General features: G+C 38.6%; 2 protein-coding genes across 10 annotated transcripts; one reads left to right on the plus strand and one right to left on the minus strand.

Moving 5' to 3' along the window:
* Positions 1-24,805: 24,805 nt before the first annotated feature.
* LOC118022884 (zinc finger protein 585A-like) lies at positions 24,806-84,014 on the minus strand. The gene is given in 6 exon segments (XM_035023855.1): positions 24,806-27,102; positions 59,797-60,957; positions 69,550-69,645; positions 70,061-70,187; positions 83,384-83,469; positions 83,850-84,014. Coding segments are annotated over 4 exon segments (3,393 nt in total). The 5' UTR covers positions 70,179-70,187; positions 83,384-83,469; positions 83,850-84,014; the 3' UTR covers positions 24,806-25,084.
* Positions 84,015-84,135: 121 nt separating this feature from the next.
* LOC118022830 (zinc finger protein 383) lies at positions 84,136-109,401 on the plus strand. Of its 9 annotated transcripts, none has more exons than XM_035023744.1 (6): positions 84,136-84,453; positions 85,260-85,327; positions 97,660-97,716; positions 102,915-103,041; positions 103,349-103,444; positions 107,813-109,401. In XM_035023744.1, the coding sequence occupies exons 3-6, from the start codon at positions 97,708-97,710 to the stop codon at positions 109,006-109,008; spliced, it is 1,428 nt and encodes a 475-aa protein (XP_034879635.1). In that variant the 5' UTR covers positions 84,136-84,453; positions 85,260-85,327; positions 97,660-97,707; the 3' UTR covers positions 109,009-109,401. The 9 variants fall into 9 exon arrangements, with proteins under 9 accessions (XP_034879635.1, XP_034879636.1, XP_034879643.1 ...); XM_035023746.1 differs by having other exon boundaries at positions 84,420-84,436; XM_035023747.1 differs by lacking the exon at positions 84,136-84,453 and adding an exon at positions 84,527-85,170.
* The last annotated feature ends 9,160 nt before the right edge of the window (positions 109,402-118,561 follow it).

The raw sequence follows: 118,561 nt of genomic DNA on the forward strand, positions 1-118,561 counted from the left end.
TTTTGGATGGTATCTGTTTCTGAAAAAGGAACAGTTCAGCAGGCTGATGAATAAGATCTAAGTTGTCCAGCTACAAAAACAGCAAGATGTCAGATGATTTTTCAGATGTATTTGTGATATTTTAAAGATACAATAAAAGCTGTATTTATTTGGGGGAGAAAAAAAAAAAAAAACAGCGAACTTACTTGGAGAGGGGGAGGTTGTTGTGAAACATCTCAGTGCCCAGCCTGACCTAAATGGGGGTCACCCAGCTTGTGCCAGAGACTTTGGAGAGCACTTGCTCATCCTAGGAGTGCACAGATGCATGATTTATGCTTTTGTGTGGGGGTGAGTCTGGTTTCAAACAGTTTGGAGTGCAGAAGGAGAGGCCTGGGTGTATTAGAAGCAGGCCTGGCCTGGTATATGTAGGAGATGAACTGGCATTCTAGGTCATAGCTGGGGATGTGCATAGGTTTGTCCAGAGGGGATTCTGGCTATGTATGACCTTAAGTGTGATTGCAAGTGTGACATATTTTGAGTGAAAAGCTCCATGGAGGGTGTGATTGTATGAGAGTGCAAGTGTGACATATTTTGAGTGAAAAGCTCCATGGAGGGTGTGATTGTATGAGAGTGCAGAGAGAACATGCGTGATCATTTTCTGAATGTGGGTGAGAGGGATTTGTGACCCCTGATCCTCATTTCTTCGACTGTAAAATGGTGAAAATAAGGATGTCTTTTTTTTTTTAAGATTTTTTTTACTTATTTGAGAGAGAGAGAGCACAAGCATGTGGGAGTGTGCGGAGGGGCAGAGGGAGAGTGAGAAGCAGAGAATCTCAAGCAGACTCCACGTGCTGAGTAGGGAGCCCCACATTGGGGCTTGATCTCAGGATCCTGAGATCATGACCTGAGTGGAAACCAAGAGTCTGAGGCTTAACTGACTGAGACACCCAGGCGCCCCAATAAGGGCATTTCTTCTTGGATGCCATTTTACTTGAAAATTTGGAAGACATAAAGCTAAATAATTGATCTAATTAATATAATAAATAATATTAAATAGGATTTTAATATAATTTTATGTAATTATAGAAGTAATTTTATATAATTATATATTAAATACTGTAAAACAGTATAAAAAATAAATTTATTATTGCATAGAATACCAAATTCATGTGGATTTTAAGTGTAGATAGGAAGAAATATTTTAAAGGAACTTGTTTTTATGGGACTCCTATTTTTGTATCAGACTCTCAAAGTAGGCATTTACTCTGTTGTTTAGGGAATGTTCTTGTAGCTGATTTGAGAAGCCCTGGATTAAGGAATAATTAAGAGGCAACACTGACTACCATAGATTAGAATTTGGGGTTCAAGATGCTAGGTGAGGCACTGTAACTGCAGTTCCTGAAGAGAAAACATTGGCTCAGAGAAATCCTGTTTTTTTTTTTTTTTTAGATTTTATTTATTTATTTAACAGAGAGAGAGAGAGGGAACACAAGCAGGGGGAGTGGGAGAGGGAGAGGGAGAAGCAGGCTTCCTGCTGAGCAGGGAGCCCGATGTGGGGCTTGATCCCAGAACCCTGAGATCAGGACCTGAGCTCAGGACCTGAGCTGAAGGCAGACGCTTAACTGAGCCACCCAGGTGCCCCAGAGAAATCCTGTTTAAGGAGGATTAAGCCATTCCTCAGTGAGTCTAGACCAGATTCAGTCTGCTAATTTGTTCCAGTTTTCCCTAGGCCACAGTGTCTTTGGGATGTAATAAAGCATACTGCATCTCTCAAAGATCCTTCCTGTGACTATTTCACCACAGTTTCTTTGCATTTAAATTTAAATGATAAAGCTATTAAGAAATTGGGTGAAGGGTGCCTCGCTGGCTCAGTTGGTAGAGCATGCAACTCTTGATCTCAGGATTGTAAGTTCGAGCCCCACATTGGGTAGAAATTATTTAAAAATAAAATCTTAAAAAGGAACAAATTGCGTGCAAAATTAAGAAACAAATATGTACATTTAAATTAAAACATTTAATGAAAGGAAATATCATTTAAGTAAGCAACCAATAAGATAAAATATCTTAAAACAATGTAAGAAATATGCAAAACAGTCATGGGATATTACCACCGAAGGTCATAAAAGAAGATTTCAGCAAATGGAAAGACATGCCATAATCTTGGAAAGGAAAATATCTTTCATAAAGGTACCGATTCTCCCTAAGTCATTTTATCAATTATGTGAAATTCACATAAAAATACCAGCAACATTTTTAGGGCACCTGGGTGGCTCAGTCATTAAGCGTCTGCCTTCGGCTCAGGTCATCATCCTGGGGTCCTGGGATCGAGCCCCACATTGGGCTCCCTGCTCAGCGGGAAGTGTGCTTCTCCTTCTCCCACTCCCCCTGCTTGTATTCCCTCTCTCTCTGTGTCTCTGTCAAATAAATAAGTAAAATCTTTAAAAAAAAATACCAGCGGGCGCCTGGGTGGCTCAGCTGGTTAAGCAACTACCTTCAGCTCAGGTCATGATCCTGGAGTCCCGGGATCGAGTCCCGCATCGGGCTCCCTGCTCAGCAGGGAGTCTGCTTCTCCCTCTCCCGCTCCCCCCTCTTGTGCTCTGTCTCTTACAAATAAATAAATAAAATCTTTAAAAAAAAATACCAGCAACTTTTAAAAATTAGTTTAGATTATCTTAAAATTTGTACAGTAAAATAAACATATAAGAATAGAAAGTGAGGCACACGTGGGTGGCTCAGTCGGTTAAGCATCTGCCTTCAGCTCAGGTCATGATCCCAGGGTCCTGGGATTGTGCCCCACATCGGGCTCCCTGCTCAGCGAGGAGTCTGCTTCTCCCTCTCCCTCTGCCACTCCCCCTGCTTGTGCTCTCTCTCCCTCTCAAATAAATAAAATCTTTTTTAAAAATTTAAAAAATAATAGAAGTGAAATCTGGGGGAAAAGAAGGATCAATGAGTGAGTACTAGCCCTAATTAAAAGAATAGCATACTGATACGTAATCAGACCAATGGAACAGAATGAACCAGATATATAATCTAGAAATAGATCCAAAAAATAAGAAAATTTGGTATACTTTGAATGTGGCATCTTAAGGATATTAGCAGTTTCATTGATAATTATGGGATAACTGGTATCCATTCTTGAAATAAAGGAAGGAGGGGGAGAGGAAGAAGAGAAGGATGGGGGAAGGAAGTTGGATCCATATTCATTCTAGGATAAACTTCAAATGACTCAATGGTATGGATTCAAAGTAATGTTTTTAATTATTGATATCCAGTTGTTCCAATACTATTTGTTGACCCAACTACCCTTTCTCAAATGAATTACCTTTGCAGAAATTGACTTGACCATACATGTGTGGGCCTATTTCTGGACTCTGTATTTTGTTCCATTAATTTGTCTCAAAGGCAATAACACAGTCTAGATTGCTGTGACTTAGACTTTGAAGTCAGGAAATATAAGCCTTCCAACTTTGTTCATTTTCAAAGTTGTTTTCAGTGTTCTAAGTCTTTTTGTTTCCATGAATTTTGGAGTGAGTTTACCAATTTCTACAAGAAGGCTGCTGGAATTTTGATTGGGATTGTGTTGGCTATAGATCAGTTTGGGCAGAATTGACATCTTAACATTTATGTCATCTAACCATGAATATGATGTATATATCTCCATTAGGTGTTATTTAATTTCTTTCAACCAGTGTTCTGTAGTTTTCTTGTACAAATTTTATACATTTTTGGTCGGATTTTTACACCTAGTAATTTATATATTTGATGCTACTGTAAATTTTTTTTTTTTTAGTTTTAATTTCCAGTTGTTTGTTGTTATGTTTTAGGAATACAATTGATTTGGAAGGAAATAAAATTGACTTTGCTGAACTCACTTACTAGTAAGTTTTTTGTATATTCAATAGGATTTTCTCTGTAGAAGATTTTGCCATTTTGAAGAGAGACTGATTCTTCCTTTTTGTTCTGGTTGCTTTTTTTTTTTTTTCTTTTAATTTTGCCCTGTTGGATGGGTTAGTATTTACAGTATTGATTAGAAGTGGTGAGAATGGACATCTTTGTCTAGTTCCTGATTTTAGGGAGAAAGCATTCAGTTACTCACCATTATGAACAATGTTAGCTGCAGGTTTTTTGTAGATTGAGGATATCCCATTGTATTCCTCATCTCATTATTATTTTTTTTAAAGATTTTATTTATTTATTTGAGAGAGAGAGAATGAGAGACAGAGAGCACGAGAGGGAAGAGGGCAGAGGGAGAAGCAGACCCCCTGCTGAGCAGGGAGCCCGATGCGGGACTCGATCCCGGGACTCCAGGATCATGACCTGAGCCGAAGGCAGTCGCTTAACCAACTGAGCCACCCAGGCGCCCTCATCTCATTATTTAGAGTTATATGAGGGAAGTATGTTAGATTTTTTCAAGTGCTTTTTCTACATCTTTTGAAATCAGCACTTCGTTTTTAATTAATATATTGAATTTGATTTTTCTGTTACCAGGAACAATTTTATTAATTTTTGAATTATAAACTAACATTACATTTCTGGAATAAAAACCCACTTGATCATGATTTCTTATACTTTTTATATATTGTTGGATTTGATTTGCTAAAATTTTGTTTAGAATTTTTGAAACTATGTTCATAAGAGATACTAGTCTTTTCCTATAATGTCCTTATCTGATTTTAGTATCGTGATAATGCTGACTCATAGAATGACCTGTGATGTATTCCCATTCTGGAAGAGTTAGTTTTAGAATTAGTATTATTTCTTCTATAAATGTTTAGTAAAATTTCCCAGCCATTTGTCCTTGGATTTTCAATAAAGGAAAGATTTTTTAATTGCAAATTCAATTTGATAGATATGAAGCTACTCAGATGATCATTTTCTTCCTTTTTAATACTCATTTTATTAAAGTATGAGTGACATACAAAAAGCTGTGCATATTTGAGGCACGTGGGTGGCTCAGTTGGTTGAGCATCCAACTCTTGATCTCAGCTCAGGTCCTGATCTCAGGTCTTGAGTTCAAGCCCCACGTAGGGCTCAAAGCTGTGCATATTTAATGTATGCAACTTGATAAGTTTGTATATAAGTTTATACCTGTGAAACCATCACACCAGTCTATGCCATGAACATGTCCATCACTTCCAAAAGTTTTCTCTTGCCCTCTTTATTTTTTTACTGCTCCAGTCAATGAAAGAGAAATTTTATTGAGGCCCAAAGGCCTTGGGGCTCAGACAGGAGGCCACCCTGCAGGCAAAGGAGGAGCTAGCAGAGGGGCCTCATTTGAGCTTTCTTCTTGGGGGCGTAGGTGGTTGGTGTGGCTGCACTTCTTGCAGCAGATGACAGTGCCGGGGTGCATGCAAGCGTAACACATCTGCGGCAGATCATTTTGTTGCAGTTGTATTTCTGGGCAAGCTGGTGGAGGGAAGGCTCAATGATGCCAGCCTGCAGGTATAGCACCAAGTGCAGAGTGGACTCTTTCTGGATATTGTAATCTGAGAGTGTAGCTATCCTCAGCTGTTTGCTGGCAAAAATCAGATACTGCCAGTTAGGTGGGATGCCCTCCTTCTCTTGCTTTTGGCTTTGACATTCTTACTGGTGTCACTGGGCTTGACCTCAAGGGTGATGGTCTTTTTTTTTTTTTTTTTTTTAAGATTTTATTTATTTATTTGAGAGAGAGAATGAGAGAGAGCAGGGTCAGCGGGAGAAGCAGACTCCCTGCAGAGCAGGGAGCCCGATGCGGGACTCAATCCAGGGACTCCAGGATCATGACCTGAGCTGAAGGCAGTTGCTTAACCAACTGAGCCACCCAGGCGCCCAAGGGTGATGGTCTTGCCCGTCAGGATCTTCACAAAAATCTGCATCTCTGCAAGGCCACTGCCACCGATCCGCTTGGCCACCTTGATCTGCCCTCTTGATGATGACGATGATGATGATGATGATGTGTGTGTGTGAGAGATAAAAGCACTTAACCTAAGATCTACCCTCTTGGCAACTTTTTAAATATACAATATAGTATTTTTAACTACAGGCATGATGCTGTACAGTAGATCTCTAGGACTTATCTTGTATAATTGAAATTTTGTACTCTTTGACTAATTACTTCCCATTTCCCTATCCCCTAAGCCCCTGGCGACCACCATTCTACTCTATGCTATAAGTCTATTTTAGATTCCTCACATAAGTGGTATCATGAAATATTTGTCCTGTGTCTACCTTATTCACTGAGCATAATGTCCTTCAGGCTCATCCATGGGCCATCTGTTGAGGGCTGCCTGCTGGTTGTTGAGAGCCCCTGGCCCTGTGTTCCTAGTTACCCGCTAGGTGATCTAGCCATGCCAGTTTCTTCTGTTTTGTGTGAGGTGTGACAGACAGAAACAGACCTCTCAAGTAGCACCCTGAAAGGCTGGGACAATTTGGGCATTCATTTAATTTTTTGTTTACTCCATGCAGAACTTGTAGACCAAGAGTATTTCTCTTGGTTCTGTGCTGTGCCAATTTCGGGAAGAAGTGATGTAGATAAAATTAAATTGTACTCCTTACCCTTTTCAGTATGTCTTGTCTTATTTCTTTGTTCCACTGGTGTGCTATGACCTCTCACCTGGACTCAGGAGCTCTTATGAAGGTATTTTCATGAATGGATAGTTGTTAAATTAGTGTTTCTGTTGAGGGTCAAGAGCTAGAACCTCCTATTCCAATATCTTACTGACATCACCTCATTTTCTTTGTATGTGAGCCTTAGTAATTTGTGTTTTTCAAGGAATCTGTCCATTTTATCTAAGTTTTTAATTTATTAACATAGGTATGTTCTAAATACTTTTTTTCTCCTTTCAATACCTGTAGAATTAGCAGTAATGCCATCTTTCTTCTTTCTGATGGTTATTGTGTCTTCTCTTTTTCCCCAGTGGGTTAGAGCTTTATCAATTTTTCAAAAGATGAACTTTGGGTTTTTTTCTCTAATTTTTTCTCTGTCATTGATTTCTGCTTTGATCATTATTATTTCTTTTCTTCTTCTTACTGTGCCTTTTTTTAAGACTTTATTTTTAAGTAGTCTCTATACCCAATGTGGGGCTCGAACCCGCAACCCTGAGGTAAAGAGTTGCATGCTTGCAACTGAGCCAGTCAGGTACCCCTACTATGCCCCTTTTTAAAATTATTTTTTTATTTGTCCTTTTTAAAAATCTAGTATCTTGCTGTAAAAGCTGAGTTCACTTATCTGAGCCTTACTCATTTTCTTTTTTTTTTTTTTTTTTTTTTTTTAAATTTTTTTTAGTATATTTATTTTATTTTATTTTATTTATTCATTTGAGAGAGTGAGAGAGAGAGAGAGAGAGCACATGAGAGGGGAGAGGGTCAGAGGGAGAAGCAGGCTCCCCGCTGAGCAGGGAGCCCGATGCGGGACTCGATCCCGGGACTCCAGGATCATGACCTGAGCCGAAGGCAGTCGCTTAACCAACTGAGCCACCCAGGCGCCCTGAAACAATCTTTTGATTAGTTTTAGCAACATATGTTCTTTTCCATACTTGTACTTTTATCCTATTTGTGTCTTTATGTTTAGATTTGTTTCTGTAGGCAGAACATCGTTGGATCTTGCCTTTTTAAAATCCAGTCTGACAATCTCTGCCTTTTTCTTGGTCTGTTAGTTTCCTATGACTGCTGTAACAAATTACCACAAAATGGCTTAAAACAGTGGGATTTTATTCTCACAATTCTAGGCCAGAATCTCAAAAGCAAGATATTTGCAGGGCTGCACTCCCTCTGCAGACTGTAAGGAAGAATCCATTCCATGCCTCTTCCAACTTCTGATGGCTGCAAATTCCTTGGCCTGTGGCTGCATCATTCCCATCTTCAAGGCTAGCATCTTAAAACTCTCTCTGCTCAGTCTTCAAATGGCCTTCTCTTCTGTAGATCTAGCTCATATCTCTCTCTGCACTACCCCTTTTCTCCCATCACAGACCCAAGGATACTTGTGATTGTATTTATAGCCTACCAGATGATCCAATATATTCTCACCATCTCACCATCTTTAATCATATTGCAAAGTCTCTGTTACCATATAAGGTAATAGTTAAAGATTCCAGGGATTAGGACTTGACATCTTTGGGGTAATTATTCAGCCACCTGCACTTGGAATGTTTAAGTCATTGTTCAATGGAATTATTGATATGGTTGGCTTTAAGCCTACCATCTTGATAGATCTACCATCTATTTATTTTTTTTAGTCCCATTTGGTTGATGTTTGTATACTTATTAATGCTATCTTTTTTAAAGATTTACTTATTTATTTGAGACAGAGAGAGCACAGGGGGAGGAGCAGAGGGAGAGGGAGAGTCTCAAGCACACCCTATACTCAGTGTGGAGCCTGGCATGGGCTCGATCTCATGACCCTGAGATCACAACCTGTGCCGAAACCAAGAGTCACTTACTCAACTGACTGTGCCACCCAGGCGTCCCTTATTACCAGTAATGCTAATTTGATCTGTTGGTTATAGTAGTGTTCTCCAGGCTTCTGCACTATAAAGCCACTAGTTTACCACTGCAGTCATTAAGCTTGTTGTGAAGACTCTCTGTCTGTCCTCTTTCTCATGATACCTTCCCCTATATTTTAGCTTCCATCAACGATTGCTGCATGCAGCAATTATTACTCTGGTATTTGCCAAATGGTGAATTGCTGTTTCCATCATTCTTCTGATGAACAATTAGATCTGAATTTGCTTAGGTTAAACCAACTCTAAATAAAAATTCATTCGTTCATTCATTCATTCATTCATTCATTGTAGTTTAAGTATAGTTGACACTATATTCATTTTTTTTTTAAAGATTTTATTTTTTTATTTGACAGAGAGAGACACAGCGAGAGAGGGAACACAAGCAGGGGGAGAAGGAGAAGCAGGCTTCCCGCAGAGCAGAGCCAGATGCGGGGCTCGATCCCAGGACCCTGGGATCATGACCTGAGCCGAAGGCAGACGCTTAATGACTGAGCCACCCAGATGCCCCTACTATATTCATTTTTAATATCCCATATCTTTGAGCAGGACTTGCTATTTCAAAGCCAGCAGTGATTTCCCTTTTGGAACAAGGGAGAGAACCTCGGATGGGTGAAAAGCAGGATGGTGTCCAGGTGAGCATGTTGGGAGCAATAGGAATGCATTGCAAGGAACCCAAAACTAGTCAGAGTAGTGGTGTCTTTCCTTTGAGATACTATATGAAAAGTTTCCCTGAAAGGCCCAAGATACATTTTGACAAATTCTGTGGGGGTGGGGCAGAGGGAGAGGGAGAGAGAGAATCTTAAGCAGGTTCCATGCCCAATACAGAGCCAGAGGGGTCAATCTCAGGACCCTGAGATCATGACCTAAGCAGAAATCCAGTCAGATGCCCAACCAACTGAGCCAACAAGGAGCCCCTTGACAGATCTTGATGTATGTGTATATTTGTGAAACCATTACCATAATGAAGATTATAAATGTATCAATCACTACCATTGTTTCTGATTTAAATGAGAAAGCCTTCAATATTTCACTATTGAATACATTATTTATGTATTTTGAGTGCCCTTTATTGGAGAGAAAGTTCCTCTCTACTCTTAACTTGGTAAGAATTTTTATGAGGACTCTGTTTTGATTTCATCTAAGTATGTTACACCTTTATTCAAGTGATCTTATCATTTTGCTTTCTTAATCTGTTAATGTGTTGAATTACATTAATTGATATTCAAATGTTAATCCAATTTGTATTCATGGGATAAACTCTGGATTATGCTGCACTATGTATTTTATAAATATTACTGGACTCTATTTGTTAGTACTTGAAAAGGATTTTTACACTAGTGTTCATGCGGGAAATCTATAGTTTTCTAATAATGCCTTTTTCCTGGTTTTAGTAGCAGGGTTAATGCTGGGTTCCTGCAGTGAGTTGGGAGCTAATTCTAAAAGATTTTGTGTAGTATTGGTGTTATTTCTTGATAGAACTTATCCATAAAATCATTAGGGCCATGTTTGTTAGGGCAGTACTTATAACTGTTAGGGCAATACTTTTACTATAAATTCAATTTCTATGGTAGATATACAGCCATTCATATTACATATTTTTTTGAGTAATCTTTGCTAGTTGCTGTCTTTCAAGGAATGTATCCATTTCATCTAGCTTGTATGAAAGGGTTCATAATATTTTCTTTAATTATTATTTACTCATGTATTCTTTATTACTTAATTTGTATAGGATCTGTAATTAGAAACCCTCTGTAATTTCTTTTTTTTTTTTTAAGATTTTATTTATTTTGAGCACCTGGGTGGCTCAGTCGCTAAGCATCTGCCTTCGGCTCAGGTCATGGGCCCAGGGTCCTGGGATCGAGCCCCACATTGGGCTCCCTGCTCCGAGGGAAGCCTGCTTCTCCCTTTTTTATTTAAAGATTTTATTTATTTATTCGAGAGAGAGAGAATGAGAGAGAGAGCACAAGATGGGGGAGGGCCAGAGGGAGAAGCATACTCCCTGCTCAGCAGGGAGCCCAACGTGGGTCTCGATCTCAGGACTCCAGGATCATGACCTGAGCCGAAAGCAGTTGCTTAACCAACTGAGCCACCCAGGTGCCCCCCTCTGTTATTTCTGATATTTGTGTTTTTCTTCTTTATTTTTTCTTAGTCATTTTTGCTAAGAGTTTATCAAGCTTGCTGATATTTTCAACTTTGCTTTGGCTCCGTTGATTTTCTCTATTATTTGTCAGTTTTCTAATTCATTAACTTGTTTTTATCCTTCTTATTTTCTTTCCTTCCAGTAACTGTGGGTTTATTTTGCTTTTCTTTGTCTAGAATCTTGCAGTACAACCTTAGTTTGTTGACTTTATACTTTTCTTCTTTTGTAATATAAACATTTAAACTATAGATTTCCCTCAAAATACTATCTTAGCTACATAACATACATTTTTATATGCTACATTTTCATTATTGTTCATTTCTATATATTTTCTAATTTCCTGTGTGTAGTATTTATTTTCCAATACTGGGAGTTTCCTTAGATATTTTAATGATTTCAAATTTAATTCCATTGTGGCCAAAGAACATATTCTGTATGGTTTCAATCCTTCTTAGTGTCTTAAGACATTTTAAGACCTTAAGACCAGCATATGATCTATTTTGAGTGTATATATGCACTTGAGCAGAATGTACATTAAATTAAAAATATATCTTGAGACAAAGAAAATGGACATACAGTATACCAAATGAAGCCCTAAGGTAGTAGAATGAAGGAAATAACAAAAATCAGAGTGAAAATAAATGAAATAGAGACCAAAAACAACAGAAAAGATCAATGAAACTAAGAGCTGGGTTTTTTCAAAAGATAAAGCCTTTAGCTATACACACACACACAAGAAAAAAAAAAGAGAGGACTCAAATAAAATCAGAATAAAAAAGGAGGCATTACAGCTGATACCATAAGAATACAAAGAATTATAAGAGACTAGTGTGAACAATTATACAGCAAAAAAAAGAACAACCTAGAAGAAATGATGAATACCTAGAAACATATAACCTACCAATATTGAATCATAAGGAAATAGAAGAATCTAAACAGACTGATTACTTGTAAGGTAATTGAATCAGTAATCAAAAACCTCCCAACAAACAAAAGTCCAGGACTAGATGGCTTCACTAGTGAATTCCACCAAACATTTCAGGAAAAATTAATACTAATCCTTCTCAAATTCTTCCGAACTCATTTTATGAGGCCAGCATTACCATGACTAAAACCAGATACATAGGTGTAATAATCTTTAACAAAGTATTAGCAAACTGAATTCAACAATATATTAAAAGGGTTATACACCATGACCAAGTGGGATTTATTCCAGGCATGCAAGGATCATTAAACATCTACAAATCAATGTAATACACCACATTAACAAAATTAAGGACAAAAATCATATGATCATCTCAATGATGCGGGAACAGCACTTTGACAAAGTCAACATCCATTAATGATAAAACTGTCAACAAAGCAGGTAGGGAAGAAATGTACCTCAACATAATAAAGCCCACAGCTAACATCATACTAAATGGTGAAAAGCTGGAAACTTTTCCTTTAAGATCAGGGACAAGGATGCCCACACTCACCACTTTTATTCAATATAATATTGGAAGTCCCAGCCAAAGCAATTAGGAAAGAAAAAGAAATAAAAGACATTTGATTGGAAAAGAAGAAATAAAACTATCACTATTTGCAGATGACATGAGAGTATATATAGAAAACCCTAAAGAGTTCAAAAAAAAAAAACTTTTAGAACTAATAAATTCAGTAGAGTTGCAGGTCATAAAATATACAAAAGTATACAAAACTCACTTGCATTTCTATACATTAATAACAAATTATCAGAAAAATTAAGAAAACAATCCCAATTACAGTGTTATCAAAAAGGATAAAATACCTAGGAATAAATTTAACCAAGGAAGTGATAGACCTATATACTGAAAACTGTAAGACATTAATGAAAGAAAATGAAAAAGATGCAAATAAATGGAATGATATTCCATGTTCTTGGACTAGAAGAATTAATATTGTTAAAATTTCTATACTACCCAAAGCAATCTACAGATCCAATGCAATTCCTAACAAAATTCCAATGGTATTTTTCACAGAAATAGAACAAATGATCCTAAAATTTGTATGGAAACAAAAGACCCCAAATAGTCAAACAATCTTAAGAAAAAAAGGCATCACACTTCCTGACTTCAAACTATATCACAAATCTGTGTAATCAAACTGTACAAGGTATTGGCATAAAAAGAGACATATAGATTAAAGGAACAGAATAGAAAGCCCAGAAATAAACCTACATGTAGATGGTCAATTAATTTACAACAAAGGAGCCAAGAATATACAGTGGGTAAAGGACAATCTCTTCAATGAATGGTGTTGGGAAAACTGGACTGCCACATACTAAAGAATGAAACTGGACTACTTTTTTACAATATAATTCTAAAACTCACATGGAAACAGTCTCCAAATAACCAAAACAATCTTGGGAAAGAACAAAACCGGAGGCACTACACTTCCTGATTTCAAAATATATTTCAAAGCCTTAGTAATTAAAACAGTATGGTCTGGTAAAAAGACAGACATATAGACAGACTGTATAGACCAATGGATCAGAACAGTGAGCCCAGAACTAAATCCACACATATAAGATCAGTTCACCTTCAACAAGGATGGCAAGAATACACAATGGAGAAGGGACAGTCCTAACAAATTGTGTTAGGAAAACTGGATATTCACATACATAGGAATGAAATTGGACCTATGTATTACACCATACACAATAATCAACCCCCATGGATTTAAAACTTAAATGTAAGTTCTGAAACTCTAAAACTCCTAGAAATCAGAAGAAAAGCTTTACAGCATAGATACACCACTATGTGTATAAAGCACAGGCAACAAAAGCAAATACAGACCAGTGAGACTGCATCAAATTAAAAGCAAATAATGCTTTTGACAGCAAAGCAAAAACAGAGTGAAAAGCAACCCATGGACTGGAAGAAAATATTTGCAAGCGATGTCATATAAGGAGTTAATTTCTAAAAGAAATATAAGGAACTCCTACAACCTAATAGCAAAACAAAGAAATGAAACCCATTGCATACCTCTATTTAAAAATGGGCTAAAGATTTGAATAGACATTTCTGCAAAGAAGACATAAAAACGGCCAACAGGTATGTGAAATCTGTGCCAGCAATCTGTGAGGGTTCCAGTTTTTCCACAACCTCATCAACACTTACTATTTTCTTTTTTTTTTAAATGACTGTGTTAATGGGTACAAAGGTGGTATTTCATTGTGGTTTTGATTTGCATTTCTCTAATGATGCTGGACATTTTCCCATGGGCTATTGACCATTTGTATGTCTTCTTTGGAGAAATGTCTTCAAATTCTTCGTTTTAGATTGGGTTATTTGTCTTTTTATTGTTGAGTTCTAAGTGTTCTTTATATATTCTGGAAATTAGATTCCTATCAGAGAGAGGATTTGAAAATACTGTTCCCATTCTGTGGGTTCTTTGCATCTTGATAATGTCCTCAGACTCAAAAAAGTATTTAATTTTGATGAAGTCTAGTTTACCTATTTTTTGTTTGCTTGTGCTTTAGACATCACCTAAGAAACTGTTGCTTAAGCCAAGGTTACAAAGATTTACATCTGTTCTAAGCATAGTCATGGTTTTTTATCATATACAACTAAGTTTCCTTCTAGTGCCCTCCTAGTCCCTCAAAACTGATTGTTTCACACATGTTCTTCAACTTCACTGAGTTGTCTGGGGGACCAGGAAAGATTCCTTGGATCAATCATAACCAGGCCTCTGGCAGGAGGATATTTGTTGAAATTCTACCATCCATCCTCTCTCAGGTATCCCTTAGGTTCTAGACTCACACTTGCTGGCTTCAGTTCCCATCTCTACCTTTTACTAAGCTCCATGACTTTGAGTGAACCACTGACCTCTCTAGGTCTGTGTTGCTTACAGTGTCATCTGAGTACCAACAGTATTACCACCACCTGGGAACCTGTGAGAAATTCAGATTCGTAGTCCGCAGTCCACATTTCCTGAATCAGAAACTGGTGGTGGGGCCCAGAAATCTATGTAATAAAAAATCATCCAGATAATTTGGATATGAGTAGCGAGGCCCAATATCAGTTTACTTAGTTATAATAATTTTTAAAAATATCCTGGAGAACCAAAAATGCTATGGTTCTTCCTGTGTGCATCCTCTTTATGCCTCTTCACAGTTTAAACATCTTCGGGAGCTCCCTTTGGCCTCAGGATTCACTATGCAATTTCTGTGTTTCAAGTTTAATAATTCTAGGCCCTCCTACTGCTGGTGAGGGAATTCTCAACAGGATAAGAAACAGAAAATGTCCTTTCTTCTCTATAGCTTCCAAAACAACATATGATTACCTATGTCATGAAACAATCCATTTCCATATTGTGCGAACAAAACAGTGTCAGGAGGCATTGAGCTATGGGAGATTGATGCTATTTCCTGGTGTGTGTTACCCTTAATTTCTGAACTGCTTCTGACCCTGGCTTTCTGCCTTTCCTGCCTCAGGAATGATGGGTCAATTCATAACTTCATTCTCTCCAGGATGTGAATACTTGTGACTCCCCTTTGTAAAGCAGGTAGGATGATATTAGCACCTCCCTCTTTTGCACCCACATGAGGTAAAGTAAGTTAAAATGATTCTGCTTAGTTTGTGTATAAGGCAGGTAGAGGAGTCCTTGATCATTAAGATTAGCTGATGATGTTGGGAATCAGCAGTGCTAGAAGAAGGCAGTCACTATGGAATGTAGTCATTCTATGGACGTGGACTGTCAGGAAGAGGAGATAAGCCTCCCAGGCCTCAGCCAGCTACTCTTATTTAAAGCTGTCTCTCTTGTTTTTTTTTTGTTGTTTTTTTTTTAAAGATTTTATTTGAGGGGGAGAGAGAGAGAGAGAGCATGAGTGCGGGGAGGGGCAGAGGGAGAAGCAGACTCCCCGCTGAGTGGGGAGCCCAATGTGGGGCTTGATCCCGGGACCCCAGAATCATGACCTGAGCCAAAGGCAGATGCTTAACCAACTGAGCCACCCAGGTGCCTCTGTCTCTCTTGGTTTTGAATGATACTTCAAAAGAATAAAAGTGATTCTGTGGAGTCTCCAGCTTGGCCAAGAAGATAATTTATTCTGCAGTTGGAATGAGGATTTCTCCCAATGGGAATTGAGAGATACAAAGTGAGAAATACAGGGGTTTCCTGAACCAAGGGCAACACCAACTTTTCTGATGCTAAAACTGTACAATCAGAAATACTGTCTACCACCTGATGGTTAGAGTTAGCACCACAGATTTCAAAGAAAGGAATGTCCTTTGGAAGGTGCTACGGACTGAACTGTGTCCCTCTAAAATTCTTATGTTGAAGCCTTAACCTGCAATGTGACTGTATTTGGCCATAGGGATTTTAGGAGGGCATTATGGCTAAATGAAGTTATAAGAATGGAGTTCTAATCCAATAGGATTGGTAGTTAGCCTTATACGAAGAGGAAAAAGAAAGCTCACTCTTTCTCCATGCACATGCACCAAAGAAACACCATGTGAGGACACAAGGAGAAGGCAGCCAGGCAGGAAGTGAGCCCTCATCAGAAGCCATAAAAGCTGTCACCTTGATTTTGGACCTTCCAAAATTCTGTCTCCCGTGGCCCATAGTCTCTCATGGTCTGTCTCCCTGATTTCTCTCCCTTCAGATTTCCCTCCCTTCCCCTGTGGTCCTCCATGCTATTGCTTATGTTCCACATATGAGTGAAACCATATGATAATTGTCTTTCTCTGCTTGACTTACTTCACTTAGCATAATCTCCTCCAGTTCCATCCATGTCAATGCAAATGGTGGGTATTCATCCTTTTTGATGGCTGAATAATATTCCATTGTGTATCTGTACCACATCTTCTTTATCCATTCATCTGTTGAAGGGCATCTTGGCTCCTTCCACATTTTGGCCTGACTTTGAATCCCCCCTCTGCTGTTTACTTTTTACCTTGGGCAAGTTCCTTTACTTCTCTATGACACACATTCTTCATCTGTGAAATAGGAATAATAATGAGCCCATCTTAAGCATTGTTGTGTGGATTGATTTATTATAGATTTAAAGTGCCTAGACAGGGACTGGTGCACTCAGACACTTAATAAAATTTGCTGCCATCATTATCATCATCATCATCATCATCAGTCACTATTAGCACTGTGTACTGGGTTCTGTCATTTAAACCGTGTAATATGTGGATTATTTCCCTCTGGTTTGCAAGACTGTTATGATTCCTAATAGTGTTATCAGTTGCAATGATAATATTAACATAAATGCAAATAATCACAATGTTTCTGTGGTAGCTAGTCTCCAAGATTTTCTTTAATGAATCTTGCTTCCTGGTATTCAAACCCCTTCCACAATGAATGGGTTGACCAATATAACAAATTCAGCCACCATGTTTGTGAGTACACTCAAGAAAGAGCCCTAAGTGGGGCCCAAATGGTGAGGAACTAAGGCCTGCCAATAGTCATGTGAACTGGCTTGGAATCAGATCCTGCAAGCCTCAATCAGCTTTCAGATGACTGCAACTCTGGCCAACATCTTGACTGTAACCTCATGACAGTTCCTAAGCTGGAACCACCTCGCTAAGCTAGTCCCAGCTTTCTGGCCCTCAGAAACTGAGAGAATAAATATTTATTGTTTTGTTCGTTTTGTTTTTAAAGGTTTTGTTTATTTGACAGAGAGAGAACACAAGTGGGGGGATTGGCAGGCAGAGGGAGAGGGAGAAGTAGGCTCCCCGCTGAGCAGGGAACCTGATGCCAGGACCCTGGGATCATGACCTGAGCCAAAGGCAGACGTTTAACCAACTGAGCCACCCAGGCGCCCCATGTTTATTATTGTTTTAAGCTATTAAGTTTCTTTTTTTAAAGATTTAAGAGAGAGAGCACAAGAGAGTGAACACGAGGGGGAAGGGCTGAGGGAGACGGAGAGAGAGAAGCAGACTCCCCACTGAGCAGGAAGCCCAGCATGGGGCTCGATCCCAGCACCCTGAGATCATGACCTGAGCCAAAGGTAGATGCTTAACCGACTGAGCCACCCAGGTGCCCTTAAGCCATTACGTTTTGGGTAGCTTGTTACATAGCAATAAATACTGTAGTCAGCAATGCATTATAAACGTGCCATTTTCCAGAATGCAATGGAACACACCATGGATTCTCAGAATTGACATTAATTATAGTCCTATCTTTTTTTTTAAAGAAAGATTTTATTTATTTGACAGAGAGAGAGAGAACACAAGCAGGGGGAGCAGCAGAGGGAGAGGGAGAAGCAGACTCCCCACCGAGCAAGGAGCCCGATGCAGGGCTCGATCCCAGGACCCTGGGATTATGACCTGAGCTGAAGGCAGACACCTAACCGACTGAGCCACCCAGGCGCTCCTATAGTCCTATCTTTTTAAGTAATCTCTCCACCCAACATGAACCTGAAACTCATGACCCTGAGATCAAGAGTTGCATGCTCTACCAACTGAGCCAGCCAGGCACCCAATTATAGTCATAACCTTAATGTAATTCAAATGATTGTATTAAAGTAGTATTCACATTGTCCTGTTTAACAGATGGAAACAGAACACCAGTTTTTGTTTGAATAGCAATGCCCATTATAATAAATATTAAAATAGTACAATCATAATATCACTAAGGGAGTAATCTAATTGAGCTCATTTCACAGAAGGGGGAAAAAAAACTTTACCTCTATAAGTGGCACTATCATTGTGGTACACAGTGCAAACACCACTGACCTGAAGGTGGCAGAAAGCAGAAGGGATACAGGATTTCTTAGCATCAGAGTTTGTCTTATTCATATCTTAATAATTACAGGCATAGTATAAATAATGGCAGAAATTTTGATACATTTAATTATACTTCAGTAATAGAATCAATATAATTATGGAATTAAGTAAAATGGTTAATAACTGGTATGGTATTGTGTATGGTATGGTATGATGTATGGCATGGAAAGTGGGGTGGGGTGTGGTTAGGGGATAATATAATATAGATAATAGTCACACCAGCACCAGTACCCCAATTGACGGCTGAGGGTGAAGGGCTCAGCCTATCCTGCTATTAGGGCAAGTGCCCATGACAATTATGGCTTTAACCCAACCTTGCCACAGGGTCACCTGCCACATTGTGTCATATTTATTGTCCGGCAAGGTGCCTGGAGCTGGAAAGCCTCAGCGCTGCCACCTTCCTCTTGTCCCCAGAGTTTCATATCCACTGGTGGTTCTTCTGGTGGAGGAGGCAGGGCAGACCACATGGGATCATGGGATACAGAAGTGCTGGGGTGGATGCTGACAGGAGGGCCCCTATTGGTTCCCTGCTATTGTCCCTCCCCACTCTACATGGCCTGCCCACTGCAACCAGGAGGCTGAGTAAGGAGACACAGCACTGACCTTGTGGACGCTGGGAAAGGATGCAGGTCAGATATACTGGGGAGGGGAAGGATGGGGTGGTTGAGGTTGGGTGAGGAAGGGTTAGGGCTTAGATATGCTGAGGTGTGGGAAGGGGCATTAAATCTTGAATTAGGGGGCATGTAACCAACCTACCTTCCCTCCCTCACCTCCCCCCACCATGAGTTTAGCTCACTTGGTGTGGGGCACTTGGTCAGCCTTGCTGCTATTACTATCATTCATTCTTCCATTTAACAAACTTATACAGAGGGGCGCCTAGGTGGCTCAGTCGGTTGAACATCTGACTTGGTTTCAGCTCAGGGTGTGGTGGGTCATAGGATTGAGCCCCAGCTCAGGCTCTGTGCTCAGCAGGGAGTCTGCTTAAAGAGTATCTCCCTTTGTCCCTCCCCCCACTCGAGCAGGCTCTCTCTCTCTCTCTCTCTCATGAATAAATCTTAAAAAAAAAAACTTATACAGAGTGTCTGCTTTGTGCTAGTGCTATGCTGGGTGCCTTGAACACAGTAAGAACAAGATAAAGTCTGGGCATCATGAAGTTGACAGTCCAGTGGGGAGGGGTGAATGATAAACCAAAAACAGAAATATTTAATATCAGGTCAGATGGTGGTACTTGCAACACAAATACAGTACAAAATACAAAGTGATCACAAGAAGTGTTACTTCACATACAATGGTTGAAGGATGGTGGCAGGGGGTTCTCCAAAGAATGGAAAAGACAGGAAGCTGCATGGGCATTGGGGAGACCGAGTACTCTCAGAGAACACAGCTGGGCAAAGTGGAGCAAACTTCCTTGTTAAGAACAGCCAGAGTTGAGCTGTTGACAAATATTAAAAATGTTGACCAGCTACAACTGCAGGCTCTCCAGACAATAAGCTCCCTTTTATTCTAGTTACAACTTTACACTATAAACGTTAAATTTACGTAAACATGTAAAAATACAAATAACTGAAGTGTTATGTGAAAGTTTGATATATTATAAAAATTATATAATTCAATAATCATACAATACATATATCATAAAATAAGCATTTTATTATAAGGAATATACAATAAATATTATGTGCTATATATTGTAAATATACAATATTACTATAATATGTAATAATATGCACATAAAATTATACAAACCTATTTATATTTATAATCTAATATCTAATAATTTTTTATCAAATATAATTTAAATTATCACGTGGTAAAACATAATACTTTTGAGATTCATCCACGTTGTAGCTTGTGTCAATAAATCATTCCCTTTTATGGGTAAGTAGTATCCCATCGTATAGCTGTCCTTCAATTTGCTGAATTATTCACCCACTGATGATATTTGGTCTGTTTCCAATCTTTTGGCAATAGTTTCTGTGAACATTTGAGTCCATATGTAATTTTTCATTTCTATAGGTTAAGTACCAAGGAGTGGGATTGCTGGGTCATAGGGTTAGTATATGGTTAATTTTATAAGAACTTGCCAAATTTTGGTTCAGAGTGGATAAACCACTTTACCTTTCCAACAGCAACACATGAAAGTTTCCACTGCTATGCATCCTCAACAACTTTTGGTACTATTTAAAAAAAAATTTTTTAAAGCCATTCTAATAAGTGTGTAGTGGTATCTCATCATGGTCTTAATTCGCATTTTTCTGACTAATTATGTTGAGCATCTTTTCATTAGCTTATTTTCCATCTGTATCTCATACAACCATATGGATGAATTTCAAATAAATCATAAAATGAGATGTCAGACTCAAAAGGAGATACATGCATATGTACATGCACACATATTTCTATAACATTGTGGAAAAAAGCAAAACTATAGAGACAAGAAACAGATCAAATTAGTGACTGCAAGAGGCTGGAAATAGGGAGAGAAAGTGCCTAAAAAGGGATAAGAAGGAATTTTGGGGAGCGAAGGAAATGTTCTCTGTCTTTGATTATGGTGTTGATTACATAATTGTATGCATCTGTCAAAACTCAGAATTGTACACTAAAAGTAAATATTATCTTATATAAATACCTCAATATATCTGACTTTAAAAATATCTCAGTACTCCAGTATCATAATACATATAAAAGAGAAATAATTGAAAGTAACTTACAATAAAATAACATGTTTCCCTCTGTGAGGTTTGGGCACAGCCATACAGATGTTGGTCAGATGCTTGTGTCAATTTATAACTAGTAATATTATTAACAATAACAGGATACCCTCAGTGGGCTCCACTAGCCCTGCTCCCTTAATAAGCCCTGACTTATATTAAGTCACTTCATTCTCCATAATTACATTTTATAGGTGAGGCAATTGAGGCCCGGAGGGAAAGTTTGCAGATCAGTGTTGGCACCAGGATTTGGATCCACATCCATAGCCTTCTCTGTTCTCTATTCTCTGACTGTATCATGGGAAGCTCAGCTTGTGGTCTTCTGATGCCCTCAGATCCTCTCTAGCCCACTCTGGGCCACTAATTCCCCAGAGGGATCTATGAAGCTAGGATCTCATCCTCAACCCTTCTCCCTCTTCCAGGTCTCCTGTCCATGCAAATAGTGGGGATGTGGAGAAGCAATGCTGGAGAACTTGCAGTAGCCACTCAGGGGCCTCGTGAAGCAATGTGGGCAATGGGGAATCAGCATTATGTTAGTGGGGACCAACTGGGGAAAAGCAAATACTACCAGGATTTAATGGAGTGGTCACAGATAATGTGTTACTGGGTAATGGGCATCAACACTTTTTGCTGGTTATTAAGAGGTCCTACAGAGACGGGGGATAGTGGAGGCTCCAAAATGCAGATGAAAATGTGGAGTTTATGGTGCATTATAAGTCATTGCCCTTATTTGTGGGGAGCAAAGCAGGTTAATGGCACTTACCAGTGTTCAGAGGTTATTAAGGGCATCACCACATGCTGGGTTGGGGATCATTACAGACACTGCTAGGTGGGGAAATGGGAGATAATTAGTTACCATTGTTGTGATGGACAAGTATTGGAGGGAGATCAAAAACCATTCTACTATAAGTATAGAGAGAGTTTTAGAAGATATTATTAGGGGCACCTGGGTGGCTCAGTCGTTAAGCGTCTGCCTTCGGCTTGGATCATGATCCCGGGGTCCTGGGATCGAGCCCCACATCGGGCTCTTTGCTCAGCGGGAAGCCTGCTTCTCCCTCTCCCACTCCCCATGTTCCCTCCCTCGCTGTCTCTCTCTGTCAAATAAATAAATAAAAATCTTTTAAAAAAAGATATTATTAATAGTTGGGTGTGGGGGGGGCAGTATATCATAGCTCCCTATTCTGAGGACTGCAGTAAGTAGTCATGCATCACTACTTACATGAAAGTAGGAATAAATGAGGAGTATGGAGGTTACTAGACTTTGTCACAAGTGAAGTAACAGACATTATGCTGGAAGTAATTGTGGAGGAGGTAATGAGAAAATCTCCAGACACTATTTCCTGGAATTAAGGAGGAGTGATAAACACACAGTAGTGGAGTAAAAGAGGGATAATGGGTATCCAGATACTGTGCTGGTGTAGGATAAGGGGGTCTCAAGACACTCTCTTAAGGGGTCAGCAAACATTGTCCTAAGTTGGGGCAGAATTCTGGGTTGCAAGACATCTAGAAAAACCCCAGATACAGTACTGGATGAAGTAAAGGGGTTAACAGTGGGTTGCCCACCATACATTGTTCAAAGATAGAAGGCATATGGTAGATCATCAGATACTGTGAAAGGGTGAGGTGAAAGGGAGCTAAAGATGAATCAGACACTGATCTAAGGTGGAGTAATGGGATGTGTCACTAAGCACTACGAAATTTGAGGAGGATAAAGGGGCAATTCCTAGGCTTGCCCCCTTGACCAGGTTCTGTCCCGATCCTCAACCACTATGCTGTTGTTCACAAAGGCGAGAGCATCTCTGCACAACCCCACTACTTCCCATTCCCAGTTGTTACCAGTGGACTGACCTGGAGGAACCATTCTGCTGGTTCCAATTTGGCTGCCCAGCAGCTAAGTGTTCAATCAGAAGCCACTGCTGCCAGTCTTGGGTCAGACACCTAACTTCCAAGGAAGGTCTGCCCTGTTTGCTCTTAGCCCCTTCATACTATTAGCTTTGGGCCTGTCAGAGCATAAGGAGTGGGTCTATAGGTAAGGGTCTGGGGTGAGGTAAGGTTGTGCATGCTAGGGCAAAGTGAGCAGGCTATTCTGCAATGATTTTGGAGCTCACTGTGGTATTTCTGAATCATGGTAAGAAATCCTGGAACACCAAGCATCTATGTGGGATTTCCACTGTATCAGTTTTGCCTTCTTTCAAGTGGCTGGCATCAGACCAAAAGGTTTATGGTGATATTTCAGCTTTAGGGCCAGAAAGGAGGCACAGCCCAGGTAAAAACTAGAGATGAAAAAGCTTGGTGTTTTAGGCAAGTTTGTTCTCCCCGTTGGAGCATCTTATGCTGCAATATAGAAAAGATCAAAGGGAAGTTGTGATGAACAGGGTCAACACTCCACAATGTGCATTTATGGAATGCTTGTTGTCAGGCACAGGTCAAGGTTCACAGTGGTGAACAAAACAGGGAAAAACATTCTAGTGTGGGAGCCATAGACAAGTAAGTAAAATATACAGGGTACCATAGCAGTAAGTGCTATGGAGAAGGATAAAGGATAGAGGGGAGGGGGCCAAAATTTTAAACCAGGCAGGAAAGCACAGGGGCCTCTGTGAAAAGGTGCCACTGGAAGACATGAAGGAGCTAACCACACAGATATGAGGAACTTTGTTCTTCAAAGAGAGTGCAAAGGCCTTGAGACAGGACCTGAACTGATGTGTTTGAGGCACATGGGGAGAGGTGCTTGTGGAGCCCATGGCATGAAGATGGACACAGAGAAGACATGAACAAATGTCAAGATTTTTAAAATATGAGTTACTGATTTGTTATTATTATAAATGTCAGGTCATTAAGGAAGGCAAATGAGCTAGAACTATGACAGCAAAAGGGAGACTGGATGAAAAGCTGACCAAAATGACCTGAAAATTCTTACCTCAGAAAGTTTCCTGAGGGTAGTAGAGGTTCAGAAAACACTATGCTGGGAGCTAAATGAGGTAATGGCAGTCAGCAGACACAGTGTTTAGCACTAATGCACTTATGGGTGTCAGAAGACAATGTACTAGGGACTCATGAGGGTCAAAGACACTTTACTGGTAGATGATAAAGGGGGATTACAAGTCATGATGCTAGAGGATAATGGGTCAACATACACTCTGAGGTTTGTGTCCGTATACATAAAGAACTTTTTTACTGAGTTATCTCTTTCTTGATGGAAATACTCAATGGGGGATGGATACACACAACCATGTTAGATTCAAGAGAAGTATGAAAAAAACACCTGAAATTGTCAGACAATGTGTTCTGCAGCAAACATCTCACAGAACTTAGGGTTTGTCACTATTGTATATATTATGTTGTTCTACCATTCAACTTGTTGGCACTTTACCTATTCCACAGTAAACAGGATTATCATTAACACGACATAACATAAACTTTCCTATGCAGAATTTGGTAACAGTGTTCCATCATATATATGTTGTCTTTGTTTTTTGTTTTTTTTTTTTAAAGATTTTATTTATTTGAGAGAGAGAGACTGAGAGAGAGAGAGCATGAAAGGGGGGAGGGTCGGAGGGAGAAGCAGACTCCCTGCTGAGCAGGGAGCCCGACGCGGGACTCGATCCAGGGACTCCAGGATCATGACCTGAGCCGAAGGCAGTCGCTTAACCAACTGAGCCACCCAGGCGCCCATTTGTTTGTTTTTTAAAGTAGGCTCCATGCCCAGTTTGGAGCCCAATACAGGGCTCAAACTCACAACCATGAGATCAAGACCTGAGCCGAGGTCAAGAACTGGATGCTCAACCGACAGAACCACCCAGGCGTCCCTGTTCCATCATATTTTTTGTGAGAAGCCTTCTTCTAATCTGTCAAATTGACAAAATTACTTTTTCTTCCAGTATGAATGCCTCAAGGCTTAATGAAGGTAGTGACAATGTGGGAAGGGCCCCCTTCATTCAAGGCTCTTTTCTGTACAGTGATGTGTGACATTTTGATGGGGTATTTCTACTTATGATAATATGCATATTTTTCTGAACAAATTCAATGATGTAAAATCAGACCTGATCTCACTGAGGTTTTCTCATACCATTCCTCTCAAGTGTGAATACTCTGATGGACATTGAGCACAGATTTCTGGACGAAGCCTTTCCCACAGACTACACACTTATAAGGTTTGTCTCCAGTGTGTGTTGTCTGGTGTTTATTCAAATTTGACCTATCTGTGAAAGCCTTCCCACACTCAGCACATACATAAGGCTTTTCTCCTGTGTGAATTCGCTGATGCACTTGGAGTTGTGATTTCTTAGTGAAAGATTTGCCACAGTCATTGCATTCATAAGGTTTCTCTCCAGTGTGAATTCTATGATGTATAATCAACTCTGACTTCTGTCTGAAGGTCTTCCCACATTCAGAACAGATGTAGGGCTTTTCTCCAGTATGAGTTTTCTGGTGTTTACTGAGATTTGACCTGCCACTAAAGGCTTTCCCACACACAGCGCACACATATGGTTTTTCTCCTGTGTGAATTGGCTGATGCACGAGGAGCTGAGATTTGGAGGTGAAGGATTTCCCACAATCACTGCATTCATAAGGTTTCTCTCCAGTATGAATTCTCTGATGAGTAATGAAGTTTGATTTCCGGATGAAAGCTCTCCCACACTCACTGCATACATAAGGTTTCTCTCCTGTATGAATTTTCTGATGCACAATGAGTATTGACTTCTGGTTAAAGGCTTTCCCACATTCATGGCATTCATACTGTCTTTCTCCCGTATGAATTTTCTGGTGTATATTGAGGTGTGACTTTTGGGTAAAGGCTTTTCCACAGGTACCACATTCATAAGGTTTCTCTCCAGTATGAATTCTCTGATGCGTAATCAAATCTGACCTTTGTGTGAAGGCCTTTCCACATTTGGGACATATATAAGATTTCTCTCCTGTATGAGTTTTCTGATGTGTAATAAGATTTGACCTGTTGGTGAATGCCTTCCCACATTTAGTGCACATATAAGGTTTCTCTCCTGTGTGAATTCGTTTATGTACATGGAGTTGTGACTTGGAAGTAAAGGATTTCCCACAGTGGCCACATTTATAAGGTTTCTCTCCTGTGTGAATTATTTGATGTGCAATCAAGTGAGCCTTCTGGATGAAGGCTAGTCCACATTTCATGCATACATATGATTTTTCTCCTGTATGAATTCTCTGGTGCACTGTGAGTGCTGACTTCTGAGTAAAGGCTTTTCCACAATCACTGCATTCATAAGGTTTTTCCCCAGTGTGAATTCTCTGATGTATAATCAGTTCTGACCTGTACGTAAAGGCCTTACCACATTCAGTACATATGGAAGATTTCTCTCTAATTTGAACTTTCTTATGTGTAATAAGGTTGGAACTATTATTAAACATCTTTCCATATTCAGTATATATAAAGGGTTTCATTCTTGTGTGAATTCGTTGATGTACCTGGAGTTGTGACTTAGAAATGAAGGACTTCCCACAGTTATTGCATTCATATGGTTTTTCTCCAGTATGAATTCTTCGGTGTGCAATCAAGTGTGTCTTCTGGATGAAGGCCTGTCCACATTCGATACATATATAGGATCGCTCACCTGTATGAATCTTCTGATGCATCTTGAGTGTGGACTTTTGTGTAAATGCTTTGCCACAATCACTGCATTCATGGTGTCTCTCTCCAGTATGAATTTTTTGATGTATACTGAGATCGGAGTTATAAGAGAATCCTTTTCCACATTCACTGCATTCATAAAGTTTTTCTCCAGTATGAATTCTCTGGTGCCTTAAGAGAGAAGATACTTGGAAAAAAGCTTTTCCACATTCACTGCATTTATAGGGCTTCTCTCTAGTATGGGTTCTCTGATGTGTAATGAATTCTGGCTTCTTTACAAAAGCCTTCCCACAGTCGATGCACACATAAAGTTTTTCTCCTGTATGAACTTTCAGATGTACCCTGAGCTGTGACTTCTGGGTGAAGATCTTTCCAAATTCAGCACATTTATAAGATTTTTCCCCAGTATGAATTTTCTGATGTTGAGAGGGTGCTTGTTTATAGCTGAGGATTTTTCCACATTGATTATGGTCCCATAACTTCTCTCCTGTTGGAGAACACTCAGGGTCAGTACAGGAAGAAATTTTACTATCTTCAGTAATCTTATTAATGTTCTTTGATGCACTGTTTCTATAATAACTGGGTAAATCTAAATTATGCTTCAAAGCATTTCCAAATGAGTCACATTGTTGGGGTCTTTTTGGTGAAAGAATGTTTTGGCTCACATGAATTATTTTTCTAATGTCCTTATATTCATAATCCTTTGTAGTCAAAATTTTCTTGATGAAAGCAACATCTCTTAAAGATTTGTTTTCTCTTTGCTGATAGCTCTCTATCTGGTCACCCATCTGCCACAATTCTTCTAGAATGAAATACAACAAAATATCACTTGTAGCATCACCTTCCTTCTTAATGTAGAGAGAAGCTTTTTCAGAAATTTTTTGCTGTGATGTTTGAAACCTAAACTCTCCTCAAAGGAGAATGATGTTTTAGCTCAAAGACCAGTTAGCAGAGGCTAGAGGGGAGGGTCATATGGCTCATCCATGTTGAACAGAGAAAAGGGTGAGGGTGAATCATTTGATGAAGAGGCTAGTGACAGTGGTAATAGGAAACATTCTACAATATAATTCACTGGTTAGATTAAATAAACATTATGAACATAAACCACCATGGACAGAAGTGGAAAAAGTAAGGCAAAGAACAAGATATACAGCACAGCAACATTTATATAAATGAATAATACCCCGTCACTTTAAATTTTAAAATATCCATGCATTAAAAAATATGTTTCCATCATATAAAACAATTGCCTATGGTCAGAAGTGAGATGGGTGTGGGGAAAAAGAAATGGTAATAAATCAAAAAATAAAATACAGGAGTTCCCCCCTTATCTGAAGGAGACATGTTCCAAAACCCTCAGTGGATGCCTGAGTCCTCAGACAGTACCGAACCTAATTTTTTTTTTCTTATTCAGTCAAGAACTTTCAGCTTTTCACTTAAAGGATGCACTTTATGGCTTCTCTTTGGCATATCGAAATTGCCAACATCACTACTCTTGTGCTTTGGGGTCACTGTTAAGTAAAATAAGGGTTAAACAGAAGCACTGCAATATCATGAGAGTCAATCTGATAACCAAGATAGCTACTAACTGACTAGTGGTCAGGTACCATTCATAGCATGGATATGCTGGACAAAGGGATGATTCAACTCCCAGGCAGGATGGAGTGGGATGGCAAGAGATTTCATAATGCTACTCAGAAAGGCACACAATTTAAAACTTATGAATTGTTTATTTCTGGAATTTTCCATTTAATATTTTCAGACCATGGGTGACTATGGGTAATTGTAACTGCAGAAAGTGAAATTGTGGATAAGGTCCAACTACTGTAATAGAGAATCTTTACCCAGACTGATGATGGCAGTGTGCCCAGAATGAGGACCATGATTAAATTCAAACTTCATCATGTGAAGTATAGAAATAAAACAATTACAAAAATCAGCCAATGAGGCAGAGAGACCCCAGTTAGTGTGAAGTCAACCAACATTGGAAGGAAATATCAAAAAAGTCCCCCTAAAGATTAAGAGACAATTACCCCTAAGTCATCAGTTGGGTGAAAGGCATGGGGAATGAGGAAATGAGAAATCTTATGTTAGTGCATATGGAGAAAACAGGAAGACAGGCTGCTGGGAGTTAATGTTCTGAAGCATCCCATAGTAGAAAGAAAGAAATGACAGAGGACTACCAGGACTGGGAGTGTGTGACTTACAGTAACTTTGAAAGAAAGCAGATCCACAAATGCCTGAATGCATAAAGAATCTTGGACAATGGGGAAGGCAGAAAGAAAAAGAATGTTTGAGAAAAGGAGCATAACCAAGAAAAAAAGAAAACCTTTAATGAGGCAGACTGGTATGTGATCCAGATTCTAAAAAGCCAAAGAAGATAATTAGGCATGATGAAGGCATTTAGTCATTTGAGAGGCCAATGTCAAGGGTCTTCAAGCAATACAAAAAAAGTTAAAGCCTTCCAAAAGAGTCCTCTTAATAGCATTTCAAAGATGCCAGTCTTTCTCAAAACAGCTGAGATTTGCTCCCCTTTCTCCCATCTGTCTGAGTCACACTCACTCACCTGGACAGCTCTGATGTGGGCTCTCACCCTGCAATGCCCATGGCTCCTTTCCTTGCTCCAACATGAAAACTTCTGGTTGGGGAACGTCATACCCTGTTTGTAAGAAATGATAAAGGACTGGATCAGCTAATTATGTTTCAAAGCACAATCAATAAAGTCTTGTTCAATGAAGTTTTGTTCTTCAGGAATGTAACCATGTATTTCCGGGAACAGAGTACTATTCAGAATGCCCAAGGGGATAAAGAATCCTAGACAAGGGGCACCTGGGTGGCTCAGTCAGTTAAGCGGCTGCCTTCAGCTCAGGTCATGGTCCCAGGGTCCTGGGATCGAGCCCCGCATTGGGCTCCCTGCTCGGCAGGAACCCTGCTTCTCCCTCTCCCACTCCCCCTGCTTGTGTTCCCTCTCTTGCTGTGTCTCTCTCTGTCAGATAAATAAAATATTAAAAAAAAAAAATCCTAGACAAATCAAGGACAAAACCATCATACTTCAGATGTCTCACAGCATTCAGCAACTGAGAATGGAAACACTCTGTGGACCCAAGTGACTGTGCTTACCTACAGAGAGCAGGTGACTGTAGGTCTCCAGCATCACATCCCGGTACAGGTTTCTCTGAGCAAGGTCTAGATGCTGCCACTCATCTCTGCTGAAATCTACAGCCACATCCCTGAAGGACACCGATCCCTGTAAGGGCACATTCCTGTTCAATATGAATAATCAGCTTTGGGGGATGGAGAGACTATATTTAGGAATATGGAAAGTGGGTTTTGTTGTTAATTTATTTCCTCTTTTTTTTTTTCATTTTAAAAGATACATTTATTTTACTTTTTTATTTTTTTTAAAGATTTTATTTGACAGAGAGAGCACAAACAGAGGGAGAAGCAGGTTCCCTGCTGAGCAAGGAGCCCAATGTAGGACTCAATCCCAGGACCGTGGGATCATGACCCGGGCCGAAGGCAGCCACTTAACCAACTGAGCCACCCAGGTGTCCCAAGATATATTTATTTTAGAGAGAGAGAGAGCACAAGAGTGGGAGGGTCAGAGGGAGACAGAATCTCAAGCAGACTCCATGCTGAGTGCAGAGCCCGACGTGGGGGTCGAGTTCATGACCCTGGGATCATGACCTGAGCCAACACCAAGAGTTGGACGCCCAACCGACTGCACCATCCAAGCGCCCCTACTTCCTCTTTTTAAAAACTCACCTCCCATTTCCCTAACATTTTATTATGGAAGATTTTGAACATACAGAAAATTTTAAAGAATCTGCACAGTGAAAATCTGTATACCCACCATTCAGGATCTATCATTAACATTTTGTTTTCACACATTTATCCATCCTTTTTATCCATCCATCAATCCATCTTACTTTTATACAGTTCAGAGTAAACTGTAAATGCCAGTATACTTTGTCCTAAATACTTGAGAATGCAAATCATTAACCTGAGTGTAATATTTGTTCACCTTTCTTAAGGTAAAATTTACTCACAATGAAATGTACAAATCCACAATATACCATTTGAAGTTTTGATAAATACATATACCTGTTTAATACAGGAACTTTTAAAAAATGGTATTTTTTACAGAGTGCATATTGAATATCTAGTTTTACACAATATTTTGTAGAAGAAAGAAATCCAATAAAGAATTTCTGCCATTTTTTCTATACTATAGTTAATTACTTTTCAAAACTGAAAAATGAAATAGGCTCTTTTAGTCTTCTGGCAAGTGGATGAATAATTTGTGATACAGTTTCTGAACAATTTAGGACCAGTCAATATGCTAATCCTGGGAAAAAAGAAATGAATTGTTTCTAATCTTCTAGCAACTTAAAAGTCCTAAGATTTAAAAGAAGGAAAAAAGAAGACACAAGTTCACTAAAGTGTCAAAAAGTAAATCTCTTTAGAACACACTGAGGACCCAAAAAAGGAAAAGGTGTATTTGACATGGGGCAGTAAGTTTTTATTAGTTGAATTTAAGTTGAAAGATGGTAAGTGTAGGATGCCTGGGTGGCTCAGTCAGTTAAGCATCTGCCTTTGGTTCAGATCATGATCCCAGGGTCCTAGGATCGAGTCCTGCATTGGGCTCCCTGCTCAGTGGGGAGTCTGCTTCTCCCTCTGCACCCCCCACAACTTGTGTGCATACTCTTGCTCTCTCTTGCAAAAATAAATAAAATCTTAAAAAAAAAAAAAAGAAAGATGATAAGTGTAATACAAAATGGAGGGTAGGGAAGGTCATTTCCCAAAGAAGACAAACGTGTGAGGAGATAGGAAAATACATGATGACTTTGGGGAATACTAAATAGCTCTATATAATGGAGAGAAGTCTGCATGTCATGTCAGGAAGATGGTTATGGAAAACAGTTTGATCACAGAACAAGTAAGGATTTTTTACTTTCAGTAAAGGTAATTAATTAGATTTATATTAATTTTTTTCATATAAGATCCCTATTGCAGGATAACCAAATAAATGATGAGGAAAAGTTTCTTACAGAATGATTCTAGCTAATAAATGAAGACGTTAGAACAGAATTAGAATATCATAATTTTGTAATTCCTATGAAATAATGAATTTATTCAGTAATCATTAGTGATTGCTTAACTGTTTCAAGTGAAAGGCTGAGGAGAAGGACGCCTGGGTGGCTCAGTCAGTTAAGCATCTGCCTTTGGCTCAGGTCATGATCCCAGGGTCCTGGGATCGAGTCCATCAGGCTCCCTGCTCCATGGGGAGCCTGCTTCTCCCTCTGCCTCTGCCTCTCTCTCTCTCTCTCATTAATAAATAAATAAAATCTTAAAAAAAAAAAAAAAAGAAAGGCTGAGGAGTTTACAGTGGATGGACCAGCTAATAACATCTACATCCAACGATCAATTTTAACATTACAAAAGAGAGAACCAAAAATTATGTGCCTCCTGAAATGATATAGTAACTGATTTCATTACCATCAAGTATTCTTATCAAAGAAAAAAAAAATCCAACCTGAATCTTCTAACCCTCCAGATCAAACAAATCATCCATAGATAAAATGAAAGAAAGAAGAACATATGGAACAATGTAAGACGGAAATGTCAGCTAAATCCGGAAGGCAGCAAATGGCCCATTTCTTCAAAAAAATAAATTACAATAGAAAAGATAGTGGAAGGGAATCTTTTCTTTATTAAAAGAGACTTTAAGGGGTGCCTGGCTGGCTCAGTTGGTACAGCAGGTGACTCTTGATCTCAGGGTAGTGAGTCTGAGTCCCACACTGGGTGTAGAGATTACTTAAAAATAAAATCCTAAAAAAAAAAAAGAATTAAGAGTCATACTAACTAAATGCAACTTGTAGACTTTGGCCCTTCACTAAAACAAACTACATTAAAAAGACATTTATGACATATTTAAAAAAACTCAAACAATAACCAGGTACAGGATGATATCTAGGAATTACCGTTGTTTTAGGTGTGATAATGACATACTAGTTATGTTAAACAAAAAGAAAGAAAAAAAGAATTCTCATCTCTTAGAGATACATGTCAAAGTATCTGCAGATAAGATAGGTGTTTGGGATTTGCTTTAAAATAATCCAGCAGCTAAGGGGGCAGGAGGGTTGTTTTAGGTGGAATTAGAATGGCAGAATATTGATGACTACTAACATTAGGTGGTAAGCAAAACAGATACAAGGGCTCCTTAAACTACTCTCTTTACTTTTGTATACATTTACTTCTTTTCATAATAAAATATTTTTTAAAAACATGATCCTCCATATTAAAAAAATTTAATCTGTAAATGCATAATTGAAGGAATTCTTACCTAGAGTCATAAACATTTATTTTTAAATATTTTATTTATTTATTTGACAGAGACACAGCGAGAGAGGGAACACAAGTAGGGGGAATGGGAGAGGCAGAAGCAGGCTTCCCACAGAGTGGGGAGCCCGACGTGGGGCTCAGTCCCAGGACCCTGGGATCATGACCTGAGCCAAAGGCGGACACTTAACGACTGAGCCACCCAAGTGCCCCGAGTCACACATATAAAGGATTATAGAAGGGGCGCCTAGATGGCTCAATCAGTTGAGTGTCCGAGTCTTGGTTTCAGCTCAGGTCATGATCTTGTGGGTTATGAGATGACGTCCCATGTTGGCTCTGTACTCAGTGGGGAATCTGCTTGGGGGTTCTCTCCCTCTGCCCCTCGCACTCACTCACACACTCCCTCTCTCTCAAATAAATAAATAAATCTTTTTAAAAAAAGGATTATAGGGAGCTGAATACCCACACTCAGCAATTTATAGGAACAGTAGATAGGAAATAATGATATAAAAGAACAAACAATAGGATCTAATCAATATTTATAGACTACTCCAACTAACAACAGTGAAGTACACATTCTTTTCAAGCACCCATTGAACAATGACCAAGACAGACCATAACCTAGCCTGTGAAACAAATCACAAAAATTTAAAAGAATTCAAATAATACATAGCATCTCTGACCATAATGGAATCAAATTAAAAAGACAACAGAAAAATCTGCAAAGGAATTATATTACAAAATAGTAATAAAAACTATCTGGAAAGCCACAAAACATTTGGAAATTAAACACACATTTCTAAATAACCTGTAAGTCAAAGAGGAATTCTCAAAAGAAAATTCAGAAAATACACAGAACTGAAAGTGAAAATACATTGTATCAAAACCTTTGGGATGCACATAAAGCAATGCTGAAAGAGAAATCATAGCACTAAATGCTTTCATTAGAAAAGCTGAAACAATCCAATTAAAAAATGGGCAGAGGTGAATAGACATTTTTCCAAAAACATATAGGAAGCCAACAGGTACATGAAAAGGTGCTCAATATCACTAAACATTAGGGAAATGCATATCAAAACCATAATGAGATACCTTATACCTGTCAGAAAGACTATTATCAAAACAAAACAAAAAACAAGTAACAATTACTGATGAGGAAGTAAAGAAAAGGGAAGCCTTGTGCACTGTAGGTAAAAATGTAACTTGCCGGGGGGGTGGGGGTGGTGCTCAGTTGGTTAAGCGACCAACTCGACCTCAACTCAGGTCTTCATTGCAGGGTCATGAGTTCAAACCCCATATTGGGCTCCATGCTGGGTGTGGAGCCTACTTAAAAAAAAAAAAAAAAAGTAAATTGGTGCAACCACTGTAGAAAACAGTATAGAGGTTCCTCTAAAAACTAAAACTAGAACTACTATATGATCCAGCAATTCCATGTCTGGGTATTTATCCAAAGGAAATGAAAACAAACACAAAAAGATAGATGCCTGGGTGGCCCAGTCGGTTAAGCATCTGACTCTTGGTTTTGGCTCAGGTTATGATCTCATAGGTTTTTTGGGGTTATGAGATCAAGCCCTGCATTGGGCTCTGCGCTCGGCATGGAATCTGCTTGGGATTCTCTCTCCCTCCCTTATTTATTAAGTAAATAAATCAAAAAAGATATATGCACCCCCATGTTTACTGCAGCACTGTTCATAATAGCCAAGACGTGGAAGCAACATGTGTCCATCAATTGATGAATGGATAAAGAAAATGTGATACACACACACACACAGGAATATTATTCAGCCATAAAAAAAGGAAAGAAGTCTTGCCATTTGCATGGATGGACCTAGAGGATATTATGCTAAAGAGAAATAAGTCAAAGAGAGAAGTACAATTAGCATATGATCTCATTTATATGTGAATCTCAAAACTAAAGAGAACAAAATAAAAAAACAAAAGTCACAGACACAGAGAACAGGTTCGTGGTTATCAGAGGTGGGGGATGGGTAGTTGGCAAAATGGGTGAAGGCAGTCAAAAAGTAAACTTCCAGTTATAAAATAAATATGTCATGGGGCTATAATGTTGCAGCATGGTGACTATAGTTAGTAATATACTGTAATGTATAAAGTTGCTAAGAGTAGCTTAATCTTAAAAATTTTCATCACTCACACAAAAAATTATAAGCATATGTGATGATGAATGTTAATTAGACTTATTGTGGTGATCATTTCACAATATATACAAATATCATATTATGTTATATACCTGAAACTAATATAATGTTATATGTCAAGCATAAAGCAATAAAATAAAGGGGAAAATTGTTAAATCACTAAACTAAATTCCTACCTCAAGAAACTAGAAAAAGAGCAAAACAGACTCAAAGCAAGCAGAAGAAAGAAAATAATAAAGAGCAGGTATCAATGAAATTGAAAACAAAATTAAAAAAAACAAGAAAATTCAATAAAACACAATCCAGTTATTTGACAAAAATCAATAAAATTGATAAGCTTTCTTGATTGACCTAATAGTCAACAGACTGGCAAAAATAAAAAGATGATACAAATCACCAATGTCAGGCACCTGGGTGGCTCAGATGGTTAAGTGACTGCCTTCAGCTCAGGTCACAATCCCAGGGTCCTGGGATTGAGTCCCACATCAGGCTCTGCCTGCTCTGCGGGGAGCCTGCTTCTCCCTCTGCCTCTGTCTGCCACTCCCCTGCTTATGCTCTCTCTCTGTCAAATAAATAAATAAAATCTTAAAAAAAAAAATCACCAATGTCAGTAATGAAATAAATATCAATACAGATCCAGGGGTGCCTAGGTGGCTCAGTCGGTTAAGCATCCAACTCTTGGCTTTGGCTCAGGTCATGATCTCAGGGTCCTGGGATCAAACCCTGCATCAGACTCCGCACTCAACTCAGAGTCTGCTTGTCCCTCTCCCCCCCATTTCTCTGCCCTTTCCCCCACTCATGTTCTCTCTCCAAAATAAATAAATAAAACCTTAAAAAAAAACAACAGATCCAGCAGCCATTTAAAGGAAAATAAGAGACTATAAAAACTCTATGCTAATAGACCCAAAAATGTAGAAGAAATGTACCACTTCTTCAAAAACCACAAACTACCAGAAGTCAGCTATTAAGGAATAGAAAAGATGATGATCCTAAAACCATTAAATTAAATTCTTAATTTAAAAGTTCCTGAAAAAAAGAAATCTCCAGGCCCAGATAGTTTTACTAGAGGATTCTACTAAATATTTAAAGAAGCATTAGTCTCATTTTTACACAGTCTCATCTAGAAAATAAAAGAGAATACTTCCCAACTAATTTTGTGAGGCCAGCATTACTCTGATATCAAAATTAGACAATGACAGCACAAAATAGAATACTACAGGACAATATATCTCATGAACTTAGATGCAAACATCCTCAACAAAACATTAACAAGTTACAACCAGTAATGAACAAAAAGAATCATGCACCACCACTATATCTTGCAATGCCCTTTGAGGATCTAGAATTGTTTCAAAATAAATAAAAAGATTTAAAAAAATATACTGAAGAAGGTGTATTCTCAAAACAGAACATTTCAGAATAGGCATGAGTGGAAAGTCGGTCATGAGGCCCCTGCACAATTCATGTGAGACAATATGAATTTCTTACTTACCTAAAGTTAAGGCTGGAGTAGTAAAGCTATAGAAGGGATTGATATTAAGGAGATAAAATTGACATCAGGTGTGAAGGTGAGAAAAAGGGACTCAATTATCAGTTATTCAGTACAACTGTTGATTTGTACATATTGAAATTTAGGTGATAAGACATATACGAGGATGTACGCCAAGTAGTTGAATAGAGAGCTAGCATGGAGATGAAGATTCAAGAGTTGTATGTACAGAGCAGGCCACTGTATTCAGGAGAGGGAAAGAGCATACAGGGAGGACAAGGATAGACAAAGTATATCTGTATCTGTGGAAAGTATATCTTAGATATCTGTGGTTTTTAATGTCTAAAATTACGATTTTTTTTTATTTCTTCATTTAATTGTGGTCACAGATGATAGTTTGCTTCTTTGTGATTTGTTGATTCTGTTTATGGGGCTTAAAATATTGTCATTTCTTTGAAAATGTTCCGTATATACTTGCAAAGAATACATGAGCTCCGATTTTTCTTTCACATACTTGGATACTGATACCCTACATATACCAAAACCCCAGCCCTCAAACCCAATGTCATCAGAATTTAATGGGGAATAAAGAAGATGTCATATTAGTAGCTTTGACTCCTTACCAAATGAGCTTCTTATAAACAGTTTGTCCAGGAAAAAATCTCCTCATTCAAAGATAATAATAAACATCTCCTGATGTACAAAGATACTATAGCAAAAAGAATGAGAGAAAAAAAAGAAGAAATTAAAAGGAACATGCTAGAAATAAATTACCACAATATAGAAGAAAACACATTCACCATGATTTCAAGGAATTCACTAAAACAATTAACTGCCTAAAATAAATAGAAATCTAAGAGTCCAAGGAAGAAATAATGGGCAAATAGGCTAAAGAAAATGGTTATGTAAATTTTAAAAAAATAAATTGGCAGAAGTGAAGTGAAAGTGAAGTGAAAATGAACAAGCAATACAGAAATGGGAGGTCTCTCTGAAAGCAATAAAACACCATGTGAAAACACAAAAAGTGGCAAGGAGCAGATTAAGACAAGTGAGCAACATGAAATGGAAATAAGGACTTTTAAAGGAAAATAGAAAAAAAATAGAGTTCAATAAAAACATCTAACAAACAGGGCGCCTGGGTGGCTCAGATGGTTAAGCGTCTGCCTTCGGCTCAGGTCATGATCCCAGGGTCCTGGGATCGAGTCCCACATCGGGCTCCCGGCTCAGTGGGGAGCCTACTTCTCCCTCTGACCCTCTCCCCTCTCATGCTGTTTCTCTCTCACTCGCTCTCTAAAAAATAAATAAAAATCTTTAAAAAAAAACAAAACATCTAACAAACAAAGAATCCCTGACGTGGAAGCATAGAACTTCTATCATTAGTCACAGTATAAATTTAATAGATATTGTCTAAAACAAGAGATTAAAAGATTTAATTAAAAAAAAAGAGAGAGAGGCAAACGATGAGACTCTTAACTATAGAGAACAAACTGAGGGTTGCTGGAGGGGAGGTTGGCAGGGGATGGGCTAGATGGGGGATTAAGGAGGCACTTGTGATGAACACTGGGTGTTATATGTAAGTGATAAATCACTAAATTCTGCTCCTGAAACTAATACTACACTATATGTCAACTAGCTAGAATTTAGATAAAAACTTGAAATATTAAAAAAAAAAAGATTGAGTTCAAGATGTTAATGTGACAAAGATCATATTAAAAGAACCAACCATACAGAAAAGAATCCAAACCTTCCAAATTACCAGAACGGACACAGAACCAAAGTAAGAATACAGAGTATAAGGTGAAAGCTATATAAAAGAAGTATCTTTATCAGAAATGTATGTAAAATACATCTTTCCAAACTGCTGTACAGAAAAAGTGCACAAGGACTCCGAAGGATGACAGTAAAAGGATGAGCAAAAGACATATCTGGAAATGCCAATAGAAAAGAAACAAGAAACTCCATCTTAATATTAGATAGAGCTGAATTCTAGGGAAAAATTATTAAATATAACAAGGACACAATCCAAAATTAATTTCAGATGTCATTACTATCACCACACCAAATTTCATAGCATCGAAGTTTATGAACAGAAACTACAGATATAGACAAATATATTTGTGGTGGGAAACAGTATCTCTCAGCTCCAACAGATAAAGTAAAAACAAAAAACACACTGTACAAACGTCATAACTATATAAGATAGCTTATTGATAAGACAGCAAATTCTGTGTCCTAAAAAATTCATATGCCTCTATAACATTCAGAAATATTAAACATAAAATTTGCACACACACACACTTTACACAAAACTTAACATTTCACGAAGCAGAATAAAATCAGTGCAAATAAATCTCTCCAAAGCTGCATCCTAATTTTATTAAAAGTAGAATTAGCTTAAATAAAAATCTTAATACCTAAAAGTGAAAATGTGGTAAATAGTAATTTAAGATTTGGTGAGAAATTTATTTATTTATTTTTTAAAGATTTTATTTATTTATTTATTTGAGAGAGAGAATGAGAGAGAGAGCATGAGATGGGGAAGGGTCAGAGGGAGAAGCAGACTCCCCGCTGAGCAGGGAGCCCGATGTGGGACTCGATCCCGGGACTCCAGGATCATGACCTGAGCTGAAGGCAGTGGCTTAACCAACTGAGCCACCCAGGTGCCCCGATTTGGTGAGAAATTTAATATGTTCCTAGAAATTCATCCACTCCATCTAGATTTTATATTTATTTGCATAAGACAAATTATTTTTCTAAATTATTTCTGAACACTGTTTTGCTGTATATCTTATCTTTTGATATACAGCATTTTTATTTTTTTTGAGATATTTTATTATTTTAACTTTGGAGTGGACTGCTAAATGAGGAAATAATGTCTCTTTCACATGTGTCCGTATGATAAACCCTATTTGGCTATTGTTTTCATGTACTCTTGAATTCAGTTAGTTAATACATTTATGACTTCTGCATCTATGTTCATAATTTCGAGTTCTTTACTGTTCTTGATAGGTTTGGGCATCAAGATTCATATAGTAAACAAAATAAAACAAACACCACAAACAAGGTTGGGAATAACTTTAGATCATCATCTTTACCCGAAACTTTGGCATAAAGATCAACTATTAATCCACATGATGTTTTCCATCATATTTGACTGTATAGGAAATGTTTGATAAACATTTTAATTTCCTCAAGGGCTTCTGAACCATCTGTATTTACCAATTTTGACATTTATTTTTTGTAAAACTGTATCCCTTTTGTTTAGGTTTTCAGATTTTTCTGATTTTGTATAATATTCATTCAAGATTGTTTTAATCTTTGATAAAGCAGTAACCATCTCTCCTGTTTTGTTACATACTTCCAGTGTATCTTTACTCCCTGTTCTTGATCACCACCACATTCAGAAGCCACTTATGCTTCTGTCAGACATCTTCATCAATTATGATTGACTCTACGTGACTAATTTCTTCCCTTATTTTATTGTTATTTTCTAGGCCTTATTGTTATTTTATATTTATTGAATTCTTTTTTTTTTTAAAGATTTATTTGAGAGAGAGAGTGAGAGAGAGAGCACAAGAGGGGGGAGCGGGAGAGGGAGAAGCAGACTCCCTGCCGAGCAGGTAGCCCGATGTGGGACTCGATCCCGGGACTCCAGGATCATGACCTGAGCCGAAGGCAGTCGCTTAACCAACTGAGCCACCCAGGCGCCCTATTTATTGAATTCTTTTTCTAACTTCTTCAGTTCTAAGTGTTACTCATACCTTAGGTCTTTTCTCCCCCAAACTTCCAGGATTCCTTAAAAAGGCATTTAAATTTGTATTTTTTCCCTCTATCTATAGTTTAGCTTTGCACACAAACTTTAAAATGTAGTTCTTTATTTAACGGAAATTAAACTCAAGGAATTTTCTAAGATCCTTTATGGTTTTCCCTTTAAAAATATTTATGTAGGAAAAAATTTAAAGTTTTCAGATACGAGGGTTTCTTTTGCTAGCCTTTTACTTTTTTTAAACTGTTTTTTAAAAATTGTAGTAAAATGTACATAAAATTTACCATTTTAAAATGTATAGTTCAGATATTAAGTCTATTCCCAAAGTTGTGCAAAAGTCTTTTACTTCGTATTTCTAATTTAATGCTCTTGGTTAGAGAGTAAAATCAACATTATAGCAAAGTTTCATATTTTTTGTCTGCCTGAATTAATGTTTTTGGAAGTAGTTCATAAAATAGATCAATGGAGAACCAACATCTAAAAAACAAATTTTAAAAAAAGAAGAGAAATATTTATGTGGGGAGAAACAGTTTAAGAAGAAATAGAGAAATACTTTGAGAATTACGCACAAAAATGATTTCTAATCAGGAATCTTATCCTCGGCCAAAGATCAGCATAGCATGAGGACAAAATAAAAGGCAGTTTTGGACATTCTACTTCTCCACTGTCATACAGTTGGCCTCTAGATGTGGAGACACCCATGTGTTGCTCATTCTTGGCAGAAAAGATCAAGATTTGCTTCAGGGAAGTAAAGGAGTCTGGTTGCTTCCTGTGACCCACCTGCCGCTGCCCAGAGGCTCTGGTGACATATCAGAGGTATCTACTCGCAGGATAAATTCCCTACCCCCTGGGATTCTTCCTTCTCACCTCGTATGAATTATCACATTCCTCTGGAACCTGGACCAGGGATTTCTGGGGAGAGGTCCGATTAGCTGACATGATCAGGGTAGGTCTCAAACTTTATTCTCTCAGGAGCCTAAAGCTTTGTAGACATCTGTAAACTCAAGCAGAGCTGCTGGAGAAAGGCAGGCTGAAGTCTGGAAGATCTAACCCAGGAGCTCCCCAGAGACACCAAAAAACCTAGAACGACAATGTCCACACAGTCAGATACTAGATATTCATCACACAAACCTTTCCTGTGAACACCAAGGTGAAGTTCCCTGAGCTAGACACACAGAGCAGAGGCTCTCGAACTTGAGTGTGGATTCAAAACACTTGGGACTTCTTAGAATACAGTTAAAATTCCTCAACCTCACTGCAAGTTTCTGATTTAATAGGCCTTGGGTAGCAACTGTCTTAGTCTAGTCAGGCTGCTATAATAAAGTACCACAGACTGGGTAGCTTATAAACAACAGAAATTTATTGCTCACAGTTCTGGAGGCTGGAAAGTCCAAGATCAAGGAGACAGTATGGTTGCATTTTAGTCAGGGGCCTCTTCCTGGTTCATAGCCAGCAGCTTCTCATTGTGTCTTCACATGATAAAATGGGCTCAGGAGCTATGTGGGATGTTTTATAATAGCACTAATCATTTATGAGTGCCCCACCTCCATGACCTAATCAGTTCCCAAAGGCCTCACCAATTGATATGGTATTTCTGGAGATTAGGATTTCAACATAAAAATTCTGGGGGAACACAAACATTCAGACCATAGCAGGGTCCAAGAATTTGCATTTCTAAGTAGTGCCCAGGTGCTGTTGATGCTGCTAGTCCAGGGACCACACTTTGAGAACCAGTGCTGTGGAGAATATAATTAATGAAAGCTGTGATGGATTATTAGTCATGAGATATGGAGTAATATTACTTAAAATTTGAACTGTAGCTCTTATATCTTTCAACTATGAGAATATGAAGAAGTTCCTTCCATTTTAGTTTCAAAAATAAGGATGAAAGTATCTATTTCATAAAGTTATAAAAAATTAAATGAGATGATGCTCATAAAGTATTCAACATCTCCCTGGCACACAAGAAGCACATAATAAATATCAGCAATTACCATTCTCTATTAGATATTAAAACTTAATATAAAAACAATGTAATCAAACAGAGAAAACAACAGCTCAGACAATACTGACTTATACATGTAACAAAAATGGCATTCAATGAGTATGCACAGGACATTTATTGTGTAAGTGGCACTGACATAATTGACCATCCACCTGGAAAAAAAACAAACTAGATCCCCATCACACATTATACATTAGACTGAATTCCAGCAGGACTAAACATTTAAGTATATGTATTTTATAAACTCCAAAAGATATTTAAATAAATTTTAGTAGTATATGTTTGCAGGAACATTGTAGTGGGGTGGGAGAGATCCTTATTATGTATATGAGAAAACCCAGATGATATAAAAGAAAAAAACGGATATTTCTGGTTAGAGGATATTTCTTAATTATATATTAAAATACACTTTAAAAATAAAAATGAAGATATATATAAAATTTCAATATGTAACAAGTTATCTCTAAATTAAAAAAAAAAAAATCTAGCAATCAATATGGAAAAAAAAGCACAGAAAAAAACCCTGAACAGAGGATATGAAAATTCACAGAAAAGGAAATTTAAATAGTAATTAACCAAAAAGATGCCAATTTTACTACCAGGAAAGCACATTACAGCAATTACATATAATTTCTCCTAAGAATAGTAAAAACTTATTAATTTAATTTTATTTTTTAAGTAGGCTCCAAGGCCAGCGTGGAGCCCAACGCGGGGTTTGAGCTCACCACCCTGAGATCAAGAGTCGGTCGCCCAACTGACTGAGTCACCAAGGTACCCAGTAAAAACTTACTTTAAAAAATCCAGTGCTGGAAAGCATTTGGGAAAATGACCCGTTTTATAAATTACTGGTGGGAGCCTGAATTGTTATGGTATCTTTTGAGTTATTTAGTCGTATCTATTATTAAAAATAAGCAACTGTTCCTAATAATAGTTTCAAATATACAGAGCGGATACTGACAGAAGGAAGGACAAGTGGACAAATCACTCCAGTGAGTTTACCTTTCTCTGTAATTAATTAAGCAGACAAGATAAACAGAAATATATATGAAACAATACAATGAGAACACACTGTTTTGATGTAATAGATGTGACATTTATGAAAACCGACCAAGAACTAACGGTAAAAGCAAATTTTTAAACTCGAGCATTACCCAGAGGCATTACATGAAATAGACAACGCACTTCTAAATAACGCCCGGATGAAAGAAAAAAAACTAAAAATTTTAAAAAGCCAGTACTTAGATTTGAACAATAAAATGCTACACATCAAAACTTATTAATGTTTAGAAAGCAAACTCATCATAGACCCCACCGGCCCCCATAACTGACTCCACAGCTCAGTGACCACGGACTCCCATCACTGAGCCCACAAATCCCATACTCATCTCAAAGATCCCCATCACTGACCCAAGAGACTCCCATCACTCCTCTCACAGCAACGGACGCCACAGACTCTTCACCACTGAGCCCAGAAACCACCATCACTCACTCTGCGGACAACACCCCCATCATCGACCCCAAAGAATCCCTAATCACGACCAACCAAAATCACCTCAGAGACCCCTCGGAATTAAAATGCGGAGAAACTCCTGACATTAGCGGCGAAAAAAACCTTTCGAGGACCACTTCCGCTTCCGGTCTGGCCTCTAGCACCTCCTCTAATGAACTGTTGCTAGTGCGCATGCTCTGAGTTACCTTGGAAGCCGCATATGCCAACAGTTAACATGGTGCGGTTCTCGTAAGAGACGCGGTCGGACCGAGAACATGGCCTCGCCCAATGGTGCTTCTGCGCGCGAGCCGCCATCTTTGGGGCGTGTCCATTCCGCACAGCGGAGGGAGAGGCTTCCCGCCGGTTTTCACAGAGCGAGGCCGGGATTGCCACATAGAATGCGGGGGTGAGGCCCTGGTCGAGGTAGGCTTCTGTGAGGGAGAAGGTATTGGCGATGGGGCCTGGTACTCTGTGTCATATTTAGAAAAGCTAGTTTGCCTCTAGGGATACGGCGCTTGGCTGAGAGCCATTATCTGCTGGGAGAAACCACCAGGAATGAGGGGAGCTAGGGAGGAAAAATCACCAAGGGAGAAGGACAGACGTTTTATATGTTACGGCTGAATCCTGGGAGGAGTCATCAAGGGATGAGGGGAGAAGTTAGGACAGTACAGTCTACTTTTTGGAGAAACCGCTTAGGGAGAATGTGGAGAGGTCAGAATGGGAGCCCCATCCTGGATGAACCCACCCGGCAAGATAGATGTCAGAATGGGCTGCAGGCAGGGTCGTTTAGCCTTTTATGGGAGGAACCACCTGGGGAAATAGGGTACAGGTCGTGGTGGTCCAGACCTCTCCTGAAGGATACTACCATGGCAAGATGGCACCTTCTGAAGGGCTGGTGGAGGGAAATGGGAGCCTTGAATGCCCATCAATCTCCATTAGTAGGCAACAGTGGTTTTTAATGTGGCCAACGTGTGACAAAAAGCACTTCAGGAAAACTGCTATTTCTGTTTTAATTTACAAATTTATTTTGCAAATTAAAATCTAAGTAATAACAACGTCCTTGGGATGTAAATGAAGCCTGAAGTCTGGGGGTGGGGCGTGTGAAGACACAATTCCTTTCCTCTGGTGAACTCCTAAACATTCTTCAAAACCCCGCTAAATATTGCCTCTGCCAGGAAGTTCTTCTACCTGACGGTGGTAGGAGGTTCTATGACTTACTGAAAGTCTGTGTCAATCCCAGAAGTGGGGAAAGTGTTTTGAGGGAACTAGACCTAGGCTCTGGTGTGGGCCTGCTAGGTACCTTCAGGCTAGTTATGTCTCTCTCTGGGATTCAGTTTAAAAATAGGGCCAGTTAGAGGGTTGGACTATGCTTACACCAGGTTCTCCTTCTCCCAAAGCCTGGTTGAAGGAAAAAAATCTGTGGAAATCTGTTAGTGAATACACATTTTTATCAGAGGTCTAAGAATAACTGTTAATTTTGTTGGTAGTGTGATTATGTTAGAAAGAAGACTTATCTTTTAGAGATTTTATAGAAATACTAATGAGCAAAATGTTAGCTTAAAAAACATCACTGAGGAGGGGTAGATGGATAAAACAAAAATAACAGAATGTTGGTAAATGTTGAAAGCAGGTGATAGATACATAAAGTTCATTAAAATGTTTTCTTCAGTATTTGTGTGAAAATTTCACAGTAAAAATTTAAAAAGAAAAGGAGTATAAAAATCATTTACAATGGAATAATATCAAGAAGAAAGCAGGTGTGTTGATAGTATTACATTATACAGATTTCAAAGCAAACAATATTAACAGAGATGTTCCAAATTTTAATAAGATGCAGCTACCAAGAGCATACAACACTAATAACATTTATCTAACAGTATAGCTCTGAAATATATATAGCAAAAACTGGTAAAATAGGGAAATTTTGAGGAACTCACAGTCACAGTAACAAACTAACATCTTTCAGAAACAGATCAAATAGAAGAAAGGTAGGTATAAAGATATATTGGGATAACATAAGTAATTTGCTTGATATATATCTACATTTTGTTTTATTTTTAACCAGAAAAAGAACATTTTTTCAAATATACATGGAACACTCATAAAAATTCTCTAAAAAGTAGGACATAAAAGACAGTATAAAGCCCCCAAACTGGTATCACATATGCCATACTCTCAGACTACATAATAATGAAAATAGAAACCAACAGACAATAAAATATATAAAATGTTCGAAATGCGTGTACATTAAAATACATACATCTGAATAATCCTGGGGTTAAGGACAACATAACACTGGCTATTGCAAACTATTTAGAATGAAGAGGAAAATGATAGATAGTACTTGCATATGAAAAATCTAAGGGATGGGCCAAAGTGATACCCAGAAGAAAATCTCACCTAAAATTAGGGAACTAGAAAGTGAAAACAAATTAATGAAGCTTTAATTCAATCACATTCTACTAAAGTCCTACTAAATACTCCCAAAGAAATTGGAAAGGAGGAATTAATGTGCTAAACAGATGTTAATAAAATAAGTAGGGAAAAAAATCCTAGTAGATATGATTAATAAAACCGTGAGCCGGTTATCTGTAAAAGGGTGCTGTCAATTTTTAAGAAAGATCAAAAAAATAGAGAAGATATATGCAAGCAACGTTAGAAAGAAAATGGGACATTCCTATAGAAAGAAAACTTGAAACTCAAGAGAATTCTATGGTTATTTTGAGTAATATGTTTGAAAGCCTTTCTAAGAAAACCTAGAGAAAGAAATAGCCACATGAAGGAAAACTGAATAGGCCAAAAGCCATAAAGGAAATGGAATTGGCACCATATGCAAAAACCAACCCAAAAGGATTAATGATTCAAATGCCAAAACATCTTTAATAAAACTGTTAGTAAAAAAAAAAAATCAAATATTTTTTAGACTTCATGGTTAAAGATTTCTTTTTTTTTTTTTTTTAAGATTTTATTTATTTGAGAGAGAGAGAGAGCACATGAGAGGGGGGAGGGTCAGAGGGAGAAGCAGGCTCCCCGCTGAGCAGGGAGCCCGATGCGGGACTCGATTCAGGGACTCCAGGATCATGACCTGAGCTGAAGGCAGTCGCTTAACCAACTGAGCCACCCAGGCGCCCCATGGTTAAAGATTTCTTAAACAGACACCAAAGAAATATAAAAGAGTGATAAGTTTGACTATATTAAAATTAGCACTTTTGTTCATCAAATGACAGTAAAAAAAAAAATGAAAAGTTATAAACTGGAACAGATAAACAGAGCAAGAGCCTACAGGAGACTGGTAGCAGGAACAACTCCAAATCATTAAGTAAAGCATAACAATACATATATGGCAAGAGATACGAAGAGGCATTTCATAGAAGAAGAAACTCATGTAGCCAATAACATGAATATTATATGAATAATGTGAATATTTAGGGAGAGAGTGTCCAGAAAGAAGGAACTGCAGATGCAAAGATTTCTAGGAATATCAAGGAACCCAGTGTAGTGGGAGTAAAGTGAGCCAGGAAAAAAATGATGAGGAGATGAGGTCAAAGAGGTGACGAGGGGGCCAGGTTGCAGACGTTGGAGACAATTCTAAAGACATCAGCTTTTACTGTGAGTAAGACCCATGGAGGGTTTTGAGAAGAGGAGTGACATCATCTGACTCATTTTTTTTTTTTTTTAAGATTTTATTTATTTATTTGAGAGAGAGAGAAAGCATGAGGTGGGGAGGGTCAGAGGGAGAAGCAGACTCCTCGCTGAGCAAGGAGCCCGATGCGGGACTCGATCCCGGGACTCCAGGATCATGACCTGAGCTGAAGGCAGTCGCTTAACCAACTGAGCCACCCAGGCGCCCTCATCTGACTCATTTTTTAACAGGATCCCTTTTGCTGCTTTTTGAGAATTGGTGGGAGGAAGGCAAGGGAAAAAGCGAGAAGATCATTTGGGAAGATTCTGCAATACCCACATAGCCTACAGCCACCTCTACGTCCACTGTGCACAGGTACCACAGCTTGTATCGCTAACAGTTATGGGATGTAGCAATTAGGACCATGGCCTCTAGTGCATCTCTTTTGACACTCATCAGAATCAATTCCATGTATGTCTTTATTCTCCACATCACTCTTCTCTGAGTTAAGGGTACCTTACTTTGAGGGGAGTTTCTAGGTAGGAACTTTGGGAGGTAGGTCTCATGATGTAGCAAACCCCCAGAATATAGGGTGGGAAAAATATGCCAGGAAGCCAGAAAGCATGGCAAATGCCCACTACAGTCCATCCCTTGTTGCCCAGCATCAGCGTGTACTCTCCTTCTCAACAAAACAAACAAACAAGCAAACAAACAAAAATGCTGCCTCAAATAATGCAACTGTAACTTGTACAAGTCAAACTATGCTGTCTCCAAAAGAGTGAGTCCAAGGTAACATTAGTGAATGCATCTAACTTCATAGTTAGAATTTCTAGGTGATGTTCATTCATTTTCTGGTTCTGTCACAATCCCTTCTTGATGTCCTATATCTTGTGAAATTGGTAAAGACATCTATGAACAGTATGCCCCTTATAAAATAACAGAGGCATGGGTGACAGGGAATAAAAAAATTTCTAATATATTATGAATCTATAGAAGACAAAGTAAGAAAGAAAATATAGGTAGCCAACAACCTTTTAAAAGCTCCACCTGGGGCACCTGGGTGGCTCAGTCTGTTGGACTACTGATTCTTGGTTTCGGCTCAGGTTGTGTTCTTGGGGTCCTGGGATCGAGCCCTCAGCTCGGGCTCTGCGGGAGTCTACTTGAGATTCTTTCTCCCTCTCTGCCTCTGCCCACCCCTCTCAAATAAATAAGTAAAATCTTTAAAAAAATAAAAATAAATAAAGCTTCACCTGGAAAAGCTGTTACCTGCCTTTTGAGTAGCAGGAATCTTATTTCCTTGTGCAAATCAGAATTAATCATTAAATACAGAATGCTTTTTATATCACTTTTCATATCATTCAGTGATTTGAGGAATACAAAAATGGCTATGTGACACTCTCAATTTCTAATTCAGTGGAATAAATTTGGTGGCATAGTTTCTCCCTGAACATTAAGACCTCCAAACCAGCAAAGCCCAGAAATTGTAATTTTTTAAATAGGAGGGAAAAAATATTTTGATAGGAGATCATTATGTGCAGTACTAATAGGTGCTATCCCAGTCTCCATTTTGGTACCCAGACCCTAAAAAACTACCATATATTGGTTCTGATGAGACCATGTACTAGATGTGAGGACAATACCCAGTTTTACAAGGTATGGTCTTCCAGATGGTACTCTCGTTTAGTTTTTAACAATTTTAGAACACTATAGAGTTCTAAAATGTCTGAGCTTTGTGGGTGATAAGGTATAGAATAAGACCAGCAAATCTCAAGAGCATCAGCCCACTGCTTTACAAAATATTTTGTTAAGTTTAACTACGGACTAAAAAATAATGTCTGTTTAATGCATGTCTTTTTTAAAAGGTAGAACTAACATTCTTCATCTGTGCTGTCCAATATAGTGACCACTAGCAATATGTGGCTATTGTAATTGTGCACTTAAGACATGGCTAGTCCAAACTGCGATGTCCTGTAAGTATAAAAAGCATATCTGATTTTGAGAACTTAAGAGAATATCTTATTAACAATCATATTAATTACATGTTGAAATGATAATATTTTGGACAGGTTATATTCAAGTATATTATTAAAATTTATTTCACCTGTTTCTTTTAACTTTTTAAATATTTCCACAAAAAACTTTAAAAATCACCCGTGGCTCACATTATATTTTCACTGGAGCACTTTTAGACACTGACAGTTTGGAGAGGGTGTTCAGAAGGTAGTTAAAGCACACTCAAGCACTTGACTTCTTTATTTGGGAGGAGGATAAATATACTGGATATCATTACGTGTTGTTAGAAATTTTCATGATTGGGGCGCCTGGGTGGGTCAATTGGTTGGGCGACTGCCTTCGGTTCAGGTCATGATCCTGGAGTCCCGGGATCGAGTCCCACGTCGGGCTCCCTGCTCAGCAGGGAGTCTGCCTCTCTCTCTGACCCTCCCCCCTCTCATGCTCTCTATCTCATTCTCTCTCTCAAATAAATGAATAAAATCTTTAAAAAAAAAATTTTTTTTCATGATTAATTTTGCAGCTCAGAAATATAACAGCAATCATTAAAATTCAGTGGGGGCAATACTGCTTCCTATGGGGGTTTTGGAAATTTATGGGATGTTTCTAGCTATATATATATATTTTAAAGATTTTATTTATTTATTTATTTATTTATTTATTTATTTATTTATGAGAGAGAGTGAATGTGAGTGAGTGGGGGGAGGGGCAAAGGGGGAGGGAGAGGAGAGAATCTCAAGCAGACTCTGCCCTGAGTGCAGAGCTCAGTTGGTTAAGTGACTGCCTTCTGCTCAGGTCGTGATCCTGGAGTCCTGGGATCAAGCCCTGCATCGGACTCCCTGCTCAGCGGGAAGCCTGCTTCTCCCTCTCCCACTCCCCCTGCTTGTGTTCCCTCTCTCACTGTGTCTTTCTCTGTCAAATAAATAAATAAAATCTTTAAAAATTAAAAAAATAATAAATAAATAAATAAAAGACAGATTATAGAATGGGTGACAAAACAAAATCTAGGTATATGGTGCTTATAAGAGATAAACCTTAAGAAAGGATAGAAAAAAAAAAGGACTGAAAATAAAGGAAAAATTGTCCCATGCAAACTCTAAGCAAAATAAAGTAAATATGGCAATGTTAATACCACTCAAAATAGTACATTAGACCAAGCACATTTATAGGGATGAAGAATGAATACTATATAATAATAAAAAAATACGCCATGAAGATTTAACAGTGAAGAACCTGTATGGTTCTAATAATGTATCTCAAAATATGTAAGTTACAACTTGAGGGAATTGTAAGGAAAAGTTAACAAATCTACAATCATAGACTTTTTTTTTAACATAACAGGTACCCAAATTGATACATTAGTAAGAAACAGTAAGAAAATAATAAAATTTGGGCGCCTGGGTGGCTCAGTTGGTTAAGCGACTGCCTTCGGCTCAGGTCACGATCCTGGAGTCCCAGGATCGAGTCCCGCATCGGGCTGCCTGCTCGGCAGGGAGCCTGCTTCTCCCTCTGATCCTCCCCCCTCTCATGTGCTCTCTGTCTCTCTCATTCTCTCTGTCTCAAATAAATAAATAAAATCTTTAAAAAAAAAAAAAAAAGAATAAAATTTAACAATACAACTATCTTGATTTATAAGCTATATTTTGAAAGCTTCTCTGCAAAAATACTTTTTTTATACTTTACAAGCACAAACAGAATATTTCCCTGAAATTGCCCATACTTCAAAGATCAAATATTCTACAGTCCACCTGCTGGACTACAAGGTAATTAAATTACAAGCCATAAATAAATAAATAAACAAACAAACAAACAAACAAACAAAATCAAAGCATATATTTGTAGACCCAAAACAATTATAGGGCGCCTGGGTGGCTCAGTTGGTTGGGCAGCTGCCTTCGGCTCAGGTCATGATCCTGGAGTCTGGGGATCGAGTCCCACATCGGGCTCCCTGCTCGGCGTGGAGTCTGCTTCTCCCTCTGACCCTCCCCCCCTCATGCTTTATCTCATTCTCTCTCTCTCAAATAAATGAATAAAATCTTTAAAAAAAAACAAAAAAAATACCCAATTATAATGGAAATCAGGAAACATTTAAAACTAAAAAATAAGGAACTTTATATCAAAATGGGGATCTAAAAATAATAGCTTTAAATGCATTAACTACAAGAAAATTTGAAAATAAAGCAGTTTTCTATTCAGTTTCAAAAAATGAACTCAAAGAAAGAAGAAATGAAATAAACATCAGACTTTAATGAAATAAGTAGCAAGCAAAAATACCAAAGATACATTTATAACAGTGAAAACTGGTTTTAGGGAGAAACAAAGTAAAAAAATTTTTTGAAGATTTTATTTATTTATCTGAGAAAGAGAGAGAGTGAGCATGAGTTGGGGAGGGGGAAAGGGAGAGGGAAAAGCAGGCTCCTGATGCAGGGCTCTATCCCAGGACCCTGAAATCATAACCTGAGCCGAAGGCAGACGCTTAACCCAGGTGCCCCTGAACAAAACTTTAATATAATTCATCAAGAAAAAGGAAAGGTATAAAAATTAGGACTATCAGAGATTTAACTTTAGATACAGTAGGCATTAAAAATCAGTAAATAGATTTAATGCTAACTACCTAGATTATCAACTTTCTTGAATTACCAAAATTTTCTTGAGAAGAAACAGAAAATCTCAATAGACCACTAGCCATTAAAGAAAAGTAGTAAAAGGGGTGCCTGGGTGGCTCAGTCAGTTAAGCATCTACCTTCCCATATTGGGCTCCCTGCTCAGCAGAGAGTCTGCTTCTCCCTCTCCCTCTGCCCCTCCCCCTGCTCCTTCTCTCTCTCAAATAAATAAATAAAATCTTAAAAAAATTATTAATAGTCTATGGGCGCCTGGGTGGCTCAGTTGGTTAAGCGACTGCCTTCGGCTCAGGTCATGATCCTGGAGTCCCGGGATCGAGTCCCGCATCGGGCTCCCTGCTCAGCAGGGAGTCTGCTTCTCCCTCTGACCTTCCTCCTTCTCATGCTCTCTGTCTCTCATTCTCTCTCTCTCAAATAAATAAATAAAATCTTAAAAAAAAAATTATTAATAGTCTAAGAACTCTCCAGCCAAAAGATACTTTGAACAAATGACTATAAGGATTTTTTTTAAGATTTTATTTTTTTAAGATTTTATTTATTTATTTGACAGAGAGAGCAAGAGAGCACAAGCAGGGGGAACAGCAGAGGGAGAGGGAGAAGCAGGCTTCCCACTGAGCAGGGAGCCCCACACGGGGCTCAATCCCAGGACCCTGGGATCATGACCCAAGCCAAAGGCAGACGCTTAACCATCTGAGCCACCCAGGCACCCCTAATATTTTATTTTTAAGTAATCTCTATACCCAACGTGGGGCTCAGACCCACAACCCAGAGAACAAGAGTAGCATGCTGCATGGACTGAGCCAGCCAGGGACCCCAATTATAGGTAAGTTTTTAACCTTCAAGGAAAAGATAATTTATATCTTACAAAAACTGTTTCAGTGACTAGAAAAAGAAGGCTACTAAATGTACTTTGAGATTACTATAGCCATAACAGCTAAACAAAGAAAATCCAAGGAACAAAGAATTATACACTGATCTCATTTTTTATCATATAAGCAAAAATCCTACACAAAATATTAAGAAATAAATTATAGCTGTGAGTTAAAAGAAGACAATATTATGACAAAGTGGTGTTTATTCCAGAAATGCAAAGATAAATTTAAAATTAGGAAAGATATCAGCTGAATAAGCTATACTATTAGATTAATGAAGACAAATCATATATCTCAGCAAAAGGAGAAAAAATGGTTGATAAAATTCAAGATTACTTCAAGATTAAAGTGGAGAAAGCCCCTCTTGGATAATTAGGAATAGGTGACAACTTTTTAATTTCATAAAAGCTACTTAATAAAACCCATTAGAAACATCTTTCTTAATAAGGAAACACTAGAAGGCACACCAGTAGACATAGGAAAAGCATTTGAAACTAATATTATACTGTATGTTAACTAACTGAAATTTAAGTAAAAACTTTTAAAAAAGCATTTGATAATATTAAACATAACTTCCTAATTTGAAAACAAAACAAAAAATTTAGCCAATCACGGGGTGCCTGGGTGGCTCAGTTGGTTAAGCATCTGACTCTTGATCTCAGCTCAGGTCTTGATCTCAGGGTTGTGCGTTTAGGCCCTCCATTGGGCTCCACACTGGGCATTGAGCCTACTTAAAAAAAAAGAAAAAATTTAGCCAACCTGATATAGAAGAGAACATTTTTAACCTGCTAAAACATTTCTTTCTTTTTTTTTTTTTGTACTATATACTTTAGGATGAAACACCAGAGGTATTCACATTAAGTCTGGACAAGACAAGGACGGCCCCCAAAACATTCAACTGAAGTCTCTAGTTAAGTGCTAGACTAGGCTAACCTTTAAGACCACCAAATTATTCCAGGTTAGGCAGAAACATAGAACACTCCCAGTTCATTTTATGAAAATAACTTAATTTTAGTCCTAAAGTATGATAAAAATAAGTTTTAAAATAGGAAAAAATCCACATTTATACAGCAATTTCACTTACATATAAAGATGCAAAAATTCTAAATATTATCACATGATGTATAGGTTATTAAAATATTCATATATGTAGAGGCAGAGAGTTATAATTTCACATTTTCTTTTCTTTTTTTTTTTTTTTTAGATTTTATTTATTTTTTAGAGAGAAACAGCATGAGAGGGGAGAGGGTCAGAGGGAGAAGCAGGCTCCCCGCTGAGCCGGGAGCCCGATGTGGGACTCGATCCCAGGACCCTGGGATCATGACCTGAGCCGAAGGCAGACGCTTAACCATCTGAGCCACCCAGGTGCCCTCACATTTTCTTAATATAGAACTCTACTCTAGTCCTTTCTTAGTTCTTTGTTATACTAGACATATATATACATTATATAGATGTGTGTTATATATATATATTATTATACACATACACGTTATTTTTGTTTCAGTCTCAGCTGAAGCTGGAGTTGAAGAATGTGAGCTTCTAAATAACAGTCAGTGTTGTGAGCAATGAGATTCTGAGCAATTCATAAACATTTTTTTGCAAAAGCTGGAGCCTAAGAATATTAAAATGTCGAATTGGAGATAAAACAAAACAAAACAAAGAACCCCAATTATCAGATTCTACTTGTGATTGTATTCTGCAAACCTTCTGGTACACTTTTCTAATTATATATTGTGATATCATGGGTAAACACTCTCTCGTACATGCCTGGTTTCCAACAGTTCAATGTTATCTCCTGAGCAAGAGAGCTGTCAGTCTCCACAGCTGTCTTCTGCAATGGAACTGACCGTAACCCAAGCTATAAATAGCTGGATTTTCCTAGATACGCAGAAAGGTTTCAGATTTATTACATCCTCAACTTTGCCCTTCAATCAAAATGCTGAAAGTTAACTCTACAAGAGTCTTTTTTTTTTTTTTTTAAGTTTTTATCCATTTGACAGAGACACAGCGAGAGAGGGAACACAAGCAGGGGGAGCAGGAGAGGGAGAAGCAGGCTTCCCGCTGAGCAGGGAGCCCGAAGCAGGGCTCGATCCCAGGATCCTTGGGATCATGACCTGAGCCGAAGGCAGATGCTCCACAACTGAGCCACCCAGGCGCCCCACTCTACAAGAGTCTTTGTCTTAAAACTTAACACATGGGATAGTTTTCTTTCATATTATAGCAAAATAGAATTTATGTTGTAATAAAGTATACTGTAATACCAGGAAATACTTCATTACTCAGTAAGTTAAAGGATAAAAATTATATGATTACATCCAAAAGGCATATGATAAAACTTAGTTGTCATTTCTAATAAAATTAATATAAAGATAGAAAGGCCAGCCTCTACTATGACCAAAGCTGTCTGCCAAACCCCACGGGTAATATGCTCCTCATTGAAATACTGAAGCCTCCGTTTATATCAGGAAAGAGATGAGGACATGTACACTTACTGAAATTATTTAACATGGTTTTAGAAATGTATGGGGCGCCTGGGTGGCTCAGTCGTTAAGCATCTGCCTTCGGCGAGGGTCAAGATCCCAGGGTCCTGGGATTAAGCCCCGCCATCAGGCTCCCAGCTCCGCGGGAGGCCTGCTTCTCCCTCTCCCACTCCCCCTGCCTATGTTCCTTCTCTCACTGTCTCTCTGTCAAAACATAAATAAAATCTTTAAAAAGAAAAAAAAAAGAAATGTAAACCAGTCAACAGGGCTAGAAAATAATTGATGTGAACACTGGAAAGGAAGAGTCAGAATTATTTCTATTTAAATCATATATTTGCACATCTGGATAAACCAATATACTCTAGGAAAACATTTGGTATGATGAATAAATATAAGACACAGATATAAAAATTAACACTATTTTCTATATTAGCTGTAACTAGTTAAAAATGAATAAAAAATATATATTTAGTCCCAAAGTCATGACACACAAGAATAAATCTGAACAAAGGGCACCTGGCTGGCTCAGTCAGTAGAGCACATGGATCTTTTTTTTTCAATCTTTTATTTTTTAATTTTTTTAAATTAATTTTTTTAAATTTTATTTTATTATGTTAGTCACCATGCAATACATCATTAGTTTTTGATGTAGTGTTCCACAATTCATTGTTTTCGTATAACACCCAGTGCTCCATGCAGTACGTGCCCTCCTTAGTACCCATCACTGGGCTAACCTATCCTGCTATCCCCTCCCCTCTAAAACCCTCTGTTTCTCAGAGTCCATAGTCTCATGGTTCATCTCTCCCTCCAATTTCCCCCCCTTCATTTTTCCCTTCCTTCTCCTAATGTCCTCCATGCTATTCCTTATGTTCCACAAATAAGTGAAACCATATGATAATTGACTTTCTCTGCTTGACTTATTTCACTTAGCATAATCTCCTCCAGTCCCATCCATGTTGATGTAAAAGTTGGGTATTCATCCTTTCTGATGGCTGAGTAATATTCCACTGTATATATGGACCACATCTTCTTTATCCATTCATCTGTTGAGCAGATACTCAATGACTAAGCCACCCAGGCGCCCCCAAAACAAAATCTTTAAAAAAAAGAATAAATCAGAACAAGAAAGCAATGAGATTCATATGTAATACTACAAAATTTTATTAAAGAGAATATAATAAGAAAAATCAGTGTGAAAGACAATGTTCCTTGATGGAAAGTTTTAATAGAATAAAAATTCAATTAATAGAAATAGTTGATATAATTCTAAGCAATAGAAGAACAAATACGTGAGAATAGGCAGAAAAAGAAAAAACTGTGGTTGGGGACTTGGCTTACCAGATTTAAAAATATTGTATATTCTAGGGGTGCCTGGGTGGCTCATTCGTTGAGCGCCTGCCTTCGGCTCGGGTCATGATCCCAGGGTCCTGGGATCCAGCCCCTCATCGGGCTCCCTGCTTGGCGGGAAGCCTGCTTCTCCCTCTCCCGCTCCCCCTGCTTGTTTTCCCTCTCTCGCTGTGTATCTCTCTGTCAAATAAATAAAGTCTTAAAAAAAATAAAAATATTGTATATTCTAGTTATTGTAATACTTCAAAATTTGGGCTTAGATTGTGCAAGTAAACATACACTGCAACTCTTTAGACCATATAAATATACAGTAGATGAATCCAGAAGTTGGGGCTGGATCATGCCTTTTGAAAATTATTGTGTTTTCTTGAATTTGGGAATATACAGATCCTGGATATATCATTAATTGAAAGCAGGTTAGGGGCGCCTGGGTGGCTCAGATGGTTGGGTGTCTGCCTTCGGCTCAGGTCATGATTCCAGGGTCCTGGGATCGAGTCCCGCATCGGGCTCCCTGCTCCGTGGGAAGCCTGCTTCTCCCTCTGCCTCTCTCTCTCTCTCTCTCTCTATCTCTCATGAATAAATAAATAAAATCTTTAAAAAAAAAAAAAAGAAAGCAGGTTAGGTCTTGCACAATTTGAGTAAATTATCTTATATGGTAGTAATACTCTAATACAGTGTTAGGATTGATTTCTTAATTATTAGGATTTTTATATCTCTGTTTATAAATAAAGATGTAAAACTCCTTTACATTGGCTTTTAATGTTAATTATGTACTCTGTATTAGCTTGCTAGGGCTGCCATAACAAATACCACACACTGGGTAACTTAAACAACAGAAATTTATTTGATCATAGTTATGGGAGGCTAGAAGTCCAAGATCAAGGTTTGGTTTCTTCCGAGACTAGGTCTTCACGTGGTCTTTTCGTTTGTGCATGTGTAGTCCTGGTGTCTCTTTGTGTGTCCAAATTTCCTCTTATAAGGACACTGGTCAGATTGGATTAGGTTCCATGCTAAGGGACTCATTGTAACTTAATCATCTCTTTAATAGCCCTCTCTCCAAACACATTTTGAGGTATTGGGGGTTAGGGCCTCAACATGAATTTTGGGGGGACATAATTCAAACCATAACATACTCTTTGTCCCATTTAAGTATCAAAGTTTTAGTGACCTCTTATGTAAGTTGGTAAGTATTCTATTTTTACCCCCCAGGCTCTTTATATAATATATAAATTATCTATTACTTGAAGGATTGGCACACTGTATTCTTTTTTTTTTTTTTTTAAAGATTTATTCATTCATTTGAGAGAGAGAGAGTACATGTAAATGGGGGGCAGGGCAGAGGGGGATGGAGAGGGACAAGAAGACTCCACGCTGAGTACAGACTCCACGCTGAATAGGAACCTGACTCAGGGCTAGAGGTGGGCCCAACCCCAGGACCCCGAGATCACAACCTGAGCTGAAACCCAGAGTTGGTCTCCTGACCTACTGCACCACGCAGCACCCCAGCATGCCGTGTTCTTAAAAACACCTGGTCCTTCGAGAACTTTTAAGGGGCTATATCTTTAAATATTTTAACATTTTTTTCCTGTTGGTTATGTTTTATTCAGCTTTTCTACTTCTTCCTGAATAAAATTAGGTTATTTCTTAGATAATGATTAATTTCATGTAGATCAGTAATTGCCAACTGGGGGCAATCTTACACTGTCCTCCACCCCAGACGTTTAAATGTCTGGAAACATTCTTGTTCATCACAATTAGAGGGAAGGGGATTAATACTGACATCTAGTGAGCAGAGGACAGGGATGCTACTATGAACACCCTACACTACACAGGATAACCTCTCACAACAAAGAGTTATCTGATCCAATGTAGGAAAGTTATCTGATCCAAAATGTCAACAGTGTGAAAATCCTGCTCTAGATGTTCAAACTTACTGGTATAAAGTAGTAGAATGTTTAAAAAGAATCTCAGTTTATATAGTTATATAAAATTCCTCATTCATAATGTCTTTAGTTTTTAATTTTTTTCTGGACCACACCCATATTCTGACCTCTAGAAAGAATACTTCTGGATTATGGACTAAATCTAGACTAGTGTTGACTCGATTTAATCTCTACATTTATTAATTCTTCTCTTGTTTTGGAAGTTATTTTATTTGCTTTCTACCTTCCTGTGTTTTACATGTAGTTTATTTTTCTGTTTATTAAATTATATGCATGTATCAAAGGATATACATTTTTCTATCAATACAGCTTTGGGTCACATTACACAGCATTTGATATGTAGTACTCTCAATATCACTCATTACTAAAGATTCTGTATTTTGAACTTTTAGTTTCTTCCTTAAATTACCGAGTTAATAGTGTATTTTGTTTTAGCTCAACTTTTTTACTTGATTTATCATTCTATTGCCTTTCTATCAAAGTGGGGTGGTTTTTTTTTTTTGATGTTCAGTAAAAGATAAGTGGTTACCAATGACTTCCCCATATTTTTCATATTAAAGAATGTTTTTTATAATGCCCTAAAGTAAAATCTTCGTAATGGTTTCCTACATTTGTTACATTCATTATAAAGACTGTGTTTATCAAAAATCCACTAATTACAATAAAGTATAAACTGAGTTTTTCCACATTATGTACATGAGTATAATTTCATGCTAATATAAATCATTGACATAAGTAAGAATTAAGATAAATAAAAATTTATTATATATTACATTCATGTGGCCTTTCTCCTGCATGAATTCTCTGATGCGAATTATAAAATAAAGCAAAAGACCTTCCTATACTTGCTACATTCACAGAGTTCTCATCTAGTAATTATCTGATGTCCCATAAGAGATTACTTAGAAGCAAAGGATTGTCTATATTCATTACAGTACTAGAGATTTTCTTTCTCTAATATGAATTTTCTCATGTCGAGTAAGACACGAACCACGGATAAAGGTCTTCCCACACTCCTTACATTCATAGGGTTTCTCACCAGTGTGAATTATCTGATTATGAATTAGTTGTGCTCCTTGACCAAAAGATTTGCCACATTCCTTACATTCATAAAGTTTTTCACCAGTATGAATTCATTAATGGTGTGAAAGTTCTCTGTTATGACTAAAGGACTGTCTACATTCCTTACACTCAAAGAGTTTTGCTCTGGAATGAATTTTTTGATGTCCGATAAGATTTGAATGATAACGGAAGGCTTTATTACAATTGTTACATTCATAGGGTCTTTCTCCAGTGTGAATTCTCTGATGTTGAATAAGGATTGAGTGGTGATGGAAGGCTTTCCCACATTCCCCACATTCATAGGGTCTTTTTCCACTGTGAACTCTCTGATGTCCCTTAAGAATTGAGCTGTTGCTAAAAGCCTTCCCACATTCTTTACATTCATAGTGTTTTTCTTTAGTATGTGTTTTTTCATGTCGAATGAGGGATGAGTGGTAACTGAAAGCTTTTCTACATTCTTTGCATTCATAGGGTTTCTCTCCAGTATGAATTATCTGGTGTAGAGTAAGGTGTGAGCCACGACTAAAAGCCTTTCCACATTCCTTACATTCATAGGGTCTTTCTCCAGTATGAATTCTCTGATGTCGAATGAGATTTGAGGGGTGGTGGAAAGCTTTCCCACACTCATTACATTCATAGAGTTTTTCTCCATTATGAATTCTCTGATGTCCAGTAAGTTTTGAGCAACTGCTAAAAGCCTTTCCACAATCCTTACATTCATAGCATTTTTCTTTGGTGTGATTTCTCCCATGGTGAATTAGCAGTGAGTGGTAATTGAAGACTTTCCCACATTCTCTGCATTCATAGGGTTTTTGCCCAGTATGATATATCTGATGTAGACTATAGGATATTTGTTGACTGAGACTTTGCATATTTTCATGGGTGATTGTCACAACTTTAAGATATTCTTCTTGATTTCTCTGTTCTGTCTGAAAATGATGATTATACTTCCAATCATCTTGAAAAATGGAACATCCAAAGTCATGGCTTGTAAGTCTTTCCATTTTCTTCCTTTGAGATAACTTCATTTCATAATTGTCATCCTTTGATGATAACTCCTTTGTTGCACATTGGGATTTCACATCTGAGAAGTGAGAAAGAAAACATGCATTTTTTCCAGTTCCTGGAAGAACAAAATTTCTGAAATAGGGATATTAGCACAATACCTATAAGAAATTGATGGCTTGGGGGCACCTGGGTGGCTAAGTTGGTTAAGCGACTGCCTTCGGCTCAGGTCATGATCCTGGAGTCCCGGGATGGAGTCCCGCATTGGGCTCCCTGCTCAGCTAGGAGCCTGCTTCTCCCTCTGACCCTCCCCCTCTCATGTACTCTCTCTCATTCTCGCTCTCTCAAATAAATAAATAAAATCTTTAAAAAAAAAAAAAAGAAATTGATGGCTTGGAAAGATCTCAAATATAACCATGGAAGGTGAATGTGGACAAAGAAGGTGATTAAAGAAGCAGGTTAACTGTTTCTAAAATGTTGCTTCAGATCAGAATTACTGGGAAGATTGTTAAAAATACAAATGGTAGAAGTATCACTTCAAAGCAGTTGAATCAAAATCTACAGGAACAGGCCTTGACTTTAAGAAAAATCTCTAATGATTCTGATGTAATCTGAAAGTGGAAAATCACTAAGGTTTTCCTTTGTACTTAGTATAACATTTGAATGACTTAACATTAACTCTAAGGTGATGTCATGAGCTGGCCCTAGCTAACATATTACTGAACCATGCTCTTCCCCAGTTCACTATGCTCTGTTCCAAAAGCAGATAAAAAACTTTTCTACATTAGCGTGATTTGCATTGCTGTTCTGGCAGGTACTGTCTTTGTATGGCTGGCCCCTTCTCATCCTTCTGCTCTCAGTGTAAATATAATTACAAATAACACTAAAAATCCCTCCTCTCAAACAGCATCAGACAACACCAAATCTTATTCTAGTCCAGGATGACTAACCATAATCTTCACAATTTTTCCCTCATTTATTTTTCTCATTTTCTACACTAGGCTATAAGATTCCTATTGGAAGGCACCATGTTTGTTTCACTATTATTTAATCAGCTTCTTAGCACAATATCTACCATATATATATATATATATATATAAAACAGGTATTCAATAAGTAACTATTGAATGGTGAGGGTTAAGGAAAAGGAATTAGAATGGGGATATAGGAAAATATCAGGAAGTTAACAGGGAAAACAATTAAGTTCCATAATCATTATTTTAAAAGAATCTTTATGATGTTCTATGCATTGTAGCAAAATTATATAACTTAAGTTTGATGTGATTATGAACATATAGATTTGCTGATGTGGGGAAACTAGAGGATACCCTCCAATGGGACAAAGGGTGTCTTGGTGGCTAGTGAGCCATAAATTCTGTAATAAAAAGAATGTTGGGTGTTAGTTGATGAAGCAAGACGATGGCAATTCAAAGTGGAAAATATCCTGGGGAAAGTTCAAAGGGCTCAATGAGTCTGCTATGAGCAGATGACAAGGAGGTAGTTTTTATATCTAGAGTTGAGACTGTGTAAAATACCGTTTATTTGCTTGGCATGTGAAGATGCTCACCAAGGATAAGAAACAAGTAGACTCACCGATGGCAATAGCCACTGACAGTCTGAAGTGAAAGCAACCTTCGGATAGCATGACAGAATAAAATGCAAAGTGGTGTAGAGGGAAGATCCAAGGAACTGTATCACAGAGACTGGATTTCAAGTCTCGGCTCTGCTAATTACAAGGATTGTGTCATTGGAAGAATTATTTACAATGTCTAAGTCCCACTTCCATATCTGTAAAATGATGGTAACACCTAACATAAGTTAATTGCTAAAATTAAGAGTAATTTAGGGTGAGATTGGGAAAACAATGGAAACTGTCTGAAGCTCGGTGATAGGTACATTATTATATTATTCTCTTTACTTTTGCAAATATTTGAAAATTTCTATAATAAAAAGAAGAGAATAATTTGGGTAAAGTCCCTAAAATGCTATTTTAATAAGTGTTAATTATAATAAAGAAAAAATATTTTCACAAAAATGATGAAATTGGATAAGGCAAACTATTTTGAAGACATCAAAGTAGTGCCAGGCTGAGAAGCATAGGCCAAAAGGTAAACATTATTCTAGCATCAGATCTTCTTCAACATTCAGAAAATCTTGCCTAGCTCTTTTTTTTTTTTTTAAGATTTTATTTATTTATTTGAGAGAGAGAATGAGAGAGAGAGAGAGCACATGAGAGGGGGGAGAGTCAGAGGGAGAAGCAGACTCCCTGCCGAGCAGGGAGCCCGATGTGGGACTCGATCCCGGGACTCCAGGATCATGACCTGAGCTGAAGGCAGTCGCTCAACCAACTGAGCCACCCAGGCGCCCCTTGCCTAGCTCTTAAATAGGTCTTTGATTTTTTTCTCTTCTCTTGATGTCCACCGCCGATAATCCCAAGCATAAATGATTTCTCATATAGGGAGAAAATATTTGCAAACCATGTATCTGATAAGGGTTTAATATCCGAAACATATAAGGAACTCATACAACTCAACAGCAAAAAAACAGTGTGACTAAGAAATGGGAAAAGGACCTGAATAGACATTTTTTCCAAAGAAGACATACAAATGGCTGAGTCCATGAAAATGTACTCAACATCACTAATCATTAGGGACATGCAAACCAAAACCACAATGAGATATCACCTCATGCCTGACAGAATGGCTATTATCAAAATGACAGGAGATAACAAGTGCTGGCCAGGATGTGGAGAAAAGGGAACCCTTGTACAATGTTGGTGGGAATGTAAATTATTACAGCCACTGCGGAAAACAGTATTGAGGTTCCTCAAATAATTAAAAATTGAACTGCTATATGATCCAATCGTCCTACTTCTGAGTATGTATCCAAAGGAAATGAAATCACTATCTCGAAGAGATATTTGTACCCCCATGTTCATTGTAGCATTAGTCACAATAGCCAAGACATGGAACAACTTATGTGTCCCGTGACACATGAATGGATAAAGAAAAGGTCGTGTTTATATTCAGCCATAAAAAAGAAGGAAATCCTGCCATTTGTGACAACATGGATGAACCTTAAGGGCATTATGCATAGTGAAATAAGTCATAAAGAGAAAGTGATCTCATTTATATGTGAAATCTAAAAAGCTGAACTCATACGAATAGAAAGTAGATTGGTGGATAGGGAATCTGGGTGGTTCAGTCAGTTAAGCGTCCACCTTCGGCTCAGGTCATGATCCCAGAGTCATGGGATGGAGTCCAGCATTGGGCTCCCTGCTCAGTGGGGAGACTGCTTCTCCCTCTTCCTCCACCCCTTCCCCCCACTCGTGTTCTCTCTCGCTCACTCTGCTCTCTCTCTCAAAAAAAAAAAAATCTTTAAAGAACATACAATTCAACACCAAAAATCCCCACAAACAATTCGATTAAAAAATGGACAGAGGACCTAAATAGACATTTTTCCAAAGAAGACATATAGATAGCCAATCAATCAATCAATGCAATATCTGTTTTTACAAAGAAGAATGCATGTATATATACCTTTTGTAATTAAAAATAATTTTTAAAAATCAGAGAAGGGTATAATTAAGAAGAGAGTAACGGAGATCATGTTCTTTTCTAACAGTTTTATTGAGATACAAATCACACTCCATACAATTCACTCATTTAGAGAACATAATTCAGTGATTTTTAGTAGATTTACACAGTTGTGCAACCATCACCACAGTCAAGTTTAGAACATTTTCATCATCTCAAAATCGAAAAGAAAGCTGTATCCTTCAGCAGTAACTTCCCATTGCCCCCAGTCTCACCAGCCCTAGGCAACAACTAATCTACGTTGTATCTCTACAGAGTTGCCTGTTCTGGACATTTTATATAAATGGAATCATACAATATATAGTCTTCTTTGTCTGGCTTCTTTCACTTAACATATATTTTCAAGGGTCATCTATATTGTGGTGTATAATAGTACTTCACTCCTTTCTAGTCACAAATAATATTACATTGTATGGCTATACCATATTTTATTTTTCTATTCATCAGCTAATGAACATTTGAGTTGTTTCTACTTTTTGGCTATTGTGAATAATGCTGCAATGAACAGTCATGTACAAGTTTTTCTGGGGACATTTGATTTTCTTGTGTAAATACCTAGGAGTATAATTGCTGGGTAAAATGGTAACTCTATGTTTAACCTTTTGAGAAACTGTCAAACAGAATAGCTGCCCCACCTTACATTCCCACCAGCAATGTATGAGGGTTCTAGCTTCTCCACATCCTTGCTAACAATTGCTATTATTTTTTTATTATAGCCATCTTAGCAGCTGTGAAGTGGTAAAGCTGTATTTTTAATAGCAAATTTTTAAAGATAATCTCCATATTTATCATTGGGATTTTGGTGAAGTACATGAAAAAATCCATATGACAGAATACTAAGTAACTAAAAATTGTGATCCAGATTACAAATAAGGAAAGTTATCCATGATACAGTGAAGTTTGCACGGTGCAATCCTGTGATTTTCTCTAGCTGATACAATTACAAGTTTGCATTTTCTTATATTTTACTAAATATTTATAAACCTTTTTTAAAGATTTATTTATTTATTTTGGGGGGGACAGGGAGGGAGAGAATCTCAAGCAGACTCTGTGCTGAGTGCAGAGCCCAACGTGGGGCTTGATCCCACGACCCTGAGATCATGACCTGAGCTGAAATCAAGAGTCCAACATTCAACTGACTGAGCCACCCAGGCAACCCAATATTCATAAACTTTTAAAGTAAAAAAGAATAATGCTATACAGTATTTCCAAAAACAACAGGATTTACTTCTACCAAATTGCAAATTTTCTTTAAGCAAGAAAAATGTCACTTCTATTCCCTCTTTTCCTACATGCATAAAGTTTATAAAATGACTGCTCAATATCATATTTATTTTTTATTTTTTAAAGTTTTATTTATTTATTTGAGAGAATGAGAGATCATAAGCAGGGGGAAGGGGTAGAGGGAGAAGCAGACTCCCCACTGAGCAGGGAGTCCAATGTGGAACTCAATTCCAGGACCCAGAGATCATGACCTGAACCAAAGGTAGACGCTTAACCAACTGAGCCACCCAGATGTCCTTCAATATCATATTTAAACAAATATATGCCTCATTTAACTTCACAATATATTATGACTAAAATATCTGAAACATGCCCCTAAGATCTCAGAAATGTATTTTTTTTAATAAAGAAAAACAATTTCTTCTCTATCCCTCACATTTCAAATGAAGAATAATTATTTGGTGCCTTTCGTTTGTAATCTCACTTCTGCCCAATGAACTTTTAAGGTCCTTGAAGATGACATGTCAAATGTCACAGCCTTTGGTGGCTTTTTATCCTCCTGTTTTCACAGATATGTGCCACTGCTGACCTTTTTGATAATTAGGACTTGGTTTTCTGGCCCTGCACTCTCCTAATCCTCAGCCTTCATATCTAAGTTCTTCTTTACCTCCTCTTCCTCAGCACATACAATGAGGCTTTATTTGCAATCTCTCTGACAGTCTCCTCACTCCCACATTCCACCTACTGGCTCCACTTTGATAAATCCCATGGCTACATCTTTAAGCCTCACTTTCTTTTGATTTCTCTGTCTGTACCTTTTGGAAGTTATTTGTGGTTCCCCTATTATACAGTAAATTACTTAGGAACTTTTTTTTAATCATCTGGTAAAGTATTACGTACAAATTAGCAAACCAAATACTAATGAAAAGGAGGCTTGTGCAGGGGATATGTTTAAGGGGTAGATGAGAGGGACACCCTCCAACTTCTTAATCTAATTCTTTAAATGGCTTTCTCTGCATCTGACAAATTTTTGGCACTTTTTTTTTTTAAAGATTTTATTTATTCATTTGAGACACAGAGATACAGAGAGAGAGAGCATGAGCAGGGGGAGAGGCAGAGGGAGAGGGAGAAGCAGGCTCCCCACTGAGCCAGGAGCCTGATGTGGGGCTCGATCCCATGACCTGAGCCGAAGGCAGACGCTTAACCATCTGAGCCACCCAGGCACCCCCAAATTTTTGGCACTTTAACTTCAAAAATAAGTAGGCTAGATTTCATCCTTTTTATGGCTGAGTAATACTCCACTGTTTATATATACCACATCTTTAACCATTCGTCAGTTGATGGACATTTGGGCTCTTTCCATAATTTGGCTGTTGTAGATAATACTGCTATAAATATCAGGGTGCATGTATCCCTTAGAATTAGTATTTTTGTAAATACCCAGGAGTACAATTGCTGGATCATATGGTAGTTCTATTTTTAACTTTTTGAGGAGCCTCCATACTGTTTTCCAGAGTGGCTGTACCAGTTTGCATTGCCACTGACAGTGCAAGAAGCTTCCCCTTTTTCCATATCCTCACCAACACCTGTTGTTTCTTGTGTTGTTAGTTTTAGCCACTCCAACTCCTAATTATAGAGAACAAACTGATGGTTACCAGAGGGGAGGCGGGTGGAGGAGTGGGTTAAATAGGTGATGGGGACTAAAAGGTACATTTGTTGTGATGAACACTGGGTATTGTATGGAAGTGTTGAGTCACTAAATTGTACATCTCAAACTAACATTACACTGTATGTTAACTAACTGGAATTTATATCTCAGGCTGAATTCATGGGTGTTCAGAATGCTTTGATAGTTATCTAGCTAAATTCAAGGGACCAGATGAAATGAGGTCCCCTACTCTACCACCATCTTGCCTCCCTCCCAACTAACTGGAATTTAAATAAAAACTTAAAAAGATAAGTAGGCTAGCAAAAATAAATAAATGAGTTATATATCATCAAATGATTTTCAACAAGGATGTCACAGCTACCCAACAGGGAAAGGACAGTCTCTTCAACAAATGGTGCTGGGAAAACTGGATATCCACATGCAAAAGAATGAAGTTGGATCCTTACCTTATACCATACACAAAAATGAACTAAGAATGGACTAAAGTCCTAAAGATAAAACCTGAAACTTAAAACTCCTAGAAGAAAGCATAGGGGGAAGGCTTCATGACATTCCATTTGGCAATGATTTCCTGGATATGACACCAAAAGTAAAAACACAAAGATTGGACTACCTCAAACTTAAAAATATCACAACAAAGGAAACAGTCCAGAGAGTGAAAAGGCAATCTATGGGATGGGAAAAATATTTACTAACCATATACCTGGTAAGGAGTCAATATCCAGAATACACAAAGAATCCCTACAACTCAACAACAATTAAAAAAAAAAACCCAACCTGATTTAAAAGTGGGCAAAGGACTTGAATAGACATTTCTCCAAAAAAGAAATACAAATGGCTAACAAGCACATGAAAAGGTATCACTAATCATCAGGGAAATGCAAAACAAAACCATAACAAGATATCAACCTCATACTCATTAGGATGACCACTATCAAAAAAAGAACAGAAAATAAAGAGTGTTGACAAGGATGTAGAGAAATTGAAACCCTCATGCACTGTGGGTGGGAATGTTAAATGGTGCAGCCACTATGGAAAACAATATAGAGGTTCCTCAAAATATTAAAATAGAGGTGCCATATGATCCAGCAATTCCACTTCTGGGTATATATCCAAAAGAACTGAAAACAGGATTTTGAAGAGATATTTGCACACCCATGTTCATTGCAGCATTATTCACAATAGCCAAGAAGTAGAAGCAACCTAATGTCCTGACAATAGAATGGATAAAGAAAATATGGTATATACATACAATTGAATATTATTTGGCCTTAAAAAGGAAACCTGTCATATGCTACAACCTTCACATGGATGAACCTTGAGGACATTATGTGAAGTGAAATAACCCAGTCACAAAAAGACAAATAGTGCATGATTCCACTTATATGAGATATCTAAAGCAGTCAAACTCTTAGAAACAGAAAGTAAAATGGTTGCCAGGTGATGAGGAGGGGAAAGGGAGTGATTGTTAATGAATATAGAGTTTCAATTTTGCAAGATGAAAAAATTCTATAGCTCTTATATGCATAATTAATTCTATACTGAACACTTAAAAATGGTTAAGATGGCAAATTGTTATGTATGTTGTTTTTTTCTACCACAATAAAAATGAACATATTCTATAATCTGAGAAATTAAAAAATGAATAAATAAAACACTGAATCAAAGAGAAACTAGTAGGGGCACCTGGGTAGCTTAGTCAGTTAAGCATCTGACTTCAGCTCAGGTCATGACCTCAGGGTCCTGGGATTGAACCCCACATTGGGCTCCTGGCTCAGTGAAGAGTCTGCTTTGTCCCTCTCCCTCTCTCTCTGCTCCTCCCCCTGCTCATGCTCTTTCTGTTTCTTTCTTGAATAAGTAAAATCTTTTCAAAGAAGAGAGAGAAACTAGTAAAGAAATGGGGGCAGATTACTGGAAAGGAGCTAAAATAATATGAGTAATATTTAGAGAAAAGAATACATACATCAGAAGATGGAGAAACTATACAAGACCAAAAGAGAAAGAGGAACAGGGAAATAACTGGATCTTAATTATAGCCAGAACACTTGTCACTGGGGAAAAAAAGAGGACACCTCCCTCTTTGAAGAACATTCTGGACAGTCTTGCCTAAGGGCTATCATCTCACTGAGCAGGTGGTCTATTCCTGCAGCAGCTTCCCCCTCTCTAAGTTTCCCTCACCTACCTGGGTATAGGCTTTTTGGTGACTCTTTCTCAACAATCCAAGGCTCATTATCTTGTTCCAAAAAGGAAATCAAAGTTGGTTTAGGAAGAGAGAGTCCTGTTGACAACAACAAAAATGGAAATAGGACTTAGTTATGCCAAGGATATCCAAACTTCAGACCCAATTCCTTGGTAAAGAAGTGGAAAACTCAGAGAAATATGTCAAGATTGTCTAAAGAGTGGGGAAGATGAAGCTTTAGCCACAGTACAAAAGGACTGCCCATTTCCAATTCTACAAAGTTCAAATTGCTCTGTTCAGAAGCAGAAAGTCAGAATGGCATCCAGAAAATTTATAGCAGAGGATGGAGGCATTCTAGGTAGAAGAGTTTTTTTCAGTATCAACTACTTTTATGTACTGTTGTGTAAATTCAAAAAAACTATCCTATATGCATATACAAAAGTTGTCTATACACAGGTCTGTATATAAAGTGGAATCTTAATTACTGGGGGGGGGGGGGGGAGAGCATCCTTACCCAATGAAACCAAGTGGCTGTAGTTCTCCAACATCACATCTCTGTACAAGTTCCTCTGCTTCAAGTCCAGAAATTCCCACTCCTCCTGTGAGAAGTCTACAGCCACATCCCTGAACATCACTGCTTGCTGAAAAAACAAAGTTATATATTACTTATGAAATTCATATATCTCTACTTCACTAAACCCCAAATCTGATGAGGGATGACTTCCTGGTTCCTTGAGGGAAGTGCTCCTATTAAAAGATTGAGCACAAGGTTTGCCGATTGATTCATTGAATGAGTATGTAAAGATGTGAAAAGAAGAGAATGGTATGGAGCAAGGCTCTGGACTATGCGTCCCATCACTGTTGGAAGGGAGAAGCTTGGAACCAGGCTCCTGGATGGGGCTCAGTGTGAAAGAAAGTTTCAGGATAAGGAAATCTAATATAATGGCCTGGAAAGAAATTATTGTAATCCTGGAAAAAGAGAGAAAACCCCAATAACCTCAGTCATACTCAGGATTATAAGCACTATTCATTTCTACTCTTTTCTTTCTTCTCTCTTCAGCTTTATTCCCTCTTCCCTTGGAGACAGGCTTAGTTCAGAGAAGACAAAACTAAGGAAGGAAAAGAAAAGGCAGTGAGAAATAAGACTTGCTAACGGGTCTCTGAATCATCAGGTTAAATATGACTCCCACTACTACAAGAGTATTGGCCTTACAATAATTCATTAAGCTATATGTTTACATTGTGCAGTTTCCTGCATCTGTTACATTTTACAATAAAAATTAAAAAAAAATAAAAACTATCACTTTCACTCTCCTTCCTATTCCTACTCTCCTTGCCCATGCCATCTACTCACATACATAAACACAAAGGACATATGAGGGAATGTAGAACATAATGGCTGTCTCCTACACTAAGGACCAGTGTTATGCCCCTTGAATGAATGGCCTTCCAAACACACAGCAAAAAAAAATTCATCAAAGAACTAGAAAAACTTCAACTTGTAAGGACAAAGACAACCAATAGATGCAAATGCTAAAATGACACAGATGGTTGAAATTATCAATGCCTTTAAAGAAGCTTTTATAACCGTGCTGTTGAACACTCTTGAAATGAAGAAATATAGAAGATCTCAGATTCTGGGAGATGGCAGAGTAGAAGAACGAGCAATCTGTCTCCTCATCTAGACAACAATTGTGCTGGCAGAATCTGATGTAACTTTTAGAACTCTGGAGTCAGGGGCACCTGGGTGGCTCAGCAGATTAAGCATCCTACTCTTGATTTTGGCTCAGGTCATGATCTCAGGGTCATGAGATTGAGCCCTGTTGACATCAGTCTCCGTGCTGGGTGTGGAGCCTGATTAAGATTCTCTTCCTCTCCCTCTGCACCGCCCCACCCCTACAATTGGGTGTGCGCTCTTTCTCTTAAAAACAAACAAACAAACAAACAAAAACTCTGGAGTCTATTGAAGGCTTGCAGAGAAAGGCTTGTATAATAAATTCTAGTCACTTTTGGTCAATTTCAGCTCTTAGCCAAGTAGTAATATCCAATGGCCATCCCCAGCCAAGTGGCAGGCACCTGTGCATGTGTTCCTGCAGCTGCTGGCACATAGCTTCCAGGAGCCAGGGTGAGAGAAAAGGACCCTGTCCTCCCGATTTGGGGGATCTCTGCTCTGATTGCAGATTGTTGCTTCTGATCGGAGAGATGCAGACAAAGAAGCAGGTTACTGTTGCTACAATTCCTTCTTTGTTGCAAGCCCTTCCCTCTCCAGCTAAAGTGACTTCCAGATTTAAAAGACCAGCTCTCCCTATATGTTTCATTTTTCCCCTTTTGTGAGGACACATCAGAGTCTATGACATTCAAGAACAACGGTATATCATGGGTTGGGAGAACAAATATTGTTAAAATGTCTATACCACCCAAAGCAATCTATAGATTTAATGCAATCCCTATCAAAATACCAACAGTATTCTTCCCAGAACTAGAACAAACACTCCTAAAATTTGTTAAATTAATCTTTGACAAAAGAGGAGAGAATATACAATGGGGAAAAGACAGTCTCTACAACAAATGGTGTTGGGAAAACTCAACAGCTACATGCAAAAGAATGAAACTGGACCACTTTCTTACTACATAAAAACAAACTCAAAATGAATTAAAGACCTAAATTTGAGATCTAAAACCATAAAAATCCTAGGAGAGACCACAGGCAGTAATTTCTCTGACATCAGCTATAATAACATCTTTCCAGACAGGTCTCTCTTTTTTTTTTTTAAGATTTTATTTATTTATTCATGAGAGACAGAGAGAGAGAGAGGCAGAGGGAGAAGCAGGCTCCCAAGGAGCAGGGAGCCCGATGTGGGACCCGATCCCAGGACCCTGGGATCATGACCTGAGCCGAAGGCAGACGCTTAACCATCTGAGCCACCCAGGCACCCTCCAGACAGGTCTCTTGAGGCAGGAGAAATAAAAGCAAAAATAAACTATTGGGACTACATCAAAATAAAAAGCTTCTGCACAGCGAGGGAAACAATCAACAAAACTAAAAGGCAACCCAGGGAATGGGAGAAGATATTTGCAAATGACATATCTGATAAAGGGTTAGTATCCCATAAAATACATTATGATCACAATTCACAATTATTAGTTATGATAGTGCTTATCCACAAAAAGGAAAATGTCTCTTTTTTTTTTTGCATTATTGAGAGGGGCAGGCAAGTAACAGAAGGTAAGTATATTGTAATCTCACCATATTAAACTATAAAACCATGCAAGTAAAAATGTGGAAATACATTCTTGAAAATAATGAGTACTTCTGGATGATGAAATTATAGGTAATTTAAATCTGATTCTTTATAATCTCAAGTTCCTGATTGTTTTTCATTAAGTCTGTAATACTGTCATCAGAAAAACAGGCTATAAAGTCATTTTTATTTCGTGAAAAAAAAAATTAACCAGAGATAGGGTAGGAGCATCCTATATGGTAAGAAAATTATGAATAGGCTGTAAACACATGCCTGTGACAGGAATATGGGCCATTAAGAAAATCAATGTGACTGAAGCAAATACCACCAACATGTTTCAGAACATTAAAAAAATTACACAAACTCTGAAAACAATATGTATTAGTTGTAAAAAATTCTATTACATGGATATGGCCTGGATTAACTTGACCATATCCCCACTGTTGTTTTTGGATATTATCACCTTAAAGGTCATCCCAAGACTTTGATTTTAGGCCTGGTCTTTCACTGTAAAAAATGTTTTTATTACGGGGCGATTGGGTGGCTCAGTCGTTAAGTGTCTGCCTTCGGCTCAGGTCATGATCCCAGCGTCCTGGGATCGAGCCTCGGGCTCCCTGCTGCGCAGGAAGCCTGCTTCTCCCTCCCCCACTCCCTCTGCTTGTGTTCCCTCTGTCGCTGTGTCTCTGTCTGTCAAATAAATAAATAAAATCTTTAAAAAAAATGTTTTTATTATTATTATTTTAGCATGAGGGTCATGTCCCCCCCCCCTTGTGATTCTCAGGAAAGTATTGGGGTTGGGGGATGAAGCACAAAATCAAGTAGCTGCAGGGACGCCTGGGTGGCTCAATCGGTTAAGCGGCTGCCTTCGGCCCAGGTCATGATCTCAGGGTCCTGGGATCGAGTCCCATATCGGGCTCCTTGCTCAGTAGGGAACCTGCTTCTCCCTCTCTCTCCCTCTGCTTGTGCTCTGTCAAATAAATAAAATCTTTTAAAAAAATAAATAAAAAATCAAGTAGCTGCAGAAGTTGTACTTTACAGTTTGAAGGGGATTTTCATACCCTTGAAACTGCTCTAAGCTTAATAATTACTGCTCTAGATCACTTGAATACTGATCATCATCATCTTACTTGCAAGCACCATCATAACCTACTTCATATTTTCACTTCTCCTGATCTTTTTTTTTTTTTTTAAGATTTTATTTATTTATTTGTCAGAGAGAGAAAGAGAGACAGCACAAGCAGGGGGAGTGGCAGACAGAGGGAGAAGCAGGCTTCCCGCAGAGCAGGGAGCCCGATGTGGGGCTCTATCCTAGGAGTCTAGGATCGTGACCTGAGCCGAAGGCAGACGCTTAATGGGCTGAGCCACCCAGGCATCCCCACTTCTCCTGATCTAAAGCAAGAATCAAGTTGATATGGTCCAAGACAATACAGACTAGGCTGCCCAACCTCAGGCCAGAACTGGCTGCCGCTAAGAGTACTTGTTAAAATTTTCCGGCAAAAACGGTGCCCAAGCCCTGTCTCAGTCCCACTCCTCCCATCAAGAGAGGAGGGAGGTCAGAAGAGGCTGTCTCAGGGAAGGACTGGCCAGATGGGTCCTGAGTTATAGGGGTCTCCTGGGACAGAGTATTGGAGTCACAATGGCAGTCGGAGGCACTCCATGACCATACACGCAATGCCACGGTCACGGTAACAATCGCACACTCACCTCGCATACACACACGACATCTGTACTGTCATAGGCACCACCCACTAGCACACACGGTTTCTCGGAGATGAAGCACACCAGGGATACACACAGTCATACAGCAGAGACACGGGCTCCCCGCACCTACACACACACACAGTCACACAACGTCACAATCATACACCCGCCACGGGGACATGATTGTCAAACGCAAGATCACAGGCGCCGCACACCGTCACACACTCACACCCACCCGCGTCCACAACCTCTACCCCTCAGCCCGCTTGAGGCTCACGTTGCCTCACCTCGAGCCACTCCACGGTTAGCTCCAAACAAGCCGAGCTGAGCCACGCCTACCACAGTCTCCCCCGACTCTCGGCGGTCAGGTCGAAGTCCAGCTCGCGTGGGACCAAACTCAAAACTGTCGCAGTAAGTTGACTAGGGCCGCGGGACCTCTGGGAAATGTAGTCTGGAGCCAGACTGCGCGGAAAAAATGGCGCCGCCCGGGCGGGATCTGAATTCCTGTCCCCGCGCTTCAGGAATTTCGGTCTAGAATCCGATCGAGGGCTCCCAGGTGTGGCCCACCGGCCTGAGTGTGTGATTGATGCAGGAAAGAACTCCAAGTCCCTGAAGAACTTGATGTGGGAAGTTGCAGAGCTATCTGAAAACTGTGGTCTGGAGATGAAAACACCAGGAATCTGGTGGAAGGGACTTTGTACTCCACCAAGTCTGGGCATGGGACTTGGCCTTACTAGGGGTACTCAGAGGTTGATTTCCTGGGTAGGCATTTTTATGGTGGCTGAGATCTCAACCAAGTGGGTGATAAACACTGGGCATTTCAGACCCTGTTTAAAAAAAAAAGCAACACAAAATTCAACTGAGTCAATTTGAAGATTTGATTGACTTTACTGAATATTTTATCAGCAAAAGATAGGTTTATTTAGGAATAAAAGACAATCAAAGCCAAGGCAAAACCCTTAGGCAAGTCCAGGAAACAAAGGAGAGGTGGTGAGCTTTTTTTTTTAAGGACAAAAGAGTTAAGTTGGGAAGGCTGTTAAAAAAGTCCACTGGAGTAAACTGGGAGTTCAAAGTATGGTGGCTTCTCATTGGCTGAGCTGTTGCCCTGGGGATAAGGAAAGTCTGTTCTTTGACTGGAATAGTAGTTTCCACATGCAAGGTCAAGTCAATCTCTTCCTGCTGGGTCTGCAATTGACTACCAATGCTAGGACAAGAGTGTCCCTGCCCAAACCTCCTGAATCCATTTTAGTTAGGTTTCCCATTACTAATTTTCAAAGAACAATTCATGAATTGGGCAGCATCCCACCTGACAAGTAAATAGGAGCTCAAAGGAGCTGTGCAAAATGGAAGGCATTTATAGAATGATAGAGGAAAGGATAATGAAAGAAAGGATTACCTCATCTTCCTTTGCCTTATGTAGCAGATTACCTCATTGGTGCTGACCAGAAAACTCCAGACTGACCAGTTAAGACTATAGTGCCTTGTCGGGTTCTGCACTCAGTGCAGAGTCTGCTTGAGAGTCTCTCCTTCTCCCTTGGCACCCACCCCCCCTTGTGCTCTCTCTCAAAAAAAAAAGAACAATACAGAAATCTTGTGTATACTTAATGCAGTTTCTCTCAATGGTAACATCTTGCAAAATTATAGTATAATATCACAAGGTCTAAGTATATGACCTTGATATAGTCAAGATACAAAACATGCCCATTACCATAAGGATCCTTCATGTTTTCCTAGTCATACTCATTTCCCTCTCAACTTCATCCCCTCCTTAATCTCTGGTAACCACTATTCTGGTCTCCATTTCTACATTTTGTCATTTAAAGAATGTTATATATAGGGGCACCTGGGTGGCTCAGTCGTTGGCATCTGCCTTTGGCTCAGGTCATGATCCCAGGGTCCTAGGATCGAGCCCCACATCAGGCTCCCTGCTCAGCGGGAAGCCTGCTTCTCCCTCTCCCACTCCCCCTGCTTGTGTTCCCTCTCTCGCTGTGTCTCTCTCTGTCAAATAAATAAAATCTTAAAAATAAATAAATAAATAAAGAATGTTATATGTAAAATGGAATCATGCAGTAGATAATCTTTTATGATTTTTTTTTCACTCAGCATAATTCTCTATATATTCATACAGGTTGTTGTGTGAATCAATAGATCATTTCATATTATTGATGAGTAATATTCCATGGTATGGCTATACCACACTGTAATCATTTATCATTGGAGGATATCTGGATTGTTTCCAGATTTGAGTTATTATGAACAAAACTGCTACATTCAGGTACAGAGTTTTTAAAATTGTTATAAAATATACATAATATTTGTCATCTTAACTATCTTTAAGTGTACAGTTCAGTAGTGTTAAATACATTCACATTGTTGTACAACCAATCTCCATAACTCTTTTCATCTTACAAAACTAAAACTCTATGTTCATTAAATAAAAATTCTATTCCTCCTGCTCCCCATCTTCCAGCATCCACCATCTACTTTCTGTCTCTATGAATTGGACTACTCTAGGTACCTCATATAAGTGGAATCATACAGCATTTGTCTTTTTGTGACTGGATCATGTCACTTAGCATAATGTCCTTGAGGTCCATCCATATTGTAGCATACTGAAGAACTTTCTTCCTTATTAAGGCTGAATAATATTCTATGTAAATTTTGTGACACCGTTCATCCATCAATGGACACGTGGGTTGCCTCCACCTTTTGGCTATTGTGGATAATGCTGTTATGAACATGGGAGTACAAATATCTCTTTGAGAGCTTGTTCTCAATTCTTTTGTATATATACAAAATATACAAATTGCTGCATCATATGGTAATTTTTGGTGTTGGAAAACTGGACAGTAACATGCAAAAAATTAAACTGGACCACTCTCTTATGTCATGCCTAAAAATTAACTCAAAATGGATTAAAGACTTGAATGTAAAACCTGAAACTATAAAACTCCTAGAAATAAGCAGAGCTGTTACCTCTTTGATATTAGTCTTGGTGATGAGTTTTTGGATTTGACACCAAAAGCAAAAACAACAAGTAGACTAAATCAAATGAAAAAGCACAGCAAAGGAAACCATCAACAAAATAAAGAGGTAACCTACTGAATGGAAGAAAATATTTGCAAACTTTATATCTGATAAGGGATTAATATCCAAAATATATAAAGAAGCCATGCAACTCAACAGAAAAACAAACAAAAAATTTCAATTAAAAAACGGGCAGAGGACCCGAATAGACATTTTTCCAAAGACATACAAATGATCAATAACGGCATGAAAATGTGCTCAGCATATCAAGGAAATGCAAATCAAAACCACAATGAGATATCCCCTCATACCTGATAGGATGACTATTATCAAAAAGACAAGAAATAAGCATTGGCAAGGAAGTGGAGAAAAGGGATATTTTATGCACTATTGGTGGAAATGTAAATTGGTTAACCATTATGGAAAACAGTATAGACTTTCTTCAAATAATTAAAAGTAGAACTACCAAATGATACAGCAATTCCACTTCTGGGTATTTATCCAAAGGAAATGAAAACACTAACTCAAAAAGGTGTATGCACGCCATGTTCATTGCAGCACTATTTACAATAGCCAAGACGTGGAAGCAACCTAAGTGTTCATTAATGGATGAATGGAAAAAGAAAATATGATATATTTAGAAAGTGGAATATTATTTTGCCACAAAAAGAAGGAAATCTTGCCATTTGTGACAGCATGTTTGGATCTTGAGGGCATTATGCTAAGTGAAATCAACCAGACAAAGAAAGATAAATACTGTATGATCTCACAGAATCTAGAACAAAACAAAACCCAAATTCATAGGTACAGAGAACAGATTGGTGGTTGCCAGAGGTGAGGGGTGTGGGTGGGTGAAATGGGTGAAGGTGGTCAAAGGTCTAGTTATAAGTAAGTTCTAAAGATGTGATATACAGTATGGTGACAATAATTAGTACTATTGTTTTGTATATTTGAAAGTTGCTGAGAGGATAGATCTTAAAAATTCTTATCACGGGCGCCTGGGTGGCTCAGTTGGTTAGGCGACTGCCTTCGGCTCGAGTCATGATCCCGGAGTCCTGGGATCGAGTCCCACATCGGGCTCCCGGCTCGGCGGAGAGCCTGCTTCTCCCTCTGACCCTATCCCCTTTCATGCTGTTTCTCTCTCTCTCTCTCTCAAGTAAATAAATAAATAAAATCTTTAAAAAAAAAAATTCTTATCACAAGAAAAAAATTTGTAACTGTGTAGTGATAGATGTTAACTAGACTTATTGTGATCATTTCACAATATATACAAATATTGAGTCGCTCTATTGTAGAAAAAATCAGTTGTATTTATATACACTTGCAATGTACAACTGAAAGTGAAATTAAAAACAATTTCATTTACAACAGCATCAAAATAATAAAATATTTAGGAATAAATTTATTTATTTATTTAAAGATTTTATTTACTTGAGGGAGAGAGCACAAAGGCATGGGGAGGGGCACAGGGAGAGGGAGAAGCAGACCTCCTGCTGAGCAGGGATCCCGGGGCTCGATCCCAGGACCCTCTGGGATCATGACCTGAGCCAAAGGCAGACCCTTAACCAACTGACCCACCCGCCCCTACTTAGGAATAAATTTAACAAAAAAGTATAAAACTTAGAAAACTACAAAACATCTGGTTAAATAAATTTTAAAAGACTTAAGCAAATGGAAAAACATCCCAAGTTTATAGATAGGAAGACTTAATATTGTTAAGATGGTAGTACTCCCCAAGTTTGATCTATAGATTCAAAATAATTCCATCAGAATCCCAGATGACTTATTTGTAAAAACTGACAAGCTGATTCTAAAATTCATACGCAATTGCAAGGGATCCAGAAGAATCAAAACAACCTTGAAAAAGGAAAACAAAGTAGGAGGACTCCTACTTCTCTATTTTAAAGTTACTATAAGGACAATCACACACTATTATATTGGTACATGGATGGGAACATAGATCAATGGAATAGAATTGAGAGTGCAGAAATAAACCCAAACATCTATAGGATCAATCAATACTGATGATTCAGTTGAGAAAAATTGAGCAGGTTTTTAAATAAATGTGCTAGCCACCTGCAAAGAATGATGTTGGGCCCTTATCTCTTATCATTTATAAAAATTAACTCAAAATGGATCAGACTGCTAAGTTCAAGAGTTATAACTTTTTTAGCTTAAATTTTGTTAGTTAACATACAATGTAATATTGATTTCTGGAGTAGAATTCAGTGATTCATCACTTACATATAGCACCCAGTGGTCATCACAACAAGTGCTCTCTTTAATACCCATCCCCCATCTAGTCCATCCCCCACTCACCTCCCTCCATCAACAGTGTTTGTTGTCTACCATTGAGTTACTTATGGCTTGTTTCCCTTTCTCCTTTTTTTCTTTTCTCCCTTCCCATATGTTCATCTGTTTTCTTTCTTAAATTCCACATATGGGTGAGATCATATGGTATTTGTCTTTCTCTGACTTATTTCACTTAGCATAATACAAGGTAGGAAGACTTCTGTAAAACTCTCTGAAGAAAACACAGGAGCAAATCATCATAGTCTCAGACTACCAAAGGATACTTAGATATAACATCAAGAGCATGACCAACATGAAGCGGGGGAAATCGGAGGGGTAGACGAACCATGAGAGACGATGGACTCTGAAAAACAAACTGAGGCTTCTAGAGGGGAGGGGGGTGGGAGGATGGGTTAGCCTGGTGGTGGGTATTGAGGAGGCACATTCTGCACGGAGCACTGGGTGTTATGCACAAACAATGAATCATGGAACACTTCATCTAGAACTAATGATGTAATGTATGGGGATTAACATAAGAATAAAAAAAATAATAAATAAAAAATAAACATAGGGGTGCATTAAAAAAACAAAAGAGCATGACCAACAAAAGAATTAGATAATTTTCATTTCAAGATCATTAAATATTCTGTGCTTCAAAGGACACCTTCTAAGAAGTGAAAAGACATCCCACCAAATGAAAGAAAATATTTGCAAATCATGTATCTTTTAAGGAACGTCTATCCAAAATATACTGACAACTCAATAATAGGCAACTAACTCAATTTTTAAATGGGCAAAGGATCTGAATAGACATTTCTCCAAAGAAGGTATACAAATGACCAATAATTGTATGAAAAGACACTAAACATCTTTAATGATCGGGGAAAAGCAAATCAAAACCACAATGATATATCACTTCACACCCACTAGAATGGCTATAATTTTAACAAATGGAAAAATAGCTGTTTTCAAGGATGTGGAAAAATTGTAACCCCCAAACTGTATGACTGTCCTCATTATCTAAGAACATTTTTATCACCCCAAGAAGAAACCCTATACCTACCAGCAATCACTCCCAATTTGTCCTAACCCTGCCAACCCTAAGTAACTCTGATTTACTCTCTGTATCTATAGACTTGCCTATTTTGGATATTTCTTATAAATGAAATGTGGTCTTCTGTGACTGGCTTCTTCACTCAGCATAATGTTTTCAAGGACTATCTGTGTTGTGGCATGTATTTTTTATTGCCAAATTATATTGTATGGATATACCACATTTTTTTTGTCCATTCATCTATTTATAGGCATTTGGGTTGTTTTCACTTTTGGCTATTGTAAATAATGCTGCAATGAACAATCGTGTGCAAATTTTTGCACAAATATACATTTCCAGTGTTCTTGGGTGTATGTATAGGAGTGGAATTATGGGATCATACAGTAACTCTATGTTTAATATTGGCCTCAAAGAATGAGTTGGGAAGTGTTTAATGTAATAGCTTTCGGGGACTTATTTTGTGTAAGCTTTATACATGTTTCCCTTGATCCATATGGCACTCCTGAAAAAAAAAAACCTGTTATCAAGATTTTTGATGATATAGAATATGTTGTGCATAGAGCACACATCATTAGTTCAAGGTCAGAGATGGTAATTTTCAGGACTGGGATTGAATCTCAGGATTGTCATAATCAGAAGCATACAGTCTTCATAACCAGCCATTTTATTTCACATTTTACTCTCTTCCTCATAGTTCTTTTCTACTCTCATCTCTGTAATAGCTGCATCCATATTCTTCTTTCTTGTCCTAAATAATTCTCATGCAAACTCTTCTTCCATCAAATGCTACTTATTCTACTTTATTTCCTCCATCCTCTTCCACTCATACCAGAATCAGCCAACACTTTAGTATCTTTTAGGGGTTTGGTTTGTTTTTAGCTATTTTTACATTTTAATAGCCACCCTCTGTTTTTCTATTAGCACAAACCCACCTTTATATTACTACTGTTGGCTCTCAAGTCACCTTCGTTCACATTCTTATTTTAGGGTGACTATAAATTATACCTATACTTCAATTGCACGTTGACTCTGGGCAAAATCTTTGGCTTTCACTCCCTTGATTATCCTTTTAGTTTTGTTCCACTGATTTGTGGTGCTAAATATTTTTGAGTATAATAAACTTGACACTAGTTGACGTTTCTCTCCTTTAAGCAACTTGAGGTTTTCTCTGGACACTCGTCTTATTTTATCTTTTTTTTTTTTTTAAGATTTTATTTATTTTTTGACAGAGAGAGAGACAGCGAGAGAGGGAACACAAGCAGGGGGAGTGGGAGAGGGAGAAGCAGGCTTCCCGCTGAGCAAGGAGCCCGACGTGGGGCTCGATCCCAGGACCCTGGGATCATGACCTGAGCCGAAGGCAGACGCTTAACGACTGAGCCACCCAGGCGCCCCTCGTCTTATTTTATCTTAAAGACACATTTTAGTTTTCTAAATCAATTTTCCCTTAAACATGACTGTCCTGATCTTGGCACATGGGTTCCACCTGATATCACTCTGCTTGACCTCTACTATCTTCATGGCGTTTCCGTTTCCAAAGTTTATCCTTCAAGGTAAGCTCCTAGTCTTCTTGAAGTTATTCTGCTCTGCCTCCTGCCCCCACCATTTCTGGAATCTTTTCTAATAGGCTTCATCAGCTTCTAAGCACCACTTCTCACCTCTGCTTACCAGCTCTCATTCTCTGACATTCTTCTACCTAATGTCAACTGTATTAGGAAGTACTCACATTTATTTTGGAGTTACAGGCTTGTGTGTGTGTGTGTGTGTGTTTTAGAGAGAGCATCAGCCGGGTCAGGGGGAGGGGTAGGACAGAGAGAGAGAGGGACAGTGAGAATCCCAAGCGGAGGGGGCTGAGCATGGGGCCCGATCTTACAACCCTGAGATCATGACCTCAGCTGAAATCAAGAGTTGGACACACCCAACTTACTGAGCCACCCAAGCATCCCTATTGGCTGAAACTGGGTTTTTCTGTTTTGGTCCCCATTTGTGACTTTTAATTGTTTCCAAGAGGTTAAAGGGGTAGGATTAATATCTAAGCTGTTGTACTGACCATACTAGTAAGTCTTTTTTTTTCCCAACTGGGGGAGTCAGGAATCAAACCATAGAAGACTGGAGAGGAATAAAATACAACTCCAAATGCTGTAGAAGGAGACTGAAATTGTACACATGAAAACAAGATCCCTAAGGCATTGGAGGGTGTGGGATCCATAGCCATATGCAAGGAACAGAGACATGATCTTATAAAAAAAACATATTTGAAACTATGTGTCAGACCATTTGGTTTGCTTTTTTGATTCTCCAAAAGTCAAGTAAAACTGATGGTACAAGAACATGCACTCCAAGTATCATTAGTTTCCTGATGAAGAAAATGAGGTAACTCATCCAAATTCACATATCGCCTTACACACATTGGGGCCATCTTCTGAGTCACCACTATTACATACACACATACACACACACACACACAGCCTGACACTCCAGACAACCTGCCATCAGCCCCCTTCCAAGCTTCTGGATTACTCACCTTCAGTTTTTCTTGTGGGATTCAGGCTGAGACACCCAGGTTTCTGTTCCCTGAGCTGTGTCCAGGTCCTGCTACACACTCATCCACTGAGGAAGGCAAAAATGGCAATTTAGTCAATCAATCCCAGGTCCCAGGTCCCAGGTCCCAGGTCTCAGTAGGTTATGTGAAAATTAGTAAGGGGAAAACTCACTAAAGTAGAGTCAGGGGGCTAGAAGAGGGTCTGTCAGTTATAGGAAGAATTGTCAATTAAGGACCCTCAAAAGGAAAGAATGTAAATTACAGGCCCCAAAGGGGAAAGATGTACATTGCATCACCTACAAGAAACTGACTACTGACAGTTTGGCAATGATAAATCGTTATCACCCTGGTTTTCTCCAACGGATTTTCCTTCAAAACAACTTCCCAACTTCCTCCTTCTTTTCCATGAAAGAGTTGTTCCTCTCCTTTGTTTGCTGGACTTGCTTACCATTTTGGCAGAACATTCTCCTCCTGAATTGCAATTCTGTTATTCCCAACAAACCCATTTTGGTGGTAAAGTAATTGACAGTTTTATTTTTAAGGTTAACACATACAAGTTCTAAAAGAGTCTTGGGTAAGGCTCCACTCTTCACTGTGGGCAAGCTTAGCGCAGTCAACTAAGACGAGCTACATGAGAGGTAGCGTCACCCTTTCCACCTCTAGACTACATTTCCCAGAAGTTCTTGCGGCTCTAATCAAGTTCCGTGGGAACGCGGCAACCTTTTTCTATTTCTTCGGAAACATGTGGCTCCCAGGCACTGGCAGGGCCCATGGAGGAAGCGTATCTCCAGGATGTGTGGGCTGTCTCCTGTGGGAACCCGACTCGGAGACTGCGTTTGGATCTGGAAGACCCCTTGCAGCGATCTGGAGAGGGGAGCAGGGCTATCGGCTCGGCTCAGGTTTATGCGCCGGCAGGAAATCGAAGCGCCAGGCGCCATCTTGTCTGAGCCGACCTGCTTCCGGACTACATTTCCCAGAGGCCTCCGCAGTGTTCGGGCCGCTCCTTCACTCGCTTGCCCGATTCTCGGCCTCCCGGTAAGGGGAATTACAAGGTGAGCGGCCTGAGTCTTGGGGGCTCGACTAGGCTGCGCAGGTGCGTCCGTGGGTTGGGGAGGAGCAGCCTGAAGGGGTGGTCTGGGCGGGTCTGGAATCTCCGGCGCGTGTGAGTTCGTCGGACTGGGGGAAGGGACAAGACGAACAGGATTCCATGTGTGCGGCTGTGACCTTATGTGACTGTACGGCGCTCCGTGTAGGGGTGTGATTGTCTGTCCCTGTGGTGGGTGTGTCATTGCGACTGACCATGCGCGGACCTCTGTTTACAGGTGTGGCTGGATATCCCTGTTGGAGGTGTGTGGTTCAGACTGTGCGGCTCTGTGTGTGTAAGGTGTGACTGTCCCCATGGCGGGTCTGTGAGTGTGTGCGTTCATTTTGTGTGATACTGTGTGTAGGAGGCGGGGAGTGTACAGAATCTGATTATGCGGCCATGACTGTTATCTGAGGATTGTATGTGTGTTTGTGGTTGTGGTTGTGTTAGCAACCTAAGCCTTTGTGAGGACGTGTGAGTGGGAACATGTAACTTTTTGTGGCACCGTGTGTGCAGTTGGAGGGTGCCAGTAATTGTTGCCAGAGTGGCAGTGTGTGTTGTCCCAGTAGTTGTGTGAGATCAAGACAAGATTTTGGTTTTGGACAGCAGAGATTTCTTCCCTTCTGACATGCTCAGACAGGAATGCTGTGAACAGCCTAGACTCCATCCCTCCTCTCCATGGGTGGTAGGTATGAGTCCAGAGCTACTACTGCTCTGGTCAGTCTAGGCCACAAGAAAGGCCTGGCATCTCACGATTCCTTTCTCCTTCCTCAGCTCTGCTCTTCTCAGATAGGTCCCCAGAGGAAGGAGGAGGAATGGCTGTTGAGGAAGCCAAATAGAAGGTGCGAGGGGGTATCCTTTTTAAGCTTTTCTTCTTCTGGATGGCCTTGTTTAACAGAGAGTCATCTATGTGACCTGGACAAATTTCCATTAAAGAAAATGATGGGAAGCTTTAGGGGTGGGCACACAAATCCCAACATTTCCCCTCATTTCCTTCTACATAGTGTTCACGTACTAATTTAGAAAATAGCTCAATTTCTCCAGTGTTATTAAGCTTTTGCTTCTTTTTCAACATACAGACACACACATAGACACGTACACATGATTATTTTAAATAATTTGGAAAATGGGAAGTTATAGAGAGCAAAAGTAAACTACCACGCAGATATAACCATTGTCAATGTATTGATTGATTTCCTTCTAACACATTTCCTGTGTTCATACAGTATACATTATTTTCAAGATCAGAATCTCATAGCATTTATCATTTCAAATTTTTATCTTTTCACTAAAATTTATAGCTATTATATAATTAGTTTTTCCTTGGTTAAAAATTCCTGAATATTACATACATACACAAAAGTGTTTAAAATATAGACATACAGTTTAAGAATTATAAAGGGAACCTCTGTATGACAAAAACTTGTGTCAGCCCTCCAGAAGCCTCTGTTCTTCCTGCCCCAAGAATAAACCTATACTCTTCACCTCTTTAGGTAACCCTAATTCTGACTTTGGTGATAATGTATTTTCTTGTTGGTGTTTAAAAAAAAAAAACAACAAACAGTTTATTGTATATCTACACATCCCTAAGTAATATAGTTTAGTTTTGTCTTTTTAACTTTATAGAAATGAAATTGTGCTGGGTAATGTTTTGAGTCTTGTTGGTTTTTTTTTTTCCCACACAATATTGTATTTCTTAGGCTTATCCTTATTGTTATAAACCACAGCTATATATTTGGACGTTGGTTGTTTCTTGTTTTGGGCTCACTTGAAAGGGCTGCTCTAAACATGTTTTTATAAGTTCTCTGGTGCACATGTGCATGCTTTCCTAGGGTATAAACATGCAAATCAATTGCCAGGCCATAGGATATGTGTGTATCTTCAAATTTCCTAGATAATACTGAACTGGTTTTCAGTATGGTTGTACCAGTTAAATTCTTACCAGCAGTTTATCAACATAGTCATCTGTATTCTAATACTTGGTCACTTGGTATTTTAATTTTTTTTTATTTGCTGATACAAAGTATCAGTACAAAGTATAACATACATTCCAAAAGTACAGAAATCAAAATATGTGACTTGATGAATTTTTTAAAATGAGCAAATTCATTTAACCAGATCTCAAATCAGATTAGGAAAGAACATTACCAGCATTCTAGAAGCCTAATTCTTGTCCCATCCATTCACTACTCACATCTCCCAAAGATAACCATCACTCTATCTTCTACAGCCATAGATTAATTTTGTCTGTTCTGGGATTTCATATAAATAGTATCACACAATTTGTGCTTGGCTTTTTTTAACATTGTATTTCACAGGTAATAATGAGTATAATATGTAATAATATTATGTATTATGAATATGCAGGATTCATCCATGTTGCATCATGTTGTGGATCATTCATTATTATTGCTGTTTAAAATTCCATTGTATGACTATAACACAGTTTATTTATTCATTCCATCATTGATTGGCATTTGAGTTGTTTTCAAGATTTCAGATTGGGGCTATTATGGAAAAGGCTACTCTAAGCATTCTTCATGTCTTTTGGTGCACACCAAAAGTGTTGGGTCTGTTGGGTATACCCCTAGGAGTGAAATACTTATGTTGTAGGTTATGCATATATTCAGCATTAATATACACTGGTAGTTTTCCTAAATGATTGTATCAATTTACATTCCTACTTAATTGTATGAGAACAGACTTTAGAACAGAAGCTTTGCCAGGAAGAGCAATAATTTATAATAAAAAGGTTAGTCCACCAATAAGATATTATAGTCCTAAATGTACATACCTTTGTAAAATGTTTCAAATCTATTTGACAGAATTAAAAGATGTAGTGGACAAAACACAATCATAGTAGGGGATTTTTAGCATTTTTTCACTTTTCACAGCACTTTTCACTGATAGAACAATCAATATATGCCCAGTAAAGCTATATAATATTAGAACGGTATAATTGACAAACGACATAACTGTCATATGTGGAACAGTGTATCTTACAACTACAGTATATATTATTTTCAGATGCTTATGAGACTTTATTCATATTAATCACATGCTGGACCATAAAGGAATCTCAATAAATTTTAAAGGACTGAAATAATATTTTCTGACCACACTGGAATTCAGCCAGACATCAATAACAAAAAGATGCCTAGAAATGTCCTTAATATTTGGGATTTAAGCAATGAATTTATAAATAACTGGTGACTCAAAGAAGAAATTACAATGGAAATTAGAAAAAATTTTAACTAGGGGCGCCTGGGTGGCTCAGTCGTTAAGCGGCTGCCTTCGGCTCAGGTCGTGATCCCACGGTCCTGGGATCGAGCCCCGCATCGGGCTCTCTGTTCAGCAGGGAGCCTGCTTCTCCCTCTCCCTCTGCCTGCTGCTCCCCCTGCTTGTGCTCTCTCTATCTCTCTGTCAAATAAATAAAATCTTAAAAAAAAAAATTTTAACTATATGATAATAAAAATATATCAAAATGTGTGGCATTGCTAAAGCTGAACCTGAGGAAAATACATAGCTGTAAATGCATAAGCTAATAAAGAAGAATGTTGAAAAATTAATTATCTATGTATTCATCTCAAGCTGTTTTTTTAAAAGATTTTTTATTTATTTGAGAGCACAAGAGAACGGGGGGAGGAGCAGAGGGAGAGGGACAAGCAGACTCCAACTGAGTACGGAGCCTGACATGGGGCCTGATCTCATGACCCTGAGACCATGACCTGAGCTGAAACCAATAGTCGTATACGTAACCGACTGAGCCACCCAGGTGCCCCCATTTCAAGATGTTAAGACAAAGTATACTAAATTAAATCCAAAGAAAGCAAAAAAAATGGGAAATAATAATAGAGCTCAAATAAAAATTTATATATATTGGAATATAAAATGAATGTACAACAGAGAAAATTAACAAAGCCAAAAATTTAGTTTTGGGAATTAATAAAACTGATAAACCTCTAGGAAAATATAAAGAAAAAAAAGGAGATAAGACACAGATTACCAAGTCAGATATGAGAAAGGCTGAGTTCTCACTTAACTCTTGGTTGGTCCCTGGGACTTGTTTGCATATTATACGATCATCAGAACCTGAGCTCGTGGTCATTATGCTGAGTCCCTTTTTATATGTCATTGGACATGTAAATTTATGTTTTTAATGTAGATTTTTATTTTTGTAACTCAGTTTCTTTACTGGATGTGATATGTGCTTAAAGTTGCATGATACGCAGGGCGCCTGGGTGGCTCAGTCATTGAGCGTCTGCCTTCCGCTCAGGTCATGATCTCAGAGTCCTGGGATGGAGCCCCACATGGGGCTCCCTGCTCAGCGGGAAGCCTCCTTCTCCCTCTCTCACTCCCCCTGCTTGTGTTTCCTCTCTTGCTGTTTCTATCAAATAAATAAAATCTTAAAAAAAAAAAAGTTGCATGATACGCAATGTCATCACAACTCATCATCCTGTCATAATATACTGAGCTAGGCTAGGCGTTTCTTAAAAAACCTAAATCTTCCTAATATCACTATTTAATTATTAGGGGTTTAATTTTGCTAATAAAATGTTCATTTCATAGGTGATAATGGATTGAGTATGCAGTGAGCTCTCACTTGGGACATTCAGCTTATTTATTTATTTTTTTTTTTTAAAGATTTTATTTATTTTTTAGAGAGCGAGTGAGAGAGAAACAGCATGAGAGGGGAGAGGGTCAGAGGGAGAAGCCCAGGCTCCCCACTGAGCCAGGAGCCCGATGTGGGACTCGATCCCAGGACTCTGGGATCATGACCTGAGCCGAAGGCAGATGCTTAACCATCTGAGCCACCCAGGCGCCCTCAGCTTATTTATTATTTTATCGTACCCTGTTTCTACTTGGATTTGTGTGTGCTCACTTGTGCCAACTAACTGTGATGCCCTTTCTGTCTGGGGTTATTGTGTGAGGCCACAGGTGTATTGGGTCCTTCCTGGTTTTGGTACAGTTTTTCCTATTTCTGAGGCTGACTGGCTTTTTCAAAGTTCCTTGAGTTTATACTTTTCAGATTGTACAAGTAGAAACAAGCACTTATACTAGAAATATAAATAATAAGACAAGGAAAAAAAACCACACATATAATCACTCACTAATTATAGCCAGTAAAATATTATATATTTTTATTCACCTTTTTTGTGAACTTTATATTTTTCTCTCACGTGTTATTATGGACTTAAAGCATTTTTCAGTGTTTTAATGACCTGATGGTTGCAATGGACTCCATCATAGTACAAGGAGGAGCCGCAGAAGAAGTATTCATAATATGTTGTTGCATGTTTCACTACACGGCCAGTAAGGGCCCCTATTCGGAGACTTTTTTTTTTTTAACTTATTAAGTAATCTTGGGACGCCTGGGTGGCTCAGTCCGTTAAACATCTGCCTTCGGCTCAGGTCATAATCCCAGGGTCCTGGGATTGAGTCCCCCATTGAGCTCCTTGCTCAGCGGGGAGCCTGCCTCTCCCTCTGCCTGCCGCTCTCTCTGCTTGTGCTCTCTCAAGAGCTCAAATTCCCCACCCCGAGATGAAGAATCAAGTGCTCTGCCGACTGAGCCAGCCAGGCGCCCCTTAGGAGACTCTTAAAAGGGATCCTTTCAACACAACACCTGACACTCTTGAAAGTATCATCTTTTGGCAACTGCAGCAGCAGAACGTTACAGATTTTTTTTAAGAGTGGAGTCAGCTATTATTCAGGAACCCTCTTTCCTTTTCTTTGATCTTTTCCTCACTTCTCTTTCCTTCTTGGAATTGAATAAAAGACCAAATACTGAAGACTCTTGTACCTGAGAGTTTATGTTGAGCAAATGTGCTGCTATTGTTGGACTACTTTAAGTGGTGCCAGAGCTCAAAAGTTTTCTTTTTAAGATTTAGTTAGTGTTCACATTGATCTTTCTTTTTTTTTTCTTCTTATGGTAAGAATCTTGAAAGAAATCTTCGTTTTTCCAATTTTCTCATACTTTGATAGATTATTGGGGGCAAGGGGCTAGCAATGAATTGAGGAAGTAATTAAATCTGAGATAGTTCCACAGTAAACATTTATTATGGAATAGTGAGCAAAATTTGCTTTTTTAAAATGATCAAACAAGACTTAAATTTTAAATTCGGGTGGGCACCTTCTTCCTCAGGTAAGGGGCTGTGGGCATGACAGGTACATGCAGCTGTTAAATGTTAGCTTCATTATACAGTGACTCAACACTCCAGTGGTGACTCTGACTTCATAAGGCTATTAACTTTCCTTATGACTCTATTTACCTAAAAATTAGCGGGCACAAGAGTAGGAGAGTTAGAATATAGATAGTATTTTTTCAAGATTAGCACACAGTGTTTTGAGCAGGCTTACTCTGGGTTAATCTGGGTGGCGCGGATGAAAAAGTGAACTGAAAGCCTGGGGTTTCCTCAAGACAATCAGGATGAGCATGAGTGTCCCCAGTTTTATTGGGCCTAAGCCCTTTCTGTCTTAATTACCTACATCATCCCTTCTCCTGGCCAAAACCAAAGATGTGCTGGTTCTCCTCTCCCATTAGCCATTCACAATGTTTATTCCACTCTCAATTTCCTTGTCCTTAATAGGAAATAAGAGTTACTGCCTCTTCCCACATGAATGGGAATGCCTTTGGGAAAGTAATGGACAATAGTGGAAATTACATTAGAAAAGAATTCTAAAGAATTGAGTTCTTAAAAACTAATTTCACTCAGCATCATTAGTCATAAGGAAAATGTAAATCAAAACCACAATGACATACTACTTCCTATCTAGTAGGATGCTTATGATAAAAAAGAGATAATAACAAGATGAAGATTTTGAGAAATTGCTGGTGGGATGCAACATGGCTCAACCCTTTTAGAAAACAGTTTGGCAGTTCCTCAAAATGTTAAACAGAGTTGCCATATGGCTTAGCAGTCCCATTTCTGGGTATATACTGAAGGGAACTGAAAAAGTGTATCACACAAAAACTTGTCCATGAATGTTCATAGGAGCATTATTCACAATGGTAAGCCAAAAAGTGGAAATAATCTAAATGTCTTTCAACTGATGAATGGGTAAACAAAATGTGATCTATCCATACAATGGAATATTATTATTCAGCTATAAAAGGAAATGAAGTACTGATAACATGCCACAACATGGATATACCTTGAAAACGTGATAAATGAAAAAATCTAGTCACAAAAGGCCACATATCCTGATTCCATTTATATGAAATATTAGACAAGTCCATAGAGGCAGAAAGTAGATTCATGTCTGCTTAGGGCTGAGGGAGGAGGGGGAAAAGGAGATTGACTGTTAATGGCCTTTCTTTTGGGGAAAAGAAAATGTTCTAAAATTAGATCATGGTGATATAGTAGAAAACATAGAATTTATATATTTTATTTTATTTTTTTTAAGATTTTATTTATTTATTTGAGAGAGAGAGAATGAGAGACAGAGCACGAGAGGGAAGAGGGCAGAGGGAGAAGCAGACTCCCTGCTGAGCAGGGAGCCCGATGCGCGGCTCGATCCCGGGACTCCAGGATCACGACCCGAGCCGAAGGCCATCGCTTAACCAACTGAGCCACCCAGGCGCCCCAGAATTTATATATTTTAAATGATTGACTTATATAATATGTGAAGTATATTTCAATAAAGCTATTCAAACAAAAATCAAAGCTAACCTAAAATTAGTGGAGGAGAGTCCAGATAAAACCATATTGGCCGGGGCGCCTGGGTGAGTCATATGGTTAAGTGTCTGCCTTTGGCTCAGGTCATGATCCAGGATCCTGGGATCGAGCCCCACATGGGGCTCCCTGCTCAGTGGGAAGCCTGCTTCTCCCTCTCCCTCTGCCTCTCCCCCTGCTCATGCTCTCTCTCTCACTCTCTGTGTCTCAAATGAATAAATAATTTTAAAAATCTTAAAAAAAAAAAAAAAAAAACATTGGCCATGACCTGATAATTACTTTTTTTAAAGATTTTATTTATTTGAGAGAGAGAGAGTGAGCGAGAGACAGCGAGAACAGAAGTGGGTAGGGGCAGAGGGAGAGGGAGAAGCAGACTCCCCTGCAGAGCAGGGAGTCTGATGCAGGGCTCTATCCCAGGACCCTGCCTGAAGGCAGACCCTTAACAGACTGAGCCACCTAACCTGATAATTATTGAAGTTAGTTAGTAGGTACATGGAGGATTTTCACTATTTAAACTCTACTCTTGTGTGTGTTTGGAGATTTCTGTATTAAAAGTTTAAAAAAATAAAAACAACAACAAAAAAACTCACCTAATGCCTAATGGTGAAATACCAGAAGCATTCACCGTAAAATCAGGGAGAAGGCACTATCAGCAGTATTATTTAATCTTTTTTACCCCCTAAATCTTTTAGAAAACCAGTACTCCATAGGAAACAACTGCTTTATTTTTTCCCCATAACTTCTACCAAGCTTCTCTGGGCCAGTTAATTTCCTGCCTATGGATAAGTGTTTCAGTCACAGTTGGAAAATAAACAGTCCTCTGGTTTCTTTCAGTCACAAAATCAGTCTCATTTTAGTAATTAGAATGTCTGTTTCACTGTACTAATCGATGCTATAAACTTTTGTTTTAAAAGTTTAACCTCCTGGCTTCTCGAGCTAGAAGCTTCCAGTGAGAAAGCTTGATGATTGCTTCTCTTTTTCCTTCTCCTAACCTGCTCTGTTTCACTAGACAACTTGGAAGTGGGGAGCAGCAAAATGAGAGGGGAAGAAAAATCTTAATTGTAGGGACGCTGGATCTCTATTGCCTTGGGGCACGTTCACAACTACTAAGGAGAGGGCTGCTTACAGTTCCTGTGTTCAGGCTTTGGGCATCAGTCCTCCACGGAGCTGTTGTCTAGAGCTGGAAATCCTTTTGGTAGGCTTAGAATAAAACCAGACCCAGGCCAGCTCCTACTGTGGGGCCCATGATAGCTACTTCGAAGAGGGACTGTGGCCCCAGTCTCTGTGCTTTCTAAACTCTGGAACACAAGGCAAATTTTCCCAAGACCTCCCATCACATTCTGCTTGGAACCCTTGCGGCACTGGGGTCCCTCTTTTCTGTCCCTGTGAAGCAGGAGGACTACAGAGCATACCAGTGCTTTCCAAAAATAGATCTTTCTCTCAAAAACAGCCTCCTCTCGTACACTCTCCAATCTCTGAAACACCTTTAGAATAGATGTTGAATGGATCCAAGGGCACAAAATCAGTTTGCAGCCAGCTCCTTTTGCACGATACATAAGATGGCCAGGGTTCTCGGGGTACCTGGTGGCTCGGTTGGTTAAGTGTCAGGGTCCTGGGATCGAGCCCCGTTTCGGGTTCCCTGCTCAGTGGGGAGTCTGCTTCTCCTGCTCTGTCTGCCCTTCCCCTCCACTTGTGCTCTCTCTCTCTCTCTCAAATAAATAAAATCTTAAAAAAAAAAAAAAAGATGGCCAGGGTTCTCGCTCATTCTCATTCAGGGAGAATGCAGAGTTTTGTGGCCCCTGTTGTCTTGCTCTTCTTCAGGGCTTCTCCTAAACTAAGAATGAGAGAGACATAGTTTAACATCCTGTTATAGACTGAAAACTATTACAAATAGAAGAGAATTCAAAAAGGTACACAGTCAATATCCAGAAGTCAACAGAATTTTGTTTATTTAAAACAAAAATAGATGAAAGATGCATTGGGAAAAGTGTAATAACAATTTTAAGTAAACAATAATATAAAACACATTTACATATAATAAGTATATACTTAAAATATAATTGTTTATATTTTAATTTTCTGTGTAACAGAATTATATCATATACATATTATAATTTATAAATATAATTAATAGCCACAAAAATAGTATGAGATACCTAGGAATAATCTAAAAAAGAAATGAGCATGATACACATGAGGAAAACTTTTCAGTATCCTGAAGGACAGAAACATTGATTTGAATAAATAGAAAGGTATTCTGTGTTATAGGAAAGCAAGACTCAACATCAAAAAGGTGTCAGAACTCCTTAAGTTAACTTACGCATTTTATGCAGCCTCAAGAAAAATACCAATATATATATATTTTTAAAGCTTTTTATTTATTTATTTATTTATTTATTTGAGAGAGAGAGAGAGAGAGAGACAGCATGAGAGGGGATAGGGTCAGAGGGAGAAGCAGGCTCCCCGCTGAGCTGGGAGCCCGATGTGGGACTTGATCCCAGGACTCCGGGACCATGACCTGAGCCGAAGGCAGTCGCTTAACCAACTGAGCCACCCAGGCGCCCTACCAATATATATTTTAAACAATTTATGCTCATATGGGAAAGTAAGAATATCAGGAAACTTGAAAAAGATGAGTAATGAGGGGTTATTTATTTATTTATTTTTAGTCTAGACAGTCTGGCTTCAGAGCCAGAAACTTTTTTTTAAAGACTATGTCTTTAGAGGAGTTTTAGGTTTACAGCAAAATCAAGAGGAAGGTACAGAGATTTCCCACATACACCCACAGCCTCCCTGTTCATTATCAACATACCCCACCAGGTACATTTGGTACACTTTTTGTTGTAAAAGTTTTATTTTTTTTAAGATTTTATATATTTGAGAGAGAGAGAGCACAAGTGGGGTTGGGGCGGGGCAGACGGAGAGGGGGAAGCAGACTCCGTGCTGAGCAAGAAACCTGACTTGGGGCTGGATCCCAGGACCCTGGGGATCATGACCTGAGCTGAGGGCAGACACTTAACTGACTGAGCCACCCAGGCACCCCCATTTGGTACTTGAAGAACCTATACTGACACCTCATGATCATCCAGAGTTCACAGTTTAGATGATAGTTTATTCTTGTTCAACTTCTGTAGGTTAGGACAAATGTATAATGGCGTGAATCCGTCATTATAGTATCATACAAAGTAGTTGCAGTGCTTCCAGAATCCTCTGTGTTCTATTTATTCATCCTTCTCCAAACCCCTGGCAACCACTAATCTTTTTATTGTCTTCAGAGTTTTGCTTTTTCCAGCTTATTATATAGTTTGAGTCATACAGTATGTAGCCTTTTCATATTGACTTCTTTTACTTAGTAATACGCATCTAAGCTTCCTTTATATCTTTTTATGGCTCCATAGCTCACTTCTGTTTATCACTGAATGACATTCTATTTTCTGGATGTACCACAGTTTATTTAACCATTAACCTACTAAAGGTTCCAAGTTTTGGGAATTAGGAATAAAGCCGCTGTGCAAGTCTTTGTGTGGACATAATTTTTCCGCTCCTTTGATTAAATACTAAAAAGTATGATTGCTGGATCATATAAAAGTATGTTTAGTTTTTTGGGTTTTTTTTAAAGATTTTATTTATTTATTTGAGAGAGAGACAGTACAGAGAGGGAGGGAGAAGTAGGGAGCTGACGCTTAACAGACTGAGCCACCCAGGTCCCCAAGTATGTTTAGTTTTGTTAGAAACTGTCAAGCTGTCTTCCAAAGTGGCTGTACCATTTTGCATTCCCACCAGCAATGAACAAGAGATCCTGTTGCTCCTCACCAGCATTTCGTGTTGTCAGTGTTCTGGCTTTGGCCATTCTAATAGGTATGTAATGGAAATGGCCTTTTATTAAGACATATTTTTAGGGCGCCTGGGTGGCTCAGTTGGTTAAGCGACTGCTTTCGGCTCAGGTCATGATCCTGGAGTCCCGGGATCGAGTCCCGCATCGGGCTCCCTGCTCGGCGGGGGGTCTGCTTCTCCCTCTGACCCTCCCCCTCTCATGTGCTCTCTCTCTCAAATAAATAAATAAAATCTTTAAAAAAAGACATATTTTTAAATTATAAGATATATTTTTGACATATTTTTAAATTATATATAAAAAATAAATTACAATAAATAGAGTGTGATGCTGGCCAAAGAATAAAGATGGATCACTGAACCAAAATAGAACCACAGTAAATCCAAACATGTATCATCTGTGATAATGGTTTGGCATTTAAACCAATGCTGTAGTCACCTGCGGTAAGGCTCCGCCCCCCCCCCCTTTTCAACATATCTGAAGTCAGGTAATATCTTACACAGTTTTGATCTTTCTTAGTGGCATATAAAATAATAGTGCATTTTAAGTGAGATACATTATTCACATGTGACTTTGGTACACTTGGGTAGTCAGCCTCCTATGAGAGAAATTAAGTAGGATTCCTAACTCATAAATTATACTGAAATAAAATTATAACTTATAATTTTATACTATAGTGTTTTGTTAATTAATATTCTACCAAAATAAAATAATAATTGATTAAAGACCTACGTGTGACAAAGCATTAAACAGAGAAATTTTTTTTTAAAGATTTTATTTATTTATTTGACAGAGAGAGATATAGCAAGAGAGGGAACACAAGCAGGGGGCGTGGGAGAGGGAGAAGCAGGCTTCCCGCTGAGCAGAGAGCCCGATGTGGGGCTCAATCCCAGGACCCTGGGATCATGACCTGAGCTGAAGGCAGACGCTTAACGACTGAGCCACCCAGGTGCCCCTAAACAGAGAAATTTATATAAATATGCATAGGTAAGAAAAATCTTCTTACCCCAAAGCTATAAAAGTTGACACTTTGTTTTGCATGGCAAAAACATATAAGCAAAGTTATTATTATTGTTATTTTTTTTTTTTTTTTAAGAAAAACAGAGCTATAGGGTAAGAATGAGGAGTGCCTCTGTGTAAGGCTGAGGTGGGGAGTTCTGGGCGGATGGGAGTTGACAGACTGTCTTGGGCCATGAATGAAGTGAGAAGACTTCATTAGGGAAATCTTAGTCCTTCTGATCAGAGCATACTGGGGTCCTGGACAAAGGGTACCATTTGGGTGAATTTGCTTGAGGACCTGAGTGAGGGCTGCAGAGGAGGGATCTCCTCAGGCAGGTCAAAGAAGCTCTGTCTTGGGTTTACTGAAGTGGGACAAGGTCTGGCCGGAATCACTTGGCTGAGTGATTAACCCAGAACCTGGGTTAATCAGATGAAGGAGAGGGAATCTGCATCTGTATTCCTTTGAATCGAGTAGCCAGGATCCATTTTACTATAGCTAAAGCCTGGGGCTTCTGGGGTTGAAGAAGTAGGATTTATCCCATACTCCCATTGACCACAGTTACATCATAAGACCCAGGGTGGTCACCTGAAAGCTGTAAAACCAGTGTGGTTTCTAGAGCATTTCTTTGCTTCCCCAGTCCTGCTTTCTCAGAATACTATCCTTTCTCAGGAAAACAGCCCCAAGGAGGACTGATCCTCTCCTGCAATACCGAAAGCCATGGCCCAGGTGAGTTGATGCTTTTTCTTACCTTCCTGACATTTAGTTTCAAATTAAAAAAAAATTTTTTAAATGGTCGTTTGAGTGTTTGTTTTCCTACTCCTGACATCTTTGGCTATCAGGTTTCCCCTTCAGGATCCTTGGTCTCCTTTTCCTCTCAGTCTAACCAGATAATCCTTTACCATTCTTTTTTTTTTTTTTTAAGATTTTATTTATTTATTTGAGACCAAGAGAATGAGAGAGACAGAGAGCACATGAGAGGGGGGAAGGTCAGAGGGAGAAGCAGGCTCCCCGCCGAGCAGGGAGCCCGATGCGGGACTCGATCCAGGGACTCCAGGATCATGACCTGAGCCGAAGGCAGTTGCCTAACCAACTGAGCCACCCAAGCGCCCCCTTTACCATTCTTAAGTGCCCTCTTTTTTTGACCCAGCATTAATATTTTCACCTGGCATCTCTTTTCTTAGCCCTCTCCCAGGAGCTATGATGGAAAGGAAATGAGAGTAGATTTGTAGAATGAACTTATGCTTTCCAGATGGTGATTTGATGAGGTGGAGATGTGTAAGTTGCTTAGTTGGGAGCAAACATGGGTTTGTTCTACAGATCGGTATTTACCAGTGAGATAGTATAGGAAGTGATATTGGTAGTTCCAAATGTTAGACTGTTGCAAGACCTCCTGGTTTATGAGCTTGGAAGATTGTGGGCTCGGTAGCTGATCCCGACAGATCTCTGTGACTTTTAGGGCATCCATGAACAAAGTTCAGTTTGAAGTTGGACAGGAAGTGTGGGTCATGAGGAATTTCCATACGAATCACCAGTTTTCTTTATCTCAGAAATAAGGATAATCCCTGAAGGGAGATACCTGCATCTCTTTTAGCTGATTACAATAGAATATATCCATTATTATAATTATTATTCCTATATTGCTGTTTCTTGATTAACCAAATTTTTAGACATTTTGTAGTTATTTTTTTGCAAGGTATATGTGGATTTAGATTTGCTATATCACACTCTACTTCCTTTTCCCACAACAGAGTTATATCACAATTTTGTTTAAATCAGTGCTATTCATATGAGTAGAGCCTTGCAGATATTCTATTCTATACGAACCCCCTTTAAAAAAACTTTATAATAATAAATTTCAGACATAGGAAAGTAGAGGAGTTATGAACTACCATATACTCACCATTCAGCTTCAAATCCGAGTCAGTCTTGTTTCATTTATACTGATACCTGTTTTTTCTTTGCACACTACCCTGCCCTCACTTCTACACACAGGATTATTTTGAAGCAAATACAAATTGGTATGTATTTCTAAAAGACAAGGATTATTTTTGGAAACAACCATTATGCCATTATTGCCTCTAGAAAAGTTAGAAATAATTTGTTAATATCATCAATATCTAGCCAGTGTTCAAGTTTTGAATAATTGTTTATTTGAATTAGAATCCAAATAAGGACTGTGCACTGCAGTTCACTGAGGTCTTTTGAGTCTCTTATTTTGCAGGTACCCCTTCCATCTATTTTCTTTCTGTGTATGTTTTTGTTAGAAAAGAAAAAAAATGGTTCATTTGTCCACTGTTTGGATTTTGCTGATTGCATCTCTGTGGCATCATTTAACTGTTTCCTGAAAATTGGTAGTTAAGTCTAGATGCTTGGTCAGATTCAGTTGAGATTTTTTTTTTTTTTGTCATGAATATGTCACACGTGGTGATATGTGATTCCATCAGAAGACACATTACATCTGGTACTCTTTCTTTTTGTAATGTTATCCACCATCGATGATTACTGTCTAGATTAGAGGTTGCAGAATGATATTTTAATTGTCATTCCTCCTTCATAGATTAGGTGAAATACTCTTTATTTTTTATTTTTATTTTTTTAAGATTTTATTTATTTGAGAGAGAGGAAGTGCTGGGGAGAGAGGCAGAGGGAGAGGGAGAAGCAGATTCCCGGCTGAGCAGGGAACCCGATATGAGACTCCATCCCAGGACCCTGGGATCATGACCTGAGTCAAAGGCAGATGCCTAACCGACAGCCACCCAGGCGCCCCTGAAATACTCTTTATAAAGTAAAACTTCTCATCAACTGTTTGGTTACCCTGAAAGATAGTCTGTCTAGGAAAGAATATTTGAATAATGAGTTGGTTTCTTAGAATCCTAAAAAGGTGACCAGGAGTTTTTTATTCATTGTTGTTAGGAGCTCATGATTTAAACATTTTTTTACCTGTAGGTCCATTATACTGAATCCTCAGATTATACCATTTTTAGCCATTGAGAGGCTCTTCAAGTTGGTGCCTGAGTTCATGTAACATGATTCTAGTAGTTTTTGATAGCTCTCTTGCTTTCTGATATAACAGAATGTTCAGTCTCATCCTGGCATTTCTGACTCAATCCTGAAATCATCTGTTTCCCCAAAGGATCTTGGTTCCTTTTATTTGAATATAATACTTAGGGACTACAGTCTAGACACTAGGGGTACTTATTCCTACTGGATGAATTATTATTTGTAGGCCTTTTCAATAGATAAAGTCAGGAAATTGTTTGTTTTCAATATAAAATAAACTGATTAACCTTTTTGTTCTAGTTAACATACAATGTTATATTCATTTCAGGTGTACAATATAGTGATTCAACAATTCCATATATTACTCAGTATTCATCAAGATAAGTGTACTCTTAATCCCCTTCATTTATTTCACCCATCCCCCGACCACCTCTGCTCTGCTAACCATCTGTTTTTTCTCTATAGTTAAGAGTCTTTTGGGCGCCTGGGTGGCTCAGTTGGTTAAGCGACTGCCTCCGGCTCAGGTCATGATCCTGGAGTCCCGGGATCGAGTCCCACATCGGGCTCCCTGCTCGGCAGGGAGTCTGCTTCTCCCTCTGACCCTCCTCCCTCTCATGCTCTCTGTCTCTCATTCTCTCTGTCTCAAATAAATAAATAAATAAATAAATCTTTAAAAAAAAAAGAGTCTTTTTTGTTTGTTTGTTTGTCTCTCTCTTTTTCCTTTGTTGGTTTGTTTTATGTTTTAAATTTGACTTATGAGTGAAATTATATGGTATTTGTCTTTCTCTGACTTGCTTATTTTGCTTAGCATTATACTCTCTAGATCCATCCATGTTGTTGCAATGGCAAGATTTCATTCTTTTTATGGCTGAATAATATTCCATTGTCTGTATAAATACCACATCTTTATCCATTCACCTATCAGTGGACAGTTAGGTTGCTTCCATAATTTGGGTATTATAAATAATGCTGCTATATAAGCATAGGGGTGCATGTATCCCTTTGAATTAGTATTCAGTAATGCAATTACTGGATCATAGGGTAGTTGTATTTTTAATTTTCTGAGGAACTTCCAAACTGTCTTCCACAGTGGCTGCACCGGTTTGCATTCCTACCAAGTGCAAGAACATTCCTTGTTCTCCACATCCTCACCAACACCTGTTGTTTCTTGGTTGTTCATTTTAGCCATTCTGACAGGTGTGAGGTGATAGCTCATTGTGGTTTTGATTTGCATTTCCCTGATGATGAGTGATGTTGAGCATCTTTTCGTGTGTCTGTTGGCCATCTGTATGTCTTCCTCGGAGGAATGTCTATTCATGTTTTTTGCCCATTTTATAATTGGATTATTTGGTTTTGGGTGTTGAGTTGTATCAGTCCTTTATATATTTTGGAGACTAACCCTTTATCAGATATGTCATTTGCAAATATCTTCTCCCATTCAGTAGGTTGCCTTTTAGTTTTGTTTTTTTTTAAGATTTTATTTATTTATTTGCGAGAGAGAGAATGAGAGACAGAGAACATGAGAGGGAGGAGGGTCAGAGGGAGAAGCAGACTCCCTGCTGAGCAGGGAGCCCGACGTGGGACTCGATCCCGGGACTCCAGGATCACGACCCGAGCTGAAGGCAGTCGCTCAATCAACTGAGCCACCCAGGCGCCCCGCCTTTTAGTTTTGTTGTTTCCTTTGCTGTGCAGAAACTTTTTATTTTTATGTAGTCCCAATAGTTTATTTTTTCTTTTATTTCCCTCGTCTCAGGAGACATATCTAGAAAGATGATGTTATAGCCGATGTCAGAGAAGTTACTGCCTGTGATCTCTTCTAGGATTTTGATGGTTTTAGGTCTCACGTTTAGGTCTTTAATTCATTTTGAGTTTGTTTTTGTGTATCTTGTGTATCTTGAGTCTTCCCAACACCATTTATTAAAGAGACTGTCTTTTCCCCATTGTATATTCTTTCCTCTTTTGTCAAAGGTTGGCCACATAATTTTGGGTTTATTTCTGGGCTTTCTATTCTGTTCCGTTGATCTATGTGTCTATTTTTGTGCCCGTTCCATATTGTTTTGATTATTACAGCTTTATAATTTAACTTGAAGTCTGGAATTGTGATACCTCCAGGTTTTTTTCCTTTTCAAGATTGCTTTGGCTATTCTGAGCCTTTTGTGGTTCCATACAAACTTTAGGAATGTTTATTTTAATTCTGTGAAAAATACTGTTGGTATTTTGATAGGGATTACATTAAATCTGTAGATTGCTTTGGATACTGTAGACATTTTTTTAAAAGCTTTTATTTATTTATTTAACAGAGAGAGAGAGATAGAGAGAGACAGCGAGAGAGGGAACACAAGCAGGGGGGTTGGGAGAGGGAGAAGCAGGCCTCCCACTGAGCAGAGAGCCCGATGCGGGGCTCAATCCCAGGACCCTGGGAACATGACCTGAGCTGGAGGCAGCCACTTAACAACTGAGCCACCCAGGCACCCCTGGATACTATAGACATTTTAACAGTATTTGTTCTTCCAGTCCATGAGCATGGAATGTCTCCATTTATTTATGTTGTCTGTCTGCAATTTCGTTCATCAGTGTTTTATAGTTTCCAGAGCATGGGTCTTTCACATCTTTGGTTAAGTTTATTCATAGATTTTCTTTAAGATTTTATTTTTGGGTGTAACCTCTACACCCAACATAGGGCTCAAACTTAAAACCCCAGGATCAAGAGTCACATACTCTACCAACTGAGCCAGCCAGGCACCCTCTAGATATGTTATTATAAAATAAACTAATTACTCTTGCATCTATTTTTAAGATCCAAAGGTACTGATTCTGAGTGATACCAATACAGTCCCTCATTTGCTTTACCCCACAATACAAGTGCAATAGTCTCTGAATTACTTCTTTTATTACACAAGTAATACATATGTTTATTGTTTCAGGGATCAGTGGTGTTCAGTGATGTGTCTATAGACTTCTCACAGGAGGAGTGGGAGTGCCTGGACCCTGGTCAGAGGGACTTGTACAGAGATGTGATGTTGGAGAACTATAGCAATCTGCTGTCAATGGGTAATGACTTCTATACCAGTAATTTAGAGTTCTTCTCTGGAATGTTTCTTCCACAGTGAATTTCCCAGCTGATTTTCAAGTTACCGGCTGAATTTCTGCTCCCTATTCCCAAATAAGTGGTTTGAGCTGCAATGAAAAGGAAGAGTTGGAAATGGGCAACTCCAGTGACTGTGGCAGAAGCTTCATCCTCTTTCTTTGGCTGTTCCTGTAGTGGCATCTCCTCTTTTGTCATCAAGGGACTGGATCTGATTTCTGGATCTGGTTTACCCACAGTGTAACCATGTCCCATATCTTTTCTTGTGAGCAGGACTTTACATTCCTAAGCCTCAAGTTATCTCCTTATTGGAACAAGGAAAAGAGCCTTGGATGGTTGGCAGAGAGCTGACAAGAGGCCTGTGTTCAGGTGAGTGAGAAATGATTGGGCAGGAGCAAGGCATTACAGGTAAACTCAGCACCTTTGAGATGTTATCTAAGCTTGTTGGAAAAACCAAGTCCTCTTAGCGTGAGTTTACAAACGACCTGTTTCATTCCTTCTCTCACTACTCTTTCTGCTACTCTTCTCCAACAACCCTCATAATTTCAAGTAGGGTGAGCCCTTCGCTTCCCCTCCAATAAAACTCTTTTGCCCATATTTTAGATTTAGTTCCTTGTTGGCTTTTCTTCCTCTTAAATGTTTCCTGTGTGTGCATGCATACATATGTGTATGCACAGCCCCTCCTCCAAGTACTGATCATGAATATTACTTGCCAGTGACTTGTTTTATCAGTTTGTTGTGCATTATTTCTTTACCCAGTGTTTTTCATTTACTGATTTGTGCAAGAGAGCCTGCCAGGTGCTGTCATTTGCTAATCATGTCACCTATTAAGAACTTGGGAGTCAGGGGTGCCTGGGTGGCTCAGTCATTAAGCGTCTGCCTTCAGCTTGGGTCATGATCCCAGAGTCCTGGGATCGAGCCCCGCATCGGGCTCCCTGCTCGCCGGGAAGCCTGCTTCTCCCTCTCCCACTCCCCCTGCGTGTGTTCCTTCTCTCACTTTGTCTCTCTCTGTCAAATGAATAAATAAAATCTTAAAAAAAAAAAAAGAACTTGGAAGTCAAAAAGTAGTGCTAAAATATATCCATGAATAATTTCCACAAAGTAGAATCTAGTAAGGAGAATCAGGGGGCTTAGCAGAAAGTCAGTGGCTAAATATGCAGAAGTGGAAAATCCATACTGAATAGTTGGGAGTTTTGCAAGTGATTGCAGTCACCTTCTATGATGACAGTGTTGGGGAAGATGAAAAGGCCTATAATGGAAAGGAAGAGGTGTCAGAGGAGTCGAGATTTAGGATAAAGTGTTTACCTTATCCTAAATGCTCCAGAAGAGCATTACTATATAGTAAGTATTGGTCCCAGTGGGACCAATGCTGGGAGTACAGCATTGAATAAAACATTCAGAGTTTTGCTCCTCTGGAGCCTATGTTCTAGAAGGTGAGAGAGAAAAAATAGATATGTTTACAATGTCAGATGGTGGTAAGTGATATGAAGGGAGGTTAGAGAAGGCCTCTTTGATGAGGTGATAATTTAACCAAAACCTGAAGGAAGCGAGGGAACAAGTGTTGTAAATATCTGGTAGAAGAGATTCAGGCAGAAGGAAAGGAAGAACAAAGTCCCTGAATTAGGAGCTTTTTGGCATCTACCATTGTGGTTGGAACAGAAGAAGCAAAGAGGGACTTGTGGGAAAGGAGATCGGCAAAGTAGCAGGATGTAAGTGTGTTTGTGTGCTAGGTGCACGTGAGAGGTGGGGTGTGCCTGCAGATGATTTGGGGCCTTGTGGGCCTTGGTATGGGCTTTGAATTCTATTCTGAATGAGATGATTTGAGTGGAGGAGTGACATCATGTTTTTAAGGAGGTTGCTAATTTTGGATTCTTTGGAATAAAATTTAGGGAGTCCATGAGCTTGAAAGAGAAGGAAAAAATACTTTATATTTAACTAACCTCAAATTGAAAATTGCATATCTTCCTACTGTGGTGTATGGAACAAACCATAGCAGTATTGTATAGTTCCTGTGACTTTGACATGAATGGAAATCACAGATATTTTCATATCATCTTACTGTTAAGGTAGACATATTGAAAAATTATTTGTTCTCATCAGTATTTCAGAATTACTATAGTACTAGGCTCAGTATTAGGTCTTACTATTTAATGTATTAAGAAAACTCTAGGGTGCCTGGGTGGCTCAGTCGGTTGTGTCTGCCTTCGGCTCAGGTCATGAATCCAGGGTCCTGGGATTGAGGCCCACATCGGCCTCCCCAGTCAGTGGGGAGGCTGCTTCTCCCTCTCCCTTTGCCCCCGCCCCCACTCGTGCTCTCTCTCTCAAATAAATGAATAAAATCTTAAAAAAAAAAAAAGAAAAGAAAACTCCAAGTGGAGGGAAGAACCCCTGCGAAGGCCCTTCTAGGAGGGGAAAGCTTGGTGTGTTTGAAGAACTGAAAGAAAGGGAGGGTTACTGGGCTGGTGAGCAAGCAAGCATCGAGTGTGAGTCAGGATTGGAGATCAGTTGGTCTTTGCCAGTGAGTGTGAGGAGTTTGGTTTCGAGCAGTGGAAGGCTAGGCCACATTAATTTTGGTTGCTGAATAGATTAAAGAGTGGGAGAACTTGGTGGGGAGATGGGTTGGGAGGCTACCTCAGTGGCCTGAGTAAGAGATGATTCTGGTTTGGAAGAGAGGCCATTGGCAGTGGACATAGAAGTGGATAGTTTTAAAAGTTACTTAGGAGCTTAACTCTATGGAAGTTGCTGAAATATTCTATGGGGAGAGGAGAAAAAAGATTATGCTAGAAAGAATTCCTTGTTTCTGGCTTGAGTTGTTCCAGTAGGCTCCATTTTGATGTCTTCAAACCATTTAATTTGCCTAAAATCCCCATTTTTGGTAAGAAATTCTTTCGTAATAATAGCTATCAAATACTGAACACTTGACTCAAAGACATTTACAGGCATTATTCCTTTCCCTCCCAGGAATCATGAGGTAAAGATGATCTCCCTTTTGCAGATGAGGAAATGAGGACTTAGGTTAAATAACTGCCCAGGAACATACAGTGAGTGACTGTGAGTTGGAGTTCCACTCTATCAGCTTGCTTCCACTTGTCATTTTTCCGTGACAGTACTTTGCACTGTGTCTTATTTTCTTCCTGTTTGCCTTAAACGTTAGCTGCCTCCTTTTCAGCCACTGCAGTGGTACATGAGTAAGTCTCTTCTCCCAAGATCAGCATCACAAAATTCCAAGGCAAACAGTATTTTTACTGAATCACCAGAACAGAACATATTCTGAGTCTTCCCTATCGACTACTCACATCAATTTAGTTTAATACCTTAGACTGACTCTAGGCTCTGGCCCCTTGTGGCTAACCCTCTGTAATCTCTTCCAAATTTCGGCCAGTCTATCCTTACTTTGGAACCTATTCAGTTTCCATCACAACTGGGAGTGCTGCAGTTCTGACCCTAACTGCCCAGAGTTAGCATAGACCCTACAGATTAATAGCAGAGTTGTATGCAAGACTGCCCTCGCTTTATTTTATTTTACTTTTTAAAAGATTTTATATATTTATTTGAGAGAGAGAGAGAGAGCAAGCACGAGTGGGGGGAGAGGGAGAAGCAGACTCCCCACTGAGTTCGATCCCAGGACCCTGGGATCATGACCTGGGCCAAAGGCAGACGCTTCACTGACTGAGCCACCCAGGCGCCCCTGCCCTCATTTTTAGATGCCAGCTGCAGGTCTCAGAGTTCTTAGACACTTACAGTTCTGAGCAACTGGCTATAAATTTGGGGATTTCCACAGCTCCTGCAAGTTCAATAATTTGCTAGAATGATTTACAGAACTCTAGAAAGCTTTATACTTATAATTGCAGTTTTACTCTGAAGGATACATTTTAGGGCAAGGTCTAAATGTATCCTTCAGAGTAAAACTGAAGTACACCGTCTTTCATGTTGGTGTGTTCACCAACCAGAAAGGTCCACTGAGCTTTGGTGTACAGAGTTTTTATTGGGATTTACTCACACTGGCATGATTGAGTGAGTCATTGGCCGCTCAATCTCTGGCTCTTCTCTCCTCCCCAGAAGGCCAGTAGCTGAAGGTCTCAACCCTCTAATAACATGCTAGGTCTTTCTGGTGACCAGTCCCCATCCTGCAGCTATCTAGGGATCTGCTGTGAATCACCTCATTGGCATAGCAAAAAACATTCCTATCACTCAGGGAGTTCCAAGGGTTTTTGAAGCTCTGTGTTAGAAACCAAGGACAAAGACCAAATTTATTCTTTATCATACTACAGAGCCCAGAAATCTTCCCCATGTGCATTTGTTCCTCTCCAGAAACCTTTAATGGAGGTCAGCAAATTATCCACTTTTCGTGATACGTATAGTATGATGGTTTCTTACGTGTTCATACATGCATGCTTATATAGATGTATATAGGACTTGTCATCTTTTCATATGCCCAGTAGTGTGTATTTACCGTCCTTTCGTTATGATTCTGATCCACATCAATATTTGAGAATCGTTGTGGTTTCCTTTTTCTGTAGTCTCCTCCCTCACATTCTGCATTATATCTCATTAATTTCAGTGCAGTTTTGGGGTCTATTTTCAGGTTAAACAGATATACTTGAGAACTGTATGTCATTTACCAACAGATACTCTTTTCACTTTAATTTTTCCATTTCTATTATAGAAGTTTAAGTTTTCATAAATGGGTGGTGGGAGTGGGGTAGTAAGAATATTTAACATTTCATTTTCTTTCAGATCTGGAATCAATGTGTGAAACCAAGTTACTGTCTCTGAAGAAGGAAGTTTATGAAATAGAATCTTGCCAGAGGGAGATAATGGGGCTTACAAAGCATGGCCTTGAGTACTCCAGTTTTAGAGACATTTTGGAATATAGAAACCACTTTGAAAAACAACTGGGATATCAAAGTGGGCATTTCAGCCAAGAAATATTCACTCATGAATACATGCCCACATTTATTCAACAGACATTCTTTACTCTACAGCAGATAATTAACAATGAAGAGAAACCCTATGAATGTAAGAAATGTGGAAAGGTCTTTAGTCAGAATTCACAGTTTATTCAACATCAGAGAATTCATATTGGTGAAAAATCTTATGAATGTAAGGAGTGTGGGAAATTCTTTAGCTGTGGCTCCCATGTTACTCGACATCTGAAAATTCATACTGGTGAAAAACCCTTTGAATGTAAGGAATGTGGCAAGGCTTTCAGTTGTAGCTCATACCTTTCTCAGCATCAGAGAATTCATACTGGTAAGAAGCCCTATGAATGTAAGGAATGTGGGAAGGCCTTTAGCTATTGCTCAAATCTTATTGACCATCAGAGAATTCACACTGGTGAAAAACCCTATGAATGTAAAGTATGTGGGAAAGCCTTTACTAAGAGCTCACAACTTTTTCAACATGTGAGAATTCATACAGGTGAGAAACCCTATGAATGTAAAGAATGTGGCAAAGCTTTTACTCAGAGCTCAAAGCTTGTTCAGCATCAGAGAATTCATACTGGTGAAAAACCCTATGAGTGCAAGGAATGTGGCAAAGCCTTTAGTAGTGGCTCGGCGCTTACTAATCATCAGAGAATTCACACTGGGGAGAAACCCTATGATTGTAAGGAATGTGGGAAAGCTTTTACTCAGAGCTCACAACTTCGTCAACATCAGAGAATTCATGCTGGTGAGAAACCCTTTGAATGTCTTGAATGTGGGAAGGCCTTTACTCAGAACTCACAACTTTTTCAACATCAGAGAATACATACAGATGAAAAACCGTATGAATGTAGTGAATGTGGAAAGGCCTTTAATAAATGTTCAAACCTTACGCGACATCTGAGAATTCATACTGGTGAAAAGCCCTATAACTGTAAGGAATGCGGGAAGGCATTTAGTAGTGGCTCAGATCTCATTCGTCACCAGGGAATTCACACTGATGAGTAACAAAAGTTAAAGCTCCTGTTACCTTCCTAATATTTTAAACCAAAAAAATTCACATTTGATAGTTACGCTTTCACTATTTTTTGTTTTTAAATTTTATTTTATATTTCTTTTTAATTCAAATGTTTTTCACTCTAAGTTATGAATTAAGATTCTAAATTGACATTTACCCATCCCCGTTCCCCAATCTTGTACTAAGGGCAGTTCAATAATTCTTCTCTTGCCTATTATTTCATTCTACCTTCTTGGTGAGACATTATATTCTTGTTTATGTTTGCTTGTATTTTTTTCTTCTCTGATCTATGTATTTGTGCTTACATCAGTATCACACTGTTTAAAATTTGTGATTTTGTATTTTTTAATTGTAGAATTATAACCTTGTTTTTGAAGTCAGTATTAATCTTGTGTTTCATTTCACAAATTTGTATTTTCTTATATAAAACAGAAAATCAGAAAACCAGCAACTAAAAACCAAGTTTAACAGTAATCATAGCAACTACTCTTAAGCTGACTACTCTTAAGTTGATAGAGCAAACCTCCCAGACTTTGTTTTTAAAGTCATGGTATGCATGCATATTATCCCTTCACCTGTTTTGGTCATGCCAAAAAATACGGTTGCCATTTCAATAAATATAGATTTTTAAAATGAGTTATATATACTTAATGACTTTTCAAAACGACTTTATTACTCATGTTCTGTTTGCATCTAAACATTTGCAGTTATGAAATATGCCCTGAATACTATGACCCCAAATTTATCTTTGAATGTTTGTTTCTTTCTTTTAAAACATCTATTTATTGGGGCGCCTGGGTGGCTCAGTCGTTAAGCGTCTGCCTTCGGCTCGGGTCATGATCCCAGGGTCCTGGGATTGAGCCCCGCATCGGGCTCCCCGCTCCGCGGGAAGCCTGCTGCTTCCTCTCCCGCTCCCCCTGCTTGTGTTCCCTCTCTCGCTGTGGCTCTCTCTGTCAAATAAATAAAATCTTAAAAAAAAAAAAAACCTATTTATTGCTGAAATTATGCACATTTTCTCCCTGTAAACTGTTTTGTTCCTTTTTATCCACCCCCATCTCATACTAGAAAGAAAATGAACCACTGTTATCAAAGTGTTGTTTATCCTTCTAGTTTTGTTTTGTTTTTACTTTTTACTCTTATATGTTAGTGGCAATTTATTTCTTATATATTATTAAAGATAATCATGCTGTATGTATTCATTTGTTGTGAGGATTCAATGAATTAATAAATGTAAAGTGCTTAGAACTATTCCTGTTACATAGTAAATGTTTAGTAAAAGTTGTCCACTATTATCATTGTACTCATTTTCATAGTTATCTTCATTATTATTTGTGGAAAGGATTTTTTTTAAGTTTTTTTAAATAATCTCGGGCGCCTGGGTGGCTCAGTTGGTTAAGTTTATTTAAGTAATCTCTATACCCAATGTGGGATTTGAACTCATGACCCTAAAATCAAGAGACACACACTCTTCCGACTGAGCCAGCCAGGCGCTCCTATTTGTGGAAAGGATTTTAGCCATGTTGCTTACCTTTGTCTAAATCAAAGAATTCCTAATGAAAAAAAAGAGAGAAATGAACGTAATTAGTATAGGAAAGCTTTTCTTTTTTTTTAAGATTTTTATTTTAATTATTTGAGAGAGAGAGCACAAGCAGGGTGAGGGGCAGAGGGAGAAGCAGGCTCCCTGCTGAGCAGGGAGCCCGATGTGGGGCTCAATCCTGGGACTCCAGGATCATGACCTGAGCTGAAGGCAACCTTTTTAACCGACTGAGCCACCCAGGCGCCCCTAGGAAAGCTTTTCTCATCCATCACTCATTATTCATCATGGAATTTTAAAAGGAAAAAAAAGAATTTGTGAATAGTCTTTCTTCAGACTTGATCTTCTATGCTTGCACAGAAGATTAATGCCAGTCTGAAACCCTGTGGATATAATGATGAGTAGTTGAAAGCACAGCTGTCAAAAAATAGGAAGAGATAATATTTTTCCTAATAACTAGTCCCCACCACCCCCCCGCCAAAACCAGAAAATATACAGGCCACAGTGTTTGACCAGAATGGAGAAAACAGTAACAATAGGATAGCCATCAAATATCCAAAATTTAAGTCCATGCTCCCTATTGATTAACATGGGTCAGGGAACTAAGTCCTTAATATACATATTACTTAAATGTGAATGAAAACACAATTGAAAAACCTGTGAATGGCAGGTTGTATTGGAAGTTTTATAAACCAGTTTGCATGTATATATTAAAATACTAGACAGGTCATTAATAAACTCAATATAGAACTCAAGGAGCTTAAATAAGCAAAAATAAGCCTAAAATGTGGGTAGAGAAAGCCATTATTATACAGAAATAAATGAAAAAAGTAAACAAGCTGAAATAGAAAATTTGATTATTTGACAGAAAAAAAAAGTAGACACACCTTAGTCATTTGTTTGGGGAAGTAAGGATGATAGATGAACAGGATTGTGAAATTGAAACAACTACATATGTAATTAAAAGGATTTTATCTTTTTGGTTAATGACAGTGTTCTGAGATTTGTGGTGTAGGTTGCACAACTTTGTGAATATGTACTAAAAACCACTGAACAGTATACTTTAAAAAGGTGAATATAATAGTATATGAATTTTATCACAATTAAAAAAAAAGTACTATAGGTATTTTTATACCATATCTGAGAATCTGGACAAAGTATGGGATTTTTATTTTGTTTGTTTGTTTGTTTATTTATTTATTTATTAGAGAGAGAGAGAGACACAGTGAGAGAGCGAACACAAGCAGGGGGAGTGGGAGAGGGAGAAGCAGGCTTCCCGCTGAGCAGGAAGCCTGATGGGGGGCTCTATCCCAGGACCCTGGGATCATGACCTGAGCCTAAGGCAGACGCTTAATGACTGAGCCACCCAGGTGCCCCACGTATGGGATTTTTATAAAGAAATTGAACTGACACAGAATTGACTACAGCAGAGGTGTAAAATCTTAATAGATTCCCCTCCAAAAGGAACATTTTTAAATTACACCAAAATTACTTCAAATGCCACACAGCTATATTAAGGGAGACAGCAAATAATAGATGAAATCTATGAAATGTTTTAGGAACTCTTTCAGGACACAGACTGAGACAGCAACTTATCTATTTCTATGAATTTATAATCCTAATGTTAATCAGTATTTCTTTTTAAAGATTTTATTTATTTTTTGACAGAGAGACACAGCGAGAGAGGGAACACAAGCAGAGGGAGTGGGAGAGGGAGAAGCAGGCTTCCCGCTGAGCAGGGAGCCCAATGCGGGGCTGGATCCCAGGACCCTGGGATCATGACCCGAGCCGAAGGCAGATGCTTAACGACTGAGCCACCCCGGCGCCCCTATAATCCTAATGTTAAAACTTCCAAAAGAACACAAAAAGATAATATGCCCAGAATTGGTTATGAAAACATGCAATGTTATAAATGCGCACATCAAATCTAGTCATCTATTGAAAGAAAATAAATACCTGTCACAATTTGGATTTAGGAACAAAATGTTTCTGATAAACCCTTATCCAAACTCGCTATTTGCTTTCTGAAACGAAAATCAAATTGATTTAGATAACATCGTATCTCTTAGTATCAGAAGCTCAGGAACCAAATGGATTGGGACAGCAAGGAATTCTTGGAATACAACACAAGATAATTGACATGGAATTTCTAGAGTTCAAATAACTAAAGCACTATAAGTGAAAATATACTATCAAGCCCCAATGCCTTCTAAATGCACAATTCTTGTTCTTAGCGGTATTTGACAGAATGGGATTTATTTTATAAATAAAAAGAGTTATCCTACCTGCTGCAAAAGCACTGCATTCATCCATTTATATCCTGTCTACTTCTCACTTGAAGAGTCTTTAAACAAAGGCAATGAATGCAATTACTGCCATGCATATTAGTGTAAGGGTGTAGTGGGAGGTGGGAAGGAGCTTATTCAACATAGAATTTGAACTTTGATTGCAATTAGAGCGTAGACGAATATGAAAAACCTTCACTGCCATGACTGCAAGAAAAACCTTGACAAGATAAAAATCATACTTTTATATGGGACTATCTAAGAGTGATGGAGACAAAGAAGCAATGAACTGAATTTCTGATGGAAATAACCCCCTTTTAAGTGAACAGATCACTGTGTGACTTTCCATACCTAAGTGCAGTGCATGTTATAGGGATGAGGATGAAGGAATATAGATGAAGAGACCATGGAGATAAAGAGAAATGAGAGCCTACAATGATACTTAGGACTTTTCTGGATGGATTAAAATCTGAAAAGCCCTGAATGCCAAAGATTTAAACAATACTATCAACCAATTTTACCTACTTGATATTTATTTAATGATACTCTCTGTACACTCTCTACCACAGAACATACTTCCTTGTCTATTATATAGGAAACATTACAATAGACCACATGCTGAATCATAAGATTCAGTAACTATCAACAGACTTACATCATACAGATTACGTTCTTTAATACAGAACTAAACGCAGCTCAATGATTAAAGATTATATAAAAAATCCTGTTTTCTTCCAGATGCTTGATAGTCTTAGCTTTTAACTTAGGTATGTGATTCACCTAGAATTAATATTTGTGTATGGGATAAAGTACAGGTTGAGGTTTCTGGTTTGTTTGTTTTTTTTATTTTGTGTGTGTGTGTGTGTGTTCCCCTCACACAGATACTCAGTTGCTCCAGTACTTTTTGTTAAAAAAAGACTTTCATCTACAGTAGGTGCTTTGGCACTTTTATAAAAAAAAAAAAAATCAATTGACCATGGGGTGCCTGGGTGGCTCAGTCGGTTAAGCATCTGCCTCCGGGTCAGGTCATGATCCCGGGGTCCTGGGTTCAAGTCCCACATCTTTCTTCCTGTTTAGTGGGGAGTCTACTTCTCCCTTTCCCTCTACTGCTCTCTCTCTCTCTCTGTCAAATAAGTAAAATCTTAAAAAAAAAATCAATTGGCCATAAATAAAGCAACAATTTATATGAGCAATGTACAATTGTAAAATGAAACAAAAATACAGTTTATAATAATATCAAAGAATACAAAATACTTAGGAGTAGTGTAATAAAAGATATGAAAGACCTTTATATGGAAAACTGCAAAACATTGCTGAGAGAAGTTAGACAAGATTTAAATAAATGGAAATACCATGGCTGTGGGTTGGAAACTCAGTATCTTTAGTCAATCTTCCCCAAAGTATCTACAGATTCAGTGCCACCCCAGTCAAAATACCAGCATTTTTTTTTTATTTTTAATTGGTAAAATTATTCTAAAATTTGTACTGTAGTCCTCCCCCGGCCCCACTGCCTTATCTGCAGGGGATATGGTTCCAAGACCCTCAGTGAGTGCCTGAAACTGCAGCTAGTACAGAACCGGATTTTTCCTGCTTCTCCCTCTCCCACTCCCCGTGCTTGTGTTCCTGCTCTCGCACTCTCTCTCTGTCAAATAAATAAATAAAATCTTCAAAACAAAACAAAACAAAAGAACTGGATTTTTTTCTTTTCTCTCCTTATTAAGTCAAGAACTTGTACCTTTTCACTTAAAGGAAGTACCTTACAGCTTCTCGTTGACATATCCAAATTGCCAGCACCACTACTCTCGTGCTTTGGGGCTATTAGGTAAAATACGGCTTACTTGAGCGCAGGTGCTATGATACCGTAACAGCTGATGCGAGAACCTAGACAGCTAAGTGACTAACAGGCGGGTGGCAGAGACAGTGTGGAAACACCAGACAAAGGGACACGTCCTGAGTGGGACTTCATCACACTACACAGAACGGCTCACGAGTTAAAACTGACGAAGTGTTTACTTCTGGAATTTTACATTTGCTATTTCTGGACTGTGGTCGGATCGTGGGTAACTGAAACCCGGAAAGGGAAGCCGTGGATAAGGGGGGAGCTACTGTCTAGAAACCCAAAGACCTAGAATAGTTAAAAATCAGTATTGAAAAGGAACAAATTGGAGGACTTGTGGCATCTGAGTTCAAGCCTCGCTATAAAGCTCTGATAGGCCGATAAGGACGGTAGTGTTTGTCTAAGGATGGACAAACAGGTCAATGCAGGAGAATAGAGTCCAGAAATAGAGAACAGTAAGCCTCAGAGTTCAACTTGTGGGGCACCTGGGTGGCTCAGTCGGTTGAGCGACTGCCTTCGGCTCAGGTCATGGTCCTGGAGTCCTGGGTTAGGGTTAGCAGGGAATCTGCTTCTCCCTCTGACCGTCCCCCCTCTCATGTGCTCTCTCTCTCTCTCTTGTTCTCGCTCTCTCAAATAAATAAATAAAATATTTAAAAAATAAATAAATGGCACCATGCTATGCATTGTTTTCTCTAACTTTCTTTGCTCAAGCAACAGTCTATCTTGTACATCCCTTCAGATCAGTAGGTATAATCTTATTCTTTCTAAAATCTTCATTATATTGTACATTATATTCCTGCTCTTGGTTATTTGTGCCTTTTCTTTTTCACTTAATTAGTTTTTGTAGTGGTTTATTGATCTTTTGAAAGAATGACTTCTCGCTTTCTCGGTAGTCTCTGTTGTGTGGCTGTTTTCTTTTTTATGTATTTATTTTTCTGTTTTTATTATTTTCTTACTCAACTTTTGGTTTAATTTAATGCAATTTTTAAAATTTAGGTGAATTTTTGTTTCATTGATTTTTACCATTTCTTCTTTTCTAATATGTATATTTATGACTATAAATTTCCTGTAAGATTTACCTCATCTGTTTCTTATGTTTTATTTTGATTATCACTTCATTTATATAATTTTATAAGTTCAAGGTAATCATTTTCTTCAATCTATAATCATAGAGGGAGGTCCCATGTACTCTGCACTCAGTTACCCTCAATGGTAATATTTTGCATAACTATAGTCCAATATCAAAAAAAGATTTTACCGGTTTTATATGCACATATTTCTGTATGTAACTATTCTGTATAATTTTATCATGTGTGTAAGTTTCTTGTAGCCACCACAATATACAAAACTGTTTAATCACCACAAGGCTACCTTGATGCCTACCACTTTATAGCCATGCCCACCCCTTCCCACATCTTTAAGCCCTGCAACTATTAATCTGTTCACCATTTCACTGATTTTTTAAATTTAAAGAATGCTATATAAATGGAGTATCACACCTACATACAATATGTAGATCTTGTGACTGGCTTTTTTTTCTTTTCTTTCTTTTTTTTTTTTTTAGCATAATTGCCTTGAAATCCATCCAAGTTGTTGCATGTACCAATGGTTGAATAGTATTCCATGGTGTGAATATACCACAATTTTTTTGTTTTTTGTTTTGTTGTTGTTGTTGTTTTTAATGTGCCACAATTTTAAAAACTATTCCTCCATTTAAGGATATTTGAATTATTTCCCAATTTTGGCTATAATGAATAAAATTAATATGCACATTCGTGTACAGATTTTGTGTGAACACAGTTTCCAGTTCTCTGGGAGAAATGCGTTAAGAGTTCCATTGCTGAGTCATACAGTAAGCGCATTTGGGGTTTTATAAGAAACTGTCAAACTATTTTCAAGAGTGGATGTACTGTATTACTATATTATATATACTGCAATGTATGGGTGATCTAGTTCTCCACATCCTCACCCACATTTGCTGTTGTCACAATATTTTACCCATTCTGATAGGTGTGTAGCTCTCCCAGAAATGGAATCTTAAACCAGTCATTCAGGAACTGCCTGATCAGCATTAATTAGGTAATCTGCTTAATGTACTCCTGCTAGCCCCTAAAGGAAAGTAACCTTGCAATAACAAATCTGATATTTATTTATTTATTTATTTGCCTAGTACAATTTCCTTGTTCCTGTTCCCTTCTGACTATAAAATCTCTTGCTTTGTATGGCTCTATGGAACTCCTTTTTATCTGCTAGATTGAATGCTACCCAATTAAGGAATGTTGAATAAAGCCAGGGAGATCTTTAAATTTTACCCAGTTGAATTTTAACATAGCAGTGGTCTCTAGTTGCCTGGTATCTGTCTCTGAGATGATATAGGGCAGAGGAAGTATTGACTTGAGGTAGATAAGGAGATGGTTGGGATATATAGACTCTGGTTTGGTTGATTTATATGTAAAAGACATGCTTCTTGCTAAGCCCCTTGCTATTTCTAAGAATTGGCTAGCCCTTGGAGGGACTCTCTCTCCAGATCTGTAAGGCTCCCAAATGCCAGATCAAGAATACAGAAAATAAGAAAATATACTTAATGCAACTGGCCCTGTGGTGAATAGATGCCAAACAAGACAAACACAGAATCTAAGAAAACACAGAACACATATACACAATAGAATAATACCCATCAATAAAATGGAATTAGCTATTGATACATGCAACAACTTGGATGGAACTTAAGGGCATTATGCTTAATGAACAAAAGCCAATATCAAAAGGTACATTTTGTATGATTCTATTCAACATCTTCAAAATGACAAAACTATAGTAACAGTGAACAGATAATTGGACAAGGAGAGTAAATAGAAAACAGCTTCATTTTTGTCTCTCATTGTCACTTTAAATATGTTTGGTGGAGCTAGATCTTCCCTGATCCTGTTGAAAATTTATTTAGAGATCATGATTTTTTTTTTTATCACACCTACAAATGGTTTCAGCTCAGTAATAACAATGTCCAGTCTTCATGGCTGAGCAAAAATTAAGACTTCTTCCTCTGCTTCGATCTGTTTACAGTTTATGCCAAGTTGTATTTTCCAAAAGTGAGTGCAACTATATTTTTGGTCCCACATGGTCTTCCAGAACCTTGCCACTTTCCCATCAGAAAGTGGAGACAATTTCCCCTTTCCACTGAATCTGGATGGACCTTTTAAATTGTGAGTACAGTGGAAATGATGCTATGTGATTCTGAGGCTAGGTGTAAAACATGATAGAGCTTCCATCTGGATCTTTCTTGGGACTCTTGCCTTTAGAACCCCGAGCTGCAGTGTAAGATGTCTGAGTCTACCATGCTGTTAAGAAGCCCAAACTAGCCCACACAGAGAGACCACATGGAGAAACCCTAAGATTACATGAAATAAGAGAGATGTCCCACCAGCTCCCAGTGGCTCCGGGAACTCTGCACTCTTCCAGGTTCAGCTATCATGAAAAATTTGAGCCAAAACTGTCCATCCAGATTGTTCCAGAATTCCTGACCCAGAGAAACCATGAAAGATAGTAAATGATTGCTGTTGTTTGAAACCATTAAACTTGACAGACTGGATATACAAACGGACAATGACAGATCATATATGCCAACAGAATTCTGACCTACAAACTCTGCAGCAACCAACTAGTTTCCAGTCAGGAAACCAAACTAAACCTTGGCAGTGATCAGCCCACAACATTCAGGCTTTGGACAATGACTGCTAGCTCCCCTCCCACTTTTTTTTTTTTTTTTTTTGCCTCTGCTTCCAGTTCAGGACCAACCAGAGAAAGCCAAATTCGATCCCAAACCAGTCATATAATATGCACTGCTTCTTTTTAGCTCACCTCCAGCGTCTCTATGCCAATAATCTCCA

The sequence above is a fragment of the Mirounga leonina genome, unplaced genomic scaffold (assembly GCF_011800145.1).
Source record: "Mirounga leonina isolate KUSES-001 unplaced genomic scaffold, KU_Mleo_1.0 Mir_177, whole genome shotgun sequence".
Taxonomy (NCBI): Eukaryota; Metazoa; Chordata; class Mammalia; order Carnivora; family Phocidae; genus Mirounga; species Mirounga leonina.

Excerpts from the sequence above, each read along its gene's own strand:
- LOC118022830 (XM_035023744.1), top strand. Across the intron at positions 103,042-103,348 it reads TAGCAATCTGCTGTCAATGG|GACTTTACATTCCTAAGCCT; the intron begins GTAATGACTTCT and ends TCTTGTGAGCAG. Across the intron at positions 103,445-107,812 it reads GACAAGAGGCCTGTGTTCAG|ATCTGGAATCAATGTGTGAA; the intron begins GTGAGTGAGAAA and ends ATTTTCTTTCAG.